The 113199-nt window shown below is 45.0% G+C and overlaps 2 protein-coding genes across 2 annotated transcripts; both read left to right on the forward strand.

Moving 5' to 3' along the window:
• Nucleotides 1-34018: 34018 nt before the first annotated feature.
• On the forward strand, nucleotides 34019-69841 carry CLSPN (claspin). Its single transcript, XM_023232316.2, has 25 exons — nucleotides 34019-34166; nucleotides 38383-38491; nucleotides 38992-39440; nucleotides 40688-40849; nucleotides 41534-41611; nucleotides 41949-42021; nucleotides 42782-42890; nucleotides 43084-43661; nucleotides 51429-51620; nucleotides 54163-54407; nucleotides 55836-56014; nucleotides 56116-56180; nucleotides 57670-57869; nucleotides 58213-58367; nucleotides 58968-59194; nucleotides 60371-60482; nucleotides 62310-62385; nucleotides 62599-62699; nucleotides 66532-66696; nucleotides 66804-66925; nucleotides 67481-67608; nucleotides 67911-68016; nucleotides 68587-68669; nucleotides 68933-69094; nucleotides 69399-69841. The coding sequence occupies exons 1-25, from the start codon at nucleotides 34143-34145 to the stop codon at nucleotides 69507-69509; spliced, it is 4011 nt and encodes a 1336-aa protein (XP_023088084.1). The 5' UTR covers nucleotides 34019-34142; the 3' UTR covers nucleotides 69510-69841.
• A 17031-nt stretch (nucleotides 69842-86872) lies between these two features.
• On the forward strand, nucleotides 86873-92162 carry C1H1orf216 (chromosome 1 C1orf216 homolog). Its single transcript, XM_023232304.1, has 2 exons — nucleotides 86873-87359; nucleotides 89694-92162. Exon 2 carries the CDS (start codon nucleotides 89699-89701, stop codon nucleotides 90386-90388), a length of 690 nt encoding a protein of 229 aa, XP_023088072.1. The 5' UTR covers nucleotides 86873-87359; nucleotides 89694-89698; the 3' UTR covers nucleotides 90389-92162.
• Nucleotides 92163-113199: the final 21037 nt, after the last annotated feature.

Raw genomic sequence — 113199 nt, forward strand, 5'->3', positions numbered from 1 at the left:
AAAAAAAAAAAAAAAAAAAAAAAAAAAAAAAAAAAAAAACATTGTTTGGTTAAATTTATTCCTAAGTATTTTCTTCTTTTTGATACTATTGTAAATGGAATTGTTTTCTTAATTTCATTTTAGAATTATTCATTGCTAGTGTTTAGAAATATTATGCAACTGATTTTTTTTATATTAAACTTGCATCTGCGAACTTACTGAACTCATTTATTACACCTAACATGACGCCCCCTGGTAGTCTACTAGTTAGGATTCGGTGCACTCACTGATTACCTCTAATAGGTTTTTTGTGTGGATTTACTTTTGGGGGAGGGAGTAGGTGGGGATGAAGTCTAGCTATGTTGCCCAGGTTGGAGTGCAGTAGTGCGACCTTGGCTCACTGCAACCTCCGCCTCCCAGGTTCAAGCGATTCTCCTGCCTCAGCCTCCCAAGAAGTAGCTGGGATTACGTGCACCCGCCACCATGCCCACCTAATTTTTGTATTTTTAGTAGAGATGGGTTTCACTGTGTTGGCCAGGCTGGTCTAGAACTCCTGTACTTTGGGAGGCCGAGGCGAGTGGATTGCTTGAGCCCAGGAGCTCAAGACCAGCCTAGGCAACATGGTGAAACCCTATATCTCCTTAAAACACAAAAAATTAGCCAGGTATGGGGGCGCATGCCTGTAGTCCCAGCTACTTGGGAGGCTGAGGCAGGAGAATCACTTGAGCTTAGGAAGTTGAGGCTTCAGTAAGCCAAGATGGCGCCACTGCACTCCAGCCTAGGCAACAGGAGTAAAACTCTGTCTTTAAAAAAAAAAAAAAAAAATCACAATAGCAAAGGCTTGGAACCAACCCACATGCCCATCAATGACAGACTGGATAAAGAAAATGTGGCACATATACACCATGGAATACTATTCAGCCACAAAAAATAATCAGTTCATGTCCTTCGCAGGGATATGGATGAAGCTAGTAACCATCATTCTCAGCAAATTGACAGGTTGATGGCGGGTTGACGGATGCAGCAAACCACCATGGCACATGTACACCTATATAACAAACCTGCACATTCTGCACATGTATCCTAGAACTTAAAGTATATATATTAAAAAATCATTCAACTGCAAATAGAGATAGAGATAGTTTCACTTCTTCCTTTTCAAAATGGATACTTCAAAAAAAATTTTCTTGCTTAATTACCCTCCAGTACAAGGTTGAATACAAATGTTTCTTTTGTATTTCATAGGCAGCTTTCTGCATATTCATAGTCTAAACACAAGCAATAAAGAGACTTGGCAACTGTATTTGATTTTACCATCTTTGTCAATGAGATGGTATAGCTAGCAAGGAGAGCAATGCCTCAGGCACTGACAAACAATCAATGAATATGTTTGCTTTTACTTTCAGCCTTTATTTCTACTACACTTTTTAACTATACCAATTGATTTTTCTTTCTCTTCCTTAAGATGAAGTAAAGGGAATGAATTATGAAATGAGATAAGCCTGCATTCAAATTTTGATTTATATTCTAATTCTCCAATTTCCATTTTATAGGCCATGTTACTTTAAGTTGTGTCCCCACCTGTCTGAACCTCAACTTCCTCAACTGTAAAATGGAGATGACACTAGTCATTTCATAGGGTTATTGAAAGGATTAAAGGAGATAATGAATGGAAAGCATCTAACAGAGTGCCTGGGACTTTGAAAGGGCTCAGAAAGTGCCCAATCTCTTTCACTTCTTCCCTAGTGCTGAACAAACCTCTTTTATCTGTAGGTTGGGAAAAATGCCTAATTTTTATTTATTTTTTATTTTTATTTTTGAGACAGGATCTCACTCTGTCACCCAGGCTAAAGTGCAGTGGCGTGATCACAGCTCGTGTAACCTTGACACCCTGACTCAGGTCATCCTCCTACCTCAGCCTCCCAAGTAGCTGGGACTATAGGCTGCACCACCATGCCCAGCTAATTTTTGTTTGGGCACAAATGATCCTCCTGCCTAGGTCTCCCAAAGTGCTGGGATTACAGGTATGAGCCACTGCACCCAGCTATAATTTTAAAAAGACCTTTCTAATACCCAGAGTGATTCAAAGAAGGAAGGGGTCTTGGGAAGTAGTGGGCTCCAAGTTTAGGGGGTGTTCAAGCATGATGTTTGAGGGGTTTGAGATTATGTTTGGAGTGTTTGAGATGATGAAAAGGTAAAGTCAGATGACGTTTGTGGTCCCATAGAATCTATTAAGTTGTGTGAAGATATTTATTGACTAATGTGTTATTCTGTTTTTTCAGCAACTACTTATTGAGTATCTACCATGTGCCAGACCCCGTGCTAAGTAATGGGAATCCAAGGGTGAGCAAGAGAAGCAGGGTTCCTGTCCTCCGGGAGTTCACAATCTTGAATGAGACTAACAATAAAAGGCAAACAAACCAAAACAAAGGAATAAGATCACTACAAAGTGTGATGAGCATTGTAGCAGAAATAAACTAAATGAGAGAGTTTACCCAAGGGAGGCAATTTTAGAAAAAGTAGAAAGGGATTGCCTCTCTGATATAGGCAGGCTGTATCACTGATTTGAACTGAGCACTTCTGGTGTTTATAAAACAGGGCCACAAATTATTTGACATTTCACCCATGAGGAGGTAGGGTCTATGTCCTCCTTTTATATGGATGGGCTTATGACCACTTTGACCAATGGAGAATGGCAGAATTGATGCTATGTGATGTCCAAGGCTAGGTGATAAAAGGCCATCTAGTGCTTTACCTTGCTCAGTAGAGCACTCTCGGGGAACCCTGAGCTGTCGTGTAAGCAGTCTGACTTCTGGGCACAGTGGCTGATGCCTGTAATCCCAGCATTCTGGGAGGTCGAGGTGGGTGGATCACCTGAGGTCGGGAATTCAAGACCAGCCTGACCAACATGGAGAAACCCCGTCTCTACTAAAAATACGAAATTAGCCAGGTGTGGTGCCGCATGCCTATAATCCCAGCTACTCCGGAGGCTGACTACCCTGAGGCCACCATGTTGGACAGGCCATGTGTAGGTGATCCAGTCAACTGTCCCAGCTGAGCCCTGCTTTCTAGCTCTCCCTGATTAAGGAGACAGACATGTGAATAAAAAAGCCTCCAGATGATTCCAGCCACCACCCAGTTGAGTTACCCTCATCTACTTGAGTCTTGCTAGCTGAAGCCCCAAATGTTTCAGGGCAGAGACAAACCATATCAACTCTTCTTCTTCTTTTCTTCTTCTTCTCCTCCTTCTCCTTCTCCTTCTACCTCTTCTTCTTCTTCTTCCTCTTCCTCCTCCTCCTCTTCTTCCTTCCTCCTCCTCCTTCTTCTCCTTCTCCTTCTTCTTCTCCTTCTCCTCCTCCTTCTTCTTCTTTCTCCTTCTTCTTCTTCTTCCTCTTCCTCCTCCTCTTCCTCCTCTTCTTCTTCTTCCTCTTCCTCCTCCTCTTCTTCCTTCCTTCCTCCTCCTCCTCCTTCTTCTTCCTTTTCTTCTTCTTCTCTTCTTCTTCTTCTTCCTCTTCCTCTTCTTCTTCTTCTTCTCTTTCTTCTTCTTTCTCTTCTTCTTCTTCTTCCTCTTTTTCAGACAGTCTTGCCCTGTTGCTCAGGCTGGAGTACAATGGCACGATCTTGACTCACTGCAACCTCCACCTCCTGGGTTCAAATAATTCTCCTGCGTCAGCCTCCTGAGTAGCTGGGATTACAGGGGTGCACCACCACTCCCAGATAATGTTTTTTGTATTTTTAGTAAAGATGGAGTTTCACCATGTTGGCCAGGCTGGTCTCAAACTTCTGACCTCGTGATCCATCTGCCTTGGCCTCCCAAAGTGATGGGATTACGGCCATGAGCCACTGCACCTGGCCTCAACTGTTCTTTTTCTGAATTTCTGACTCCCAGAATCCATGAGCAAAATAAAATGGTGGTTCCTTTGTGCCACTAAGCTTTGGGAGTAATTTGATACCCAGCAATAGATAACTATAACAGCAAACAAAACACTTATTTTTCTTTCCTTTCCCAGTCCTGCATCGCCCTCCTGCAAGTATGAATGAGTGAAAACATGACTTAAAGATGTAAAGAGGAGGAGGCGAAGGAAGGCAATGAGAAAGCAGAGCAGGAGGAGATGGAAAGGGTAACAAAAAAGGTTGATGAAGAGGGTGAGGAAGAAGAGGAGGTGAAGGAATAGGAGTCCCCATGATACCAAAGCAGTGAGACAGAGAGGATTCGGGGTAAAACCAGACAATATGAATCTTGAGGCAGATCAGAAATGTTGTTAGAGGTGGAGGAAGATGAGGTAAAGACTGGGCATGGTGGCTCACGCCTGTAATCCCAGCACTTTGGGAGGCTGAGGTGGGTGGATCACTTGAGGTCAGGAGTTTGAGACCAACCTGGCCAACATGGTGAAACCCCATCTCTACTAAAATTACAAAACTTAGCCCGGCATCATGGCATGTGCCTGTAGTCCCAGCTACTTGGAAGACTGAGCAGGAAGAATCACATAAGCCCGGGAGTCAGAAGTTGCAGTAAGTCATGATCATACCACTGCACTCTGGCCTGGGCAACAGAGTGAAACCTTATCTTAAAAAAAAAAGAGAGGCGGGGAGGAGGTGGGGTGGGCACCATGGCTCACACCTGTAATCCCAGCACTTTGGGAGGCCAAGGCAAGTGGATCACTTGAGGTCAGGAGTTTGAGACCAGCCTGGCCAACATGGTGAAACCCCATCTCTACTAAAAATACAAAAATTAGCCGGGCATGGTGGCAGGTGTCTGTACTCCCAGCTACTCAGGAGGCTGAGACACGAGAATCGCTTGAACCCAGGAGACAGAGGTTACAGTGAGCCGAGATCATGCCACTGCACTCCAGCCTGAGCGACAGAGCAAAACTCAGTCTCAGAAAAAAAAAAAAAAATGGCCGGGCGCGGTGGCTAATGCCTGTAATGTCAACACTTTGGGAGGCCAAGGCAGGAAGGTCACCTGAGGTCAGGAGTTCGAAACCAGCCTGGCCAACATAGTGAAACCCTGTCTGTACTAAAAATACAAAAATTAGCTGGGTGTAGTGGCGCATGCCAGTAGTCCCAGCTACCGGGGAGACTGAGGCAGGAGAATCGCTTCAACCCAGGAGGTGGAGGTTGCAGTGAGCTGAGTTCATGCCACTGCACTTCAGCCTGGGCAACAAAGTGAGACTCTGTCTGAATAAAAAAAAAAAAAAAAGTAAATAAAAAAATAAGTACATAAACAAAACAAAATAAAAAGTATCTACCAGAAACCAAAAGCAAACATATTTGTAGTGGAGGTCTCCCATAAGGGAATGCCCACACTGTGAATCCCACAAAGGCAATAATTCAGGGTTAAATAAGTATCTAAATGTTAAATACAGATGTGTTCTATTAAATTAAATATTTTACATTAAATACAGATGCATCCTACTAAGTTGCACATGTTACTGTAATATGCACAAGCTGTCCTACCCATGCAAGGACAAGGTATAAGGGGTAACTGAGAAAGTATTTGGGCAGCCCCTTAGTCTCCACGAAACTCACCTCATATAAACTGTTAACATCTTGGTCACCTGACCAGGACATTTGTATGGGACCAAGAATAACTCTTCCATGATGTCTTGCCATCTGTGAATGAGGCATCTCTAAGTAAACAGCTTGGTTAGATAATACATGGATGCTTCTCATGAATGAGGGTCAATCCTCTAAATTGTTATAATAAAAATGGCAAACCACAAACCTCACTAAAATAAAGAACAAGAAACGCATGCCAATTTTTTATCTCTGCTAGTCAATATTATATTGAATAAGGACAAGAAAAAGAAGAGGTATAAATACTTTTGAAAAGAGATAATACAAGTCCTCAGTAGCTGTACTTGAAGATTAAAGATGTTACCTAGAAAATCTAAGCAAATCTGAGCAACACAGCAAGACTCTGTCTCTATAAAAATTTTTTTTAAAAGGCCAGGCACAGTGGCTCATGCCTGTAATCCCAGCACTTTGGGAGGCCGAGGCAGGCGGATCACCTGAGGTCAGGAGTTCGAGACCAGCCTGACAAACATGGAGAAACCCCGTCTCTACTAAAAATACAAAAAAAAAAAAAAAAAAATAGCCGGGCATGGTGGCACATGCCTGTAATCCCAGCTACTAGGGAGGCTTAGGCAGGAGAATTGCTTGAACCTGGGAGGTGGAGGTTGCAGTGAGCCGAGATCACACCATTGCACTCCAGCCTGGGCAACAAGAGCAAAACTCTGTCTCAAAAAAAAAAATTTGTTTTTTAATTTAGCCAGCCTTAGTGGTGCACTCCTGTAGTCCAAGCTACTCAGAAGGCTGAAGCTGGAGGATCACTTGAGCCCAAGAGTTCAAGGCTGCAGTGAGCTATGATCATGCTACTGCACTCCAGCCTGGGTGACTGAGTAAGAAGACCCTGTCTCAAAAAAAAAAAAAAAAAAAAAAAAAAAAGAAGAAAAAAAAAAGAGGCCAGGTACAGTTTCTCATCTCATGCCTGTAATCCCAGCACTTTGCGGGGCCAAGATGGGAGGATTACTTGAGCCCAGGAGTTTGATATCAGGCTGGGCAACAGTGAGACCCCCATCTCTACAAAAATCAGTTGGGCATGATGGCACACACCTATAGTCCCAGCTGCTCAGGAGGCTGAGGCAGGAGGATTGCTTGAGCTTGGAAGGTAGAAGCTGCAGTGACCCTGTCTCAAAAAAACAAAAAAAAAAGAAAAAAAAGAAAAGAAAATCAAACAAACCAACTGAAAATTACTAGAATGAATGAGAATTAATACAATGATTATGTATAAAATTACCATATAAAAATCAATAGCGTGGCCAGGCACAGTGGCTCATGCTTATAATCTCAGCACTTTGAGAGATCGAGGTGGTTGGATCACCTGAGGTCAGGAGTTCGAGACCAGCCTAGCGAACATGGTGAAACACTTGTCTCTACTGAAAATACAAAAATTAGTTGGGCATGGTGGTGGGCACCTGTAATCCCAGATACTCAGGAGGCTGAGGCAGGAGAATTGCTTGACCCTGGGAGGCGGAGGTTGCAGTGAGCTGAGATTGCACCACTGCACTCCAGCCTGGGTGACAGAGCGAGACTCGGTCTCAAAAAAAAACAGTAAAATCTCCAAATCCAGATTATCTGTCTGGCCATCTATCTATCTAGCTACCTACCTACCTTCCTGGTGGACTTTAGTACATGATAAACATGGCATTTCATATTAGAAAGGAAAAGAATGACCATAGCAAATATTGTTGGGACAACTGGTTATCCGTTTGGAAAAAATGATATGTTCCAATCATTCTCTATATCATACACAAAATAAATTCCAGTCTGATTAAACAAAAACAAAATAATAAAATAATAATAAAATAACAAAATAATAATAGTAGAAAATACAGAATATTTTCAAGTTGGGGGTTAGGGAAAGAAGAGGCATTTTTGAACAAGACCTAAAATTCAGAAACCATAAAAAAACTGATATTTTAGTTACATGAAAAATTAAAACTTCTCACAAAAACCATCATAAAATTAACTATAAAGAGTTACTACAAGTTCCATAGTAAGAGATTAACAATCCAGTAGAAAAAATGGGAATTCACATAAGAAGACATGAAAAGGTGTGCAATCAGCAATCAAAAGTACAAAGAACAAAAATGACACTTTAAAAAAGTCTATAGTCCAATCCTGGCTCATTGCAACCTCCGCCTCCCAGGTTCAAGCTATTCTTGCGCCTGAGCTGGGATTACAGGTGCCCACCACCAGGCCTAGCTAATTTTTGTATTTTTAGTAGAGACAGGGTTTCACCATGTTGGCCAGGCTGGTCTCGAACTCCTGACCTCAAGTGATACACCTGCCTTGGCTTCCCAAAGTGCTGGGATTATAGGCATGACCCACCACATCCAGCCTACTTTTTTATTTTTTAAGACAGGGTCTCACTCTGTCGCCTAGACTGGAGTGCAGTAGCATGGTAACGGCTCACTGCAGCCTCTATCTCCCTGCTCAAATGATCCTCTCACCTCAGCCTCCCAAGTAGCTGGGACCACAAGCATGTACCACCATGCCTGGCTAATTTTTTGTATTTTTGTAGAGATGAGGTTTCGCCACATTGCCCAGGCTGGTCTTGAACTCCTAGGCTCAATCCATTGGCCCAACTTGGCTTCCCAAAGTGCTGGGATTTCAGGTGTGAGCCACTGCGCCTGGCCTAAAAATATTTTTACAACTGATTATATCTAGATTTATTTGGTATGTATGGAGGTGTTATCACTAGACTGCATAATATAGATTAAAGGCAGTAAGTACAAATTTGTGCAATAGAAATGAAAGTAAAACTAAAGTCCATTGGTACAAATACTTAGGTTATTATCTGAAACATTCATATTTTCTTATTAAGATAATCAGACTGGGCCAGGCGCGGTGGCTTACACCTGTAATCCCAGCACTTTGGGAGGCCAAGGCGAGCAGATCATGAGGTCAGGAGATCAAGACCATTCTGGCTAGCACAGTGAAACCCCGTCTCTACTAAAAATACAAAAAAAATTAGCTGGGCGTGGTGGCAGGCGCCTGTAGTCCCAGCTACTCTGGAGGCTGAGGCAGGAGAATGGCATGAACTCGGGAGGCGGAGCTTGCAGTGAGCCCAGATCATGCCATTGCGCTCCAGCCTGGGTGACAGAGGGAGACTCCGTCTCAAAAAAAAAAAAAAAAAGAGATAATTAGGCTGAGTGTTCACACCTGTAATCCCAACATTTTGGGAGGCTGAGGTGGGTGGATCACTTGAGCTGACAAGTCTGAGACCAGCATGGGCAACATGGTAAAACCCTGTCTTTACAAAAAATACAAAGATTAGCTGGGCATGGTGACACGTTCCTGTAGTCCCAGTTACTCGGGAGACTGAGGTGGGAGGATAGCTTGAGCCCAGGAGGCAGAGGTTGCAGTGAGCCGAGTTCACACCACTGCACTCCAACCTAGGAGACAGACCCACACCTTGACTCAAAAAATAAGTAAATAAAATAAATACAATGTGAATTAACTGGTTTTGGTGGCACATGCCTGTAGTCTCAACTACTCAGGAGGATGAGGTGGGAGGATCACTTAAGTCAGGGAGGTAGAGGCTGCAGTAAGGCATCCAGCCTGGGTGACAGAGTGAGACCCTGTCAGGAGTTCAAGACCAGCCTGGGCAACATGATGAAACCCCGTCTACTAAAAACACAAAATTAGCCAGGCATGGTGGCACATGCCTATAATCCCAGCTACTTGGGAGGGTGAGGCAGGAAAATCACTTGAACCCGGGAGGCAGAGTTTGCAGTGAGCCGAGATAGTACCATTGCACTCCATCCTGGGCAACAAGAGTGAAACTCCATCTCAAAAAAAAAAAAAGAAAAAAAAAACAACAACAACTAGCTGGGCATGGTGGTGCATCTCTAGTCCCAGCTACATGGGAGACTACGTGTGGAGGTTCAAGGATCACTTGAACCCAGGAGGTCGAGGTTGTAGTGAGCTGTGATCATACCACTGGACTCCAGCCTAACCCTGTTTCAAAAAAAAAGTCGATTGGAGAATGGCTTATTTTCTGGTGGGCTTCATTCATAAGATTATCTGTTTGGATACTATCGTTGGAGGACTGTCAGCTATCTGAGTTTGTACACATTTCTCTTGGCCTAGTAAGTTTCCGTAGGTAAAGATCCTCCAATCTCTACATTGAAGATACAAACTTGGCTGGTAGCATTGTCAGAACTAAGTGAGGGAAGAAGGCTGAGGGTATCATCACTCAATATATAGACTTTCACTTAACTCTCTGTTTGATGGTGGTTCACTATGGGATTAACAGGTACAGTAAGGACAGTGGACTGAAACTGAACAAGGAGAATGTTAAGAGAGGAAGTCAGAGAGAAGATGATGGTTATGCTGACAATTAGGGCCTTGTAGACCATTTTAGGAATTAGGAATTCTTCTCTGAGTTAGGAAACCAGTAGAAGGTTTTGAGCAGGGGTAACATAACCTTACTTGAGCTTTAAAAGGACCACAATAGATTATGGGGGGTAGGAGTGTCATGGGTTAAATTGTGTACCTAAACAAAGATAGGCTGAAGTCCTAGCCTCCTGTACTTCAGAATGTGATTTTATTTGGAAATAGGGTCTTTGCAGATGTAGTCAAGATGAGGTCATTAGAATAAGCCTTAATCCAGTAGGACTGATGTCCTTATAAAAATGGGAAATATGGACACAAACATAGGCATGCATGGAGGGAAGACTTATGTAAGGACACAGAAGGAAATCACCATATAAAGACAGATGATTGAAATAACATCTATCCACCAAGGAGCACCAAAGATTGCCGGCAAACCACCAGAAGCTAGGAAGAGGCAAGGATTTCTCTAGAGGTTTCAGAGGGAGCATGGCTTTGCCAACGCCTTCATTTCAGACTTCTAGCCTCCAGAACCGTGAGATAAAACATTTTTTTTTTTTGAGATGGAGTCTCCCTCTGTGGCCCAGGCCAAAGGGCAGTGATGCAATCTCGGTTCACTGCAATCTCTGCCTCCCCAGTTCAAGTGATTCTCTTGCTTCAGCTTGCCCAGTCGCTGGGACTACAGGTACACGCCACCCTGACTGGCTAATTTTTTTTTTTTTTTTTTGAGATGGAGTCTGTTGTCAGGCTGGAGTGCAGTGGCGCAATCTCTGCTCACTGCAACCTCCGCCTCTGGGGTTCAAGCGATTCTCCTGATTCAGCCTCCTAAGTAGTTGGGACTACAGGTGTGCACCACTGTGCCTAACTAATTTTTTGTATTTTTAGTAGAGACGGGGTTTCACCATGTTTGCCAGGATGGTTCCGATCTCCTCACCTCATGAGCCACCCGCCTCGGCCTTCCAAAGTGCTGGGATTACAGGCATGGGCCACTGCGCCCTGCCTAATTTTGTATTTTTAGGGTTTCTAAAACAGGGTTTCTCTATGTTGCTCAGGCTAGTCTCGAACTCCCGACCTCAGGTGATCCTCCCGCCTCGGCCTCCCAAAGTGCTGGAATTACAGGCGTGAGCCACAGCACCCGGCCTGACAATATATTTCTGTTGTTTTAAGCCACCCAGTTTTTGGTACTTTGTTATACAGTCCTAGGAAACTATCCAGGGAGTGAGAGTGAGAGCAGGGAGACACACGAGGCAGACTAGTGCTTGGCTTCAGGTCAGTGTTGCTGGTGGCCTGAGTGAAGGTCATCACTATGGATCTGACTACATTTTGAAGGTAGAATTTGACAACAGACCAAATACGGGGTGTGAGAAAAGGAGAGGAATTAAAAATAATTCAGGGCCGGGCGCAGTGGCTCAAGCTTGCAATCCCAGCACTTTGGGAGGCTGAGACGGGCAGATCACGAGGTCAGGAGATCGAGACCACCCTGGCTAACACAGTGAAACCCCCGTCTCTACTAAAAAATACAAAAAAACTAGCCAGGCGAGGTGGCGGGCGCCTGTAGTCCCAGCTACTCGGGAGGCTGAGGCAGGAGAATGGCCTAAACCCGGGAGGCGGAGCTTGCAGCGAGCTGAGATCCGTCCACTGCACTCCAGCCTGGGCGACAGAGCGAGACTCTGTCTCAAAAAAAAAAAAAAAATAATAATAATAATAAAAATAATAATTCAAAAATTTCAGTGCTCTCAGTGCCCCAGATATCTGCATTTCTGAGCCTGAGGCCTTTCCCAGAAGTACGAAAGGAATGCCACTCTAACAGTTCCTACCTTAGACTGAAAGTGCTGAGAAATTATCCTGCCTGGGGGAAGCCCTCAACCAGTGATTCTCAGGAGCTGGGGTATAAATACTCCTGGCTCTCTTCTCCCTCAGGTGGGATAATTCTGAGCCACCTTTTCTACACTATTTCCTAGAGTTTCCCTGAAGGATTGAGATCCAGTCAATCAGTGATAGCTGGCTTAATAACATACCCTTTATTGGCTGCTGTCCCTTCCACATGTCATTTCCCACTCTCCTACTTCTACAATAAATTGCTTGTACTTGAACACTTTTGGGGGAACAAACTAATACATAACATTTTTCACTTGAGTGACTGGAAAGATATTTATTAATATTTTATTTATTGGTCAGGCACGGTGGCTCACGCCTGTAATCCCAGCACTTTGGGAGGCTGAGGTGGACAGATCACAAGGTCAGGAGTTCGAGACCAGCCTGGCCAACATGGTGAAACCCCATCTCTACTAAAAATACAAAAAAATTAGCCAGGCGTGGTGCTGTGTGCCTGTAAATCCTAGCTTCTCAGGAGGCTGAGGCAGGAGAATTGCTTGAACCTGGGAGGCGGAAGTTGCAGTGAGTCAAGATTGTGCCACTGTACTCTAGCCTAGGGGACAGAGAGAGACTCTGTCTCAAAAAAAAAAAAAAAAAAAAGTATTAATAAGTTGACATTCATTAAGATGAGGGAGACTTTAGTAGACACAGAGTCTTGGGGAGAAGATTGGTAATATACTTTGGGTTTTGTTTTGAGACAGAGTATTACTTTGGCGCCCAGGCTGGAGTGTAATGGCATGATCTCAGCTCACTGCAACTTCTGCCTCCCAAGTTCAAGTGATTCTCCTGCCTCAGCCCCCCAAGTATCTGGGTTTACAGGTATGCACCACCACACTGGGCTAATTTCTATATTTTTAGTAGAGATGGGGTTTCACCATGTTGGCCAGACGGGTGTCAAACTCTTGACCTCAGGTGATCTGCCCACGTTGGCCTCCCAAAGTGCTGGGATTGATTATAGACATGAATCACCACTCCCAGCCGGTAATATATTTTGAACACATTAGTTTTGAGGTGCCTGTAAGGTCACCAAGTGGAGAGGCTGAGTAGGCATAGAGATACACAGTCTGGAGTCAGAGGATAAATTGGTCTAAAAATATACATTTGAGAGTCAACAGCATATAAAGAATATTTAGAGCCATGAGGCTGATGAGCTCACTAAAAGACTGAGTGTAGATGGAGAAAAGAAGAGGTCCTTGTGTCCTGGGCATTGCAACATGTAAAGATCAAGGAGGTGAGGAAGATCCAGCAAAGGAGATTGGAGAGCATCAGTCAGGGAGGTAGAAGGAAGAGAAAAGTGTGTGAAACCCCAGAAACAAAGAGAGTTACATGTTCTAATAGTATATTTTTCTTTTTGTTTGTTTTCATCTCCCTCATTTATTTTCAGGCTTTCCTTAAATGTCCTTTTTGTCCATTCACATCAAAGAGTCAGGTATTAAAAGACTGATTTGAATTATGTATCTATGTATGAGGTTTGTCCGTTGGTAGCTTTTCATAATGGAAGCCCCAACTTTAGGTCATTTCTCTGGGGCTGTTAGTTTCTCCAGAGAACTCTCCATGTGCATGCCTAGGGAGGGAGCAGCCTAGCCACCAGGATGAGACTGTGGGGGCTGGGGTAGGAATGGGCAGAGAAGGGTGTGTCTCATGGTTCAGTATGTAGACTTCCTGTGACTCACTCCTTCTTTCTCTTAAGGCTCCCCTTTGGTTCAGTTGCTCCACAGACTAAACCTCTAGACTCCTGCCAGACTCCTGATAGGTGCTAGGTCATAGAGGGCTGTAGAGGCTAAGTAATCCTTATAGAGACTTTCAACCAATCCTCTTGTCTTCCACCCATTCTTCTTCCTGGGTTCCTGGATCGCCTAGTATTTGAGCCTAGCCGGAGTTCTGTGGCAGGAAATGGCTAGCTTCTCATGAGCACCACCTCTGCAGACGCTTGGTATATAGCTTTCTTGCCACAGCTAATTTTTCCACTTAGCTTTCTATCTTCTCATCCTCTGATGTTTTTCTCCCACTCTCTTTATTCTCGTGGGTTTATTCTGGTTTTATTCATTTGCTCTCATTTTTTCTGGGGCTCCAGGAAAAAGAGGAGATAAACATATGTGTTCAAACCACCATTGTTCCTCTTTAACAGGGGTATTTTGAGATTATCAAATGTCCAGCAATTTTTAAAGTTCTGGGATCACAATTTCAGGAAAGATATAAGTTCTTCCCTGTAAAAGCCACATTCCTTGGAGTTCTTGGTACCTCTGGAGTTCCAGAATATTCCTTGCTTTTTTTTTTTTCCCAGAGGCTAGAAATGGTCCAGAAGCATTTCTGCCTAGTCCATCCATCTGTTTTCCAGCTATCTGACTGTGGAGGCATGTCCTACTTCCCAAGGAGCCAACTGAGGTTGTCTCCTCCCTGTTGCCAAGCCTTGGGTGTCTGAGATCCATATAGCAGAAATATATGTACAATTGTATTAAGTCCTTAAAGTGAGGGTAGTTAGGAAAAGGCATCTTTAAGTTATATGGATAAAATATTTGGAAACTTTGGGCTAAGAACATGTGTATAGAGTGGGTGAAGGCAATTTGGGCCTGAAAGTTTTTTTTGGGGGGACAAGGTCCCTCTCTGTCACCCACACTGGAGTGCAGTGTCGTGATCTCAGCTCCCTGCAACCTCCGCCCCCAGGGTCAAGTGATCTTCCACCTCAGCCTCCCAGGTAGCTGGGACTAAAGGCGTGCACTACAACACCTGGCTAATTTTTGTATTTTTTGTAGAGATGGGGTTTTGCCACGTTGCCCAGGCTGGTCTTGAACTCCTGACCTCAAGTGATCTGCCCACCTCGGCCTCCCAAAGTGCTGGGATTGCAGGCATCAGCCACTGTGCCCGGCGCTGGGCCCCAAATCTTAACTTACATTATTATATACACATCCTGGTGTTTCTAAATCTGCCAAAGTTAGTGCTGATAATAATTTAAAACATTTTCATAATGCTTGTTATAAGCCAGTAATATTCTACATGCTTGTCTATTAATTTATAAAACAAATAATCATATATTAACTATATAATCTTCAATAACCTTATGAAGGAGGTACTGCCATTATCTTCAATTTATGGCTAAAGAAACCAAAGCACAAAGGAGTTAACTATAAGCCTAGGGTAAGGGGCTGTCACTCCAGAGTCCATGTGTGCAACCCCTAATCTATGCTGCCTCTCTTCTTAGGTTGCATTTTGTTTTGTCTAATTCATAAGACGAAAATTTTAGGATACCAAGTCTCAGAAACCAACCAAAGGCTTTTATATACTATTTATTTTCTACATATTTAACACCTAAACCATATCTTGATAGTACCCTCACTGATTTTAGCCCTCTGTTTAAAAATGAGATTCTTCCACCATCTGAATAGTTCTGAATCCCAGAGGTCGTATTGCTTCTCTGTAGTTGGGGTTAGCGATAGAGATGCCTGCACCCTTGCAGCAGAGTCTCCGAGTACTTGAGCGCTTGGTCTGAGTTGTGGTACCAACTAGAAGGAAGGGTCATTCTCATGATTTTCCCAGTGAACAAAGTCTGTGGGTCCATAGTGAATTCTATTACAATTTCCTTTTTTTCTTATTGGGGATATGAAGGAAAAAGTCTTAATCTACTTATGTATGCATCTGTTAAAAAATATAAGGTGGCCAGGCACAGTGGCTTATGCCTGTAATCCCAGCACTTTCGGAGGCTGAGGTGGGTGGATCACCTGAGGTCAGGAGTTTGAGATCAGCCTGACCAACATGGTGAAACCCTGTCTCTACTAAAAATACAAAAATGAGCCAGCCGTGGTGGCAGGCGCCTATAATCCCAGCTACTCAGGAGGCTAAGGCAGGAGAATTGCTTGAACCTGGGAGGTGGAGGTTGCAGTGAGCCGAGATCGTGCCACTGCACTCTAGCCTTGGCAACAGAGCAAGACTCTGTCCTAAATAAAATAAAATAAAATAAAATAAAATAAAATAAAATAAAATAAAATAAAAGGTGAGGCTGGGCACGGTGGCTCATGCCTGCAAATCTAGCACTTTGGGAGGCCAAGGTAGGCGGATCACTTGAGGTCAGAAGTTCGAGACCAGCTTGGCCAACGTGGTGAAACCCTGTTTCTACTAAAAATACAAAAACTGACCTGGCATGGTGGTGTGCACCTCTAGTTCCAGCTACTCGGGAGGCTGAGGCAGGAGAATCACTTGAACCTGGAAGGTGGAAGCTACAGTGAGCAGAGATTGTGCCACTGCACTCTAATTTGGGCAACAGAGCAAGACTCTGTCTCAAAAAATCAAAATAAGCCGGGCGCGGTGGCTCAAGCCTTGTAATCCCAGCAATTTGGGAGGCTGAGACGGGCGGATCACAAGGTCAGGAGATCGAGACCATCCTGGCTAACATGGTGAAACCCCGTCTCTACTAAAAAATACAAAAAACTAGCCGGGCGAGGTGGCAGACGCCTGTAGTCCCAGCTACTCGGGAGGCTGAGGCAGGAGAATGGCGTGAACCCGGGAGGCGGAGCTTGCAGTGAGCTGAGATCCGGCCACTGCACTCCAGCCTGGGTGACAGAGTGAGACTCTGTCTCAAAAAAAAAAAAAAAAAAAAATCAAAATCAAAATAAAATAAAATATAAAATAAAACAAAACAGTAGGGACACTGCAGGCATTAGCCAGGGGTACGGAAGCCGCCTTGCAAAAGCTAGACACAGGGCAGCAAGGTGGAGAGAGATGTCCTGAAGCACAGAAAATCAGGGGTGAGAATAAATCTCAGATGATCCCCAAATTTAGCAGCTGAGCTGTAAAATAGAAAAAGACCTTCTGCAGTTCAGAAAGTTGGTGGCCTGTTGCTTTTTTTTTGTTTGGTTCGTTTTTTATTGTTGCTGTTTTGTTTTGAAACAGTCTCACTCTGTCACTCTGTCACCCAGGCTGGAGTGCAGTGTCGCAGTCTTGGCTCACTGCAACCTCTGTCTCCCAGGTTCAAGTGATTCTCATGCCTCAGCCTCCTGAGTAGCTGGAATTACAGGTGCATGCCACCACGGATAATTTTTGTATTTTTAGTAGAGACAGGGTTTTTCCATGTTGGTCAGGCTGGTCTCGAACTCCTAACCTTGGGTGATCTACCCGCCTCGTCCTCCCAAGGTGCTGGGATTACAGGTATGAGCTAACTGCGTCCGGCCCTATTTTTTTTTTTTTTTTTTTTTTTTTTTTTTAGGCACAGGATCTCCTCTGTCACCCAGGCTGGAATGCAGTGGTGTGATTATACCTCATTGTAACTTCAAACACCTGGGCTCCAGAGATCCTCCTGCCTCCGCCTCCCAACAAGCTAGGACTACAGGCTCGTGCCACCACACCTGGCTAATTTTATAAAATTTTTTTGTAGAGACGGGGTTTCACCATGTTGCCCAGCTAGTCTTAAACTCCTGGCCTCAAGCCATCCTCCCACACAGGCAACCCACTTTAAAGCATAAAGAGTTTACTAGAATATTGCTGGTGCTCAGAGTCTAAGCCGTGCTGAAAGGAGTCCTGATATACCCTCAAAACATGTGAAGCCAATGGTGAACTGAATCTAACTAAAGCTACTACAAAGATCAGATCCAGCTCTACTACAGATCGCATTGACTAATTTCCCCCACAATAGTGAGCTGACAAAAAGGGGCTTCCCCTTTTTTAAAATTTTTTTGTTAGTTTCTACAGTTCTTTTACATAAAATATCCCAGCATATAATAAAAAACACAAAGAACACACAAAGACGCACAAAAGACAAAAAAAGTATGGCCATGTCAAGAGAGAAAGCAGTACTAGAAGCAGATGAAGTGATAGCTGAGATTTTAAATTATCAGACAAGGACTTTGAAATAGCTCTGATAAATATGTAGAGGTTCTAGTGGAAAAGGTGGATAAAATGCATGAACAGATGGGGGAATTTCAGCAAATAGGTAGAAACTATAAAAAAGAACCAAATGGAAGAGCTAGAAATGAAAAATAAGAAATGAAATGTTTTTCAATGGGCTTAGCAGACTGAACACAGCAGAGGGAAGAATCAATATGCTTGAAGACAGGTCAGTATAAATTATCCAAACTAAGGTACAAAGAGAAAAAAAAGAGTGAAAATATGGAACAGAGTGTCCAAGAATGGAGACAATATTAAGCATTCTAACATATGTGTAATTGGAGTCCCAGATGGAGAGAGAAAAAATCAGCAAAAGAAGTATTTAAAGAGATAATGGCTGAGATTTTTCTAAAATAGATGAAAGACAGAATGCACAGATCTAAGAAGCTTAGCAAATCCTAAGCAGGATGACTACATATAAAACCACACCTAGACATATAGTCAAACTACTGAAACCAAAGATTAAAAATAACATTTTTAAAGTAGCCAGTGAAAATGGACATAGTGCCTATAGGAAAACGACGATACAAAGAATGAATGACATAAGAAATGGAGACCAGAAAACTGGGGTCTGGGAGGAAGGGAGGCAGAGGGAAAAACAAGGGAGACCAGAGGACAATGGATGACACTTTTATTTATTTTTTTTACTTTATTTCAGACAGAGTCTCACTCTGTCACTCAGGCTGGAGTGCAGTGGTGCGATCTCGGCTCACTGCAACCTTCACCTCCCGGGTTCAAGTGATTCTTCCACCTTGGCCTCCCAAGTAGCTGGCATTACAGGTGCCTGCCACCACACCTGGCTAATTTTTTGTATTTTTAGTAGACATGGGGCTTTGCCATGTTGGCCAGGCTGCCCGCCTTGGCTTCCCAAAGTGCTGGGATTATAGGTGTGAGCCACCGCGCCCAGCCTGGATGACACCTTTAAAGTGCTAGAAGAAAAAAAAAATACATATATCCTTCAAAAATAAAATAAAAATATTTGCAGGAAGACAAAAGCTAAGAGAATTTGTTCCAGGCAGACTTGTATTATAAGAAATGCTAAAGTAAGTTCTAGAAACTGATAGGAAATGATACCAGATGAAAGTCCAGATTTGCAGGAAGAAATGAAAACTTGAAATGGTGAATATCTGAATAAATATAAAAGACCTTTTCAAGGCTGGGCGCGGTGGCTCAAGCCTGTAATCCCAGCACTTTGGGAGGCCGAGACGGGCGGATCATGAGGTCAGGAGATCGAGACCATCCTGGCTAACACGGTGAAACCCCGTCTCTACTAAAAAATACAAAAAACTAGCCGGGTGAGGTGGCGGCGCCTGTAGTCCCAGCTACCCGGGAGGCTGAGGCAGGAGAATGGCGTGAACCTGGGAGGCGGAGCTTGCAGTGAGCTGAGCTCCGGCCACAGCACTCCAGCCTGGGCAGCAGAGCGAGACTCCGTCTCAAAAAAAAAAAAAAAGACCTTTTCAAAAATGATCTTTAATAAAGTATATCTTATATATTTATATATGTATATAATATATTGTGAGATTTACAGAATAAATATATGACAAGGATCCAAAGGACAGGAGGTAGGTAAATAAAATACCACTGTAAGGTTTCTTATATTATTCATAAAGGAGCACAGTATTATTTGAAAGTAGACTGTGGCAAATTTTTTTTTTCGTAGAGACAGGGTCTAGCTATGTTGCTCAGGCTGGTCTCAAACTCCTGGGCTCAAGTGATCCTCCAGCCTCAGCCTCCCAAAGTTCTGGGATTACAGGTGTGAGCCACTGTGTCCAGCCGACTATGATAAATTAAAATGGCTATTATAAGAAGTGTAAGGCCGGATGTGGTGGTTCACACCTGTAATCTCAGCACTTTGGGAGGCTAAACCAAGATGATTACTTCAGCCCAGAAAGTTGAAGTGACCCATGATTATGCTCAGCCTGGGCAAGAGAGTGAGACTCTGTTTCAAACAAAACAAAACAAAAAAAAAGTGTAGCTAAGAATCAATAGAGAAAATATGTGGAATATTAAGTTTACCCAAAAAAGGCAGGAAAGGAGAAACAGATGAAACAAAGAGAAGACAAATACCAAGAAGATAGACTTAATTATCCTGATTTGATTATTACGTATTGTAGTCTTGTCTCAAAATATCACATGTACTCTATAAATATGTACAACTATTATGTACTTATAAAAATCAAAAAGAGGCTGGGCGCGGTGGCTCAAGCCTGTAATCCCAGCACTTTGGGAGGCCGAGACGGGCGGATCACGAGGTCAGGAGATCGAGACCATCCTGGCTAACACGGTGAAACCCCGTCTCTACTAAAAAAAAATACAAAAAAACTAGCCGGGCGAGGTTGTGGGCGCCTGTAGTCCCAGCTACTCGGGAGGCTGAGGCAGGAGAATGGCGTAAACCCGGGAGGCGGAGCTTGCAGTGAGCTGAGATCTGGCCACTGCACTCCAGCCCGGGGACAGAGCAAGACTCTGTCTCAAAAAAAAAAAAAAAAAAAAATCAAAAAGAAAAAGTCTGGGCGTGGTGGCTCATGCCTGTAATCCCAGTACTTTGGGAGGCCAAGGTGGGCAGATCACCTGAGTTCTGGAGTTCAAGACCAGCCTGACCAACATGGAGAAATCCTGTGTCTACTAAAAATACAAAATTAGCTGGGTGCGTTGGCCCATGCCTGTAATCCCAGAACTTTAGGAGGCCGAGGCGGGCGGATTACCCGAGGTTGGGAGTTCAAGACCAGCCTGACCAACATGGAGAAACCTCGTCTCTACTAAAAGTACAAAATTAGCTGGGCATGGTGGTGCATGCCTGTAATCCCAGACACTCGGGAGGCTGAGGCAGGAGAATCGCTTGAACCTGGGAGGCAGAGGTTGCGGTGAGCTGAGATCCCGCCATTGCACTCCAGCCTGGAAAAGAAGAGCGAAACTCTATCTCAAAAAAAAAAAAAAAAAAAAAATCAAAAAGAAAAGGATTTTTAAAAGATTATGATAGACAAACCCAAGCACATTAATAATTGTATTAAATGTAATGGACCAAGCACCCCAATTAAACAAGATTTTCATATTGGGGAAAAAAACAAACAACAACAAAACAAAATAAATCAGAAGGATTTCCAAATAAAGAAACTTTAAGGAGGGCATTTGTGGCCAATTGCAGTGGCTCATGCCTATAATCCGAGCATTTTGGGAGGCCGAGGGAGGAGGATCCCTTGAGCTTCGGAGTTTGAGACTAGTATGGGCAACATGGTAAGCACCCGTCTCTACAAAAAACACAAAAATTAGTCAGATGTAGTGGTGCATGCCTGTAGTCCCAGCTACTTGGGAGGCTGAGGCGGGAGGCAGGCTTGAGCCCAGGAGGCGGAGGTTGTAGTGAGCTGACATCGTGCCACTGCACTACAGCCTGGGCAACCCTGTCTCATAAAGAAAAAAATGAAAAAAAGAAGGACATTTGCATTTGTTTATCCGTCTCTCTCAATACAGACATGTAGATATAAGAAATGGCAGAGGGGTTGTGATAACCATACCGTATTTAATGGTCACAATATGTAAGTCTCATTTGGGTCCATTAGAAGGAAAAATTATAGCATCATTGTGTCAGGCATTACATTTGGTGATTTTCTGAGTATTACTAGTAGCATCTGGGCTTATTGATCAGATACATATTCTTATATTGGGAACTCATATCTAACACCCTTCTAAAACTTGGCATTCCTAACAAGAGTTGATATCTATCTTTTAAGAAGATAATAGGGTCATGCATCTGTAATTACAGCGAAGAAGCATCCTGGAGCGGTGAAAAGAGCATTGGACTTGGAGTTAGAGAGATGAGATTCAAATTCCAGCTAAGCTATTAATTAGCTCTGTGATCCTGAATAATAAACCCTCTCTCGTGTGGCCGGGCGCGGTGGCTCAAGCCTGTAATCCCAGCACTTTGGGAGGCCGAGACGGGTGGATCACGAGGTCAGGAGATCGAGACCATCCTGGCTAACACGGTGAAACCCCGTCTCTACTAAAAAAAAATACAAAAAACTAGCTGGGCGAGGTGGCGGGCGCCTGTAGTCCCAGCTACTCGGGAGGCTGAGGCAGGAGAATGGCGTAAACCCGTGAGGCGGAGCTTGCAGTGAGCTGAGATCTGGCCACTGTACTCCAGCCTGGGCGACAGAGCGAGACTCCGTCTCAAAAACAAAACAAAACAAAACAAAAAAAAAAAATAAACCCTCTCTCCTACTCTGGGCCTCAGTTTCCATTTATAAAAATGGGGATAATAAAAGTTACCCACTCTATAGGTTTCTTGTGTCAGCTAAATAATACATATGGAAGGCTTCATTCAAACAATGTCTAACCCATGATAGGAGCTTCTTTTAATTATGCATTACTGCATAACAAACCATACTAAACAACAAACAACAATCATTTATTTGCCCATAATTCTGTAATTTTTTTTTTTAGATGGGAGTCTTGCTGTGTTGCCCAGGCTGGAGTGCAGTGGCGCTGTCTTGGTTCACCGCAACCTCCACATCCCAGGTTCAAGCAATTTTCCTGCCTCAGTTTACCAAGTAGCCGGGACTATAGGCATGCGCCACCACGCCCAGCTCATTTTTGTATTTTTAGTAGAGACAGGGTTTCACCATGTTGGCCAGGCTGGTCTCGAACTCCTGACCTCAAGTGTTCCACCTGTCTCGGCCTCCCAAGTGCTGGGATTACAGGTGTGAGCCACAGAACCCGGCCCATAATTCTGTAATTTGGCTGGGCTTAGCTAGTTGATTATTCTCCTGGTCTCATGTTTGGTCACTCACATGGCTGTATTCATCTGGTGGCTAAATGAGGCTGGGTCATCCAGGATGGTCATGTCTGGCAATTAGCTGTTGGCTGAGGTGGCCTATTCAATGGGATAACTTGGTTTCTTAAATAGTGGCCACAGGCCAGGCATGGTGGCTCAATCCTGTAATCCCATCACTTTGGGAGGCTGAGGCGGGCAGATCGCCTGAGGTTGGCAGTTCGAGACCAGCCTGACCAACATGGAGAAACCCCATCTCTACTGAAAATACAAAATTAGCCAGACGTGGTAATCCCAGCTATCTGGGAGGCTGAAGCAGGAGAATCGCTTGGACTCAGGAGGCAGAGGTTGTGGTGAGCCGAGATCGTGCCATTGCACTCCAGCCTGGGCAACAAGAGCAAAACTCCATCTCAAAAAAAAAAAAAAAAAAAAAATTAATGGCCGCAGTGCTCTGAGATAATGAAACTGAAAGCTGCAAAATCCCTTAAGGTTTAGCCTCAGAAACTATACAATGCTACCTTCTTTTTGTTGTTGTTGTTGTTGAGACAGAATCTCACTCTGTAGCCCAGGCTGGAGTGCAGTGGTGTGATCACAGCTCACTGCTCCTTGACCTCCTGGGCTCAAGTGATCCTCCCACCTCAGCCTCCTGAGTAGCTGGGATTACAGGCATGAGCTGCTGTGCCCAGTACAAAGCTACTTGCAATACATTCTGTTGATTTTGGGGGGTCAGGGAGTGGGAGAGGGGGTCTTGCTGTGTTGCCCAGGCTGGAGTGCAGTGGTACAATCATGGCTCACTGTAGCTGGACCTCACCGGGCTCAGGTGATCCTCCTACCTCACCCTTCTGAGTAGCTGGGGCCACAGGCATGCACCACCAGCCCCAGCTAGATTTTGTATTTTTTGTAGAGATAGGGTTTTGCCACATTGCCCAGACTGGTTTTGAACTCCTGGGCTCAAGCTGTCCACCTACCTCAGCCTCCTAAAGTATTGGATTTACAGGCATGAGCAACCGTACTCAGCCTATTCTGTTGATTAATGCAAGTAACTAGGACAGCCCAGATTTAAGAGATACTGAATTAGATGGGAGGTACAGCAAAATCACATTGAAAAAGGGAAAGGACACAACCATGATTATTCTCTCAGTCTACCACAATGTTCAATAAAATTTTGTGTGGTGTATGAATGACTGTATGTCTTATAGTTCTGTTCTTCATATTCAAGGTCTGCTATGATCCTGCTTCCGGAGCAAGGACCTCATATCTTTTCTATAACACTCATCACAATCTACTCCACAATTTATTTATTTGTAATGATATTTTATCCTCAGAGAAAGGTAACTTGTCTTGTTTTCTCTGATATCTCATGAGTCTAGCAGATATTCAGGCTCCAAATAGACACTCTGTAGATGCTTATTGAGTTGGATTTAAACAATCTTTAGATCTTATTCCCTACTTTCCTTACCATCATCACCTACTAGTCCCCACTAAAGTCATTAGTTGGACATCTCCCTTAGTATCTTACTATCATTCCTGTCTCCATGCCTTTACGCATTCTATTTTCTCTGCCTAAAATACTTCTCCTTTTCCTCTTTGCCTATTGTAATATTTCTCACTGACATTTAGCAACCTTGGTCTTACACAAAAATGCCAATAGAGTCTGGGCCATTCTGACAAGCATGATAAATCCCCTGGTTGAATACCACAGGTAGGCCAGGCGCGGTGGCTCAAGCCTGTAATCCCAGCACTTTGGGAGGCCGAGATGGGTGGATCACGAGGTCAGGAGATCGAGACCATCCTGGCAAACACGGTGAAACCCCGTCTCTACTAAAAAATACAAAAAAACTAGCCGGGCGAGGTGGCGGGCGCCTGTAGTCCCAGCCACTCGGGAGGCTGAGGCAGGAGAATGGCGTGAACCTGGGAGGTGGAGCTTGCAGTGAGCTGAGATCTGGCCACTGCACTCCCCAATTACTCTGTCTCAAAAAAAAAAAAAAAAAAGAATATCACTGGTAAAACCATCCTTTGGGCCTATAGTAAGCACAAAATTATATTGTCTGTCCAATAACACCTCCTATCTTAGAAGTTCCTAAGTGTTCCTCTATCCCAACTATATTGTGTTTGAAGGAGTTACTGTATTCTCATAAGGCTCTACCTTTCTAAGTATAGTTGAATTACCTGGCATTCCTGAAGGGGGTCAAATGTTAGCCAATCTATAAGCAGGAGCTGAAATGTAATAGCAGTAGGAATGGGCCGGGCGTGGTAGCTCATGTCTGTAATCCCAGCACTTTGGGAGGCTGAGGTGGGCAGGTCACCTGAGGTCAGGAGTTCAAGACCAGCCTGGCCAATATGGCAAAACCCCATCTCTACTAAAAATACAAAAATTAGCCAGGTGTGGTGGCAGGGCCTGTAGTCCCAGCTACTCGGGAGGCAGAGGCGGGAGAATCCGGCAGGCGAAGGTTGCAGTGAGCCGAGATTGCGCCACTGCACTCCAGCCTAGGCCACAGCACGAAACTCTGTCTCGGAAAAAAAAAAAAAAAGGAGAAATGGATCAGACTCTGTTTGTCCTTATGTGGTAGAATTCTTTTTCCCCAAGCATACATAAATGAATAGTCTCTTAAGACTGGTTGAGGCATAAGTAATTGAAGTATAATTGACAAGTGCTAGGGATGCTAATGTCTAAATAAACACTACTGTCACCACCAAGCCATTAACTTTCTTTAATGGAGGTGGGAGTCGTGAAAACACTTGGGTTTTTATAAAAACTGAAGTAAAAAGCTTGAGAAAAAAAATCGAACACAGCAGGGTAGAAGAATTTCTCGTATTCACTTTTCCTGGGTAGGTAGCGAAAAGGGGAATTGAAGAGAAAATATGTGAATAGAGGCCGGGCGCCGTGGCTCACGCCTGTAATTCCAGCACTTTGGGAGGCCAAGGCGGGCAGATCACAAGGTCAGGAGATCGAGATCATCCTAGCTAACATGGTGAAGCCCTGTCTCTATAAAAATACAAAAAAATTAGCTGGGCGTGGTGGCGGGCACCTGTAGTCCCAGCTATTCAGGATGCTGAGACAGGAGAATCGCTTGAACCCAGCAGCCAGAAGTTGCAGTGAGCCGAAATCCCGCCACTGCACTCCAGCCTGGGCAACAGAGCAAGACTCTGTCTCAACAACAAAAAAAAAAAGAAAGAAAAGAAAATATGTGAATGGAATACAAAAGAGTTCGGGTTTGGGGTGCTATAGGGATAGCAGTTTGGAAATAGAATGGAGAGAAAGGCTTAGCCTGGGGATCCCCTCTTTAGTCACCAGAAGTGACTCCAATTTGGACAATGAGTAGACAGGGGAAAGCGAGGAGGAGAAATCTTTCATTCTACACATTAATTTGCACCAAGTTAAAGTGAGTCTGTATTTGGAATTAGTTACCTGCATTCTTAATTTTGGTGAATGGCATCACAATCCATCACTCACCAGTCCAGAAATGTGGGTGTCACTGGAGTCACATCGGCTCCACTGTCCCTTGCCCCTCAAGGTTAATCATCCATCAAGCTCTGTCAACTTTGCCTCTTTTTCCAATCCATCCTCTTCTCTCCATTGTTACTACCATTGACCTAGTTCAGGTTTCCATAATTTCCCACTTAGACAACTGGTCTTCCTGCCTCCAGTCTAATACCCTTCCAATCCATGCTTCATATGCTGCTAGAATAATCTTTCTCAAGCATATATCTGGTCATATCGCTCTCCTTAACAAAACCCGTCCCCACACCCCATCTGCTCCGTTCATACTGTCTAAAAGCTAAAATTTTAGGCATATCATTCCAGACCTTTTGTTCCTGGTTTAACCTTCATTACCTAACCTCTTCATAACATGTTTAGCCTTTATTCTGGCCACACCTCCACACCATGCTCTAGTCACACTGACCTACTTTTAGTTCCTCAAACACAACATGTTTTTTCAAGCCCCTTCACATACCTGGAATGCCTTCTCCTCCCTGTACCAGCCTGGAGAACTTCAATTCATCTTAGAAACTCAGTTCAGGAGTCATCTCCCCACTGACTTACCCCAGGCATGGTCAGTTGTCCCTTCCTCAAGGACAAGTAGCTCCCTCCCACAGCTACTTCCATGTCACACGTGCTTGTTTGCTTGCCTGTCTCTGACTGCAGTGGGAAGCTCTCTGAGAACAAGATTGTATTTTATTTGTCTTTATATTCTTTGTATCTAGTACAAGCTTAAAATAGGTGCTCAAGTGGATCAATATTTTATAGATACTTTCGATTTGCCTAGTGTCGTGGTAAGGGAGCTTCTGCACACAGACTAGCTGATGGTGTGTGCATGTACTGTTATACCTTGGGAAAAGGTCTTAACATTTTTTTTTGTTTTTTAGTCCCTGGTATTTTAACCACTTATTTAACAATTATTTATTATTTCATTATTCCTTTTTTTTTTTTTTGAGATGGAGTCTCGCTGTGTCACCCAGGCTAGAGTGCAGTGGTGCGATCTTGGCTCACTGCAGCCTCTGCCTCCCGGGTTCAAGGGATTCTCCTGCCTCAGCCTCCTGAGTAGCTGGGACTACAGGCACGTGCCACCACGCCCGGCTAATTTTTTAGTTTTAGTAGAGACGGGGTTTCACCATCTTGGCCAGGCTGGTCTCGAACTCCTGACCTTGTGATCCACCCGCCTTGGCCTCCCAAAGTGCTGGGATTATAGGCGTGAGCCACCGCACCCAGCCTAATTATTGCTTTTTTAAGATGGAGTCTCGCTCTATTGCCCAGGCTGGAGTGCTGTGGTGTGATCTTGGCAACCTCTGCCCCCTGGGTTCAAGGAATTCTCTGCCTCAGCCTCCCAAGTAGCTGGGATTACAGGTGCCCACCACCATGCCTGGCTAATTTTTTGTATTTTTAGTAGAGACAGGGTTTCACCACCTTGGCCAGGCTGGTCTTGAACTCCTGACCTTGGGATCCACCTGCCTTGCCTCCCAAAGTGCTGGGATTACAGGCGTGAGCCACTGCACCTGGCCTCAACAATTATTTATTAAGCACCCACTATATTTCAGGACGTATACCTTTAAAAAAAAAATTGAGTCAGGGTCTCGCTCTGCTGTTGCCCAGGCTGGACTGCAGTGGTGCGATCATGGCTCACTACAGCCTCAGGCTCAAGCGATCTTCCCACTTCAGCCTCCTGAGTGGCTGGGACCACAGGCGCTCATCACCACTCTCAGCTAATTTTTTTTTTTTTTTGAGACAGAGTCTCACTCTGTTGCCAAGGCTGGAGTGCAGTGGTGTGATCTCGGCTCACTGCAACCCCCACCTCCGGGGTTCAAGCGATTCTCCTGCCTCAGCCTCCTGAGTAGCTGGGATTACAGGCGTGTGCCACCACGCCCAGCTAATTTTTTGTATTTTCAGTAGAGATGGGGTTTCATGGTGTTGGCCAGGATAGTCTGGATTTCCTGACCTCATGATCTGCCCACCTCAGCCTTAAGCTAATTTTTAAAAAAATTTTTTAGTAACGATGAGGTCTCACTATGTTGCTCAGGCTGGTTTTGAACTTCTGAGATCAAGTCATCCTCCTGTCTCAGCCTCCCAAAGTGCTGGAATTATAGGCATGAGCCATTGTGCCCAGCCTTGTCCCATTTTACTCTATTCTATTATTATATTTCTTTTCTTTTCTTTTCTTTTCTTTTTTGAGACCAAGTCTCACTCTGCTACCCAGGCTGGAGTACAGTGGCAATATCTCGGCTTACTGCAGACTCTGCCTCCCAGGTTCAAGCGATTCTCCTGCCTCAGACTCCCCAAGTAACTGGGATTACAGGTGGGGGATTACTGGCTAATTTTTGTATTTTTAGCAGAGACGGGGTTTCACCATGTTGGCCAGGCTGGTTTCAAACTCCTGGCCTCAAGTGATCCACCTGCTCGGCCTCCCAAAGTGCTGGGATAACAGTCATGAACCACCGTGCCCAGTGTATTTTTATTTTTTGAGACAGAGTTTCACTCTGTTGCCCAGGCTGGAGTGCAGTGGTGCAATCTTGGCTCACTGCAACCTCTGACTCCTGGGTTCAAGTGATTCTTGCCTGTCAGCCTCCAGAGTAGCTAGGATTACAGGCGTGTGCCGCCACACTGGGCTAATGTTCGCATTTTTGGTAGAGACAGAGTTTCACCATCCTCTTCTCTCCATTGTTATTACCATTGATCTAGTTCAGGTTCCCATAATCTCCCACTTGAACAAGTGGTCTAACTCCTCTTATTCTGGTTGAACTCCTGGCCTCAAGTGATCCACCTGCCTCAGCCTCTCCCAAGTGCTGGGATTACAGGCTGAGCCACTGCACCGAGGTCCTGTACCATTTTAAAAGTCAGAGGCTACTATGATAAACAAGAAAAACAGCTCTGGCCTTCAAGCAGGGTACTCTCTAACAGAAGCTTCATAACTGTATGGAATGACTTTTTTTTTTTTTGAGACAGAGTTTCACTCTGTCGCCCAGGCTGGAGTGCAGTGGCGCGATCTTGGCTCACTGCAACCTCTGCCTCACGAGTTCAAGCGATTTTCCTGCCTCAGCCGCCACGCTGACATGCCCGGCTGATTTTCTTTTTGTATTTTTAGTAGAGACGTTGCCCAGGCTGTTCGCAAACTCCTGACCACAGGCAATCTACCAGCCTCGGCCTCCCAAAGTGCTGGGATTACAGGCATGAGCTACCGCAACTGGCTGAAATTATTTTTAAAATAAGATATTGGGAGATGCGGCTATTTTACCCTACCATAGGAACATTTAAATAACTTGAATAAATCTTAAAATGACTCCCACGTCTCAAATGGTTTCAGGATAGAGTGGCATAACCAAGGTCTCCCACACAGTGGCAGTATTTCTCCAGGGACAAAGGTAATTTGGAGGCCCAGGACTTTGGAAAAGCAGGTAGTTCTCAAACTTTACTCCAGAGGAATAGCAGTACTAAAAATGTAACATAGCATCCTTCCTCAATTTGCAGAAAAAGAAATAAAAGACATAATTCAGTCAATTATCTTCCTCGAAACTTTCTTAAGCCTTTGGTTTCTGCTTTTGTCTGCCAAGGAACACGTATAAATAGGGCACTTTCAGAACTGGCTGAGCATGTTAAGTTCCATGGCTGATTTTTCCCCAGACTTGTAATGTGAGAATTGCTTTTTAACTTTTTTTTGTGATATAATAATATAGCCTACTAGTAAAAATGTTTCCTCATTCAAACGACCAGATTAACAGCATCAGTATTGCAAAATGCTTCCTATGAAGTGCTATACTTCCTGGTGCCCTGCCCATTAAACCTACTTGAGAATCATGATCTCATCCAGTGTTTTCTAGTTACAAAAAAGAAGAAAAGTTTCTTTTCTTTTTTTGAAATAGAGTCTCACTCTCTCACCCAGGCTGGAGTGCAGTGGCATGATCTGAGCTCACTGCAACCTCCGCCTCCTAAATCCAACCAATTCTCCTGCCTCAGCCTCCCGAGTAGCTGGGATGACAGGTGCCTGCCACCACGCCCAGCTAATTTTTGTATTTTTAGTAGAGTCAGGGTTTCAACACGTTGGCCAGGCTGGTCTCGAATTCCTGGCCTCAACTGATCTGACTGCCTCGGTCTCCCTAAATGCTGGGATTACAGACATGAGCCACTGTGCCCAACCTCCAAAAAAGAACACGTTTCTGAGAAACTAAATTACTTACTTAAGTTCATGAAGCCCTCTATGGGACAGGTTCAGACTAATCCCCGTAAAGCGAGCACTCCAGATGTTTCCTTGGTTGCCACTTATCAACTTGATAAACAAGGATTGTTGGATGACTACAATAATGAAGGGACAGAGAGGTCAAGGTGATTCACAGGTTTCTGAACTGGTGAGTGGATTATGGTTCCATTCACCAAAATTGAGAATACAGGTTGCTAATTCTAAATACCGACTCACTTTATCTTGGCACAAGTTAATGTGTAAAATGTGTAAAATAAAAGGTTTCCTGGGGATGGGAGGAATGAGAAATTGTTGTTTAATGGGCATAGAGTTTCAGTTTTGCAAGATGAAAAGAGTTCTAGGCCAGGCACGTTGGGTCACAGCTGTAATCCCAGCGCTTTGGGAGGCCGAGGTGGGTGGATCACTTGAGGTAGGAGTGCAAGACCAGCCTGGCCAACATAGTGAAACCCCATCTCTCCTAAAAATACAAAAAAGTAGCCGAACATGGTGGTGGGAGCCTGTAATCCCAGCTACTTGGGAGGCTGAGGCAGGATAATTGCTTGAACCCAGAAGGCAGAGGTTGCAGTGAGCCAAGATAGCACCACGGCACTCCAGCCTAGGCAATAAGAGCAAAACTCCATTTCAAAAAAAAGAAAGAAAAAAAGAAAAGAATTCTGAAGAATGGTTACATAACAATTTGAATGTACTTCTGAACTGCATACTTTAAAATGATTAAGATGGTAAATTTTCTGTTATATATGTTTTACCACAATAAAAAATGAATAAAAGGTTTTCCTTACCTAGCTTACCCCTGTCCACCCATTGCTCAAATTGGAGCTTTCTCTCTTAGCTTCTGTGATGAGTGAAGAGGTGCTCCCCAAAGATATTTTAAAATACTAATATAAGGAATGTTATTTCATTTATTCACTTTCAGAGGGAGCTCAAGTTGTCAAATTGTTGGCCAGGAGTGGTGACTCACGCCTGTAATCCCAGCACTTTGGGAGGCCGTAGCGGGCAGATCACGAGGTCAGGAGATCGAGACCATCCTGGCGAACACGGTGAAACCCCATCTCTACTAAAAACACAAAAAATTAGCCGGGTGTGGTGGTGGGTGCTTGTGGTCCCAGCTACTCGGGAGGCTGAGGCAGAAGAATGGCATGAACCGGGGAGGTGGAGCTTGCAGTGAGCTGAGATTGTGCCACTGCCCTCCAGCCGGGGCGACAGGGTGAGACTCTGTCTCAAAAAAAAAGGTTGTCAAGTTGTCAAGTGAATGAATTAATTAGTTCAACAAATATTCATCAGTTTTCCTACCTTGAACCTGGGATGTTCTAAGCCCTTTGTTCTCAAAGTGTGGTCTCCAGATCAGCGACACCAGCATCACCAGGGAATTTGTTAGAAATATACATTCCTGTGGGGCATGGTGGTTCATGCCCATAATCCCAGCACTTTGCGAGGCTGAGACGTGCAGATTGCTTGAGTCCAAGAGTCTGAGACCAGCTTGGGCAACATGGTAACACCCCTTCTCTACAAAATAAAAAATTAGCTGGGCATGGTGGTGCACACCTATAGCCCCAGCCACCTGGGGGGCTGAGGTGGAAGCGCTGCTTGAGCCTGGGAGGTTGAGGCTGCAATGAGCTGTGATCATTCCACTGCACTCAGGGAGGAAAAAAGGAAAGAAAGAAGTATACATTCCTGGACCCCACTTCAGATATACTGAATCAGAAACTTTGGCACTAGGACCCAACAATCGCTGTTTTTACCAGCCTTTCAGATTATTCTGATGCATGCTCAAGTATAAGAAAGATAATTCTAGGTTGCAATGATACAGAGGCAAAGAAAACAAAGTGCCTGTCCTCTTGGAATAACAACAGACAAAGAGATATAAATAACATTTCAGGCAAAGGGAAGTGTTATCAGGGAAAGCAGCACAGGAGAAGGAGGGAGAACACAGAGGATGCACAGGCAGGGTCTCTCCGAGGGGTATGAGCTCTGAAGTCACCTCGAGTCTGAAAATTGGCTCCACCAGTTTCTAGCCTTTTAAAAGTCTGGTTTTCTCATCTTCTAAGAAACAGATAATAATACTACCTACAAGTTTACTCTGAAGATTAAATAAGATAACACTTATAAAATCCTTGCAACTGTTTCTGTCACTGAGTAAGGCTTCAACAAACGTTAGCCCTCCACATATGATGGGGAGTGCCATAGATGTATATTTGGGAGTCATTTATGTAGAAATTAATAGTAAAGTGGATGAAAAGGTAGATAAACCAGGACACAAAAAGAGAAGAGGATGGATGATGGGCTCTTTTTGGTGGCGGGGGCAGAAGTGGGTTGAGAGATGGTGGGGAGGTAAAGAAATGAAGATGTGGAAAGCGAGCTTTTTTCTGAACCCAGTTAAAGCTGGAAACTTGGAAGAGGAGGCCAGTGGATTGGGTGACGAGCCAACCATTTGGTATGCCTGTGACTGAGGAGGTTCTCAGGATGCAGGACTTTCAGTGCTAAAACTAGGAAAGTCCTGGGCAAGCTGGGCTGGCAGTGGATATGACAATGGAGGGTGAAGTGAGCAATAAATACTCTGACCTTTCTTTCCTGGTGGTCTCTCATCTCCTTACAGTCACCTTATAAAGTGCCTTTACAGGGGCCTGACCCAACCAGAAGCCAGAGGGCAAGGGAGCTGGGATAATACAGTCTAGAGAGGTCAGCCTTGCCTTAACACAAAACAGGGTAAAGGAAGGACAGAGAATTGACCTGGAGGGGCAAAAAATAATGGCCAGCACAGTGGCAAAACTGGGATTAGAATTGTTTGGGATAGGCCAGGTGCAGTGGCTCACACCTGTAATCCCAGTACTTTGGGAGGCTGAGACAGGCGGATCACGAGGTCAGGAGTTCAAGATCAGCCTGGCCAACACGGTGAAACCTCATCTCTACCAAAGATACAAAAAAATAGCTGGGTGTGGTGGCACACGCCTGTAATTCCAGCTACTCAGGAGGCTGAGGCAGGAGAATTGCTTGAATCCGGGAGGTGGAGGTTGCAGTGAGCCAATATCAGGTCATTGCACTTTAGTTTTTAAAGACTAAAGGACTTTAAAAAATAAAAGTGGGCCAGGCGCGGTGACTCACGCCTGTAATCCCAGCACTTTGGGAGGCCGAGGCGGGGGGATCATTTGAGGTCAGGAGTTCGAGACCAGCCTGGCCAACATGGTGAAACCCCGTCTGTACTAAAAATACAAAAATTAGTCAGGCATTGGTGGTGAGTGCCTGTAATCCTAGCTACCCGGGAGGCTGAGGCACGCGAGAATCGCTTGAACCCGGGAGGCGGAGGTTGCAGTGAGCTGAGATCGCGCCATTGCATTCCATCCTGGCTGAGGGAGGCTCCGTCTCAAAAAAAAAAAAAAAAAGTGTGTGTGTATACATATATATATGTGTGTGTGTGTATATATATATGTGTGTGTGCATATGTATGTGTGTACATATATATGTGTGTCTATGTGTGTGTATATATGTGTGAGAGTGTATATATGTGTGTGTGTGTGTGTGTGTGTATTCAGTGGTAAGTGTCGTGTACAAAAGGCAGACAGGATCTAGCTGCTCCAGAAATGAAGTCAGTGGAGAAAATCCCCACGGCGACCTTGGAATCCCTTTAAAAAGGTTCAGGTACAGGACACTCCCAGGTGCCCAGGAACCGTTTCCCAGCTCACTTCCCCCAGAAGACTCACCCCTCCGATCGCACTTCCTGCTTTGGCAAGTGTCAATGGTCAAAGACCACTGCTCGCCTGGTACCTACTGCTCGCCCCAGTGTACCTCCAGCTCCCCGAGGCTCAGCTACCAACAGCTGCGACCCAGCCTGGGTTATATGAGGTTGGGCGGCCGGAGGCGCTGCGTGATTGGTGGGTCGGAACGGGGCGGGGACTCGCTGGAAAGTCCCCTCTGGATTGGTGCAAACCATCGGGGTGGGACCTCTACTCTGGCTGGGCGGGAAAGCTCGAACAGCGCTGCCGGGCTGGAGACGGCGGGAGCCGCTGCTCTCCGGCTGAGGAAACCAGAGACAGCTCCGTCCCTAACGGAGCGCCGGAGAGGCAGGAGTCATGACGGGCGAGGTGGGTTCTGAGGTGAGTTTATGCACACGCCCCCCACCGGGGCTGCGAAGGCCCGGCACCGAGGGGTTAGGTGGGGCCGGAGTAGACCCCGCTGACCCGGGGCGCCCGGGCGGGAGGACTGCGGCTCCTGGCGTTCACCGCGTCGGCTCCCGCAGCCTCGAGACTCGGTCGGGATGGGTTCCGACGGGGCGTCCCGTCCCGCCGCCGGGCTTCCCGCGCTTCGGGCTCCGTGGCCGGGGAGCTCCAGGTCTCTGCGGCGCGCGCTGCCGGCAGCCCAGCCCCTCCTCAGCCGGTTCCTGCCGCCAGCCCTCCCCTTTGGCGCGTTTCCTGTCGCGGAAGCTCCTCCCCTAAGGGTGCCCTGAAAGCCAGGAGGCTCTGGCCGAACCGGGGTGCAGGGCGGGATTCTCCGCAAATAAAGGACGAGGGTGTTAGGGAGTTCCACACTGGGCCTGGGAGGGGCCCTGGAGGTCATCGCGCGGAGGCCCTTTGCGTTTTCCTACGGGGCCCCGAGTGGGACGTCACCGCTGGGGCTCCTGGCTGGTGGCTCGCAGCTCCCTGGCGAAATTGGGCGTAGAAAACAGATGTTTCCAGACCTGTGTCCTTTCTGGGGCCGGATTCGGGCAAGGCACTCTCGCCTTAGAAGCAAAATTTAAAGGGGCGCCAAAACACTCAATAATCAAACTCATTTTAATGCAATTTTTTTTAAAAAACCGAAATTAATGCAAAAAATTTTTATGATTTGAAATTGAACAAAATATCAGACGTTTAAACAGAGACAAGATCTGACCAGTCATTTGCACGACCTTGCCTCACTCACCTCACCCTAATCCCGTCCCTGGTTCCAATAAACTTTATTTACAAAAGCGGGTGTATTATTTACCTCATGAGCCGTAGATTATTGATTTAAATTTTTAAAAAATATTGCATTAATATTTATTTTGATTACTGAATTTTTTGAGACCTCACCCCACCCTGTTCCTGGCCCTGCCCTTTGACGTTGCTGCAAATTGCCTAGAAGAGAATCATCATTCAAAGCACCCCTATTCCTTGAGCTGTCTGGTTACCTAAATTCGGTTTCCACATTCACAAACAGAAGTAATAGTTTCACTGCTTTGGATTGTTGAGAGGATCGTCAGTGCGTACATATTAATTCTCAGCAATCCCAGCACTTTGGGAGGCCAAGGCCAGCAGATTGCTTGAGCTCAAGATTTCGAAACCAGCCTGCGTAGAAAACATGGCAAAACCCCGCCTCTACAAAAAAAATACAAAAATTAGCCGGGCGTTGCCTGTAGTCCCAGCTACTCCGGAGGCTGAGGTGAGAGGATCCTTTAGGCCCGGAGGTCAAGGCTGCAGTGAGCCATGATCCTGCCACTGCACTCTAGCCTGGGTGACAGAGTGAGATGCTGTATCAAAAAAAAAAAAAATTGTGCCAAGCATCCAAATCAATTTTTTATATATATATATATGTTTTTTTTTTTTCCGAGATGGAGTCTCGCTCTGTTGCCCAGGCTGGAGTGCAGTGGCACAATCTCGGCTCACTGCAACCTCTGTCTCCCGGGTTCAAGTGATTCTCCTGCCTCGGCCTCCTGAGCAGCCGGGACTACAGGCACACACCACCATGCCCAGCTAATTTTTGTATTTTTAGTAGAGACGGGGTTTCACCATATTGGCCAGGCTGGTCTCGAACTCCTGACCTCGTGAGCCACCATGCCTGGCCAATTTAATGATTTTTTGAGAAACCACTTGGGTAAGGCCTTGTACCCTGTTACATTACTGATGTTCATATTTCCCCCTTTATTAATAAGTTGATTCAGAGCCCTGAGAACTGCAAGGAGGTAGACTTGGCATCTAGGATTAGCTTGGTCACTAACTGATCAAGTCACCTAACACACCCCTCCTCCTTAAGTTTTTATTTGCGACTTTTTAAACTGTCTTATTTAGAAATTTTCAAACCTATACAACCGTAGAAAGGATGGTATAATGAACCCATCACCTTACTTCAACTACAGTTTGAATATGTCTTGTCTGAAATGCTTGGGACCAGAAGGGTTTTGAATTTCAGATTCATTTTGGGTTTTGGAATATTTGCATACACTTAATGAGATGTCTTGGGGGAGGGACCCAAGTCTAAACATGAAATTCAGTTATATTTCATATATACCTTACACATATAGGTAATATGTGTAATTTTATACAGCATTTTAAAATAATTTCATGCATGAAGCAAAGGTTTTATTGCAGCTCATCATATGAGGTCAGGTGTGGAATTTTCATCTAGTGAAATTTCAACTAGCATCATGTCAGTGCTAAAATATTTTGGATTTGGGAGCATTTCAGGTTCAAATTAGAGATGTTCAACCTGTATTATCAAATCATGGCCAATCTTGTTTCATTCATACCACTACCCATTTTTCCTCTCACGGGATTATTTGGAGGAAAATCCCAGATATGATATTATTTGAACCACAAATATTTTAGTGTGCCTATCTAACAGACAAGGGCTTTCCAAAAAAAGATAACTACAATATTATTACCACACCTAAGAAGTATCTAGTCAGTGTTCAGATTTCTTTGACTCATAGATATTTCATTTATTTTTATATGTCACTTTAGCATAATTATTTACATTTTTTTGAATCATCAGAAGTTGGCATATTGCAATTGTTTATATTATATATGTGTATATATACATATATGTGTCTAAGATATACATACATATATAAAGCATACTTATATGTGTGTGTATATACATATATATGTATTTTAAGATATACATACATATATAAATGTATTTCTATATACATAGAAATTATGTATTTCTATATACATAAATATATATTTATGTATATAGAAATATACAGGGCCAGGTGTGGTAGCTTACACCTGTAATTCCAGCATTTTGGGAGGCTGAGGCAGGCGGATCACCTGAGGTCAGGAGTTCGAGACCAGCTGGGCTAACATGGTGAAACCCCATTTCTACTAAAAATACAAAAAATTAGCCGGGCATGGTGGCACACACCTGTAATCCCAGCTACTCGGGAGGCTGAGGCAGGAGAATCGCTTGAACCCAGGAGGAGGAGGTTGTAGGGAGCCAAGATCGTGCCATTGCACTCTAGCTTGGGCAACAAGAGCAAAACTCTGTCTCAAAAAAAAGAAAATATAGGATATAGAAATACACATACATGTATAAATATATGGAAATATACATACGTACACACATATATTTATTCACTTATGTATTAACTAACTTTATAGGTTTCTCTCCTCTTTTTTTTCTTTGCAATATATTGCAAAGGCCAGGCGCAGTCGCTCATACCTGTAATCCCAGCACTTTGAGAGGCCAAGGTGGGCGGATCACCTGAGATCAGGAGTTTGCAACCAGCCTGGCCAGCATGGGGAAAACTTGTCTCTATTAAAATACAAAAAATTAGCTGGGTGTGGTGGTGTGCGCCTGTAATCTCAGCTACTTAGGAGGAGAATCGCTTGAACCCAGGAGGCAGAGGTTGCAGTGAGCAGAGATTGCGCCACTGCACTCCAGCCTGAGTGACAGAGCAAGATCCTATCTCAAAAAAAGAAAGAAAGAAAGAAACCACCCAGTTTGACTTGTGGAGTTTCCCACATCTAGGTTGCATCTCTGTGGTATTATTCAACATGTTCCCCTATTCACTCTATTTCCTGTAACTTGGTAGTTAGATCTAGAGACTTGATAGGATTCAAATTTGATTGTTCTGTCAGGAATACTTTATAGCTAGTATTGAGTACGTCTGTTAGGCAGCACATAATGTCTGGTGTTTCTCTTTTGGTGATGTTAGCAGCCATTAATGATAATTGCCGAGGTCTTATTTAATTGAGGGTTGATAAAATTGTGATAATCTAATTCTATCATTTGTTAATTCATTAGGATATTTCTCTAAATAGAAACTTCCCCTCATCAATCATAGGATATATGGGGAACAGTTCACACAGAAAAGGCATAATAAATGCTTGATTCTTTTCATTTTTTTACCATTACTAAAGGACTTGGTTCTGTTAGCATCCTTCAAAGGTGAAAAATGAACTTTTGTTTGTTTGTTGTCCAGTAATTCTAAATGTCATCCCTTCAAGGAACCATTGTATTTGGTTCTTTCCTTAGTTCAGGTTGATGATCCGATGATGATTTCTGTGTCATTATGTACTTGGAGCTTTTGGTCACTTGCTGGTTAATACAAAGTATATTGTCATTTTCTAGGTTCACCTGGAAATCAATGATCCAAAAGTCATTTCACAAGAGGAAGCAGATAGTCCTTCAGATAGTGGACAGGGCAGCTGTGAAACAATTGGACCCTTGAGTGAAGGAGGTTTGTAATAGTAATTTTATTTTTGGGAATAGTATGCAGGAGCCTCAGTTGTAAGTAGATTGGATTAATTTCATTATTCTCTTGATTTATTCCATTAATGCCCCATCCTTATTGTTTGTTTTATTATAAAAGCAAAATAACAGTGCTTGTACCTTTTTGAAACTATGTTATATTGTTGAATGTCTAATAGCTACCACATTGCCTGGTTAATTGCATCCATCCTATAATAAAAGGAATTTTAACACCTGCCAGAGGATTAGAACAACTTCACACATTGTAAATATACATAAAATTACATTTCCCAGTAAGAGACATTTTTCCCAGGGAAAATGTTTTTCAAAATGTATTTTTAGATTTGGTTTGCTACAATCAGTTCTTAATAGTTACATCATTTCACAATGTAATATATCACTTGTATAACTGAATATATTTTTGAGGAGTAGTGGGACTAGGAGGAAGATCAAATGATGGTATAATTAAAAGAAGATTGTTTCTTCCAGATTCAGATGAAGAGATATTTGTAAGTAAGAAGTTGAAAAACAGGAAGGTTTTACAAGACAGTGATTCCGAAACAGAGGACACAAATGCCTCTCCAGAGAAAACTACCTATGACAGTGCCGAGGAGGAAAATAAAGAGAATTTTTATGCTGGGAAAAATACAAAAATCAAAAGGATTTACAAAACTCTGGCAGACAGTGATGAAAGTTACATGGAGAAGTCTTTGTATCAGGAAAATCTCGAAGCGCAAGTGAAACCTTGCTTAGAGCTGAGTCTTCAGTCTGGAAACTCTACGGACTTTACCACTGACAGAAAGAGTTCCAAAAAGCACACAAATGATAAAGAAGGAACTTCAGGAAAAGCAAAAGTAAAATCGAAAAGAAGACTTGAGAAAGAGGAGAGAAAAATGGAAAAAATTAGACAGCTGAAAAAGAAGGAAACAAAAAACCAGGTACATTTTAAAGAATAATTTGCTATTGCTTCGGTAGGTTAACATTTTAGAAAAGGTTGCTGTTAGTACTTGAGGTTGTTTCTGCTCTCCGAATATTGCTTTGAATTGACTATTTTGTGTTAAGAATAATAGGGTATGTTATTTAAAACTAACTGGTCTTGGCCAGGTGCAGTGGTGCATACCTCTAATCCCAGCACTTTGGGAGGCTGAGGCCAGAGGGTCACTTAAGCCCGGGAGTTCAAGACCAGCCTAGGCAACAGAGTGAGATCCCGTCTCTACAAAAAAGTTAAAAATTAATTGGGTGTGGTGGCCGTAGTCCCAGCTGTAGTCCCAGCTACTTGGGAGGGTGAGGTGGGAGAATCACTTGAGCCCAGGAGGTCGAGGTTGCAATAAGCTGTAATTGTACCACTGCATTCCAGCGTGGATGACAGAGTGAGACCCTGTCTCAAAAAACAAAACAAAACAAAAAAATAAAACTTATTGGTCTTATTCTATTTTGGGTATGCAGAGGACATTTCTAAATAAATGGGTTTCTTATTTTCTTTATGAGCACATGGAGTAATCCTTTGCTGTCTCTGAGCTGATGAAAATTAACTGAAAGAAGGCTTTTTTTTTTTTTTTTTTTTTGAGACGGAGTCTCCCTCTGTGGCCCAGGCTGGAGTGCAGTGGCCAGATCTCAGCTCACTGCAAGCTCTGCCTCCCGGGTTTACACCATTCTCCTGCCTCAGCCTCCCGAGTAGCTGGGACTACAGGCGCCCGCCACCTCGCCCAGCTAGTTTTTTGCATTTTTTAGTAGAGACGGGGTTTCACCGTGTTAGCCGGGATGGTCTCGATCTCCTGACCTCGTGATCCGCCCGTCTCGGCCTCCCAAAGTGCTGGGATTACAGGCTTGAGCCACCGTGCCCGGCCGAAAGAAGGCTTTTTAATGCATCTGTCAGTCAGAAGTCTTATTTGCTAACTAGAAAAACTATCCTCAAGTTTATAAACTAGCTGCTTAACAAGTATTTGACTTTTCAAAAAAATATTTACTATTTATTAAGTTAGTTTTAGACAGTTGCATAAAATCATAACTTGGACTTCAAAGGATAAGTGTGAGTTAGGAACCAGTGAGAATGTTCTAGATTTTATATACTTGTCTGTTGATGAAACATGGGCTTTTTCTGGCCTGATCCAAATTACCATATGATGTTGTGAAATACTGGATTTTTAAATGATTGGATTATGCTTTTTGTTTATGTATTATCTAGGAAGATGATGTAGAACAGCCATTTAATGACAGTGGCTGTCTTATTATGGATAAAGACCTTTTTGAAACTGGGTTGGAGGATGAAAATAACTCTCCATTGGAAGATGAAGAGTCAATAGAATCAATAAGAGCAGCTGTAAAAAACAAAGTAAAAAAGCACAAGGCAAGTAAAACGTGATTGCAATAAGAGTTAACCAACTGCCTCTGACCTTTGCTATATATTTAATTTACTGTTGGAACCTTAATTTTTTCTTTTTTTAACTGAAGAAAAACGTGTCAATTGACTTAAGTTTTCAGCTGTTAATTTTGGAGACTTGCAGTACAAGTGATAGACGTGCTAACTTATTTGGAAACTAGTTCTTTGTTATTACCCTTTTAGGAATGCTGAAAAAAAAGACTAAGATACTTGACGGTGTAGTAAGATGCAGGTAAATAATAGGGAAGAGATGTAAATTTTGCAATCCTGTAGCCTTTGAGAAATGAACCCTATAGGGTTTCAGGAAGGGTATCAAAGAGAGGCATCAGTCAAAACATTGTTGTCCCGAGTATTTGGAAGCATAATTTTTCTTCCTAAGATTTTTTTTTAGCTTCCTGCGAGTTATTATCCCTCTTTAGGGAAAGATGTAAGCAGAGGTAAAAGAAATAAGGGTCCAAACTCCATTTGAGGTATCTAATTTGTTTTCTAAGCATAATAGGATGCTGTGTGTTTAATAATTTCTATTCAATGATTATTGATTTATTAATGTAGCATGATGTGGTGTTGGATGACAAAAGTAGACTTCAACTAAATCATCCTCTTATTTGAGTTTTGTTTTTGTCCTAATAATCAACATGCCATTTCTTTTAGAAAAAAGAACCATCTTTGGAGAGTGGGGTCTATTCATTTGAGGAAGAAAGTGAGTTATCAAAAGGAACCACGAGGAAGGTGAGGTAGAGCCCTGTATATTAGTCACATTGATCTCTTTACACAGGAGTTTATGGATTGCTTAGGGATAAATATTTTATTTTGTCTATCATATTTTTCTGTTACCCATCATATTGCTTTGTACATAGTAGGAACAAAATATGGATTGGATTGAACGAATTCTCTGAGACTTGAATGAATTCTCTAAGACTTTAAATGAACTCCTTGAGTTTATACTGCATTTGGCTTACTATTTCCTTTCCTCTTTTCTTGGAGAGAGCATACTCTTGAGGGATGAATATCTATCTTTCTGGATATTCATATAATTAATGTAGTCTCACTTTTTGTTTTCTTTAAGGAAAGAAAGGCAGCCAAATTAAGTAAAGAAGCATTAAAACAACTGCATAGTGAGACTCAGCGCCTTATTCGAGGTAATGCAACCCAGTAAACTTTGAGGCAAAATCACAATATTTCTTGGTAAGCTCAACTTGGATGTTGAGGATTTTTATTTTTTTAACACTTCTAATGTGAACTCAGGTTATAATATCAAGTTTAGAATTGATCTTGGTGAAAGGCCATTGTTCTAAAGCCCTTGGAACATTTGTATAAACTGAAGAAATTTTCAGAACTGTAATGCAAGTAGGGAGGAAATTTAATGGTTGTCTGTGGACTGATTGTGTTAGGATTCTTTGGAGAGGTAGTAGTCCCTCCTATCTGCAGTTTTGGTTACCCGTGGTCAGCCATGGTCCATGGAATTAAAAAAAAAAATCCCTTTGTCCAGTGTATCACACTGTATACGTTACCTGCCTGTTAGTCAGTTAGTAGCCCTCTCAGTTATCAGATGAAAAAAACACTGCATGGTTTAGTACTATCTGCAGTTTCAGGCATCCACTACAGGTCTTACTGTATATAAATTTTTAGGCCCCACAGAGATTCTGATTCAGTAGGTTTGAAATGGGATCCAAGAATCTGTATTTCTAAAAAACTTCGTGGATCATTTTGATTTCACATCTAGGTTTAAAAGCCACTGGTCTTCAGGGAACTCTTCTGTACTTAGCTCCTCTGCCTTTGTTAAAGGGGAGTTTTCTATTTCTAGTGATGGCGTTGGTTATTATGTTTGGTTAACTGAATATGAAGCGACATTTCAGAATATACATTATATATATTTGCTTGTTTTATTCTGTTTTATAGAGTCTGCACTTAACCTTCCATATCATATGCCTGAGAATAAAACCATTCACGATTTCTTCAAACGTAAACCGCGGCCCACTTGCCAGGGAAATGCCATGGCACTATTGAAGTAAGAACACTCTTATTATTATATTAAATTATTATTATTATTTTCATGAACATTTAGTTTTGTAGCAAACACCTGGCATAAAAAGTTCAGATTTCTCACTCCCCTAAAACTGATTTAACTGATATATACTAAGGGATGAGAATGTTTCACATTTAGGAAAATTTTCAACTCCAGCTCATTTTCTCTTCTCTAGGTCATCTAAATATCAGTCAAGCCATCACAAAGAAATCACAGACACTGCAAATACTACTGAAATGAACAGTTATCACCATAGTAAAGGTTCTGAGCAGACAACGGGTGCAGAAAATGAAGTGGAAATTAATGTACTCCCTGTGGTTTCAAAGGAAACCGAGATCATTACTGGATTAGATGAGTCTTCCAGGAAGGATTTGGTAAAAAATGAAGAGCTAGAAATTCAGGAGAAACAGAAGCAGAATGACATTAGACCTTCACCTGGGGACAGCTCGGTGGTGCAACAGGAATCCAGCTTCCTTGGGAATAATCACAGTGAGGAATGTCATGTTGGAGGGCTTGTAGCATTTGAACCTCATGCCCTGGAGGGTGAAGACCCCCAAAATCCAGAAGAAACCGATGAGAAAGTAGAAGAGCCTGGGCAGCAAAATAAATCATCAGCAGCTGTGCCACCTGAAAAAGTGAGAAGGTTTACTCTGGATAGACTTAAGCAACTGGGAGTAGATGTTTCCATTAAACCACGGCTAGGTGCTGATGAAGATTCCTTTGTGATACTTGATGAACCTGAAACCAACAGAGGTAATCCTTTAACTTGTGGGGAGTCTCCTTGGAGTGATTATCCTGGTAGCTTTTGATTATTGACCACTGTCGAGGACAGAGAACATAGGAGAAGCCAATAACCACATGTGATCTTATCCTGCAGTTGTTCCAGATACGGGCAGAGTCCCTTTTAGAGAAATTTGGCAGGGTATCAGAGTGATCTAAGCCATGTTTACAATGGAAGTCTGTTGGCCAGGTGTAGTGGCTAACGCCTGTAATCCCAGCATATCACGAGGTCAGGAGTTTGAGACCAGCCTGGCCAATATAGTGAAACCTGTCTGTACTAAAAATACAAAAATTAGCCCGGCATGGTGGCATGCATCTGTAGTCCTAGCTACTTGGGAGGCTGGGGCAGGAGAATTACTTGAACCCGGGAGGCAGAGGTTGCAGTGAGCCGAGACTGCACCACTGCACTCCAACCTGGGTGACAGAGCGAGACTCTGTCTCAAAAAAAAAAAAAAGCTTGTTGATAGTTAATATAAAAAAGAGGTACATTGCTATTGTGTTATGGTATTTAGGAATTTATAATTTCTGCCTTTCCAATCTGAAATTAAGTTTTTTCTATAATCCTGAGTCAAATCTTAAGACATTGATGAAAACATCGTTTAGTTTTTTACTGCTAAAGAGAAACATTTTGGTTCACTTAAATTATCTGTGAAACTGAATTTCTTTTGTTTTCACTCATTCAACAAATATTAAAGTATCTACTATGACTAAGTTGCTATGGGGCATACCAAGATAAATCTGATATTTAAGGTATACTTAAGATGCTTTTACTCTATTGGGGGAGATAAGAAGTATGCAAATAACAAGTACAAAGGAGAAAATGGTAAATGATGTCTTTGATAATGAATATGTCATTGATAATTGGAAAATAAATAACATGAAAAAGGAAAAGTATTATTTTCTTAAATAACATTTAGAATAAAATACTGTAGGAATTCAGAGAGGGATAAATTTCTTCCAATGAATGGTTAGAGGACAGCTTGAAGAATAGGTGGATATAATTACTTGTTCACTGCCTTCCCTTTATACTGTGAGTTGGGATCTACTGCCTTGTTCCCTACTGTATCCCTAGTGCTTCCTCAGTGGATGACACATTGTAGGCACTTGTATTTATCAAATGAATGAATGATCTCTCAACACTGAACTCAAGTATTACCACGTTGAATAAATTTCCTGACTCTTAGATAGAGTTGGATGCTCCCCACTCTGCCTTGAGGCAGTATGGCATGGTGGTTAAGAGCTTAGACTTTGTGGCTGGACGTGGTGGATCACGCCTGTAATCCCAGCACTTTGGGAGGCCGAGGCGGGTGGATCGTGAGGTCGGGAGATCGAGACCATCCTGGCTAACACGGTGAAACCCCATCTCTACTAAAAATACAAAAGATTAGCCGGGCGCGGCGGCGGGCGCCTGTAGTCCCAGCTACTCAGGAGGCTGAGGCAGGAGAATGGCGTGAATCCCGGAGGCCGAGTTTGCAGTGAGCCGAGATCACACCACTGCACTCCAGCCTGGGCGATAGAGCGAGACTCCGTCTCAAAAAAATAAAAGAGCTTAGACTTTGTAGCAAGACCAGGATTTGAATCTGGACTATCATAGTAATTATTTAACATTGTATATGCCATTTGACCTCTTCAAGCATCTTTTTTTGAAAAAAGAGAAGAAAGCCAGGCAGAGTGGTGCACACCTGTAGTTCCAGCTACTGGGGAGGCTGAGACACAAGAGGGTCACTTGAGCCCAGGAGTTTAAGGCCATGCTGAGCAGCATATGAAATCCGGTCTCAAAAAAAGAAAAAAGAAAGAAAGAAAAAAGCATTATATGGCTTGTGGGCTATGGTGAAGATGTGTTGAAATAATGCATGCAAATGGATAGTATAAAGAAGCACTCAAAAAGTTGTTGCTGCTTCTACTATTATTAGTGAAATGGTTCACATCAAGACTTTTTGTTTTTGAGACGGACTTTCACTTGCTCTTGTCACCCAGACTGGAGTGCAATGCTGTGATCTCACCTCACTGCAACCTCCGCCTCCTGGGTTCAAGCAATTCTCCTGCCTCATCCTCTCAAGTAGCTGGGATTACAGATGCCTGCCACCACACCCAGCTAATTTTTGTAATTTTAGCAGAGACGGGGTTTCACCATGTTGGCCAGGCGAGTCTTGAACTCCTGACCTTAGGTGATCTGCCTGCCTTGACCTCCCAAAGTGCTGGGATTACAGGTGTGAGGCACTACACTCGACCAAGACTCTTTCATTAAACCAGGCACAGTCAGTGGCTTATGCCTGTAATTTTAGCACTTTAGGAGGTGGAGGTGGGAGGATTGCATGAGCCCGGGGGGTCAAAGCTACAGTGAGTTGTGAGCTGAAATTGCACTACTGCACTCTAGTCTGGGAGACAGAACGAGACCCTGTCTCATAAAAAACACACACACACACACACAATTATGTTTCATTAAACAGCTTATTGTTGGCAGGTGCTATGTCAGCCACTATATCTGGTGTGTAAAATATGCTCAGTGAGTCTGTTAATTGAATGAGTTGACTTTGGAGATGGAGAGGATAGAAAGAGCACCTTGTCTCATTAAAAAAAAACACACACACACAAAAAGATTCTCTTTCATTAAACAGCTTATTGTTGGTAGGTGCTATGTCAGCCACTGTATCTGGTGTGTAAAATATGCTCAGTGAGTCTGATAACTGAATAGGTTGACTTTGGAGATGAGGAGAAGGATAGAAAGAGCTCTGCATGGTGGTGCGTATTGGGAAGATGTGAAAGTCAGTTTGACCAGGGCTGGAGGTTGAGGTGGCAGAGTTGTGTAACAGAACTAGCATAGCTCCATTAGCAAAGAAGCATGAGAATAAGCTGCTGTCTGGAACACTGAGGGAAAGTTTCTGTTCTGTGGGACTAAAAGTTACCTAACAGTCCTAGACTGATAGGAAAGGGAGAAACGTTTTTTGAGTACCAACTATATTAGACACTAGTACATTCTTTGTTAGTTGTCTTTCTTAATTTTCATAGCGCCAGGTATTATTTTGCAAAATGAAGAGACTGAGGCTCAGAGAGGTTAGGTTATTTTTCCAGCATTATACTTGGCTTATAAAGGGACCTACATAGTGGCTGGCATATGATGAGCACTTACTTTTTAACTTGGAACATGTTTTCCTTTAGAAATAATTGACATGAAATTTGGGTTTCCAGACCAGCCATAATATATGTGAAGTTAGAATCAACATTCATTCATTCATGCAATAAATTGTAGTTAGCACTGTGTTTGCTGCTGTGTATACATGTAAAACACTCCCCGCTCTCAAAGAAATTAAAGTATAATAGGAGTGATAGGCAGGCAAACAGACCATTACAATAGTGGATGGTAAGTGCTTACGATCAAGGTATGTAATTGAGGGTGCATTGGGAACCTAGAGGAAGGGTACCTTACTTGGAGCCTAGAAGTCAAGGAAGTTTCTGAAAGGAGCTCAGTAGAGATACCAAGGCAGACAGGTGAGGGAGTACTTTTTTGGTGGAGGGGTTGGACCTGCAGATGTCAGAGACAAGAGAAAGCACAGGGTGTTCTACCTGGCTGAAGTGAAGATAGCAAGGACATTGGTGATCATTGCCCAGATCATTCAGGGTTTTTATGCCATGCTAGGAGCTTGGACTTTAGCTCTTTGTAAGTAGAGGACCATTGAAACGTTTTCAGCAAAGGAAATGTTCAATCAGATACTCATTTTAGGAAGTTAAACCTGGTACCTGGTGTGGTGGATGCATTGGAAGGGGTTAAGAGTAAAAACAGCGGGAACAGCTCAGTTTCCTTACCTCATATAGGATAAGGTTTCCACGAAAAAATGCATGTAAATTTAAATTTTGCGATGTTGCTTGCAATAGCATATGGAATAATCCCTGCCTCTAATTCTACTTTCTGGACAAGAGTAATGTGAATGAGAACAGTTCTTATGCTGACTGCTATTTTAAGTCCCAGGTAATCTTCCCACCCAACCATTTCTCTTACTCTAGTGGCATCCATAATAACCTGCCTATTTCTGTTCCCTTTTCTCTGCCACTACCTGTTGCTTTCAGCTTTACTGAACCACTGCAAAATAGGAGGCAGACTTATAGCTGGTCTCTGTACTCTTTTGTTTGCAATGTAAACATAGCATCCTTTAGAGTTGGGTTTTTGCTGCTAATAATGTTGGGGGCTCAGGATAAAAAGATTTCCTTCATTTTTCTCTTTTTCTAGTAAGACCATCTAGAAGAAAAAGAACATATATCTAGATGCTAGTCACAAAAATACTGAAGTATGATTTGAGTGCAGTTTAGAATATTAACCAAAGTTTCATGCCTATAGTCCCAGCACTTTGGGAGACTAAGGTAGGAAGATTGCTTTGAGGCCAGGTATTTGAGACCAGCTTGGGCAACATAGCGAGTTCCTGTCTTTACAAGCTAGGACTCCCAAGTAGTCCTAGCTACTTGGGATGGTGAGGTAGAAGGAATGCTTAAACCCAGGAGGTCAAGGTTGCAGTGAGCTGTGATCGCACACCACTGCACTCCAGCCTGAGCAACAGAGCAAGACCCTGTCTCTAAAAAGAAAAATGAAAAGTGGCGGGGCACAGTGGCTCACACCTGTAACCCTAGCACTTTGGGAGGCTGAGGAGGGTGGATCACTTCGGTCCAGGAGTTCAAGACCAGTCTGGACAACATGGCAAAACCCGTCTCTACAAAAAATACAAAAATTGGCCAGGTACAGTGGCTCACTCCTATAATCCCAGCACTTTGGGAGGCCGAGGTGGGCGGATCATCTGAGGTCAGGAGTTCAAGACCAGCCTGGCCAACATGGTGAAACCCCATCTGTACTACAAGTAAAAATAAAAAATTAGCTGGGTGTTGTGGTGCACGCCTGTAATCCCAGCTTCTAGGGAGGCTGAGGCAGGAGAATTAGTTGAGCCCAAGAGATGGAGGTTACAGTGAGCTGAGATCATGCCACTACACTTTGGCCTGGGCAACAGAGTGAGACTCTGTCTCAAAAAAAAAAAAAAAAAGTTAGCTGGGGTTGGTGGTACATGCCTATAGTCCTGGCTACTCTCAGGAGGTTGAGGTGAGAGGATCACCTCTAAGCTTGGAGAGATTGAGGCTACAGTGAGAGCCAAGGTTGCACCACTGCACTCTAGCCTGGGCGACAGAACAAGACTCCATTTAAAAATAAACCATTTTATCATGGACGAGAAGGCCACCTGAAAATATCCAGTGTGCATCAACTCCAAAGGAACTTTCTCCTTGTAACTGCCAGCTATCACCACAGATTCCATTATGATATGAAGTGTTAAGCAGAGTTAACAGCTGGCTGAGGGAGAAAGGAGAAGGAAATTCTAAGATACTGCAGTGGTGAAGAGGGGTAAATTTATATCACTATTGGATTGCTGAACTTACTGTTCCTAGTATATATATATGCCCCTTTGTATACAAGTTGAGCATGTGATACTGGGGCTACAATATTTCCTTTCTCATTGTACCAATTGTACTAGTGTAACAGTTTTCACCAAAAAACTTATTACTGTTGTGCTGCTTAATTGTATCACTGACTGGATTGTCATTTTATTTTCCCTTCTTTAAAAAAATTGACCTTGCCTATATTTAGTAAGATTGCCAATAATGAAACGTTCAATATAGGGAATTTGATCCCAGCACTTTGGGAGGCCAAGGTGGGCTGATCATTTGAGGTCAGGAGTTCGAACCAGCCTGGCTAATACAGTGAAACCCTGTCTCTACTAAAAATACAAAAAATTAGCCAGGTGTGGTGGCAGGCGCCTGTAGTCCCAGCTACTTGGGAGGTTGAGGCAGGAGTATGATGTGAACCCGGGAGGTGGAGCTTGCAGTTAGCTGAGACTGCGCCACTGCACTCCAGCCTGGGCAACAGAGCTAGACTCCATCTCAAAAAAAAAAAAAAAAAAAAGTCAAATTAGCCAGTCTGCTGGCACAGGCCTGTAGTCACAGCTTCTCCAGAGGCTGAGGCAGGAGGATCTGTTGAGCCCAGGGGTCAAGGCTGCAGTGAGCTGTGATGGTGCCACTGCACCCCGGCTTGAGTAACATAGCAAGGCCCTGTCTCAAAAAAAATTAAAAAGAGGCCGAGCGCGGTGGCTGAAGCCTGTAATCCCAGCACTTTGGGAGGCCGAGACGGGCGGATCACGAGGTCAGGAGATCGAGACCATCCTGGCTAACACGGTGAAACCCCATCTCTACTAAAAAAAATACAAAAAACTAGCCGGGCGAAGTAGTGGGCGCCTGTAGTCCCAGCTACTCGGGAGGCTGAGGCAGGAGAATGGCATAAACCCGGGAGGCGGAGCTTGCAGTGAGCTGAGATCCGGCCACTGCACTCCAGCCTGGGCGACAGAGCGAGACTCCGTCTCAAAAAAAAAAAAAATTAAAAAGAATAAAAAAGCAAGAGCCATTTTTAGCTTGTGGATAATACAAAAATAGGCTACCAACTAGAATTTGGCCTGTGAGCTACAGCTTGCTGACCCTTGTTATAGAGGCTGAGCTCAGACAACAAAAACGAAACTTTTCGGCTATTATGAAGTAACAGAGACTGGATTTACCTTCCTGCCTTAAACAACTAAAAGGTCAGACAAAATATATGAAGTAAGTTTTTCAGGCATTTAACAGGCAGAATAGAACAGTAAGCTCTGAGAGAAGAGAAACAAATGAGGTGAGTCCTATCATTGCCCCAGCTTACCATCTGGAGAGTTTCCAGGCCACAACGCATACAGAGTGAACCTAAGTGGAGCCTGGCAATCTCCCAAAGTTGAGATCACACCACTGCACCCCAGCCTGGGAGACAGTGAGACTCTATCTCCAAAAAAAAAAAAAAAAAAAAATTAGCTGGGCATAGTGGTGCTCACCTGTAATCTCAGCTACTCGAGACTGAGGTAGGAGAATCACTTGAACCCAGGAGATGGAGGTTGCAGTGAGCTGAGATCGCATCATTGCACTCCAGCCTGGGCAACAGAGTGAGACTCCGTCTCAAAACAAAAACAAAAAACAGCAATAACAAATAGGGAATTTTAAACAGATGGAAACCCATGAAAAATTTAGCCCTTGAATAGATGAGATTATAATCTTTTTTCCTACCAGTTTAATACTTTTAGAGAATTTTTTTTTTTTTTTTTTTTTTTTGAGACAGAGTCTCGCTCCGTTGCCCAGGCTGGAGTGCAGTGGCCGGATCTCAGCTCACTGCAAGCTCCGCCTCCCGGGTTCACACCATTCTCCTGCCTCAGCCTCCCGAGTAGCTGGGACTACAGGCGCCCACTACTTCGCCCGGCTAGTTTTTTGTGTTTTTTAGTAGAGACGGGGTTTCACCGTGTTAGCCAGGATGGTCTCGATCTCCTGACCTCGTGATCCGCCCGTCTCGGCCTCCCAAAGTGCTGGGATTACAGGCTTGAGCCACCGCGCCCGGCCACTTTTAGAGAATTTTTAAAGAATGTTCAAAAGAATTGCACATATTTAGAAATTTCAGGTATACATTTCTGTCTGATTTTTTAAAGTCTGATTTTTGAAATGTTGAGGAAGAATAGTTGTGGCAGTCATTAGTTTGGATTAAGTTGTATGAATTTGACTCAGGAGTTAATAGCAAGGGGTTTTTGGTTTCTCTGTGTGTGGTTTTCCTCATCATTGTTGAGCTAAAAAAACTTAGCTTGTAAGTCTTAAAGGAAAGAGTTTTGAACATGGCAAACTGACACACTGGTTGGCGTTTGGGTTTAGAACTGGAAGCCTTGAAGCAGCGTTTCTGGAAGCATGCTAATCCAGCAGCCAAACCCAGGGCTGGTCACACAGTGAATGTGAACGTCATAGTGAAAGACGTGGGCACTGATGGAAAGGAAGAGCTAAAAGCAGATGTGGTACCTGTGACTTTAGCACCTAAGAAGTTGGATGGAGCAAGCCACACAAAACCAGGTATTTGAGCCCACAGGTTTTGTTTTTTGCTTTTTACTTTGTATTCTAACAGATCTTCAAGGCTATTGAAAACCTTATAATGAAAAGTTATAGAATCTTTTTCTTTGGAGACTTCGGACAGCAGTATCTCTGGCATGATTCATGTGTAGCACACCTAGAGGTGTGGGGTGGACAAGCTGGCTTTATTTTTTAAAAATTATCATTTGTCTTATAAAAAACAAATACCTATTATAGAAAAATATATAGAATAAATGAAAAATTTAATCTTCTATCAGAGACAGGTTCTATAACCATATTGTGTATCCTTTTAAACTCTCTTCTTTGCACATATGTATATGTATTTAAACAAAAACAGGGCCAGGTGCAGTGGCACAGGCCTGTAATCCTAGCACTTTGGAAGGCCAAGGCAGGAGGATCTCTTGAGCTCAGGAGTTGGAGACCAGCCTGGGCAACATAGTGAGCCCTAATCTCTACTAAAAAAAAAATATCCAGGCATGGTGGCATGCACCATGGCCCCAGATACTTGGGAGGCTGAGACAGGAGGATCATTTGAGCCAGGAGGTTGAGGTTGCAATGAGTCATGATTGTGGCACTGCACTCCAGCCTAGGCAAGAGGGTGAGACCCTGTCTCAAAACAAAACAACCCACCTAATAATGTGATCATAACATGCATTCTGCTTTGTGTTTTAGAAATGTATTAAGGACAGCTCTCACCGCCCACCCCCCCTTGAAATCACACGTAATATATCACTTGGAAAACAGTTTTAAATACTGAAAAAAGGTATCAAATGAAAAATTAGTCTTCCCAAAGATAACTATTAACAATTTCTTCTATGTCCTTATAGGAGTATTTTTATCGATATACCTTTTTTTGTGAATGTGTGTGACATTAAACATTTACTGCCTGTCAGGCATTGCTCTAGGTTCTTTATATGTTTTATCTCATTTAATCCTTACAACCCTATGAGGTAAATAACATTAGTATCCTTATTTTGTATATGAAGAAACTGATATGCAGAGCACTTAAGCCACTTGCTCAAGTTCACACAGCTAATAATAATAATAAATGGTAAGACCAGTGGTCTAATCCAGACCACCTAACTCCAGAGCTCAGGATCTACTTTATATTGCTTTTGAGGCTTTTTTTTTTGTTTAATAAAGAGTCTTGCACTGTTGCCCTGGCTGGAGTGCAGTGGCACAATCTTAGCTCGCTGCAACCTCCACCTCCTGGGTTCAAGCAATTCTCCTGCCTCAGCCTCCCAAATAGCTGGGATTACAGGTGCCCACCACCACGCCTAGCTAATTTTTGTATTGTTAGTAGAGATGGGATTTCACTATGTTGGCCAGGCTGGTCTCAAACTTCTGACCTCGTGATCCACCCGCCTTGGACCCTCAAAGTGCTGGGATTACAGGCATGAGCCACTGCACCCAGCCTTGAGGTTTTTTTTTTTAAATGACTGCATAATATTCCATTGAATGAATACAACATGACTCATTAAACCATACTCCTATTGACAGATGTCTTGTTTGTTCCAGTTGTTGCTATTGCATACAGTGTTATATTATATTATAGTGCCAGATATATGGTGGTATATTAGATGCAAAATTCCTTGCAGTGGAATTGTCATGATATATATCACATTTTGATATATATCACCCAGTTGTCTTTCAGAATGGTTGTACCACTCTGAATCACAGTGTATGAGTTCCTGTTTCCTCTCAGTAACAGGTATTATCAAACCTCCTAATTTTTGCCAAACTAACATGTTGAAAATGTATCTCATTATTTTGATTTGTAACTCTTTAATTAGAAGTGAGGTTAAGCATTAATTTAATTTGTTTATTAACAATATATGTTTATTTTTCTGTGAACTGGCAGTTCATATCGTTAGCTCATTTTACTTTTGAGTTGTTTCTCTTCTTTTTTTTTTTTGAGATGGAGTCTCGCTCTGTCACCCAGCCTGGAGTGCAGTGGTGTGATCTCGGCTCACTGCAAGCTCCACCTCCCGGGTTCACGCCATTCTCCTGCCTCAGCCTCCCGAGTAGCTGGGACTACAGGTGCCCACCACCACGCATGGCTAATTTTTTGTATTTTTAGTGGAGACGGGGTTTCACTGTGTTAGCCAGAATGGTCTCGATCACCTGACCTTGTGATCCGCCCACCTCAGCTTCCCAAAGTGCTGGGATTACAGGAGTGAGCCACCACGCCCGGCCTCTTTTTCTTTAATATCAGTAAATTTATCAATGTTTTTCTTCATGGCTTTTGAGCCACAGACTTTTGAAGCTCTACTCCCTACCCCCCGTTCTCTCTTTTGAACAATTATTTTATAATCCCTGAGGAGTATACTATCCAGGGTGCAGAAATTCTCTTTGATACTTCAATTAATAATAATACTCTTGTGTTCAAATAACAAAAAAGCCCAGAAATACTAGAGTCTCAGATTTTCCTTTTGGGATGTGACTAGAATACTTCTGGAGTTACCTAAAATGCATACCTAATTATTGTATTATGTCTAAAGCATTTCTACATATTTCTGTTCAGGTGAAAAGCTTCAGGTGCTAAAAGCTAAACTGCAAGAGGCAATGAAACTACGAAGGTTTGAGGAGCGCCAGAAGCGCCAAGCACTGTTTAAATTAGATAATGAAGATGGATTTGAGGAAGAGGAGGAGGAAGAGGAAGAAATGACAGATGAGTCTGAGGAAGATGGAGAAGAGGAGGTAGAGAAAGAAGAGGAAGAACTGGAGGAAGAGGAGGAGAAAGAAGAGGAAGAAGAAGGAAATCAGGAGGTTTCTGGCAATTATGTTGTTTTGTTACCTTGTCATGGTGAATATGAGAGAAAAATTCAGACTTGATTAAGAGTATAATAAGCATGTTCAATTGTATAAGAGGTTTTAAGGGCATGGTAAGGGTAACTACCCCACATATCTCTAAATCTCAGTATCTTCAGTTCTGTCAGTACCATTGAATATCTGTAGATCATCATTATGTATCTGAATACAGATATTCAGTGGTACTGACAGAATACCATTGCCTGGACTTCCACCTGTTTGTTTATATATTTTAATATAATAATGCTAATATTAAAAATGGCTTTGTATTTGTAGGAAATTTTATGTTTGTTGTTTATTTAGGTTTCTCTATCAGATTAAAAAGCTGTCCTAACCTTGGCTAGATCGAGGTCTGGAGTAAATTCTCAGGGAGTCAGAGGCCTTTCTGAGTTATTTTCGTTCTTTGTTGAAGAAGGCATTTGTAGAGGGGCCTCTTGCCCTTGTTCCATAGTATTGTTTTCTGCTTAGGGAAAACAGGTGATGATATGATTGTTAAATATTAAAAAGCTTTCCTTTTTGGGCTGGGCAGGGTGGCTCATTCCTGTAATCCTAGCACTTTGGGAGGCTGAGGTGGGCGGATCACCTGAGGTCAAGAGTTTGAGAACAGCCTAGCCAACATCGTAAAAATCCATCTCTACTAAAAATACAAAGATTAGCTGTGTGTGGTGGCACACCTGTAATCCCAGCTACTCAGGCAGGAGAATTGCTTGAACTCGGGCAGTGGAGGTTGCAGTGAGCCAAGATTGCGCCACTATACTCCAGCCTGAGTGACAGAGTGAGACTCCATCTCAAAAAAACAAAAGAAAAAAGCTTTCCTTTTTGTATGCTGGGATCACTTATTTTATTTTATTTATTTATTTAAAGTTTTTTGAGATGAGAGTCTCACTATGTTGACCAGACTGGTCTCGAACTCCTGGCTTCAAGTGATCCTCCCATCATTGTGGCCTCCCAAGGTGCTGGGATTACAGGCATGAGCCACCACGCCCAGAAACTTGAGTTAATATTTAGTTTTGGGTAAAGGAGAAAGAAAACAATGGCTAAGCTATACAGCCTGTCTCAGTCTGTGCTTGGTTTGAGATCAATAGTCAGCCTGCAATCTTAGACTGATTAATTAACCTCTTATTGCCTCAGTAAAATGATAATCTAGTCGTCCTTTATAATCTTAGCAATTTTGGGAGGGTAAAGGGTAAAAAAAATACAAAAAAGTTCTAGAAGTGTCAGGGAAAATTATGTTGATAATGGTCATATGGAACTTCCTTCAAGTTTGCCTTTTTTAATTTAAGATGTTATCAGTAACCAATCAGCCGTATTTCAAGCTAACATTGTATTTGCTTTTAAAGTTTTTGACTTGTATTATTTTGTTTTGTGGTGGCATGATTGGTAAAGACTGCAGAATTCCTTCTTAGTAGTGAAGAAATAGAAACCAAAGATGAAAAAGAAATGGATAAAGAAAATAATGATGGCAGTAGTGAAATTGGCAAGGCAGTTGGCTTCCTTTCTGTTCCCAAGTCTCTCTCATCAGATTCTACTTTACTTCTATTTAAGGACAGCTCTTCCAAGATGGGGTAAGTGATTCTCTCTAAGAAAATTTAAAATTGCCTTGGATTTGCCCCTCCTGTAAAAACTAGGAACAGATACTGGACCAATTTACTTTCTTATTTTACAGTTACTTGCCTATTGAAGAAAAATCAGAAACAGATGAAAACTCAGGCAAACAGCCTAGCAAACTGGGTAAGTAGTGATTCTTGTGCAGAACTTGACATTTCTTTTGTCCCTCAGCTTTGATATTTAAGGACTGCAGTACTGTAAGTTTCCATTTTTTAAAATCTGGTCACTTCCCAGTTTCATATGTGGCAATGAAAGGGGTTTATGAATAAGAATATTTTTCTTGGTCTATTTTTTGAAAACTTACTTGCAGTTTATTTATAGTAGACCGTGGCACATAATGGCCTTAGTGAATGTGTGTTGATTGAGTGAGCAATGAAATATTTCTTTTTTTTTTTTTTTTTTTTTTGAGACGAGTCTGGCTCTGTCCCCCAGGCTGGAGTGCAGTGGCTGGATCTCAGCTCACTGCAAGCTCCGCCTCCCGGGTTTACGCCATTCTCCTGCCTCAGCCTTCCAGGTAGCTGGGACTACAGGCGCCCGCCACCTCGCCCGGCTAGTTTTTTGTATTTTTTAGTAGAGACGGGGTTTCACCATGTTAGCCAGGATGGTCTCGATCTTCTGACCTCGTGATCCGCCCGTCTTGGCCTCCCAAAGTGCTGGGATTACAGGCTTGAGCCAGCAATGAAATATTTCTATATGTAGATCAAAGGAAGATGTATAATTGATTGGATAGGCTGGGCGTGGTGGCTCATGCCTGTAATCTCAGCACTTTGGGAGGCCGAGGTGGGTGGATCATGAGGTCAGGAGATTGAGACCATCCTGGCTAACACAGTGAAACCCCATCTCTACTAAAAATACAAAAAATTAGCCGGGCATGGTGGTGGGCGCCTGTAGTCCCAGCTACTTGGGAGACTGAGGCAGGAGAATGGCATGAACCCGGGAGGCGGAGCTTGCAGTGATACGAGATCGCGCCACTGCACTCCAGCCTGGACAACAGCGAGACTCCATCTCAAAAAAAATAAAAATAAATAATAATAATTAATTGGATAATGAAGAGTGTGATCATAGGCATTAGGAAGGATAAGAGAAAGAAGAGAACTTTCTGCTGGGCGCAGTGGCTCACGCCTGTAATCCCATCACTTTGGGAGGCCGAGGCAGGCGGATCATGAGGTCAGGATATCGAGACCAGCCTGGCTAACATGGTGAAACCCTGTCTCTACTAAAAATACGAAAAATTAGCTGGGTGTGGTGGCATGCACCTGTAGTCCTAGCTACTTGGGAGGCTGAGGCAGGAGAATCACTTGAACCCAGGAGGCAGAGGTTGCAGTGAGCCGAATTCGCGCCACTGCACTCCAGCTGGGGCGACAGAGCGAGACTCCATCTCAGAAAAAAAAAAAAAGAACTTTCAAGTGTCACTTAGCTCAGAGTAATAAGCCCTGATTATATAATGCTATCTTAGTACTGTAATTTACCTTTAACTTAATGTTTTGGAACTTACAACTTGAGGGGTTTGCCTATGAATTTTATCTGACAGTTTCATCCTCAACTCTTTTTCCTAAACAAATCCACCTTATTTCTGTAATCATGAACTTAAAAGGTGTTTCTCTTTCTTTAGATGAGGATGATTCATGTTCATTGCTAACGAAGGAGAGCAGCCACAATAGCAGCTTTGAGCTGATTGGCTCCACGATTCCATCCTATCAGCCTTGCAACAGACAAACAGGCCGTGGGACCAGTTTTTTCCCTACAGCAGGAGGATTCAGATCTCCTTCCCCTGGGCTATTTCGAGCCAGTTTGGTCAGCTCAGCTTCTAAGGTAAGATGGTAATGGTTTTTCTAATCTCCTCCTCTCTTTGCTTCCCACATTGCTAAATAAAGTTTGTCCCAGCCAACCAACTCCCACCACTTTGGTACCGAGCTTATGTGTGTTCAGTTTAAAAAATCCACCCCCTTTGTGTATTAAAAACAAGCTTCATCCAGTATTCTTACTTTCTTGGAGGTATTTTTCTTTATGCTTCTCATGGCAGTGTATTGTCCTCCTCAATTGCAATTTCCTGAGAGTAGCTTAAATATTGCAAATAGCAACTTCTGTTGTTGTCATGACAATGAATGACACTTGTAAAATGTTTTGTTATTGTTTGTTTTTGTTTGGGTGCCAGAGTTCAGGGAAACTGTCTGAGCCTTCACTTCCCATAGAGGATTCCCAGGATCTGTATAACGCCTCCCCAGAGCCTAAGACACTTTTCCTAGGAGCAGGAGACTTCCAGTTCTGTTTAGAAGATGACACTCAGAGCCAACTGTTGGATGCAGATGGGTAGGTAGTTTTGTGTTTCTGTGGGCAGGAATGGTTCTGGGTACTGCTTAATTTTGTTTAAAAATAAGTAAGCTTCTGTCACTCCATCTGTGCTTTCTCTTCTGAGAAAGAGAAGGTGTACAGACCATTAGTATTACATTCTATAAGTTTGAACAAAGTCTGTCCAGAAAATAAACATAAATAGCTCTTGCTAACATTCTGGTCCTTCAATTTCTGTCTTACTTGAAATGCATAGATCTTGTATTGTAAGGTCATCAAATTTCCCTGTATCCATCCTGCTATGTTATTATTGTTGGGTAAGGCTGAGAATTCACCGACTGGTGGCACATTACGGGACATAATGCCAAGCCCTGCTCTAACATCATCTGAAGCTAAAAGTTATCCTTTACACTTTACCTTCTGAGTAACATTTTATTCTTTCACAAAACTTTTCCCTCCCTCTTTAGATTAACACAAGCCTAAAGTTTGAATCTTTTGCTTTCTAGTTTGAGATTCAGCTTTTAACTGGTGTTGGAAATTAATTCAGAGGTTTTTCACCCCCTACTTTGCCATTTCTCTGAGGAATTTTTTACACTATTTGTTGTGCTCATTGGCTCTTAGGTTCTTAAATGTTAGAAACCACAGGGATCAGTACCAAGCTTTGAAGCCTCGATTGCCATTGGCCAGTATGGATGAGAATGCCATGGATGCCAACATGGATGAGCTGTTGGATTTGTGTACTGGAAAGTTTACATCTCAGACTGAAAAACATCTACCCAGAAAGAGTGACAAGAAAGAGAACATGGAGGAACTTCTGAACCTTTGTTCAGGAAAATTCACTTCTCAGGGTAAATATCCAACAGAGAGCATCAGGCTTACCACACCCAAGTCTCAGTGTCCTTGAAAAGAATTCCCTGGGTGGGTGGGGTGGCTCACGCCTGTAATCCTAGAACTTTGGGAGGCTGAGTTGGATGGATCGCTTGAGCTCAGAAGTTTGAGACCAGCCTGGGCAACATGGCAAATCCCCATCTCTACGGAAAAAAAAAATTAGCTACACATGGTGGCATGTGCCTGTGGTCCTAGCTACTTAGGAGGATCTGTTGAGCCTGGGAGGTAAAGGTTGCAGTGAGCCGAGATCACACCACTGCACTCCAGCCTGGGTGGCAGAGACCCTGCCTAAAAATAGAAAAAAAGAAAGAAAGAAAAGAAGCCCCTTAACCTCAGGTGAAAAGTTCACAGAAAACAGGACTGTGATGGAATCTATATAAATTGAATTCACTGCTTAGTGCCCTGACATTTAGAAATTTTACTTTCTTAGAGTGGTAAAGTATCAACTTAAGACTACTTTAGGCCACACATGGTGGCTCATGCCTGTAATCCCAGCACATTGGGAGGCCAAGGCGGGTGGATTGCCTGAACTCAGGAGTTTGCGACCAGCCTGGGTAGCAAGGTGAAACCCTGTCTCTACTAAAATACAAAAAATTATCTGGGCGCGGTGGCCCTTGCCTGTAATCCCAGCTACTTGGGAGGCTGAGACAGAAGAATTGCTTGAACCCCAGAGGCGGAGGTTGCAGTGAGCTGAGATCGTGCCACTGCACTCCAGCCTGGGCAACAGAGAGAGACTCTGTCTCAAAAAAAAAAAGACTGCTTTAGCTTTGCCCATATGAGATATCATTTATGATTAATGTATGTACAAAGTTTAGAACAGTGTCTGATGTATAATAAATTTCACATAAATGTTAACTTACTTCCTGTCCCCTGCCCCCAACGCACACAACTGCTAGACTGAACATAAGCTCTATGAGATCTGGGATAGTGGTTTGTTCATTACTGTATCCCTGGTGGCCTGGCACATATGGCACATAGTAAGCACTAAATAAGGATTTGTTAAATGAATAGATGGTAGGTTCTTCTTGGCAAGCTTACCTTAGAACTGTATCGAGCTGGCATGACTTTAGATGGCTGGGAAAAGAGTATAAAGCTATCATTCCTTGGTGACACATTTTTTCCTTGTTGTGATGTAGATGCCTCCACTCCGGCCTCATCAGAGTTAAATAAGCAGGAGAAGGAGAGCAGCATGGGTGATCCAATGGAAGAAGCACTTGCTCTTTGCTCAGGCTCTTTTCCAACAGACAAGTAAGTCTCAGATTGCTGGGAACTTGGGAAGGCCTGGCCTTTTGATAAAATCAAAATAACTGATCATCTTAAGGGCTTTGCACCTTTTCTGAGACTCTTGCAGTGGATTTGAGTCTCATATATGCCTAGTAAGCAAATTATAATGCTTTGGTAGAGAACAGGGTAAAAAAGGCAAGAATATGAAATATATTTAATATCATTAATAGGGAAATGCCAATTAAAACCACAGTGAGACACCCATTAAGATGACTTTTATCAAAAAACCCAAAGAGTGTTAGTGAGAATGTGGAGAAACTGGAAACCTTGTGTACTATTGGTGAGAATGTAAAATAGTACAGCTGCTAGGGAAAGTATGATGGCTTCTCAAAAATTAAAAATAGAGGCCAGGTGCGGTGGATCACCTGAGGTCAGGAGTTTGAGATCAGCCTGACCAATGTGGTAAAACTCTGTCTCTACTAAATACAAAAAATTAGCTGGGCATGGTGGCACATGCCTGTAATCCCAGCTACTTGGGAGGCTGAAGCAAGAGAGTTGCTTGAACCCGGGAGGCAGGGGTTTTAGTGAGCCAAGGTCATGCCATTTTACTCCAACCTGGATAATAAGAGCAAAACTCTGTCTCAAAATAAATAAATAAAATAAAAATAGTATGACCATATGATCCAGCAATTTCACTTCTTCGTCTGTACCCCAAAAAAGTGAAAGCAGGACTTGAACAGATATTTGCACCCCCATGTTCAAAGCAGCATTATTCATAGTAAGTAGTCAAAACATGAAAGCAACCTATGTTTATTGGCAGATGAATGGGTAAACAAAATGCGGTATATATATATATGCAATGGAATATTCAACCTTAAAATGGAAATTCTGGCTGGGCATGGTGGCTCACACCTGTAATCCCAACACTTTGGGAGGCTGAGGTGGGTGTATCACTTGAAGCTTAGGAGTTTGAGACCAGCCTGGATAATATGGCAAAACCCCATCCCTATAACATGATTGTGCCACTGCACTCTGGGCATCAGAGCAAGACCCTGTCTCAAAAAAAAAGGAAGTTGTGACGCTTGCTACAACATGGATGAACCTTAGGATGTTATGCTAAAAGAAATAAGCCAGTCACCAAAAGACAAATACTGTATGAGTCCACTTACATGAGGTACTTAGAATAGTCAAATGCATAGAGACAGAAGGTAGAATGGTGGTTGCCAGAGACTGAGGTTATGGGGAAATGGAGAGTTTAATGGGTATACAGTTTTGGTTTTGCAAGCCGAAAAGAGTTCTGGAGATTGCTTAACGATATGAATGTACTTAATACTACTGAACTATAGAAAGATCATTAAAAAGGCAAATTTTATATTATGTGTATTTTACCACAATTGAAAATTTAGAAAATTTTCTTCCTGTTTCTTGAAGAGATTTTTGGTGATAATAGAAGTTTTAAATTTGGCCAGGTGAGGTGTCTCATACCTATAATCCCAGTACTTTGGGAGCCCAAGGCGAGCAGATTGCTTGAGCCCAGAATTCAAGACGAACCTGAGCAACATGGTGAAATCTGTCTCTACAAAAAATACAAAAATTAGCTGAGCATGGTGGCTTTGTACCTCTAGTCCCAGCTACTCAGAAGGCTGATGTGGGAGGATCACTTGAGCCCTGGAGGTGGAGGTTACAGTGAGCTGAGATGGTGCCACTGTACTCCAGGTGGTATAAGAGACCAAGACTGTCTCAGAGAAAAAAAAAAAAATTACACAAAATTTTTTTAAATTCCTAACTTGGCTGACTACTTGTAGTTTGCTTTCAACAACTTATTTATTGATTCATTGATTTACATTTCAGGGAAGAGGAAGACGAGGAGGAGGAATTTGGAGACTTCCAGCTTGTCTCAAATGATAATGAGTTTGATACTGATGAGGTGAGTATGAAGGGAACAAAGTAATCATAACTGAACTCCATGTATTGCTGCCCTCAAGTGTTTTTTTCCCCTCAGTTCTTGAGAATTCTAAGTTTGGCATCTTATCAGAAACAATTTCCTAGAATGAGGTGTTTGGGCAGATGTTTATAAATCCTTTTTTTGTGGAGGACACATTTTATTCTGCTTAATTTGGATATGATGCTGATTTTGTAGGATGAACACAGTGACTCTGATAATGAAGACCTGGCACTGGAAGACCATGAAGATGATGATGAAGAACTCCTGAATCGATCTGAGAAGTTGAAAAGGCAAATGTAGGTGTTATTAATATGTCAATTCCTTCAGGTGTATTTAAAAGTTGGTCACTAGGCCAGGCATGGTGGCTTGCGCCTGTAATCCCAGCACTTTGGGAGGCTGAGGCAGGCGGATCACCTGAGGTCAGGAGTTCAAGACCAGCCTGGCCAACATGGTGAAACCCTGTCTCTACTAAAAAATATAAAAATTAGCAAGATGTGATGGCAGGCGCCTGTAGTCCCAGCTACTTGGGAAGCTGAGGCAGAGAGAATTGCTTGAACCCAGGAGATGGATTTGCAGTGAGCCGAGATCACACCACTGCATTTCAGCCTGGATGACAGAGCAAGACTCTGTCTCAAAAAAAAAAAAAAATATTTGATCACTTAATATGTCCTGTGTGCTAATAACTGTGCTTTACAGGCATTAACATATTATCTTATGCTGGGTGCAGTGGCTCAGGCCTGTAATCCCAGCACTTTGGGAGGCCAAGGCAGGCATATCACTTGAGGTCAGGAGTTTGAGACCAGAGTGACCAACATGGTGAAACCCCTCTACTAAAAATACAAAATACAAAATAAAATACAAAAATTAGCCAGGCATGGTTCCAGGCGCCTGTAGTGCCAGCTACTTGGGAGGCTGAGGCAGGAGAATGGCTTGAATCCGGGAGGCGGAGGTTACAGTGAGCTAAGATTACCCTACTGCACTCCAGCCTGGGTAATAGAGCAAGACTCCATCTAAAAAAAAAAAAAAAATTATGAGTGAGTACTATTCTCCTCATTTTACAGTTGAAGGAACTGAGCCTCAGAAAGATTAAATTTACCCAAGATCACATAGCTAGAAGGTAGCAGAGCCTGGATTCAACTTAGATTAGGTAAAATCTCCCCTAACAGTCAAGTTAATAGTTTGCCACTGTTTTTTTTTTGAGACGGAGTCTCGTTCTGTTGCCCAGGCCAGAGTGCAATGGCGCGATCTCCACTCACTGCAAGCTTCACCTCCCAGGTTCACACGATTCTCCTGCCTCAGCCTCCCGTGTAGTTGGGACTACAGGTGCCCGCCACTGTGCCCGGCGAATTTTTGTATTTTTAGTAGAGACGGGGTTTCACCGTGTTAGCCAGGATGGTCTCAATCTCCTGACCTCGTGATCCGCCCGTCTTCAGCCTCCCAAAGTGCTGGGATTACAGGCGTGAGCCACCGCACCTGGCCAGTTTGCCACTTTTTAACTTAAATCCGCCTGCCTCAGCTTCCCAAGTAGCTGGGACTACAGGCATGTGCCACCACACCTGGCTAATTCTTTTTACTTTTTGTAGAGATGGGGCCTTGCTTTGTTCCCAGGCTGGTCTTAAACTCCTAGCCTCAAGTGATCCTCCTGCCTCAGCTTCCCAAAGTCTGGGATTACAGGCATGAGCCACCAGGCCCAGCCTTTTTTTTTTGAGATGGAGTCTTGCTCTCCAGGCTGGAGAGCAGTGGCATGATCTTGGCTCACTGCAACCTCCACTTCCTGGGTTCAAGCGATTCTCCTGCCTCAGCCTCCCGAGTAGCTGAGCCTATAGGCATGTGCCACCACACCCAGCTAATTTTTGTATATTTAGTAGAGACGGGGTTCACTATGTTGGTCAGGATGGTCTTGATCTCTTGACCTCATAATCTGCCCGCCTTGGCCTCCCAAAGTGCTGGGATTACAGGCGTGAGCCACCCCACCCAGCCGGCCCAGCTTACTTTTTTGATATGTTGTTCTAGTCATGAAAGTAAAATATTTATTTTAGGATATTTAAAAGAATACAAACCGGGTGCAGTAGCCTACGCCTTTAATCTCAGCACTTTGGGGAGCTGAGGCGGGTGGATCACCTGAGGTCAAGAGTTCGAGACCAGCCTGGCCAACATGGCGAGAACCCATCTCTACTAAAAATACAAAATTAGCCAAGCGTGGTGGCCAGTGCCTGTAATCCCAGGAGGCAAGGCTGGAGAATCGCTTGAACTGGGAGGTGGAGGGTGCAGTGAACTGATATTGTGCCATTGCATTCCAGCATGGGCGACGAGAGAAACTCCATTCCCTCCCACCCCCCCCAAAAAAAAGAATACAGAAAGATATAAATAAAAAGTTATCCATGTCCACCATCCAGGATATAAATGAAAGTTAGTTAGTTCCTCTTAATCTTTTTTATGCGTATATTTTTATATAGTTGAGATTTGTACAATCTTTTTATATGTATAATTTTGAATTTTTTCTCTAATTAGCATATCCAGAAACATTTTCCTATGATGTTAAAAAGTTTTATAAAGACAATTCTTACAGGTATTTAATATTATATTGTATGTGAATGATTTGGAATTCACATTAGGATATCATATTGATCCCTATTAGATTTATATGGTTGCTTTTATCCCATAATTTCATTCTGTTAAGATTCACTTTGGGTTCTAATTTGTCACCTGTCAAATTAACTCTCATAAAGCTTTAGGTCATCCATAGATTTTTCTAAGGTAGTGGTTCTTATCTGCAGAGCTCTTTGTTTAAATAAAATCTTTTAAAGAATAACAGATAAAAGTTGAACTGTTTAAAGACAGTAAGTGGGAAGTTTGGGAAACTTAGTGACTAGTGGCCCCTGAAGGAATTTTCCAGGAACCCTAGGATTTAGAACAATTTAGCTTTAAGAAAATACAGTGTAGGCTGGGCGTGGTGGCTCACGCCTGTAATCCCAGCACTTTGGAAGGCTGAGGCAGACAGATCACCTGAGATCAGGAGTTCAAGACCACCCTGGCCAACATGGTGAAACCCTATCTCTACTGAAAAAACAAAAATTAGCCAGGCATGGTGGCACGCACCTGTAATCCCAGCTACTTGGGAGGTTGAGGCATGAGAATCGCTTGAACCCAGGAGGTGGAGGTTGCAGTGAGCCGAGATGGCGTCTCTGCAGTCCAGCCTGGGCGACAGAGCAAGACTTCATCTCAAAAAAAATAATAATAATACAGTATAGGTCTTTGATAAAAATCAGTTTTTAGAAAGCCACCAAAATTCTGCCATTTTGGACCACATGGGACCAAGATGACTTTGAATCCAGGGTGACAAGAGATTTGTTCTCAAGGGGAGCTGAAGTCAAAAGAAGTAACTAGTAGTCGTTTTGATTACCAGGAGCTGTGAGCCTCAGTCTTCCTTCTGATGTGGGGGTCAAGATTTGTTAGGCTGTAAGAAGGTCCCAGTTTATTACCTTTCTACACCACACCATCTCTAGTTTGTCTCGTAAAGCTGGTGTGCTCAAATGCAAAACAAAATAGTTGAACTTCCAGCAGGTATTCTAATACATGTAGAAGAGATTAAGAGTTTTCTGGCTTTCAAATCACCCAATCTAAATTGAATCCAGGCTCTGCTACCTTCTAGCTATGTGACCTTGGGTAAATTTAATCTTTCCAAGGCTCAATTCCCTCAACTGTAAAATGAAGAGAATAATAGTATCCATTCCTAAGATAATATGTTAATGCCTGTAAAGCACAGTTATTAGCACACAAGACATATTAAGTGATCAACTTTTAAATACAGATGCTCCACATCTTACAATGGGGCTATATCCTGATCAATCCATCCTAAGTTGAAAATGCACTTTCAGCTTATCTAGCTGTAACTCCATTGTAAATTGAGAAGCATACTAAGTGCGTATCACATTCATGTCATCGTAAAGTTGAAAAATCATTAAGTCAAACCATCATAAGTAGGACACTATTACCAAAAAAATTTAAATATTATCAAATGTATTATGTTTATTATTAGAAGTGGCTCTGTGTTCTGCTTTTCTCTGCTTCCATATTCTGTGAGTATATTCATTGTTGCATTTTCTAATCCTCAAAATTGCTTTCTAGGAGATTGAGGAAATACCTGGAGGATGAGGCAGAGGTGTCAGGAAGTGATGTGGGAAGTGAAGATGAGTATGATGGGGAAGAAATTGATGAATATGAAGAGGATGTAATTGATGAAGTACTTCCTTCTGATGAGGAACTACAGAGTCAAATCAAGAAAATACACATGTCAGTATCCCAACAAGCCTTTCTGAGTAATAGGGTACATCTTAAGACAAGCCCTATAACCAGCCAGAATGGTCCTTGTTTTGAGCACCCTATTTCTTCTGTTGCAGGAAAACTATGTTGGATGATGATAAGCGACAGCTACGTTTATACCAAGAGAGGTACCTTGCTGATGGGGATCTGCACAGCGATGGTCCTGGGCGAATGAGGAAGTTTCGATGGAAAAACATAGGTATCCTGGTTGTTGTCTTTAAAAGCAATCACTAACGGGCCGGGTATGGTGGCTCACGCCTGTAATCCCAACACTTTGGGAGGCAGAGGTGGGCAGATCACAAGGTCAGGAGTTCAAGACCAGCCTGAAAAACATGGTGAAACCCCATCTCTACTAAAAGTAACAAAAATTAGCCGGACGTGATGGCATGCACCTGTAATCCCAGCTACTCAGGAGGCTGAGGCAGGAGAATTGTGTGAACCTGGGAGACAGAGGTTGCAGTGAGTGGAGATCACGCCATTGCACTCCAGGCTGGGCGACAGAGTGAGACTCCATCTCAAAAAAAAAAAAAAAAGCAAACAGTTATAATTCACATTTGTCCAGTTTCAGATGGCAAATGGCAAGCAAAACCATAACAGGCTATGTGAAGACCTAGTTGTAACTGTTGTTTTCTGTTAGAGGATGGGAAAAGTTTACATCATTATGTAGTAAATGATAAGGGTTTCTTTTTTGTCTGTCCAAGCACCCTCTCCTGTGAGGACTGCCGAATGCTGATTACCTTCACTCTTTGTTTAGATGATGCTTCCCAGATGGACTTGTTCCACAGAGACTCTGATGATGATCAGACTGAAGAACAGCTTGATGAGTCAGAAGCCAGGTGGAGGAAGGAGCGAATTGAACGAGAACAGTGGCTTCGGGACATGGTAGGAGTTCATCTACTCTGACCCTAGTTTATGAGACTCTCACTTAGCTTGTCATGATAGTTTCAAAATCTTAGGCAGCATATTGCTATATTTTTTAATCCTCGAGCTATCTTTTGTGTTTTGAGAAGGCTATACCATGAACAGTTCTCTTTGTGTTTGTGTAAGATTAATTTTTTTTGTCTAAAGCAGCAAAGGCTGCAAAAAGGAAAACAAATATCCCAGGAACTCTAGATTCACAATCCAGGCCATACTATTTAGGAAGGCTATAAACTTTTTTAAATGCTGTATAATTTTTTTTTCAGGCACAGCAGGGGAAAATTACAACTGAAGAAGAAGAAGAAATTGGGGAGGACAGTCAGTTTATGATACTGGCCAAGAAAGTTACAGCCAAAGCACTGCAGAAGAATGGTGAGCTCTTGTTTCTCCTTAAGGTCTAGCCCCCTGGATTGTTAGTGGTAGAGCTTTGGAGGTGACTCTAACCTTCAGGAGCTGTTGCAGCTTAATCCTAAGCTTGTGTCTAATACTGTCTTAAAGAGGTTTCTCAGAGGTGGTGGGAGACCGTGTACTTAGACTTTAGACTATTGGGCAGTAGAGACTGTATTTGTGAGTATATGTGGCTGGTTTTACTTTATGTTCTAAGGCTCAGAGTAGTTAATTCTGGCTTTCTCTATTTAGTTGCCCAGGATTGTATACCTAAGTGTTAGAGGTGGGATTTGAATCCAGGAATATTTAACTCCAGAAAGCTCTTCACTATTCCATACACTCACCACTTCTGTTTTTCTTAAATGATTACTGTTCAACTTAGTTGTGTCTCTTCTTGGAGCCAATTATTATAGTTTCAAAGTTACCATTATATAGAACAGAGTTCCCATGGCTTTAGCATATTGATTTAGTTACAAGATTTCTTAACTTGTTTAGAGTTAAAAGTAATTCTAATCAGCTTTTCCCAGAATAGGCCTCTCTGTCTTTTCTTTCCAGCCAGTCGCCCTATGGTTATTCAGGAATCAAAGTCTTTGCTCAGAAATCCTTTTGAAGCCATCAGACCAGGAAGTGCTCAACAGGTTGGTTGGGAACCTTGTTAATCTGACATCGTAGTCTACAGGTTATAAACGCCCAGGTCCAGCTTAGGGAATAGCCTCTGTCATTAGAGGAAGGAGGTGGCTGCAGGGAAAGAGTTAATGTCAAAGAGTCTGCTATTTCTTTTCTATTTGAATAGGGTAGGAATATGTACCCTCAATATCTAGGGGGAAGCAGGGAGGGAAGGACTTTTCATTCTTTAGTTGGCACTTGGGATTTGATACCAGATGACTCTTTTTTTCCTCAGGTGAAGACAGGCTCACTGCTAAACCAGCCCAAAGCTGTGCTTCAGAAACTGGCTGCTCTCTCTGACCGTAACCCCAGTGCTCCTCGAAATTCAAGAAACTTTGTCTTTCATACACTTTCTCCTGTCAAGGCTGAGGCGGCAAAGGAATTGTCTAAGTCTCAGGTATGGAATTTGAGAACTAATATGGTGGCTTCCCAAACCAGAATTTATTTATTTATTTATATTTAAAAACAAAAATTCTGGCTTAACCCCTTTATGCTGCAATGTTGAAATTTTGCACTCCCCGATAAGGAACAAGAGAATTGCTACCCCTAGTAGGTAATCAGCTTTTAAACTTGCCTAGAAAGTTTATCTTTCTTTTTTTCTGTTGTTAATCATCCACAATTTATGAGTTACTTGAGAGCTAATTGAAGGTAAGTACTTGTATGAAGGTCTTAAGCTGGCTCTGACTCCCTCTGCTCTCTAGGTAAAGAGAAGGGGTCCATCTTTCATGACTTCTCCTTCACCTAAGCGCCTCAAAACAGAAGATAGCACTTCAGGATTGAAGCGAAGCATCTTCAAATACTTGGAGAGCTAACACCATCAAAGTTGCCAAAATCTACATTGAGACTGCTTTGAGAAGTTCCTAGCACTGAAAATTGGAATTGACACTCAAGCCAACGATCCTTCCTTCCTTCATAATCAATGCAATAAGATTGCAGACAGAAATTCCTGTTCTTTCTACTGCACAGCTCTGGACCTCTCTTTTCCTAGTATTATTCCCTGGATTGGCCACTGATCTCAATTCTGCAGTATTTACAACATCAACAACTAATGGAATACTTGGGTGAGGTTTTTTTTTTTTTTTTTTAAGATGGAGTCTCACTCTGTTGCCCAGGCTGGAGTGCAGTGGCATGATCTCGGCTCACCGCAACCTCCACCTCCCAGGTTCAAGCAATTCTCCTGCCTCAGCCTCCCAAGTAGCTGGCGTTACAGGCTTGTGCCGATATGCCCAGCTAGTTTTTGTATTTTTAGTAGAGACAAGGTTTCACTATGTTGGCCAGGCTGGTCTTGAACTCCTGACCTCAAATGATCCACCCGCTTCGGCCCCGCGAAATGCTGGGATTACAGGCATGAGTCACCGCACCTGGCCTTGGGTTAGGTTTCACTTCTTCCATTAAACGTTTGACATTTTATCATAGCAGCTTTCTGGGTTAATGTCTCTTTGTGATAGAAGTGGTTGGAAGAGGAAGAGTAGGGAAAAGTGTGACATTACAGATTAAACAGTGAAAATCAGTACCACAATGACTCCTTTACACCCATGATATATGTACCATGATGACCAGGGTTCAGTGAAAGAAAGATTTCTTTTCTTTTCTTTTCTTTTTTTTTTTTTTTGAGACAGTCTCACTTTGTTGCCTAGTCTGGAATGCAGTGGTGCATCTTGGCTCATGGCAGCCTCTGCCTCCCGGGTTCAAGTGATTCTCCTGTCTCAGCCTCCCAAGTAGCTGAGACTACAGACGCATGCCACCACACCCGGCTATTTTTTGTATTTTTAGTGGAGACAGGGTTTCACCATGTTGGCCAGGCTGGTCTCAAACTCCTGACCTCAAGTGATCCAGCTGCCTCAGCCTCCCAAAGTGCTGAGATTACAGGCATGAACCACACTGTGCCCGGCCAAAAGAAAGATTTATTAGAGGACCTAGGAACCAATAGATGGGCTGCTGTATTACTCTTACCCCTTTCATTTTCCTGTATGCTTCTTCCCAAGCCAGCATCAAATTTTGATTTAATTTTTGCTGCTTAATAAGGACTTAAACTGGTACCCAAGTCAGAAAGACTGGCTCTAATTTTCTGGAGCTTGGGGATGAAGATAAAGCGTTACATCCAGTGTTTGTCCACCACAGTCTATGAGGAAGAGAGACCTTCCCTTGGACTGAATTCTCAGTTTGAAACACTGTTGTTCAAAGACCTCCCTTCTGGGTCTGACAAGAAGAAACATAACCATTATTTATTGCATTCTCCTGGCTTACATACATTGCCCTCACTAGTCAATCGACATTTCAGTATTTCATTACTAATTTTGAGAGAAGACCACCATGGAATTTAAAAAAATATTATTGAAGAGAATTGCCATCATTCTCCATTTGCCCTGAACTACCACAAGCTTCTTAGAATTTTAGATAAATGTTTTTCCCCTCAGAACTGAGCATCAATGCTGCTTTCGAAAAACATTCCATGTGAATACTGTGGTTTCAGTGTCAGGACCTGGACTTGGGAAGGTGGAAGAGAGTGTGCCAGTTTTTTATTTGGAGATGGGAACACCAATTTAATTGATGCAATTAGGTTGTAGGTTTTCTTTTTTTTATTTTTATTTTTATTTTTTGAGACAGAGTCTCGCTGTGTCGCCCAGGCTGGAGTGCAGTGGCTGGATCTCAGCTCACTGCAAGCTCCGCCTCCCGGGTTCACATCATTCTCCTGCCTCAGCCTCCCAAGTAGCTGGGACTACAGGCGCCCGCCACCTCGCCCAGCTAGTTCTTTGTATTTTTTTAGTAGAGACGGGGTTTCACCATGTTAGCCAGGATGGTCTCCATCTCCTGACCTCGTGATCCACCCGTCTCGGCCTCCCAAAGTGCTGGGATTACAGGCTTGAGCCACCGCGCCCGGCCTCTTTTTTCTTTTCGACATAGGCTGGCTCTGTCTCCTAGGCTACCCAGGTTCCAGCAATTCTCCTGCTTTGGCCTCCCGAGTAGCTGGTCTTGAGCTCCCGACCTGAGGTGATCCACCCGTCTCAGCCTTCCAAAGTGCTGGGATTACAGGTGTGAGCCACCGCACCCAGCCAGTTTTCTAATACTCAAGATGTTGACTTTGACAATACTTATGTTTGTATATTTGTAATCTTATAATGGGGGAAATGTGTATAAAGATGTTTTAATATGTATGTAGTTTTTCAATAAATCTTAATGCCTTGTCCAGCTTCAATGTTCATTCTTAGGTCAGTGCCTGTCTAACCTTGAAGAGCATTTCATTTTCAGGTTATCTTCATCCCAGGGAAATCCTCTGGGTCTAAAGTGAGAGGCTGCTGCAATTGTCCCCACACTGGCTTCTCAGTCCTAGTGAACTGATCAAGTTAACTTACCAAGTGGTTTGAGTTCAGCTCAGGTGAAGAGGATAATTGAGTTTACATAAATGGTACCTTCTATTACAGCTCTTTTTTTAAAGAAAAAAATTATTTTTAGAGACAGTTTCATTCTGTTGCCCAGGTTAGAGTGCAATGGCACAATCATAGCTCACTGTATCCTTGAACTCCTGGGCTTCAGCATCCTCCTTCCTCAACCTTTGGAAGAGCCAGGCCACATTACAGGCATATGCCACCATGCCCAGTTAATTATTTTATTTTAGTAGAGACGGGGTCTTGCTGTGTTGCCCCAGCTGATCTTGAGCTCCTGGCCTCAAGTAATCCTCCCACCTTGGCCTCCCAAAATGCTGGGGTCACAGGCTCAGCCACCATGCCCAGCCTGTTACAGCTTTGATTGGCCTTTCTCTTTAACTGAGTTTGTATGTACTTCATTTTATCCATGGGTTCAAGATAAGTGTTTTTGCCTCTTTCTTTGAACTCTCTCAACAGTGCCCAAGGCAAGGTGGCCTTTGCTGGGCCAAAGAGAACTGAGCAGGAAGGCTAGATACTTCTCCCCTCTTGTTTCCCTACATGTGTTTTAGGGAGAGATGGAAAAGACAATTGGAATTGACAACTGAGGATAAGAAAATTCAGCCAGGTGGCGATGGCTCACGCCGGTAATCCCAGCACTTTAGGAAACTGAGGTGGGTGCATTGCTTAAACTCAGGAGTTCGAGACCAGCCTGGGCAACATGGTGAAACCCCCTCTCTACTAAAAATACAAAAATTAGCCAGGCATGGTGGTGGCAGGCGCCTGTAGTCCCAGCTACTTGGGAGGCTGAGACAGGAGAATTGCTTGAACCTGTGAAGTGGAGGTTGCAGTGAGCTGAGATCGCGCCAGTCTACTCCAGTATGAGCAACAGAGTGAGACTCCTTCTCAAAACAAAAAAAAAGAAAGAAAGAAAGAAAATGGTTTCTGATTGAGGCTCCTGGGAGAAAGCCCTCTTTGGAGAAAGAAAACTTGAGTCTTAAACTCTGGGTTACTTTTCCTTATGCCAGGATAGCTGCTATAAAGTAAGCTAAGCCTTGATCTTGGTAACAGCATTGAAATGGACAGTTTTGATCTGACCCTTATGCCCTTTGCCCAAAGCACTGAGCCAGCAGTATCAGCTATGTTTTAATGAAATTGAAGCCCCAGGACCTGACACTACGGCTCGCAGGAGGACTCAGCTCCACTAGCTGGGAAATTACATATTTGGAGGGATCAGAGCCCATGAGCGTGGGAGATAGGGTATGCGCAGTGTCAGTCAATCTTTTTGTTTCTTCCTTGTTCCATACGCTTGAGTAGGGATACATGGTATTAACCTCTTTAAACAGGTCTCTAATTTCATCTCATTAATTCACAGTTGCACAGCCATACTAGGGTCTCTTCCATAAACCGTAAGAGTTTTTTCACCAAAGCTCTAGAGACAAGGTGCTCAGATCTCTGGCATCCCTCATTTTCTCAACTGCTTCTCTACAAACTTCTGCTCACTTTGAGAGTTTCTAATGCTCAGGCTGGAAGACTTTTTAGGGGATGTTTTTGGTTTTTATCTCCTAGGATTATGTCTAATCACTCTTGGGGCATCCTGTCCTGAGATTTGTGCACCTAAGGATAGGAGGAGAGTATTTCTGGGAGGAGTGTTCCCATGATACTATTTGATTATGTCATCCTTGAGATGGTATTGTATCTTATACCCTTATATCCTACTCATGGCCTGGCACACAGTTTGGAATATAGTGGTGCCTACCACAGTTTGAATAAATAACACTACACCTTTCACAGCCTCTGTTTATAAAATGAGGATAGTAAGTCATGGCTGTCTCAGAGTTGCTGGGGGGCTTCAGTTGGAAAATGTATGTCAGTGCATTATGTCAAGTGCCACTCTGTAAGCATAAGAAATTGCCAGTAGCTCCCAGAAAAAAAGAAATTCACCTCCTTTGAGAATGAAAGAAAGAAATTACCAGTATCACAATTATATCATATTTTGTAGGCCACTTCTTAAAGGCCCATTGTTTCTCAAATATCTCAAACTTGGCCGGGCGTGGTGGCCTGTCATCCCAGCACTTTGGGAGGCCGAGGCAGGTGAATCACTTGAGGCTGGGAGTTCGAGACCAGCCTGACCAACATGGAGAAACCCCGTCTCTACTAAAAATACAAAATAAGCCGGGCATGGTGGCGCATGCCTGTAATTCCAGCTGCTTGGGAGGCTGAGGCAGGAGAATTGCTTGAACCTGGGAGGTGGAGGTTGCAATGAGCTGAGATTGCACCATTGCACTCCAGCCTGGGCAACAAGAGTGAAACTCCATCTCAAAAAAAAAAAAAAGTCTCAAACTTAACATGAAAATGTGATTTTTTCTAAAAACCTGCTCTTCCTCCTGTATTTGCCATTTCAGTAAAAGGTACCTCCATATATCCAGTCACTCAGACTGGAACCCTAAAGAGCATTCTCGACCCCCTTCCTTAATCCTGTAATCAGACAGTCTCCAAGTTCTGTTATTTCTACTTCCAAACTGCATCTTGAATCAGTTCATTTCTTCCAGCTCTATGGCCAGCACCCTGGTCCAAGATTCTATAATTTCTTTCCAGGGTCCTACTATAGCCTCCTGACCTCCCCACTTTTGTTTTTGCTTCCCTTCCATCCAATCTGCACAGCAGCCAGAGGTGACCTTTATATAAATGTAATTTGGAAGATGATACTTCCCTACTTAAAATCTTTTAATGTCTTCCACCGCACTCAAAGTTCAAACTCCTCATGGCCGATACATGATATAGCTCTGCCTCCCAGCCTCCTGTCTTCTTTCTCATGACGTGCAGCCTCAGGAGCATCTAAAGTGTCCTCTTTTCCTGGAATGCCCTCCTCTACATCCTCCCTCTTTGTCTGACTGATGCATAATTTTCAGGGTGTTAGCTTAAGCCTAATTTCCTCAGAGACGCCTTCTCTGACCATTAACATCCCTTTCTTAATTAGGTTACCATTGTGTACGTTTCCTTTTCTTTTCTTTCTTTCTTTCTTTCTTTTTTTTTTTGAGACGGATTCTTGCTCTGTTGCCCAGGCTGGAGTGCAGTGGCACCATCTCAGCTCACTGCAACCTCTGTCTCCCCGGTTCAAGCAATTCTGACTCAGCCTCCCAAGTAGCTGGGGTTACAGGCATGTACCACCATGCCTGGCCAATTTTTGTATTTTTGATAGAGACGGGGAAGGTGTTAGCTTAAGTCTAACTTCTTCAGAGAAGCCTTCTCTGACCATTACCACCCCTTTCTCTAATTAGGCTACCTCTGTTTAAGTTTCCTTTTTTTTTTTTTTTTTTTTTTTTCAAATACGGATTCTCACTCTGTTACCCAGGCTGGAGTGCAGTGATGTGATCTTGGCTCACTGCAACCTTAGCCTCCCGGGCAATCAATTATCCTGCCTCAGCCTCCCAAGTAGCTGGGGTTACAGGTGTGTGCTACCACATCTGGCTAATTTTTGTATTTTTAGTAGATACGGGGTTTTGCCACGTTGACCAGGCTGATCTCAAACTCCTGACCTCAAGTGATCCACCTACCTCGGGCTCCCAAAGTGCTGGGATTACAGGTGTGAGCCACCTCACACAGCCTTAAGTTTCCTTTTGGGTCTATCATCATGATGTGTTACCTTAATGTTTGTCAAGGCTTGCTTTCCCTGCTAGACTGTAAGCACTGTGAAAACAGACCATATCTGTTTAGTCGAAAAATGTATGCTTTGGGTAGCACCATGCCTGGCACATAAAATAATTCAATGAATTTTCTGAGCAGTGAGTCATGGGAGACCTGGAAGAGCTAATGGTGAAAAGCATGGAGTTGAATTATATACAGAGGAGCTTTCTAGTGTAGGACAGAATACAGGTGGAGAGCTTTAGTCCTTGCTCTTTCTGCAGCTTGTAAGCATCATGACTTTGGGTAAGTCATTCTCAACTTTTTTACTCAGCTGGAAAATGGAGCTCATGTGAAATGACTTGGTTTAGCTCACAGGGTATGGTTAGGATCAAACGTAAAAATTAATGTGAAGTAAATGTGCATATTTCAGAGGCTGCACTAATGCAGGCTAACCCACTGCTGAGGAATGGGTAGAGCTGAGTGGGAAGGAGAAGCCAAGCCCCAACAAAGCTCCATAGTCCACCACTGGTGGCTAGCTATGTGCTGAGACTTGTTATAGCAGTAGAAATGGAGGCCTGCGTGTATGCTTGGACTCTCCAGTGAACTGGGAAGATAGACATGGCTTGTATATGGCTGGTGTCACCTCAGATTTTACCTTTTGAGGCCAAGGTGCCTGGTTTCTGTCCCCAGTAGTTGTATCGTCTTGGTCTGTATCATCCACATCCTTCCCATCCCCTCTTTTTGTCCTCTCTCCTCTCACCTTAAAGGTTTTTCATTTTCAGTTTATTGATTTAGTTCTTCCCTGTGGTGGGATTCATAATGGGAAAAGGGAGTTTGAAGTAGCTACAGCCTAAGGGTGATTGGAAGGAGTTATGGGGCTGGACACCTGAGTTCCTTCCCTTCATTTTAGAGAGAACCATAGTCCGTGGTATTCTTGATGGCTGGTGGGCTAGAGGTAGGGCTGAAGAGGCAGCTCCCAGCTCCAGGCTGGAGAATTATTGCCTAGTCCAAGGGGTAGAAAGTGCTGGGGCAGGGTTGGGAGTGAGCCATGGTTTGGGTTTTTCAGCCCTCATCTCTTTCTCAGAGGCTGAGGGAAGGAAAAAGGCTGACTGCCTACCCTTCTGTTTGTTTGTCTTGTCTAATTTAACTTATGTTATTTATCAAAAAGACAGGTTATTTGGAAAACCAGATGGACCTAGGCAAAAATCATCTGGGTTTTCCAAACGTGAAAAATTAGGTTCTGGGGGCCCAGGAGGGAAGGCGTGTGTGTGTGGGGTGTGTGTGTGTGTGGGGTGTGTGTGTGTGTGTGTGTGTGTGTGTGTGTGTGTGTGTGGTGTATGTATGGTTGAGGGGAGGGTGAGGTTGAGTGAATGTCTCTGTAGTTAGACCCAGAAATTGTTCCATGACTTCCAAGCATACTCCCTCATTCATTTTCCTTCAGGTTATTTATGATTAGAATCTAAATGAGAAAATTAAGATCTTAATGTTGGTTGCTGGATGTCTTAATTGACCAAGGATGAGAACCCATCAGGGCTATAGAAGAACAGCAGCTGACAGTTTTCTCTATCTTTCCAGCCCTCAGCCCCTTACACAGAGTGGGCAGGTTAGTGAGAGGTACAGGGTACTGACAGTTTTCTGAAGCAGAAACCTGTGCCTCTTGTCCCTTCAGCGTTATTGTCCCAAAACTGTTGCAGCAAATATGGAGGTTAGACATTAGGGAAGAACTTACAATCTCAACTTTCTGATGATCAGATGGCTAAAAGAACACTGAGGATCCAGGGCTATCTCTCCATTGACTTTCCAGGGAAGGAGCTAGCCCAGCTTCCTTTTGGGCAATGGTGGCTTGCTCTGTAGCTACAACCAGGAATTTGTAAAGCTTGTGGTTTTGGGCCCGACATGGTGGCACATGCCTGTAATCCCAGCACTTTGGGAGATTGAGGCGGGGGGATTGCTTGAACTCAGAGGTTTGAGACCAGCCTGGGTAAAATGGTGAAACCCCATCTCTACAAAAAATACAAAAATTAGCTGTGCACGGTGGCGTGCGCCTGTAGTCCCAACTACTTGGTAGGCTAAGGTAGGAAGATCACTTGAGCCTGAGGGTTGTGGCTGCAGTGAGCCAAAACTGCAGCATTGCACTCTAGCCTGGGTGACATAGTGAGACTCTGTCTCAAAAGAAAAAAAAAAAAAAAGAAAAAAGCTTGTGGTTTTGTTACCTTGGGCAGCAACATTTTTAGGAAGGAATTAAAGCAGGAGGCTATTGAGGCACAGCTCTTGGCTGCCAGAGAGGAAATGTTCTGGCTGAAAGCAGAAGGCAGGCCATCCCGTTCATACACATATGCAACATATGCACACACACAGAAGACAGCCAAGACCCTTTCTGACCTAAGAAATCTTTGGTGGCAGCAATAGCACTTGTCCCATTGTGAGTGGCATTTTTTCAAAGTGTCATTGGACTGTGAAAGCTACTTAATAACTTGATCTCATCTGAATAATCTGAGTTAATACTAGCTTCACAGTTGTGAGGATTAAATAAAAAAAATTTGTAAAGTGTCTGCCTCAAGGCCTGGCACACAGTAAATCTCAACAAATGCTCGTTGAATGAATGAATCCATGAATCTGAGCATTAAGGCCCCCTTCACCGTTTCCAAGGATCAGTGCATAATAGCCCCGGTAACAGACTTGTAGACTGTCCCAACTGAGCCTGCAGCCTGAGGCATGATCTAAACCTGCTGTTTCTTTGACAAATATTTGATGACTTATGGTATGGAGGGTGGACCCTTCCATGAAGGCCTTGTTGGCCCAGCTGTTGGAAGCACTATGCAGACAGCCTTTCAGGGTGGGAACTGCCTCAGAAAGCACCTTGTCCAAGGTCAAGGATAGCCCACATCCAATGGCAACAGGTGTATAAAGGCCTGGCCTTCTTAGCTCATTTTGAGTCAACTCTCAAGGGCCATTCTAGCTTCAGAGCTCTCTGTGGGGTTGGCTAAGGCTGTCACAGGCTTGTCCTGTAGATCAGCTTCTTCCTCTGCCCACTCCTGCTCATTCTCATTCTTCCACAGCTGTTGATCCCAAAGGAGGTTCTTAATAAACATCCAGCGCATTAAACATTCTCAGAGTTGGCTTCCTGGGAAATCCAAGCTGTGAATGCAATAGTCCTGGTGGCCAAGCCTTTAGAACAACAAAGAACGGACTCCTTTGCAATGGATTTCCAGCGTTGGAGGTGTGGATACTGTCTCTTTATGCCCACCAGAGGGCAGCAGCATCCTAGCCACCTGCCCTCCTGAGGCTCCAGGAGTAGGCTTGAAGACTTTTCCCAGGCTACTTCACGCCCCACACCAGTATTGGGCAGGATCACTTAAGGTGTCCACCCTCCCGACTAAAACAACAAACTTTCTTAAACTGTCCAGGCCTTAGTTTGTTAGTCTCAAGCTCCTGCACCACCAGCACTGAAGGCCAATCCGTCTTCCCACTGCACCCCTTCCCTTGCTCCCGGGCCGGCAAACTCCGTGCCTGGGATCTCCTACCCCTTACACTTACCACCCCCCACAATAGATTTGTTTTCTGTGTGACAAGGTAATTACGAGCTTGGGGCCAGTAGGCCCAGGGGCCAGTCTGAGGATGGTTGCTTCATTCTGGCTCTGCCTGTTCTGCTAACGGTATTGATTTTCAGTTTTATTTAGTATGATGATGTGTGTGTGTGATCTGGCCCTGGTGACATGACATATGGAGACAAGAGGGTGAGAACAAATTTCCTCTTGTCACAATTTGACTTCTTGAAACCGCCCCCCCCCCACTCCGGCCCAGCATTGTTTATCTACAGGTTTTAGCATCTTTACTTACCTGTCTTCATTCTGTCCCCTCATCCCCAAAGATTTCCAAGAGATTCTTCTGGGAATTGGAGCCAGATGGATGTGGCTACAGGAAGGAGGAAAGGGTCTGGGAAGAGGAGTGAGAGCAGCAAGCGCACTACCTTTGGTTAGCAGCCACTAACTCATCCAGCAAACATTTACTACATTCCCATCACCTGTCAGTTACTCCTGGGCTAAGCTCCCCAGCTCCCTGCTGGAGGCCATCCTGAGATAGGCTTTGCTATGCGCCTTTTTTTTTTTTTTCTGTCTGCATCTGTTTCTGTGGCTGTGAAATGGGTGTGAGGAAAACCTGGCCAGGAAGCTTTCAGAGAGAGTGAGGTTGAGTTTGGGTGCAACCAACTCAAAGAACGATGCTTGCTTGAACTTAAGGCTACTTAAGGCCTCCTGTAATGTAGTCTACTTCCTTACAAGGAAGAGGAAGGGTAAGCTTGAGGCAAAACATTACAAGTGGGAGGGGGCACTCTGAACTGCAGTGATTGCCGTGGGAATCAGCTGAGGCTGAGGGCGATTTGTGGGGCCATGTTTCCCCAGCCTGTCTTCTCTGTGCGTGCCAGGAGAATGAATAAATCATTGTTCATGGGCGGGATGCAGCTGCCGAGCTCCTCCCCTCGGCACATGCCCCGACTCCAGCTCCTCCATTGAGGGCTGCTGGAGCAGAGCGGTTTATACACCCAGCTCCCCAAATCCTATTGAGGCCTCCCCCTCTGCACGAGCCACCGGCTCCAAGCCCATTCAGCCTGGCCCTTTGTGCTGGGGGTTAAGTGGTTACATGTGGGGGGCACCCAGAAAGGAACTGTCAGGCCTTGAAAGGCTGTGCTGATACAGTGGCCTCCTACTGATGAATGGGGTGGGTGGAGGAGAGGTGGGCGGCCGGAGGGTGGGGTGGGGGAGAGGGCATGGGGATTATGGAGCCCACAGAGGCAGCTGCTAGGAAGGGGGTGGAACAGGCACCCCCTTCTCTCATTCCTCCTTCACTTCAGCTTCTCCGTCTAGCTTACTCCCTCTGTTGTGGGCCCTGGATGATCAAGAGCCTTGGGACCTTGGATTTGGCTTTTCTGGTCTCCTGGTGACTGCTTGAGTGGACTGTTTGGAAACAGTCCCAAAAGACCTGTTTCTCCCTTTTCCCCTTGGAAGGGGTGGGTGAGAAGGGGAACAGGGTGGGGGACAGGGGGAGGATTTATTTCCTGGGTTCATCTGGTGCAGTGGATTTGCAGCTGTGCCCTGCCGAACTTTAAAAGCTTCCCTGAAGTTCCCTCAGAGCCCTTAGGTGGAGGGTTTAGGGGAAGAGAGATCTCAAACTGGATATATTGCAAAGATTTTGTTGAGGAAAAAGAAATTGACTTCAAGGCTCTAGAAATGCTTTAAAACTTCTAATTGTCAGTTTACAGCTGGGAAAACAGCCAAGATGGAAGATAGGGGAATGGGCATATTTTGCCTAAGGTAAACACATAGTAATTTCTTGATAGACTAAAGAGGTGCTTTACCTTTAAGACGCAGTAGAGAAATGGATGAACAAAACAACTAGGCCACCAGCTTCCTAGGCCTTCATTTCCCAAGATGAACCAATTCTGGGGAATAATTCTCGTTCTAATCTGCCTTAAAGGCTCTTTGGCATGTCAAAGGTCCTCTGGGGTTGTGCCTGGTCTTGGGAGCCCAAGTAACAACGTTCACCGCTATAGTATTGAACAATTTTTAAGGTATATTATTTTATTTAGCCCAAAAAGCTTAAAATGATTTGATTTGCCTAAGATCCCAAAGCCATGTGGGGAAGTTGACAGATGATGTGACCTCAGGAAGAGAGAAGAAAGCAAGTTTGCAACGTAGTTTGTCATCCAGGATTTTGCTTTGTTCTGATATGGAAACTCTGAGGGCTTCCTCAGTTATTTCCCTGCTGCCCCCAGGATAGAGCCCAAGCTCCCTGGTTGGTGGTCAAGAACTTTCACAACTGGGCCAACTTTATCTTCTAGCCTCACCTTACCTCCATTTCCCACCGAGCTCCAGCCACACTGGCCTATGGGGTGTTTCCTGAACTCACTCTGAAAATGCAGTCTCCTATGCCTTCTCTTGCTTTCTCTTAGTGAGCTCTTATTCATCCCTCAAGGCCTGGCTCAAATATCACCTCTGTGCTAGCTGGATGTAGTGGCTCATGCCTGTAATCCCAGAATGTTGGGAGGACAAGGTGGGAGGATCACTTAAGGTCAGGAGTTCGAGATCAGCCTGGGTAACCTAGCAAGACTCCCATCTCTTTAAAAAAAAAAAAAAAAATTCACCTCTGTGAAGCCTTTCCTTACCCTTTTTTGGGCTTACTACTTTTGCCTCCTGGCTCTGTTGCCGGGCCCATTACATTGTTATAGCCCATTCTTCTGTCTATTCCTTTTTTCTTTTCTTTTTTCTTTTTTTTTTTTTTTTTGAGACAGGGTCTGGCTCTGTCTCCCAGGCTGGAGTAGTGCAGTGGTGTAATCTTGGCTCACTGCAACCTCTGCCTCCCAGGTTCAAGCAATTCTCGTGCCCCAGCCTTCCAAGTGCCTGGGATTACAGGTGTGTGCCACCATGCCTGGCTAATTTTTGTATTTTTAGTAGAGACGTGGTTTAACCATGTTGATCAGGCTGGTCTCAAACTCCTAACCTCAAGTGATCTGTCCACTTCGGCCTCCCAAAGTGCTGGAATTACAGGCGTGAGCCACCACACCAGGCCTTCTGTTTCCCTTTCTAAACCAGGAGCTCCCCAAGACCACAACCAGTTCTGATTCTGCTCTGAATTCCCAACACAGTACCTGGCACAAAATAAGCACTCTGTAACTATGATACGTGTAAATGAATGGGTGGGAAGGGACAAGGTCTTTGAAGCTGAAACACCTTGATCCTACCCACCCCTTTCTTCCTGAGAATACTGACATTGAGAAATTATCCACCTATGAATAACCCTTATGCCTGTCCTATTTCCTGGATGAGAAATTCCTCTCATCTTCTCTGGTCTCCTTGCCTGACACCTCAGGCCCTGGGACCTGGATCTGGCTACTCACTGCTAGCCTCTCTTGGCTCTGACATCTGTCTGTTTGCCAAGAGGCTTACCCACTGTCCATCATTGGGTCTTGATGGCATGGCCTTTTGCAAAGCCCTGTTCAGGCTGATACTGGCCATCTCTGGAGATTTCTGTGTCCCTGCCACTTAAGTCCCTGGCATATATGTGGGTAGGTGAACACAGCCACAGATACCCTTTCACTTGGGGGTGAATAATTCTCTGGTGTCCTCACTGGAAAAGCCTCTGGTGAATGAATAACAGGCATCTCTACAGCTGCTTTTTTGTCTTCCTGTGGACATGGACATCCCTGCCTTCCTGGAGCTTTTTATTCTTCAGGCTTTGAGCTCTGAAAATTATGGAGTGACCAGGACTGCTGTGTGAGCACTGGCTGTATTAATTATACAGTGCTAGAGTATTCCTTACAACACTGCCCTTGATTAACAAAACAGGCTACAGGCTGGGTGCGGTGGCTCACGCCTGTAATCCCAACGCTTTGGGAGGCCGAGGTGAGCAGATCACTTGAGGCCAGGAATTTGAGACCAGCCTGGGCAACATAGTGAAACCCCGTCTCTATTAAAAATACAAAAATTAGCCGGGTGCAGTGGCACATGCCTGTAATCTCAGCTACTCAGGAGGCTGAAGCATAAGAATCCTTTGATCCTGGGAGGCAGACATTGCAGTGAATGAAGATTGCACCACTGTACTCCAGCCTGGGCAACAGAGTAAGACTCCGTCTCAGAAAAAAAAAGAAAGAGGGAAAGAGAGAGAGAGAAAGAGAGACGGAAAGAGAGAAAGAAAGGGAAGGAGGGAAGGAGGGAAGGGAGGAAGGGAGGAAGGAAGGAAGGAAGGAAGGAAGGAAGGAAGGAAGGAAGGAAAAGAAAGAGGCTATAATCCGATTCCCTTCAAATGAATTCATTTGACTTAGCAGGTATTATATTATTTAAGAATAACTAGCTTTAGGCCAGGTGTGGTGGCTCAACACCTGTAATCCCAGCCCTTTGGGAGGCTAAGGCGGGCAGATCACCTGATGTCAGGAGTTTGAGACCAGCCTGGCCAACATGGTGAAACCCTGTCTCTACTAAAAATACAAACATTCACCAGGTGGCGGGCACCTGTAATCCCAGCTACTCAGGAGGCTGAGGCAGGAGAATTGCTTGAACCCAGGAGGCGGAGGTTGCAGTGAGCCGAGACTATGCCACTGCACTCCAGCCTGGGTGACAGAGAGAGACTCCATCTCAAAAAAACGAGGAATAACTAGCTTTTTAGAACAATGGAACTGATGACTCAGCTGTTCCAGGCTGGGGTGCTGCCCTGCAGAGCACAATATAGGCTTTATTTATTTTATTTTTAGTTTTAGTTTTTTGAGACAGGGTCTCACTCTATCACCCAGGCTAGAGTGCAGTGGCACGATCTTGGCTCACTGTAACCTCCACCTCTTGGGTTCAAGCAATTCTCCTGCTTCAGCCTCCCGAATAGCTGAGATTACAGATGCACACCACCATGCCTGGCTAATTTTTGTATTTTTCGTAGAAACGGGGTTTCATCATGTTGGCCAGGCTGGTCTCGAATTCCCAGCCTCAAGTGATCCGCCCGCCTCGGCCTCCCAAAGTGCTGGGATTACAGGTGTGAGCCACCACACCAGGCCCAATATAGGCTTTAAATCAATATAGATAATGTTTTGTCCTTTGCAGCCAGAATGCATAGGAAGAAGAGGCAGAGGTGGTTGTGGCACCTTATATGATTGTACCAAAGGACTAAGAGTTTTCTTCCTGTCTCTGAGATTCTGGGTATTGCAGGTCAGAAGATGATAGCATCAGCCAGGCATGGTGGCTCACGCCTGTAATCCCAGCACTTTGGGAGGGTGAGGTGGGCGGATCATTTGAGGTCCAGGAGTTCAAGATCAGCCTGACCAACATGGTGAAACCCTGTCTGTGCTAAAAATACAAAAATTAGCTGGGTGTGATGGCACGCGCCTGTAATCCCAGCTACTCAGGAGGCTGAGGCAGGAGAATGGCTTGAACCTGGGAGGCAGAAGTTGCAGTGAGCTGAGATTGCGCCACTGCACTCCATCCTGGGTGACAGAGTGAAACTGTCTTGGAAAAAAAAAAAAAAAAAGATGGTGATAGCATCGTGGGAGGAATGTTTCTAACCAAGAAACACAAAGATGATTCTCTTGGATTTCAGGCTCCTGGTAGTACTAGAGGAATAGAAGGGGGTGGTCACAGTGTAGACTGGACTGATAATGGCTCTCAAGGAGAAAGGGAGTTACTGCTACCTAATAAGGGTTGAGAGGTGGGTGAGTGGAACCAGAGACCCTGGGGTCACTACCTTGTGCTATTGTATTAATCAGCATTCTTTTGATTGTTGGTGAAAGAATTCCACTCAAGTTAGGCTTGGGAAAATAAGGCACACAAAACTATAAATTTAGATTCAGGAAACAGAGTCTGCAACATTATCAGAACTTCTGTCTCTCATCTCTGTTTCTTCCCTGCCTCATCTTCCTTTAATTTCGTTTCAGAAGATCCCAGAGAAGGACTCCGACTGGCTCACCTGGAGTGGAGTTCCTATCCCTTGATTCTTCAGGCTTTCATTTGACCCATACGGTTAAGCTGGGAGAGACAGAGTCCAAACAGAGGCAGAGAAAGGCTATTCTGGGCAGAACAAACAATTGATGACTTTATGGCTCTGTGGTCTGGGGAGAACTGCATAACCCTAGATCACCAAAGCTGAGAGCCTGTAAGAGTGAGGATTTGGGCCGGGCATAGTGGCTCACGCCTGTAATCCCAGCACTTTGGGAGGCTGAGGTGGGTGGATCACAAGGTCAGGAGATCAAGACCAACCTGACCAACATGGTGAAACCCCGTCTCTACTAAAAATACAAAAATTAGCTGACATGATGCATACACTTGTAATCCCAGCCACTCGGGAGGCTGAGGCAAGAGAATCGCTTGAACCCGAGAGGCAGAGGTTGCGGTGAGCCGAGATTGCACCACTGCACTCCAGCCTAGGCGACAGAGCGAGACTACATCTCAAAAACACACACACACACACAAAAAACAGTAAGGATTTGGATTTGGGTCACCCCAGGCTGAAGGCCAGGGGAACCTGAAGTGGATAAGGGAAGGGAGAGAACTTAGGCTACAGGATCTGATGTTTTGTAGAAATGAGGCTGACATCTCCACCTGTATTTTCTTAGCTGAAGGAGTGTGCAAAGTTTGAATTACTTCTGCCTTCTTCTTATTTCCTTTTCCCTCTTAAAATAGTCATCATAATCATAAAAATTTCTTTTCCATCTTCCCTGTTTTTGCATATAGGATTTCTTGGTGTGATTCAATTTGCCAGTTAGTCTCTAGGTTGCAGAATGGTGACTTGGAATCAAGTTGAAACTGGAAGAGGGTACCTCATATATTAGGGTCAGCAATTACTGAACTCTGTTCTCTTTTATTCCAAACAGCATCCCCAACTTCACATTTCCCCAGGGTGCAAAAGAGGGGGATCAAGCTTCAGTAGAGTGGAGCTCTGAGAAGAATTCACTGGAGTTTGGAAGCCAGGACCCTTTTTTATAACCTTGTTCCTCCTCACCTGGGCAAAAGCACTGGTGCTCACTGCACAGGCGTCATGAATGGGCTCTGTGTCCTGTGGAGAGCCCCCATTCCAGGTACAGGACATCAGCCCTGTGCCCTGTCCCAGATGGGATCTCCTTCTTTCTCTCTTTTGTTTTTTTTTTGACAGAATCCCACTCTGTTGCCCAGGCTGGAGTGCAGTGGTACAGTCTTGGCTCACTGCAACCTCCACCTCCCAGGTTCAAGCGATTCTCCTGCCTCATCCTCCCGAGTACCTGGGATTACAGGCGCCGGCCACCACGCCCAGCTAATTTTTGTATTTTTAGTAGAGACGGTGTTTCACCATGTGGGCCAGGCTGGTCTCGAACTCCTGACCTCAGGTGATCCGCCGGCCTCGGCCTTCCAAAGTGCTGGGATTACAGGCGTGAGCCACCGCGCCCGGTTTCAGTGACTTTAGTCAAGTAAGCACAAAAAGGAATATATAATTCCAAATTGTGATAAATGCTGTGAAGAAAAGGAACGTGCCCTGACATACAAGGGGGAACGATTGAGATCTAGGAAGTCAGAGATTTCTCCGAGAAGAGAGCTGAAATAGGATTAATCAAGAGGGGGAAGAGAATGCTAGACCGAGGGAACCGTGCGTGCCAAAGCCCCGTGGCGGAAAGGGGCGTGCGGGAGGGTAGCTGCGGAGAGGGAAGGTAGAGGACAAAGCCGGAGAGGCAGACGCAGGGCAGGACGCGCACAGCCCCGGGGCTGCTGCCTTAGGGGTTGTCTCGGCTGTAGGGAAGCCATAGAGGAGTTTAAAGCCGGAAGGTGGTGACTAATCAGATTTCACTTGAAAATGGCCCGGTGTCTGCAGTGAGGTGAACTGATGGGAAGTGCCCAGCGAACGCCAATAGGAGAGAGCACCCGACCTGAAAGGCCTGGGTCAACGCGGCCCCACGCGGGGGCGAGGCGGTTCCGGCGCAGAACCTGGCGCGCGGCTCCGCGGAAAACTGAACCGGCCCACGTGGGCCCGGCCGCTCCGCCCCGCCCCGCCGCGCAGACGCCGCCTGACTCCGCAGTCCGTGCCTGAGGCTGGGCGCGCTGCCCGGGAGCCCCGCACCCACGCTTGGACCGCGGAGACGCCCAGGCCGAGGAACCCCCAGCCCAGGGACTAGACACCACCAGGGCCGGGCGGAGCCAGAGCCAGACGCGCCGGAGCGGGCGCCTCTAGGCCGTGAGTCTGAGGCGGGGGGCTTGGGGCCCAGCCGCGGGAAGCGGGGAGTCACAGCGGCCTCCTTCGAGGAGACTAGGGAAGGATGGTCTGTGCCTCCTGGGGTGGCCTCCCACTCCCCTCCTATTTGGTCAGAGACCTAGTCCTGCGGTGTCGGGGTTCCTATTATACTATATCTGAGAACCCTGCGATCACTAGCGCCACCCCCACCCCATCCCAGCTTCCTTCATGGCCCCATCCAAGTATAGGAAAAATTAAAAATTGGTGCGAGGGGACATGTGTAGGCACCTTCCCACAAGCCTTGCTTAGAGGGTGATTACAAAGGAACTGTTCCTACACCCTTCTCCCCAGGACTCCTGCCTATTGCTGGGGGTGGGGAGAGTCCGTGCCACCTATGGAGCGCCTGCCAGTGCCGGCTCCACCTACAATATCCTTCCTCTTTATGCTCTTAAATTGTTCTAATCCCAGTGCTGTTTGGTCAGTAGAATCCCTTTGTCAATTCAAACCCTAATTTTGGTTAGAAGCAGGTTATGGAGGAGAGAAGAGTGATGTAGTATGCTCGCCCTCCAGGGCCTCAGGATGGAGCAAGCTAGGGACAGGGACACAAGATAGTGGCCGTGTTCCAGAGGCTTTGGGAGGGAAGGGGGCAGGCTCAGAAGAAAAGCTTCTCACAGGGGAAGGCTGGGCTCCCTGGCTGGGGTAGGAGAGGGAACCGAACCCAGCTCTTCCAGCCCTGGGGAGTCGGGAGTAGCTTCCTGAGCATGGAAGTTCACTGCAGTCTCTTCTCCCATTCACTGGCTTAGGAAGTACCTGTATGCACAGACAGCCTGGTTCCGGGCGCTAATGCTGGCTGACTCTGGGGAATATGATGGAGGATATATAGGGGAGGTCCAAGCTAGATTACAAACTGCTATTACAAGATCATTGCCACAAACCAAAAATGCCAGTTAAATAGACATTCACTGATCGTCGACCATGTATGCCAGGGACAGACACAAAGTTGGATAAGACAGTGTGTACCCAGGGCAGTGGGGACCCAGAGGAAGGCATAACTAACTGTGCTTGTTTATGTAATACTGATTGGGGCAGTATGAAGACAGCTTCAGAGACATGGGTACATGGAGACATGAGGATATTACAGCTGATTTTGAAGTACAAAAAGGAATTTGCTGGGTGGAGAAGGGAGGAGCTTTGAGGGGAGGGGAGAGGAAGGATATTGTAGGCCAAAGGAATCCTGTAAGAAGAACAACGGTGTGTTTTTGTTTTGAGATCTCTGGGCAGTTTGCTATGATGGGAGGGGCAGCGTGGCAAAAGGCAGGTATGGAAGGGTGAGCAGAGGCCAGATCAAACAGGGCCTTGTAGGCCACATAGAGGTTTAGCAGGAGTTCAGGGAGGGCATTCTGAGTGGTGACAAGTGAAATTTACATTTTTAACTGGAGGCAGAGAGATCAGTGAAAAGGCCGAGGCAGTAATCCAGGTCAGAAATGGCCTGGAAGAGGAAGAATGGTCAGAATGTGGTTATCAATGAGATGGGAGAAGGAAGGAGAGTGAGGAGCCCAGGATGCTCCTAGCCTTCTGGATGGAGGGCGGAGCCATCTTGCTGAGGATACTGAAGGAGAGCTTGTTTGGTTATGTAGAATTTTGGTGGTGGGGGGCGGGGGGCGGAGGGGGATGAAGTCTCACTCTGTCACCCAGGCTGGAATGCAGTGGCACAATCTCAGTTCACTACAACCTCTGCCTCCTGGGTTCAAGCACTTGCCATGCCTCAGCCTCCCAAATAGCTGGGATTACAGGTGCCTGTCACCATGCCTGGCTAATTTTTGTATTTTTAGTAGAGATGGGGGTTTCACCATGTTGGCCAGTCTAGTCTCGAACTTCTGACCTCAGGTGATCTGCCTGCCTCGGCCTCCCAATGTGCTGTGATTACAGGCATGAGCCACCACACCCAGACTGGTTATGTAGAATTTGAGGAGCCTATGATTGGTTGCAGGGTTGGATAGCAGTTAGATCTGGGCTGAAGACAGATGAGAGTCATCAGCATGTGATGGTCCTTGAAGCTACAGCAGAGAATGAGGTCCTCTGGAGAGAAATGTGGAAAATCAGAAGACAGCCTGGCTCTGAGGACTGAGGAAAAACCCTCTGCAGGAGACTGAGAATGAACAGGTAGACAGGGAGGATGAAAACCGTGAAGGGAAGTGTCACCAGAGTCAAGAGAAAGGGCTTGACAGGGAGTGGTCGGGCTCTTGCTTTCAGCCTTGTCCCTGCAGCTAAGTTGCCCTGACTTCAGGCACCCCACCCTGTCCTACTGTGACTCAGTCTCCTGCTTTCCCTTTACAGACCAAATGTTCGCCATCCAGCCAGAGCTAGCTGAGGGGGGCCAGTTCCTGGGGGACCCACCTCCTGGAGTATGTCAGCCTGAGCTCCAACCGGACAACAACTCCAACTTCATGGCAAGTGCCAAGGATGCTAATGAGAATTGGCATGGGATGCCAGGCAGAGTGGAACCTATCCTGAGGAGGAGCTCCTCTGAGTCGCCCTCTGACAACCAGGCCTTCCAGGCCCCTGGATCCCCTGAGGAAGGGGTGCGCAGCCCCCCAGAGGGGGCAGAGATTCCCGGGGCTGAGCCTGAGAAGATGGGTGGTGCTGGCACAGTCTGCTCCCCTCTGGAGGACAACGGCTATGCCAGCAGTTCCCTGAGTATCGACAGCCCTAGCAGCAGTCCTGAGCCTGCCTGTGGGACCCTGCGAGGCCTTGGCCCTCCCGATCCCCTTCTGCCCTCAGTGGCCCAGGCTGTGCAGCACTTACAAGCCCAGGAGCGCTACAAAGAGCAGGAGAAAGAAAAGCACCACGTGCACTTGGTGATGTACCGTCGCCTGGCACTGCTCCAGTGGATCCGGGGCCTGCAGCATCAGTTGATTGACCAGCAGTCCCGACTACAGGAGAGCTTCGACACCATCCTAGACAACCGGAAAGAGCTTATTCGCTGTCTCCAGCAGAGGGCAGCACCATCCAGGCCCCAGGACCAGCGCTAAGGGTGTGCCTCCATAAGTGTGCAAGGGTGTATGTGTATATTTGCAGGCATGTGTGAGGTTGTGCAGTAGTAAGTACATAATTATTTGCTGGCATGATTGCAGGTAGGCACGTCTGTATGTGCTAACACGTAGGCTGGTGTGTATAGGAATGTGTGAGTAAACGTATAAATGAGCTTAAGTGTGCTGTGTGCACATGTGCACACACAAGCTAATTTATCTGCAGACCTATATGTGAGCATGTAAGAGTGAACATGTGTGTGTGTAGTATGTAAGAAGAATGAGGAAATCTGTATGTGCGTGTGTAGACAGGTACCCAGCAGTGCGTGTATATGCGCATGAGTGAGGATGTATATGCAAAAGATGTGTGTGTCTATGAGTGAGTTTGAGTGTGCAGGCTTGTGTTAGGTGTATGTGAGGGAGCCCTTGTGTGTGCAGGGGTGCACGTGTGTGGCTGCAGGCATGGGAGGTGTATGTTAGGAGCATGTGTGTTTGCAGGCAGACTCATGAGCAGGTGTGTGCAAATACATATCCAGCTGCACTGTGGGGTATCCACCCACACCTTGTGTTCCTCATGGCCTACCGCAGCCTTTCTTCTCCACTGGGTCCCACTGTTCCCTGGAGACAGAGGGCTAGCATGCTATCATTTATCTGAGGGTTGTGGCTGACCCATTCTCCTGGGATTTCCCAGGCCACCTCTCCTTTCCCTTTCCCTCACTTAACCCACACTTGCTCAGCTGAGGCTATTGTCCCTGATGTTGGCTTTGCTTGTAGGAGGTTTAGTGGCTGTTCTGGACTGCCATGGCATTTTGGCTGCAATTTTGTCTGGCAGTGGGTGGAGAACTGGTATCAGGAAGGGGAATCGGGAGTAGTGATGGAGATGATGGTGGGGGTGGGGACAGAGAAGGACATAGGGGACTGTCCCTCTTGAACTCTGCCTTTGGGCACATGGGAGATGAGGACAGGGGAGATGATAATAGTGGAACCCTGTGAAGAATAGGAGAACGGGAATTCTAAAAGACCAGTTCCCAAACAAACCATCTCTCCACTGGGAAAGGAGCTGTTGCAAACCCTGTTGATTTAAGCTTCTGATGAAAAGCAATGTATGTTAATAAGCCTGCAAGGAACAGACAAGATGTTCCAAAGCTGATGAGGAAAATAACGCTTCCCTGTCTCTGCCGCTACCTTGCTGTGCCTCTCTGGCTTTAGAAGCATTGGATGTTGAATTGGTTTGGTTCATTTCTCTGAAGTCGGACTGTCAGGAGGAGCCAGAGGTTGGCCTTCTGGGATGGGAAGGGGACAGTGTCAGCCTAAGCCTCTGGAAATGCTTAGGATGCTGAATTTTAACCCCTTCTTTCACTGCATGGCCCTTCAAACAGGGATTGGCAGGCTCCGTGAGTTACAGAGTGGGTGAGTCTTGGAAAGAACCAACGACTAAGGTTCTAGCTGAGCTCTCTGTTTTGTTCCTGGGAGCCAAGAGAATGCAAGATTCTGGTGGGTGAGCAGTGGTATGAAGAGGGGACACTGGTGGGTGAACAGTGGCATGGAAGTCACTGATGCAGCCTCTGGCCCTCAGTCTCCCTATCAGCAAAGTGGGGGGTTCTTCCTGTCTATCTCTAAAGAGTTTCATCCCTGACAGGTGGATGAGTGAAAGATCCAAGGAGTGGGGGTGAGGGGTGGGCCCTGAAGACTTTTTGTCTGTAGCGCTTGCATATTGAGTGTGTAAACGCGGCCTTTGGACCAACGCAAGATGAATAAACTGGGGCAGAGAATTAAATTTCTTGAGTAGGTGTTTTTCTTCTACCTGTTGTCTGGTGGCCTCTTTTCCATACCATCTGAGCTCCTCTTTTGAGTAGGGTCCTGGACTAGGAGCTAGGAAGGTGATTTTGGGGAAAGACACTGAAGAATTTAGACTGCTGTGCCTGGCGACCCGATGGGGTGGAGAAGTCTCTCAGAGGCCTCCCAGTGTGACAGGGGAGACTTGACTTCTACCCTGAGAGCCCCATATGGGATTGTCCTTCTCCTGTGTCACCTTTGGGCCTAAATGAATTGTGAGGGACACATACCATACACACTCGCACATACTCAACTGTACCCTGGGCAGGGCACAGTGGCTTACACCTGAAATTGCAGCACTTTGGGAGGCTAAGACGGGTGGATCACCTGAGGTCAGGAGTTCAAGACCAGCCTGGCCAACATGGTGAAACCCCGTCTCTACTAGAAATACAAAAATTAGCCAGGTGTGGGGGCGGGTGCCTATAATCCCAGCTACTCAGTAGGCTGAGGCAGGAGAGTCGCTTGAACCGGGAGGCGGAGGTTGCCGTGGGCAGAGATCATGCCACTGCATTCCAGCTTGGCGACAAGAGGGGAAACTCCATCTCAAAAAAACAAAATAAAACAAAAAACTGTACCCTGGTGTCACCACTTCTCTGAAGGGCACTCTATGACTATGAGTTCAGGTCCTTAGATGGTTTTGACACACACGTAGTTATAACATACGGTCATCCTTTGTTATCTGAGGGGATTGGTTCCAGGATCCCCAGGGATACCAAAATTCACAAATCTGAAATACTGTATTTTATTTTTATTTGAATTTATTTATTTATTTTTTATTTATTTTTTTTGTTTTTTGAGACTCAGTCTCGCTCTGTCGCCCAGGCTGGAGTGCAGTGGTGCTATCTCGGCTCACTGCAAGCTCCGCCTCCCGGGTTCACGCCATTCTCCTGCCTCAGCCTCCCGAGTAGCTGGGACTACAGGCACCCGCCACCACACCCGGCTAATTTTTTGTATTTTTAGTAGAGACGGGGTTTCACCATGTTAGCCAGGATGGTCTCAATCTCCTGACCTTGTGATCCACCCGCCTCGGCCTTTCAAAGTGTTGGGATTACAGGTGTGAGCCACCGGGCCCGTCCGATTCTTTATTTTTGGAGACAGCGTTTCGCTCTGTCACCCAAGCTAGAGCGTAGTGGTGCAATCATAGCTTACTGTACCCTTGAACTTCTGGGCTCAAGTGATCCTCCCACCTTAGCCTCTGAGTAACTGGGACTACAGGCATGTGCCACCACACCCAGCTAATTTTTAAGTTTTTTTGTAGTGATGGCTTCTTGCTGTATTGCCTAGGCTGGTCTCAAACTCTTGGCTTCAAACTATCCTCCCACCTGAGCCTCCCAAAGTGCTGGGATTACAGGCATGAGCCACTGTGCCTGGCCAACATAATTATTATTATTATTTTTTTTTTTGAGACGGAGTCTCGCTCTGTCGCCCAGGCTGGGGTGCAGTGGCCGGATCTCAGCTCACTACAAGCTCCGCCTCCCGGGTTCACGCCATTCTCCTGCCTCAGCCTCCTGAGTAGCTGGGACTACGGGCGCCCGCCACCTCGCCCGGCTAGTTTTTTGTATTTTTTAGTAGAGACGGGGTTTCACCGTGTTAGCCAGGATGGTCTCGATCTCCTGACCTCGTAATCCGCCCGTCTCGGCCTCCCAAAGTGCTGGGATTACAGGCTTGAGCCACCGCGCCCGGCCTCAACATAATTATTTTAAACCTCACAAAGTATACTTCTCACTGAAACAGTTAATAATTCTTGTCATCTCCACACTTGACACTTAAACAGAAATAGTATTGAACCAATTTTAGCAAATTCCACTTACTAAGAGATGTTTTGGCAAAGGGCTAAGGCTAAATTTGAATGGAGATTTCTGACAATGAGACTTCTGTCAAACCTTTAGCGCATAAGAGAGTGAATTTTTATAAGGAGCCTTTTTTTTTGGAAAGAGTCTCACTCTGTCGCCCAGGCTGGACTGCAGTGGTGTGATCTTGGCTCACTGCAACCTCCACCTCCTGGGTTCAAGTGATTTTCCTGCCTCAGCCTCCCAAGCAGCTGGGACTACAGGCACATGCCACCACGGTTGGCTAATTTTTTGTATTTTTAGTAGAGATGGGTTTTTGCCATGTTATCCAGGCTGGTCTCAAACTCCTGAGCTCAGGCAATCGGCCAACCTCAGCCTCCCAAAGTGTTGGGAGCCACTGTGCCCGGCCAGGAGCCGCTTTTCTAAATGTGTGAGGGCTCTTTTGAGCACAGCCCCTGGTGAAGAGCAGAGACCCTAAAACCAGACACCCTGGATTTGAACCTTGTCCCCATTGTTTTATGTTTCCTTGACCTTGGGCAAGTCAATTAATTTTTCTGTGCTTTAGTTTCCTCATCTTAAAATGGGGACAATAGGCCGGGCGCAGTGGCTCACGCCTGTAATCCCAGCACTTTGGGAGGCCGAGGTGAGTGAATCACAAGGTCAGGAGTTCGAGACTAGCCTAACCAACATGGTGAAACCCTGTCTCTATTAAAAAATACAAAAATTAGCCGGGCGTAGTGGTGCGCACCTGTAATCCCAGCTACTCAGGAGACTGAGGCAGGAGAATCACTTGAACTCGGGAGGTGGAGGTTGCAGTGAGCCAAGATTGCGCCACTGCACTCCAGCTTGGTGACAGAGCAAGACTCCGTCTCACAAAAGAAAAAAAAAAAATGGGGACAATAGTAATAACTACTTTGCAGGGTTGCTGCAAGGCTTAAATAAATATCTAACATATAGAAGACTTAGAACTATACCTGTCACATAGTAAATTACATTAAAGAGTTATGATTCTTATAAATCGTACTTTTATAGTACATATAACTTTTTCATAGAAAAACATTTTTTCTTATGAAATTTGAATCTAAAAATTTTTTTCTTTTTTTGAGACAGGATCTGGCTCTTCCGCCCAGGCTGGAGTGCAGTGGTGTGATCTTGGCTCACTGCAACCCCCGCCTCCTGGGTTTGAGCAATTCTCGTGCCTCAGCCTCCTGAGTAGCTGGGATTACAGGTATGCACCACCACGCCTGGCTAATTTTTTTATATTTTTAGTAAAGACGGGATTTCACCATGTTGGCCAGGCTGGTCTGTTAACTCCTGGCCTCAAGTGATCCACCTCAGCCTCCCAACGTGCTGGGATTACAGGCGTGAGCCGCCACGCCTGGCTGAATCTAAAATTTGAATGTCATCTTTAGAGGGAAAGGGGACTTTTAAAAAAATAAAGCTGCCTAATATTCCTTTCCAGAAAAGAGCTCTCTGAGCTCAGAAAAAGATTAAGGTGAGACCAAGGGAATATGTGGTGAATTGTATGTTTACAGGACCCCTGCCAGTCACTGAAGGTCAGGGACGCCCTGGGGAGTGATGGGTTTGGGAAGGAGATTGGCAAGAATAGAGCCACATGGTCAGGCTCAGTGGCTCACGCCTGTAATCCCAGCACTTTGGGAGGCCGAGGCAGGTGGATCACAAGGTCAGAAGATGGAGACCATCCTGGCTAACGTGGTGAAACCCCGTCTCTACTAAAAAATACAAAAAAAAAAAATTAGCTGGGCATGGTGGCGGGCGCCTGTAGTCCCAGCTACTTGGGAGGCTAAGGCAGGAGAATGGCGGGAACCTGGGAGGCGGAGCTTGCAGTGAACCGAGATAGCGCCACTGCACTCCAGCCGGGACAACAGGGCAAGACTCAGTCTCAAAAAAAAAAAAAAAAAAAAAAAAAAAGAATAGAGCCACAGCCAGGATGGCAGAGTTTGGGGCAGGAAAACAGAAGCAGGACTCTAGTGGCTGAACCAACTCAGCCAAGAATTGTGGTTCTCCATCAGATCCACTGGCCATGAGGCCTGATCATGGGAAGTGCTAAGGTGACTGCAGTACCTCCTATGGGCAGACCTGAGCTATACTCTCTAGACTCAGTTTCCTCCCCTGTGGCAACTATAAGGGCTGAATGAGGAAATGGACGTGAAGATGCTCTGTATGCATTAAGAAGATTGTGTGCCTTCCCTGCATGAGGCCCTGAGGAGCCTGCTCTTGTCTTTGAGCAGCTGTGGTGTGCACAGGTAGATGAGACTTGCATCCAAAAGCCTAATGCAGGCTGGGCACAGTGGCTTGTGCTTGTAATCTCAACACTTTGGGAGGCTGAGGCAGCAGGATGGCTTGAGCCAAGAGTTTGAGACTCCATCCCTACAAAAAGGGGGAAAAAAAAATAGTAGTCATGGTGGTACATGCCTATAGTCCTAGCCACTGAGGAGCCTGAGGCTAGAGGATTACTTCAGCCCAGGAATTTGAAGCTGCAGCAAGCTATGATCCCACCACTGCCCTGAAGCCTGGGTGAGACAGCAAGACCCTGTCCCAACCCCCTCCCCCACAAAAAGACCCCAAAAGCCTAATGTACAAGCCACTCGTAACCTAGGAGAGGGGAAATGCAGGACTGGCTTTCTATCTAGTTTTCAGTCAGGGACTTCTATATGTGGATGTTGTCTTGAAGTCATTGGGCCAGGCATGGTGACTCATGCCTATAATCCCAGCACTTTGGGAGGCCGTGGCCGGTGGATCATTTGAGGTCAGGAGTTTGAGACCAGCTTGGCCAACATGGTGAGACCCTGTCTCTATGAAAAATACAAAAATTAGCTAGGCATGGTGGTACATGCCTGTAATCCCAGCTACTTGGGAGGCTGAGGCAGGAGAATTGCTTGAACCCAGGAGGCGAAGGTTGCAGTGAGCCGAGATCGTGCCGCTACACTGCAGCCTGAGTGACAGAGTGAGACTGTCTCCAAAAAAATAAAAAATAAAAAGTTCTTGGAGTGGGGATTCCTTAGTCTCTGGGGACAGTGAGGAGAATAGGAAAGGTTCATGCACTTAGTAGGAGTTTGGCTAATCAGCTACCTCCACCCCTTGACCTTTCTCACCAGAATAAAATCCCATGACCAGAAGCAAGGAAGTCTAACCCAGGTTTTGGGTGTGACATGAGTTGTCTTGCTTAGTAGGAGACATAGGGATGAGATTGGAGCAGAGACCCAGAGACCAACACAGAGCACACAGCAGAGGCCTGAGTAGGCTGCAGGTACAGGACCAAAAGCATGGAAGGGATTAGCAGAGAGGCCTGTGAGGCTGGGTCCACTGAGAACTTGCTTGTTCTCCAGGGACACCAACTAGGTCAGCCCTATCAAGTATGGTCAGAATAGATGGGGTTAAAGCCCGAGTGCAGGGAGGCAGGAAATGAACTGGGAACTGAGTAAGAGGGTAAGAGGGTAACTCAGTAAGAGGACTGCAGAAGGCAGCTTCAGAAAGAATATCATAGGTGGGCTCTGGATTGTTAGGGCTCTGTATAATGGCTATCTCTAAGGAGACTGAATGCCCCCTAGTGGCAGCCTGTGACCTGTCTTCCTGCCTCTTAGGGCTTCAAGCCTCACCAGAAACCCTGTAGGTTTGCTCCTACTCACAGCATTAACAGGTGACAGGAACAGGAGAGAGGTGAGATCTGTAAGGCCCTGGTCGAGGAAGGCTTCCTGGAGGAAGAGGAGCCTGGAGACCCAGTAGAAGTGGAGGCAAAAGAGGATAGTGATTTCTAGTGCAGAGTGGACCCAGGTGTCTTGAATCCTCCATTTATTAGTTGTGCCTCACTTTTCTCAACTGTAGAATGGGAACAATGGGAGTACTTATCTTACAGGTTACTTGAGAGTTAAATAAGTTAACAGATGTTAAGGGCTTAGACCTGAGCCTGCCTGGCTCACAGGAAGTAGTCCACAAATTTTAATTGCTTTTATCTGACTAGGAGAGGACAAGAAGGCTCTCAGAGGTAGGAGATACGTGGAGCAGTTGTTCTTTATATTAAAAAGCATTGCTAAAGGGCCTAGAATCCCAGACCCAGGAGTTTAAAGGATGCAGGTGGTGAGAAGAGGAGCCTGAGATGGGGATGTTCTGGGATCTGAGCCAGACCTCAAATCCACACTGGTATACTTGCTCACGCCCACCAGGCACCTGCAGACGCTCAGGCACCAGCCCCCACACCCGTTCACACACATACACATGCACCATGGTTCGTTCACACTCACATGCACACTCGGGGACACAGACCTACATACATACTCCCTCCTCACCCCGACCCCTGGCAGAAATGACTAGACCCAGACTGGGGAGGTTTCCGCACCCCAGCCCCGGCACCAGACTGCCAGAAATGCGGCTGCATTTCCAGTCCAACCCTGTAAGCTTCTCCAGCCGAACCTTATTCTTGCCCAGATCCCCCCTCCTTCTAGCCCTACTCTTGCCCCCAACCCGTAGGCTCTGAACCAGTCGATTCCCTAATCGCTCCATTCTCATTTATCACTCATAGATTTGAGAAGAGATTCGTCGGGTGAAGACCGGCGGAAGGGGGAGAGGGTGGCGTTGGAGAAAGGGGGGTGCATCCTACTAAGGTCTTAGATGTCGCAGCCGGGGGAGGGCTGGGTCCCCCGAGGGCCTCCTCACCGTGAATGAAAGGGGGCTTAGGCTGTGGGATGGGAGCTGTCCGAGGGGCTAGGGCGTGGCGGGGAGCTGTGACCTCACCCCAGGAGGGGGCTCCAGACCTCCGCGCCGGGGAAGAGGTAGCTGGCGGGAGCGCGGCGCTCAGCTGGTGCTCGGCGCTCCCCGGGCGGGGCTTGTCCCCGAAAGGCGCAGACAAAGGGGCGGCCTCCCCGGAGCCCCGCGGCGCCTCGAGTGGCGCGGGCTGGGGTCTGCGCACAAAGCAGGGGCGGGCGGGCCCCGCCCCACGCGCCGCCCCGCACCGACTGTTGATCCGCACAGTCCCGAGCGCCCTTTCCTGCCCCTAATCTCAACAAGCATGAAAACGGCTGGGGCCAGCCCGCCAGCAGGCCCTTTGTCCTCGCGAGTCCCGGGCAGCTGCAGCCCGGACCCCTCCCCCTTTTATGTCTCCTCCCCCGCGGCCCCCGCCCCCACCCACCTCAGCTGCCGGGAGCGCCCACGCCGCCCAGGGCTTTGGCCTCCGGCGCGAGGGCGGACAAAGCGGGGAGGGGAGGATTAACCCGGGTCTGCAGGGCGGTGTGGGGCCACAGAGGAGAGGGCTGTAGGGGGTAGGGGGTCGGGGTGGGAACCTGGTGATGGGACTGGGTTTGTGGGTGTGTTCTTGAGTGGTGCGAGTTAGCACCGGCCCCCAACATTCAGTGACAGCTCTCAGGGCGAGGACCGCTCCCTAGACCTTGATGTCTCCCTGAGCTGACGTGGGACCGCTTCCCTTCACACTCCTGGGATCTCCTCCACCCCAGGCCTCAGTTCTCACCCACTCTCGGGGCTCCCAAACCTCCGTCTCCCGCAGGGGCTTTGCCGTCAGCCCCACCTGCAGCACATCCTCCCGCCCACCGGCCAGCTCCACCCACCTCACCCACAAGCACCTCAGGCTTCCCATGTTGGAAGCCGAGCTCATCTCCCCAACCACAACCTGCTCAGTCTGCTCATCACCTGGAGTGGGGGGAGCCTCAGGCCCTCCCACCTCACTCCGTGCCAGTCAGGTGCTAAGCCCTGTCCCATCTGCCTCAGCCCCTCTCCTGTTCATGCCCTCTTGGCTCAGGCCACCGCCAAATCTCATCTGGACACCTGGAACGGCTCCTGTCTGACCCGCTCCCAACCACGGGACACAGTACTCTACAGTGGGCTTCTGAAAGGCAAATATGGCTCCATCCCTCCTCAATTTAAGATCTTGCCAAGGCTCTCTAGGGGCTTAAGTTGCTCAGCTTGGCTTGCAAGGGCTTTGCTGACTGCTTCCTGCATTGCCACTGGCCCAGTCTTCCCTAGGATCTGGTGTTTCACAAATCCACAAAGACCTTCCTTAAGAGCCTTCGTGGCGCGGCGCGGTGCGGTGGTTTACGCCTGTAATCCCACCACCTCGAGAGGCTGGTGCAGGCGGATCACTTGAGCTCAGGAGTTCGGGACCAATCTGGCCAACATGGCGAAACCCCGCGTCTACTAAAAGTACAAAAATTAGCCGGGCGTGGTAGCGCAGGCCTGTAATCTCAGCTACTTGGGAGGCTGAGGCTGAACCTAGGAGATGGTTGTTACAGAGAGCCAGGATTGCACCACTGCACTCCTGCTTGGGCCACAGAGCGAGACTCTGGGACGCACACGCACACACACGAAAGAAGTGGGTAATGAAAGCAAGTATCATCTACTTTACAGAAGCAATGTGAGTATTAAATAAATAATGCTCTTGAAATTGCTTTGTAAATTGCAAAATATTTTACTACCAAATGTGTTGTTTTTTGTTATTTTTTTCTTGATTTTTTTCACTCTAGGAGCAAATATTTTGATTTCAATAATTGACCGTTTGTTTTCTAAACAGTGAATCAAACCTTTCTGCTCTTTTGGATTTTATTTTTCTGTTTTAAGGCAAGGTCTCAGGCCGGACGTCATGGCTCACGCCTGTAATCCTAGCACTTTGGGAGGCCGAGGTGGGCAGATCACCTGAGGTCAGGAGTTCAAGACCAGCCTGGCCAACATGGTGAAACCCCATCCGTACTAAAAATACAAAAATTGCCAGGCGTGGTGGCGCATGCCTGTAATCCCAGCTACTCAGGAGACTGAGGCAGGAGAATCGCTTGAACCTGGGAGACGGAGGTTGCAGTGAGCCGAGATTACACCATTGCACTCCAGCCTGGGTGACACAGTAAGACTCCTTCTCAAAAAAAAAAAAAAAAAAAAAAAAGGTCTCATTCTGTTGCCCAGGCTGGAGGGCTGGAGTGCAGTGGTGCAATCATGGCTCACTGCAACCTTGAACTCCTGGACTCAGGTGATCCTCCTGCCTCAGACTCCTGGGTCCTGGGTAGATGGGACTATAGGCAGGTGCCACACACCCAGTTAATTTTTTTTTTTTTGTAGAGATGAGAGTCTCGCTTTTTTGCCTAGGCTGGTCTTGAACTCCTGGCCTCAAGGGGTCCTACTACCTTGGCCTCCCAAAGTGCTGGGATTATAGGTGTGAGCCAATGCACCTGGCCCTTTTGTGCTCTTTTGAAACTAATTTTGATGGAGGCCACTGAAATGGTAATCTTTATTATTTGTGATTATTAATAATTTAAAAGAAAGTAAAAGTTGCTTATGTTAATAAAATTGGCAGTATTTTTCACAGGAAGTCCTGCCTGTAGATTCCCTCTTTTATTTCCCAAAAGCCATTGTGAGCATTCCTAAAATGCTCTAGGACAGGATGGTAGGAAGATGTGATGGGAATGGGAACTGAGAATGGAGAAGCGGATGGGAATGAGGTGGAGACAGGGGCAGCTAAGGGATACAGGGTAAGACAAAAATTGACAACATGTGTCAGAGCCTTCCGGTTTCACCCTAGCAACCATCCCATGAGGCGGTTTCTCCATTGTCCTATTTTACAGGTAAGTAAACTGAAGTTGCTTCAGGTGAGTTCCATTTCTGGGAAGACAAACACACTACTCTGTGTTTCCACATCCCCCCAGAATAGCTAGAAGCAGCAGCTTCTACCTATTTTGCTTCTTGTGCCTGGGGTGTGTGAAATCCTCATACAGCTTTCCAGGACTCACAAACCACCCTAGCCTGAATTTATTCCTACTCCCATACTCATCCGGATAGAAGCAGATCCTTCTGAATTGACTTCCTTAATGCTCCCACTCCCTGCATGCCTTAGGTACAATCACTGTGTTGATCTCCATATTTATTTATTTATTTATATTTTATTATTATTATTATTTTTGAGGCAGAGTCTCACTCCGTCGCCCAGGCTGGTATGCAGTGGCTAATCTCAGCTCACTGCAACCTCCACCTCCCCAGTTCAAGCGATTCTTGTGCCTCAGCCTCTCGAGTAGTTGGGATTACAGGCTCATGCCACCATGCCCAGCTAATTTTTGGCTACTTTTTGTATTTTTAGTAGAAACGGGGTTTTGCCATGTTGTTCAGGCTGGTCTCAAACTCCTGGCCTCAAGTGATCTGCCTGCCTCAGCCTCCCAAAGTGCTGAGATTACAGGTGTGAGCCACCGCGGCTGCCGTAAAACTTCTTTCACGTGAGACACTAAGATACTCCCCTAATTCCTAATGAGACTTTCTAGCTTGTGTGTCTGTGTGTGGGCTCATGCACATAGCATTTTGAGATGGAGAAGTTAAGAGTGAATATGTAACCATCTAACAGGCAGAAGACTAAGGCAGCGGGAGGAGAATGGGAGATTCTTCAGGTTCATCTGGAAATGACAAATTACATTATGGAGTTTTCTAGTACCTTGTCTCTTCATCATATTTAACATTTTCCAAGTTAATTTCACTTCCGTTTTTTAGTATAAAGTAGGTGCAACCCCATTTTTCAGTGGAGAAGGTATAGCCACAGTCAAACAGCATTAACTGTGGAAGCTGACCTTGTGAATATGAGCCCCTCACCCAATGAGGCAGGAATGGTTAGGATCACCATGGCCTTATAAACCTCTCACAGAGGACAGCTACCTTCAGGAGCCCCTTACTAAACCAGCAGCCTAAGGCTCTGCTCCCCATTCTAATGACATCCTCTATGTGTGCACTAGTTTTTTTTGTTTTTTTTTTTTTTTTTTTGGGACAGAGCCTCGCTCTGTTGCCCAGGCTAGAGTGCAACCTCCACCTCCCGGGTTCAAGCGATTCTCCTGCCTCAGCCTGCTCAGTAGCTGGGATTATAGGCATGCACCACCACACCCGGCTAATTTTTGTATTTTTTAAGTAGAGATGGGATTTCACCATGTTGGCCAAGCTGGTCTCAAACTCCTGGCCTCAAGTGATCTGCCCACCTCAGCTTCCAAAATACTGGGATTACAGGCTTGAGCCACTGTGCCCGGAGTTTTACGCTTTATAAACCCCTTTCCCTCTAATATCCCATTGTTTTCCAGCGGCTATCCTGAGACGTAGGCATTGACGTGTCTATTTTATTTCATTTTATTTTTATTTATTTATTTTTTGAGACAGAGTCTCGCTCTGTCACCTAGGCTGGAGTGCAGTGGCACCATCACAGCTCACTGCAGACTCAACCTCCTGGGCTCAAGCCATCCTCCCACCTCAGCCTGGGACCAATCTCTTGGACTCAAGTGATCCTCCCACCTCAGCCTCCCGGGTAGCTGGGACCACAGGAGTGCCCCACCATGCCCAGCTGCTTTCTGTATTTTTTTGTAGAGACGAGGTTTCGCCATGTTGCCCAGGCTGGTCTTGAACTCCTGGGTTCAAGCAATCCTCCTGCCTGGGCCTCCCAAAGTGCTGGGAGCCATGCACCACCACACTCAGCCAATGTGTCTATTTTATAAATTGGGAAATAGAGACTCAGAGAGGATAAATGAATTGCACAAACTCAACAGCTTGTGATGAAGCAGGGACCTGTTTATTAAACTATTTGACCATCCAGGACTCTGTTAAGTCCATGGTAACACAGAATGGCAGGGCTTAAAGGAAAGGTCTGATTTGTGCGTATGTGTGTGTGCATGCACGCGTTTGTGTGTGTGTGTGCACTCCTGCACTTGTACAGGAAGGGCTGGCCCGATGGGAGTGCCTTTGGCATTTGGATAATTCTTTGAGTGAGCCTGTCCTGGGCAATGGAAGGTCCCAATTGGCATCCCTGTCCCCTAGACAGGAAATACTAATAATAGCACTGCCTACCCAATTATTGAGACCACCAAAACATCTCTTTCCCATGTTTAAAAGCCCCCTATAGGGGTAGCATCTCCCCACACTTCCCCACATGGCCACCCCCACCACTTAGAAGCACAGGGCTGGAGTCTCAGCTTTGGACACTGGTCCTTGTTCTACTGTCCCAACCCCTTCTGTCCTTCTTCCTGCCCAGGGCAGTTCCTCCTATCTCTCCGGCTCTGTTAGCAAGAAACAGTGGAATTACTGAGGCTAGAGTCTCAACCTGCCTCTGAGGCCAAAGGGCTGTTCCTTTAGGGAGGCTGGTTCCCAGGATTGAGGGGAGTTTCCAGGGTGGGTTAGTAGAAGGAAGGGAGGGAAAGAACCCCCCCCCCCCCCCCTGCAGACCTCACCTAATCGCCACACTCTGCATTATTACCCGCCTAACGCAGCGTGCTTTTAAATAAAATATGCAAAGATTTTCCTCTCAAATGATCTCCCCAGGCAAGCTAGCTCAACTCCAGCTTGTTAATGGGAAAAATGCAAATAGGGCCTCCCACCATTCTCCCCCAGCCCCTAGGCTCTGGACAGCTAATGCGCTTTCCTTTCCTTCTTTCTGGGAATTTCTGTTTCCATTGAAACCGTTACTTCGGGGGGAAGTCGGGAGAGGAGGTGGTGGCGAAGAGGTTTTTCCCAGGTGCCATCCAAAGGGAGAGTCTTAGAAGGGAGGAAACAGCCCAGGCAGGAAAAGTTTGGGAAAACAGCGCTGTTATGGAGCCTGCCCCTTTCTGAGCCTCCTTTTCCCCAGCTGAGATCTCAATTAGTCCTTCCTGGGGCTGCTGTGAGGCTGAATAAAGGGAGAGGCATTAACTGGCACATGCATTTGCAGGTTCGATTTTCCAGTTTAAACTTGCTATGCTTGAGGAATACAAAGATGGAGATAACAGACATGACTTCTGCCCTCATCGAGCTCACAGTCTAGCAGAAAAAAAGCCCTAGATCATTTGAAATTTAAAAAGCAATTATAGGACACCTTAAGCAATCAGCTTCATCATGATGAAGCAATGGACATCTGCCTCCTGATGCAGCCTTGAGGACTCCCCTAGGTACCACTCCTACCCACGATGCAGAACCTGAGGAATGCAGAACCAGGAGGAAACCATCAGGCAAGCCGAAATTCAGGGTCGGTCTACAAAACAGCTGGCAGGTGCTCTTCAGAAATATCAGTGCCATGAAAGAGGAATGAGGCCGGGCGCGGTGGCTCAAGCCTGTAATCCCAGCACTTTGGGAGGCCGAGACGGGCGGATCACGAGGTCAGGAGAGCGAGACCATCCTGGCTAACACGGTGAAACCCCGTCTCTACTAAAAATACAAAAAACTAGCCGGGCGAGGTGGCGGGCGCCTGTAGTCCCAGCTACTCCGGAGGCTGAGGCAGGAGAATGGCGTAAACCCGAGAGGCAGAGCTTGCAGTGAGCTGAGATCGGGCCACTGAACTCCAGTCCGGGCGACAGAGCGAGACTCCGCCTCAAAAAAAAAAAAAAAAAAGAAAGAGGAATGAACTGTTCCAGATTAAAGGACACTAAAGAGACAGCAGGCTGGGCGTGGTAGCTCATGCCTGTAATCCCAGCACTTCGAGAGGCTGAGGCAGGAGTATCACTTGAAGCCAGGGGTTCGAAACCAGCCTGGGCAACATGGCGAGACCTTGTCTCTACAAAAATAAAAATAATTATCCAGGTCCGGTGCCTGCGCCTGTAGTCCCAGCTACTTGGGAGGCTGAGGTGGAGGATCACTTAAGCCTAGCACTTTAGTCCAGATGACAGAGCAAGATCCTGTCTCAAAAAAAAAAAAAGAGAGAGAGAGAGAGACAGGACAACTAAATGCAATGCATGATTCTGGGTTGGATACTGGAGGATTGGAAAAAAATTTCTGTGAAGAGCTGGGCACGGTGGCTCACACCTGTAATCCCAGCACTTTGGGAGACCAAGGCAGTAGGACTGTTTGAGCCCAGGAATTTGAGACCAGCCCTGGCAACATAGCAAGACTCTATCGCTACAAAAAAAAAAAAAAAATTTTTTTTTTTAAATTAGCTGGATGTGGTAGCATGTGCCTGTAGTCCCAGCTACTCAGAAGGCTGAGCTGGGAGGATCACTTGAGCCTGGGAGGTAGAGGCTTCAGTGAGCTATGATCACACCACGGCACTCCAGCCTGGGTGACAGAGAGATACCCTGTCTCAAAAAAAAAGAAAAAAAATTCTGCGAAACTGTGGTTCCCAACCTTTTTGGTACCAGGGACTGTATTTGTAGAAGACAATTTTTCAGTGGACTGGGGGAGGGATTTTTGGTTTTGGAAGGAACTGTTCTACCTCAAGTTTAGGCATTACTTTCTCATAAGGAGCACACAACCTAGATCCATCACATGTGCAGTTCACAGTAGGGCTTGCGGCTCTACGATAATCTAATGCTGCGGCTGATCTAATAGGAGGCGGAGCTCAGGCTGTAATACTTGCACTCCGCCACTCACCTCCTGCTGTGTGGCCTGGTTCCTAACAGGTCACTGACCTATACAGTCTGTGGCCCAGGTGCTGGGGACTCCTGTTGTAAAGGACATCATTGGGACATATGGCAAAATTTGAATATGGATTGTATTGCAGATATTTTATTGTATCGACCTTAAATTTCCTGAATGTGGTCACTATATTTTGGTTATATCAAAGAACTTCCTTGTTTTGGGGAAATACATGTGGAAATGTTTAAGGATAAAAGATCATAACATTTGCGACTTAGTCTCAGAGAACAAATGTGGCAAAATGTTAACAATAAGTGAATTAGGTGAGAGGTTTAGGGCTGTTTGTTGAATTATTCTTGCAACTTTTCTGTAAGTTTGAAAATTTTCAAAATAAAAAGTTGAAAAAGAAAAAACAAGTATAATTGGCCTTTTAAAAGTGTGATAATGATATTGTAACTATGATTTTGAAAGTCCTTATCTTTTAGAGAAACTTGCTAAATAAAACATTTACAGATTAAATAAAACGATCTGTTTGTTTAAAAATAAGACAGGAGGGCCGGGCGCGGTGGCTCATGCTTGTAATCCCAGCACTTTGGGAGGCCGAGGCGGACGGATCACGAGGTCAGGAGATCGAGACCACGGTGAAACCCCGTCTCTACTAAAAGTACAAAAAACTAGCCGGGCGTGGTGACGGGCGTCTGTAGTCCCACCTACTCGGGAGGCTGAGGCAGGAGAATGGCGTGAACCCGGGAGGTGGAGCTTGCAGTGAGCCGAGGTTGAGATCGCACCATTGCACTCCAGCCTGGGCTACAGAGCGAGACTCTATCTCAAAAAAAAAAAAAAAAAAAAAAGACAAGAGGAGGGAAATAGATGGGGGATTAGGTGAAACCAGATTGGCTGTGGGTTGATAACTGTTGAAGTTGGGTGATTAGAATACTCTTCTTTTTTTCTTATGTTTGAATTTTTCCATAATAAAAAAAATTTTATTTTTGAAGAAAAGCAATTACAAAATGTAATTCATGTCAAGAGAAAGGTATATGTTTAACCAGGGAACACAATCCAATCAAGGGCTTTGAATAAGGCTTTCTAGATAGAAGACAGGAGTGTTTAAACAGAGACTTAGAGTGAGCAGGGCCAAAGGACAGTGAGCAGGGGTGAGGTGGGGAAAAGCTCTCCAGGCCAAGATACAACAGGTAGAGGGATGAAACAGAGCGGGGGGTTTGCAGGACCTGAAAGAACTGAGGCAGAGAGAAGTCAGGCTAAGAGTAGAGAGAGATGGGGCGAGAGACGACCTTGCATGCCAGTTACGGGTTTGGGGATTTTATCCTGAGTACGACAGAGAGCCTCAAGCAGGAAAGTGACAGGACCAGATTTGCATTTGAGAAAGAACTCTCTGGTGCTGTGTGGGAAAAGAGGACTGTGCAAGGCTGGGGACAGTTGGAAGCTCCAATCCTGTGGGTTGGAGCTGAATCACTTTCCCTGTACTCCCCAGCTTTTCTGACCTTATCATTTCCTATATTAGTTTGTTTTCACCCTGCTGATAAAGACATACCCCAGACTGGGTAATTTACAAAAGAAAGAGGTTTAATGGACTTACAGTTCCACGTGGTTGGAGATGCCCCACTGTTGGGGGGGCGGGGGTCCTTGCTCCCAGAGCTCCCAAGATGGTGGCGGGCCACTTCCAAGGTGGTGGCAAGGCTCATGTTCTCTGACCTGGGGTTCTTGGCCTCACGGATTCCAACGAATGGAATCTTGGGCAATGCAGTGAGTGTTATAGCTCTATTAGAAGCCATGGGTCACGGAAGAGAACCGTGGAACCTAGTGACTAGTGTTCAGCTCGATTAGGACAAACCCAGGCATTTAGCCATGCAGGAACAATGGCAAGCCTTTAGCCCGATAGGGAGCTGCAATGGGCACCTCGCTGTATCAGGAGCACAGTGGACACCCTGCTGGATCCAGAGGGATGGAAGTCAGTGGCGGGTCTGCGATGGCGGCAAACAGCAGTGGTGGACGACAAGTGAAAACTCAGCTTGAGCCATAACAAAACACCGACCAGAAGAGTGCAGTTGCAAGATTTAATAGAGTGAAACAGAGTGGAAACAGAGCTCCCATACAAAGGGAGGAGGACCCAAAGAGGGTAGCCGTTGCTGGCTCCAATGCCTGGGTTTATATCCCGATTATTGTCTCTCCTGCTGTGCTCTCAGGCAACAGATGATTGGCTATTTCTTTACTTCCTGTTTTTGCCTAATTAGCATTTTAGTGAGCTCTCTTTACTATCTGATTGTTCGGGTATGGGTTAAATTGCAAGCCCTGTGTTTAAAGGTGGAAGTGGTCACCTTCCTAGCTAGGCTTAGGGATTCTTAGTGGCCTAGGAAATCCAGCTAGTCCTGTCTCTCATCACAATCATGGCAGAAGGCAAGGAGGAGCAAGTCACATCTTACACGGATGGCAGCAGGCAAAGAGAGAGCTTGTGCAGGGAGACTCCCCCTTATAAAACCATCAGATCTTGTGAGACTTACTCACTATCATGAGAACAGCAGGGGAAAGACCTGCCCCCATGACTCAATTACTTCCCACCAGGTCCCTCTCACAACACATGGGAATTCAAGATGAGATTTGGGTGGGGACACAGCCAAACCAAATCACTTCCCTTATCCATTTTCAAATGAAGGATGAGGCTTAGGTGACAGGTTTTGAATATGGGACCAATCCACCCACAGAGCTGGTATGACTGGCTGTCTCATTTTTAATTCCCTCCACCACTATCATGACAGGAAAGCAAGATGACTGATGGTTCAGTGTTCAGACTCTGGATCCAGGCTACCTGGAATCAAATTCTGCCTCTGCATCATTACTAGCCAATGACCTTGGACAAAAGGGATGGTAATAATATTACCTACCTCACAGGGAAGTTGTGAGGATTAAATGCTTTGCTATGTGTCAAGTGTTCATAACAGAGTCATAATAAGGACTTAAATGAGTCTACTCTGGACTGAGCACTGTCCTGGAAGGATGTAGGTGAATGGAAAGGGAAGAAAAGACAGATTCTTCAAAGATCTGATCCTTATTGGACAAATGGAACACAGACATTAAAGAGCAATATCAAAACACCATGTTACTGCATTATTCACAATATTAAAGACAGCTGGACATAACCAAGCATCCATTCATAAGGGAATGGTTAAGGAAATTGTTAAATCCAGTAATGTTCAGGAAAAGGTTGGAAAATTCCTGTTTTATTACATGAAGTGAAAAAGCCAGAAGCAAAATTGCAAATGTCACATGACCTCAACCATATCCTAGAAAGGATAGAAAAAAAAATTAGAAGGAAATACACTGAAATGTTTACAGTAGTTAGCTCTAGATGGTGCTATTTGGGCGTGGCTTAAACTTTTTTTAAGTCTTTCAGGTTCCCCCCCACAAATACAGAATAATATGCAAGAATTACTTTTATAATGGGAACATTTCAACCTTATTTTGTTAAAAAAAATCAAACAAACTGATTTGGGTTATAAATGAATAACAGTGGCGCAGTAGCTCATGCCTGTAATCCCAACTTTGGGAGGCCGAGGTGAGAGGATTGCTCGAGCTCAGGAGTTTGAGGCTGCAGTGAACTGATTGCGCCACTGCACTCTAGCCTGGGTGATATAGTGAGACTCTGTCTCAAAAAAAAAAAAAAAAAAAGAACAATGGTGAACAAAATTAGCCATCAGGAAAATGCAAATCAAACCACAATGAAATACTCCTTCACACCCACAAGGATGTTAATAATCAAAAGAACAGATAATAAGAAGTGTTGGTGAGGATGTGGAGAAATTGGAGCCCTCATAACTGGCCGGTGGGAATGTAAAATGGTGCAGCTGCTTTGGAAAATAATCTGGCAATTCCTCAAGCGTTTAAACACAGAGTTACCATACAACCCAGCATTTCCATTCCTAAGTACATATATACCCCAAAGAATCAAAAACATATACAGTATTCATACAAAAATTTGTGCATGATGTCATAGCAGAATTATTTATAATAGCCTAAATGGAAATGACCCAAATGTCCATCAAATGATGAATGGATTTAAAAATGTGGTAAGTCATACAATAGGATATTATTTAGCAACAAAAAGAAGTGAAATATTAAGGCATGTTATTTATTATATCATAATTATATTATATTATGTGTTATATGTTATGTTGTATTATAAGGCCACCAATTACAAGTTTGAGAAGTAGGGTAGTGGAATTACTCTGATCATAAGAGGGGCTTGGGATAGCAACCTGATCGAAAAGACTGAATCTTGAAGCTGCACTTTCACAGTGCTTTACATACTAAGAAGACGTTGTTGTCAATATCAGGGAAAGACCAATGATAAAAATTACCTTGTGGGGAGCGGGACTGAAGATACCAGGGATGACTTTTCTTTTTTTCTAATACAACTCTTAGCATACTGGTGCATTTTCTTTCAGATTGTTTTCCCTAATAATACTTTCTACGTAGTTGCAATTATAGTGCATAAGCATGATTAATCCAAATTTTTTGACTTAACATTGCAATAATTTTCCATGCTGTTACATAGCATGGAAACCATTATTTTTAATAGTTTTATAGTGTTCCATTGAACAACCCATTCTTAAATATCTAACTAATTCCCTATTATTAGATATTTAAGCTGCTTATAATGAATAATGTTAGAATGAACATCTTCGTTCATATTTTTTCTCACATTTCAAACTATTTGTTTGGGGTAGGTTCTCAGAATTCCTGTATCAAACTATCTTTATGGCTCTTGAGAAATACTGTGAAATCATTTTCCCAAAGACATCCTTGCAAATGTAATAAATATAAAATTAATAGTTATTACATATGATTGTATAAATATAACAATTAACAAAACATATAGTGTTATATATATTATAACTAATAATATTTATTATTAAAATCATTATTCTTCCTTCCTAATTCTTAGGAGATTATCACACGCTTTCTGTTTTTTTTTTTTTTTTTTTACAGTATCCCAACAGACTTTTCATGTAGCACCTGCCCTGCATGTGCCGTGCTAAGGGGCTCTTTCCACTGAACTTGTCAGATGGTCATTGAAGTACGATGCCATAACAAGGTGGTGAGGGCTGAGCCAGGTCAGTGGTGGGGAAAGAGGAGATGGGGATGATGAATTCAAGGGAGTTTAGACAAAGCCTAGTACCCTCTATGGGATGAAGTCTTGGTTGGATATAGGGTAAAGGAGAAGGAGTTGTTGAGGATAATTGACTCAGCTGCCAAGGCTAGGAGATTGGTCCTACCATCAAATAACACAGAAAAGGAACAGATTCAGCTCAGTCTCGGACATGCTGAGTTCGAGATGCCCGAGGGCTTCCAAGTGGAGATGCTCAGCAGGAGGCTGGTAGGAGATGATGTGATACTTCACCCACATCCCCCTTTCAGAGACAAGGCACTCATTGCCTGTTTCTAGGAGTGTTGGTAGCTGAGGGTTCTCAGCTGAGTACCCCTCTGCTTTTGCCCTCAGCAGAGGAGAGCCACCTGGCCCAAGGTCACACTGCCTTCCCAGGCAATCAACATCCAAGGACTGACCAAAGTAGGGGAATAAAGGTTGGATCCCCTTGCTTAAGGAGAAGTATGTCTGAAGGCCACTCAGTTTCCAGAGCTCATTTCGCATTGCTTGGGGGGCTTTTGTTCTGACCATTCAGTTACTTCATCTGCACAATCCTCCTTTCTTCCCTCCCCCCAGTGTCCATTCCAAGAGCATTCCTCAAAAAAATTCCTGCCCGCAGGTCTCCACCTAAGAGTGTTTTCAGAAGGCCGGGCACGGTGGCTCAAGCCTGTAATCCCAGCACTTTGGGAGGCCGAGACGGGCGATCACGAGGTCAGGAGATCGAGACCATCCTGGCTAATAGGGTGAAACCCCGTCTCTACTAAAAAATACAAAAAAAAAAACTAGCCGGCCGAGGTGGCGGGCGCCTGTAGTCCCAGCTACTCAGGAGGCTGAGCCAGGAGAATGGCGTAAACCTGGGAGGCAGAGCTTGCAGTGAGCTGAGATCCGGCCACTGCACTCCAGCCTGGGCGACAGAGCGAGACTCCGTCTCAAAAAAAAAAAAGAGTGTTTTCAGAAAACCAACTTTAGACAGTTGGGAAATACATGCCTAGGCTAGGGAGGAAAGTCTTTTTGGAAGATAGAAATGTGGAGATTATTTGTCCTAGCAAGGTTGGTGGACATGGGGCGGTGGGCAAGATAATGGGAGATGAAGAGCCAGAGAGTGGAGGCTGCATCTTAGGAAAGGAAGGCTTTAATTTAGGGGGTGGGAAAAGGAAGAACAGGTAGAGGAGGGAGCAGAAGCATGACAATTACAGTGAAGCACTGAGGCCAGCGTTTTCAGGAGGGGCAGCTAGTCAGTGCCTCTTGTAGGCTGTCAGAGCCCAGGCTACCTTTGTTTATTTGAAGGTCCAGGGCACATTTAAAAGGTGTTGCTTGGGCTGGATGTGGTGGTTTATGCCTATAATCCCAGCCCTTTGGGAGGCCGAGGTGAGTGGATTGCTTGAGGTCAGAAGTTCAAGACCAGCCTGGCCAATATGGTGAAACTCCGTTTCTACTAAAAATGAGCTGGGCGTGGTGGCCCATGCCTGTAATCCCAGCTACTCGGGAGGCTAAGGCAGGAGAATCGCTGGAGCCCAGGAAGTGGAGGTTGCAGTGAGCTGAGACTGGGCTGCTGCACTCCAGCCTGGGTAACAGAGCTAGACTCCATCTCAAAAAAAAAAAAAAAGGGTTGCCAGGCCCAGTGACACTTGCCTATAGTGCCAGCTACTTGAAAGGCTGAGGTGGGAGGATCACTTGAGCCTGGGAGGTTTAGGCTGCAATGAACCAAGATTGTGCCACTGCACACCAGCTGTGGT

The sequence above is a fragment of the Piliocolobus tephrosceles genome, chromosome 1 (genome assembly GCF_002776525.5).
Source record: "Piliocolobus tephrosceles isolate RC106 chromosome 1, ASM277652v3, whole genome shotgun sequence".
In the NCBI taxonomy this organism is placed as follows: domain Eukaryota; kingdom Metazoa; phylum Chordata; class Mammalia; order Primates; family Cercopithecidae; genus Piliocolobus; species Piliocolobus tephrosceles.

What these genes read in the sequence shown, in the direction of transcription:
- CLSPN (XM_023232316.2), top strand. Translation starts at nt 34,143, where the DNA reads ATGACGGGCGAGGTGGGTTCTGAG. An exon ending in AACAGTGGCTTCGGGACATG is followed by an intron (nt 67,609 to 67,910) that starts GTAGGAGTTCAT and finishes TTTTTTTTTCAG; the next exon opens with GCACAGCAGGGGAAAATTAC. An exon ending in CAAAGCACTGCAGAAGAATG is followed by an intron (nt 68,017 to 68,586) that starts GTGAGCTCTTGT and finishes TTTTCTTTCCAG; the next exon opens with CCAGTCGCCCTATGGTTATT.
- C1H1orf216 (XM_023232304.1), top strand. Translation starts at nt 89,699, where the DNA reads ATGTTCGCCATCCAGCCAGAGCTAGCTGAGGGGGGCCAGTTCCTGGGG.